Raw genomic sequence first — 116821 nt, 5'->3', positions numbered from 1 at the left:
TATCAGATAGTTTAGAAAACCAAGAGTTTTTCTACTTTTTTTTTTTTTAATAGAGATGGGGTCCATATTGCCCAGGTTGGTCTCGAATTGGGCTCAACTCCCTCACCTTGGCCTTCCTTTTTTTTTTTTTTTTTAAAGATGGTATTTCACCACGATGGCCAGGCTGGTCTTGAACTCCTGACCTCAGGTGATCTACCCACCTTGGCCTCCCAAAGTGCTAGGATTACAGGCGTGAGCCATCGCACCCAGCCATCCTTGGCCTTCCTAAGTGTTGGCATTACTGCCTTGAGCCACCACCCCTGTCCTGGGTTGTTTTTGTTGTTTTTGTTTTTAATTTATCAACATTATTTAACTGGACAACTTCTGACTTTACTAAGACAAGACTATGTAAAATATATAAAAGATAAGCTGATATATAAAATGTGATCATTTGTGAAATATAGTTGTAGGCCAGGCATGGTGGCTCATGCCTGTAATCCCAGTACTTTGGGAGGCCAAGGCGGCAGATCATGAAGTCAGGAGATTGAGACCATCCTGGCTAACATGGTGAAACCTCATGTTTACTAAAAATACAAAAAAAATTAGCTGGATGTGGTGGCACATGCCTATAGTCCCAGCTACTCAGGCTGAGGCAGGAGAATTGCTTGAACTCAGGAGGCAGAGGTTGCAATGAGCTAATACCACACCACAGCACTCCAGCCTGGGCAACAGAACGACACTCCATCTCAAAAAAAAAATGTATATATATATATGCATGCGCACACACACATATATATACTTGTAAAACAGTAATAGAAAAAAAAAATCACTAGTTTCTTGGCTCTTGTTAAAATACCACAGAGTTTTTCTCATTCACAACGAAGAGTAACAGGCTGCAGATTGATGGGCTTTAGGTAAAAAAGGAAAACTTCCATTTTTCGTTTTCTGACATCATCTGAAATACTAAAGAATAAATGAAACCTGTTTTAAAATAATCAAAAGAAAAGGGCCCTTTGAGTTGTTGCTTAAAATGGTATTTATTGGCGCCGGGCACGGTGGCTCACCTGTAATCCTAGCACTTCGGGAGGCTGAGGTGGGTGGATCACCTGAGGTCAGGAGTTCAAGACCAGCCTGGCCATGCTGAAACCCCATCTAAAAAAAAAAAGGTATTTATTGAACGTTCGGTCAGAAAACATGAATTTTTAATGTAACAGGCGCCATGCTAGCTGAACCCAGGGGAGACAATGATGAATAAAAGTAATTGCCTTCTAAAGCATAGCAAATCCGTGTAAACACGGCCATAGGCCATTGGATGAGTGTCATAGAAATGTAACCAAAATTGAAATGCAGACTATTTTCGAAGATGTCCCTGGAGGAAGTTTTCAAGCGTAAGCATAGTAGGTAAGGCACATAGAAAAAGGTAGTGTGCACATTTCATACAATGGACCCTTGTTGGAGAAGGGTTGCGGGGAGAGATGGACAAAGCGGAAAAAGATGTTAAGAAATGGAAATTCTCTTGAAGCTGGATTTCCCACTTGCTGCAGGTGTGTGTCTTGCCTAAAATGTTAAAATCTCCAGATGTGGTGGCTCGTGACTAATCCCAACATTTTGGGATGCTGAGGCAGAAGCACTGCTGGAGCACAGGACAAGACCAATCTGCGCAACAACAAAATAGGGCTCAGTGGTGCATGCCTGTAGTCCCAGCTACTGAGAAGGATGCTTAAGCCTAGCAGTTTGAAGCTGCGATGAGCTGTAGTTGTGCCACTGCACACCTACGGGGTCAAAAAAAAAAGATAGGCATATTTCTCTTGAAATTGTAGCTGGGCCAGGTGTGGTGGTTCATGCCAATAATCCCAGCACTTTGGGAGGCCAAGGCAGGTAGATCACAAGGTCCTGAGTTCAAGACCAGCCTGGCCAGGATGGCGAAAACCCGTCCCTACTGAAAATACAAAAATCAGCCCAGCATGGTGGTGGGCATCTGTAATCCTAGCTACTTGGGAGGCTGAGGTAGAGAATTGCTTGAACCCAGGATGCGGAGGTTGCAGTAAGTCAAGATCACAACACTGCACTACAGCCTGGGTAAAAGAGTGAGACTCCATCTCAAATTATAGCTGGGTAGGATGTGTCCAGGTTAAAGGTACTAAAACACTGATAACCCAAGACTTGTTTAATTCCAGTAGGGTAGGGTGGCCCAGCTACATTAGTAAGAGCTGATGTTTGAATTGAACTCTTTGCCCAAAGTTTGATCTTTGCACGAGGTCATATGGCTGGGAAGAATAATGAGGCAAACTCCCTAACTAATTATGCAGGGAAGATAGATGATAGATCTAAAGTTGTGTTTGACACAGCCATATAAAAGTAAGCAAGCTTGTCCTTATAGAGTTAGATGGAGGCCATTATCCTACTACAAACAACGAATTAACTCGGGAACAAAAAACCCAATGCCCCATGTTCTCACTTACAAGAGCTAAACATTGGGTACTCAGGGACAGAAAGATGGCAACAGTAGACCCTGGAGACTCCTAGAGGAAGGAGTTGGGCAAGGGTTGAAAAACTGTTGGGCATTATGCTCACTATCTGGGTGATGGGATCATTGGTACTCCAAACCTCAGCGTGATGCAGTATACACAGCTAACAACCTGCACATGTATTCCCTGAATCCAAAATAAAAGTTGAAAAAATAAAATTCTGTTTGAAAGTCACAAAAGCACTATACAAATTTAATAGGTTGAGATTCTATTAAATTGTAACTCACTTTAAAAATCTTGGGAATCAGTATTCTGAGTAAATTAAAGGAAATAGAACATGGACATTTTAGCTTTTTGCGAAATTGACTTCAGTGAAGGATAATAGAAATCATGCCTTCCTCACACTTATTTCTTAAATAGGGTACCAAATAAGCCTTTTTTGTACTGCCCACTCCACTTTGAGCTACAAATCAAATCACTTTTTTAAGGTCAATTTAATCAATAAGACGAAATCCTTCCTAAATGCATTCAATTTTTTTTCTTTTTTCACACAGAAAATGATTCAGTTCCAATGCAATGCATTCAATTTTTAACTAGCACAAAACGGAAACGATTTTTCAGGAATAGATTAGAAAGCTACGACCTTGAGGACTTTCTGCCTCTAAAGAAAGGTTCTTTTGTGAAGCAGTTCAGGAAGATCAAAGGTGAACATTCAATTCAGTAACATTTGAGAACCACTAAGAGAGTATGTTGTGCCCGAGGCAAAAATGAACCTAAATAAAAGACTGGTGGGTGGGGGAGAATCATAAGGACCATGCCACCCCACATCTCATGGGCCGTTGCCCAGTTAGCATGGGGGCAGGCCTAGCACAAGCTCTTCCCCTCAGCCTCAGCATCCTGTTTTGCCTGCAACTTGCATCAGACTGAGTCACCCAATGCAATGTCAGTCTTCTTCCTCAGGGGACTTCTCTCAACCTCCCATCTTCCTTAGAGAGCTCGATGGATGGTGAGAGTGCTGCAACCTCACTGGACACAGAAGTGTGGGGGGTCCCCGAGGCTTCACTCAGATACAATTAATGTGTTCTGGCAGGACTAAATGGACATTTTCCCTCACAGCCATACACACAAGTTTGGTAGTTTTTAAACATTCAATTCGGCCTTGCGCGGTGGCTCACGCCTGTAATCCCAGCACTTTGGGAGGCTGAGGCGGGTGGATCAAGAGGTCAAGAGATCGAGACCATCCTGGTCAACATGGTGAAACCCCGTCTCTACTAAAAATACAAAAAATTAGCTGGGCATGGTGGCGCGTGCCTGTAATCCCAGCTACTCAGGAGGCTGAGGGAGGAGAATTGCCTGAACCCAGGAGGCGGAGGTTGCGGTGAGCCGAGATCGCACCATTGCACTCCAGCCTGAGTAACAAGAGTGAAACCCTGTCTCAAAAAAAGCAAAAAACAAAAAAAAATTCAATTCATGCTCTCCACTGAACAATTTGTAAAAGCAGCATGATGACCCATAGGTGGGTCATCATTCCTCCAAGTTACCTTTCATATGCCTGACATGGATTTTCTCACCTGTGTTCCCAACGTGATTTTCTCACCTGTGTTTTACACAGTAAACAGAGAAAACAGGCCTATATGGCCTTCTCACTGCAGGAATGTTACAGGTTTATTTTATTTGCTTACTAGTTGCATTATTTCTAAGATACAGCATTTTTCACATTTCATTTCTGAAGTGCATGTTCTACTTCAGGATTTTTTTTTTTCAACACTAGCATATTTTAAAGTCAGTGGCATTTTAAAATGGAAAAAATTTTCTACTGATTTTCTTTTTCCCATGATTTTCTAATACTTCAAAGAACAGGTATCTAAAGCATTATCTTTTGATAAATGACTGTAGTAACTAATTACTACTTACTGGTGATTCAGAGGGGATCTTCTGAACTACAGGCAAGCTGACCCCACCCAGTTATGTACTTTTTTGAAGGTTTCTCTCTCTTTTTTTTTTTTTTGGCTTAAACAACAAAAATTTATTTTCTTACAGCATGTTCTGTTTTTGGTGAAGAATCACTTTCCTTGTGTGTGTGTGTGAGATCCAGTCTCACTCTGTTGGCCAAGCTGGAGAGCAGTGGTGTGATCTCTGCTCACTGCAACCTCTGCCTCCCAGGTTCAAGTGATTCTCCTGCCTCAACCTCCTGAGTACCTGGGACTACAGGTGTGCACTACCACACTCAGCTAATTTTTGTATTTTTAGTAGAGACAGTTTTTCACCGTGTTGGCCAGGCTGGTCTTGAACTCCTAATCTCAGGTAATCCACCTGCCTCAGTCTCCCCAAGTGCTGGGATTATAAGTGTGAGTCACTGCACTTGGTCAAAGATGACTTTCTAGCTTGTAGATGACAGCCTTCTGGCCTGTAGTCCCAGTTACTTGGGAGGCTGAGGCAGGAGAATTGCTTAAGGCGGAGATTGCGGTAAGCCGAGATCGTGCCATTGCACTCCAGTCTGGGTAACAACAGCGAAACTCTGTCTCAAAAAAAAAAAAAAGAAACCACTGTTTTAAGACATTAAATCAACATATTTACTAGGCACTCTATAGTAGTACTGCAGCACCCACTTCAGTGACTCAAACTAATTATAAAATCATTATCCAGAAACTGTAAGAGGTTTATTCAGACTAATTGCCACAGGAGTTTAGAGGAAGGGGGCAAATCTGAGGAGTCCACATAGGGACATTTGAGTCCACATGCATCAGCCCAGAAGGGTTGGTGGAAAGGGGAATGTCTGGCTCAGCTCCCATGTGTAGCATCATGGGGAGTTCCTGATGTCCTTTGCAGAGAACCCAACTTCTCTGCCTGCAATACCCTGACAAAAATGTGGGTATTCTTGAAACGCTATAAAATGTCCTTCAGGGCACTGCTGTGTGACAATCAAATGACGTCACCCTTAACCACACTGTTTCTCACAAGATGCAAGCATGATTGCCTTCCTCATTTAAATAGAACAGTTATTTAAAATGAAGTTGGAGAAATTATGACAAGACTTTCACTGTTGTTAATTCTGAATGGCAGGAAAAAAAATAGGCATTTGATAAGAAACTGGGGCTTTTGGTATATTTTTCAGCATGTTATAGGTGCCCTTAAGTAATTTTTTTGTTTTTTTTTTTTGAGAAGGAGTTTCGCTCTTGTTATCCAGGCTGGAGTGCAATGGCGCAATCTCAGCTCACCGCAACCTCCGCCTCCTGGGTTCAGGCAATTCTCCTGCCTCAGCCTCCCGAGTAGCTGGGATTACAGGCATGCGCCAGCATACCCAGCTAATTTTTTGTATCTTTAGTAGAGACGGGGTTTCATCATGTTGACCAGGATGGTCTCGATCTCTTGACCTCGTGATCCACCCGCCTCAGCCTCCCAAAGTGCTGGGATTACAGGCTTGAGCCACCGCACCCAGCCTAAGTAATCTTTTTTTAAAAAAGCAAAGTACACATGGAGAGAAAATGAAAATTATGGAAGCACTTTACAAGCTTTCCAGATCTTGTAACCAGTGGAAAGGCCCAGGAAAGCAGAGGGTCTCTCCACCCTGCACAACTGAACCCAGGGCCTTCAGGGTCCTCCCAGTTTGGCTCCCTCTGTGAGGCTGAAGTTTACCCCAGGAGTACATGGCCCTGGCTGCACTTCCCACCTCCCTGCCCTTTCCTGGTGGTGCTAAGTGTGGGGGTGAGAATGCGGAGGCAAGGTGACACATGTCTGCTGGGAAGCCTGCAGTCAAATTGCAAAGTACGGAACAGACGCTGACAAACAGGATTCATCCCAGCCCTACCTGCAGTTTTCCAGCTCTAAGCACTGGCGAAAGAGGAAAGTTTTGGCACTGCTGATCCTCCTTTTTGCATAATCTACCTCCCTCCTGCCCTCCTCCTCCTCCCACTTGCTCTATTTGTTCTCTCACCTTTCTCTATCAAAATCTGCACTTGGAAACGGGCCTAGGATCTGTCATCTGGACCTAAATTTCACTGTATGTGCTTCCTTTGCCCCAGATTGGGGCAAGAAAAATAGTCATTCCCCATTCAAGCAGCATCGGCTATCCTTGAGCACAAGTGGGAGGTGGGGTATGTTTTTTATTTTATTGTTTATTTATTTATTTATTTTGTTGAGACGGAGTTTCGCTGTTGTTACCCAGGCTGGAGTGCAATGGCACGATCTCGGCTCACCACAACCTCCGCCTCCTGGGTTCAAGCAATTCTCCTGCCTCAGCCTCCCGAGTAGCTGCGACTACAGGCACGCGCCACCACGCCCAGCTAATTTTTGTATTTTTAGTAGAGACGGGGTTTCACCTTGTTCACCAGGATGCTCTCGATCTCTTGACCTCATGATCCACCTGCCTCAGCCTTCCAAAGTGCTGGGATTACAGGCGTGAGCCACCTTGCCCGACTCTGAACTGATCGTTTTTGATGGCTGCATAATATTCCATGGTGTATATGTGCAACATTTTCCCTGTCCAGTCTATCATCGATGGGCATTTGGGTTGGTTCCAGGTCTTTGCTGTTGTAAACAGGGCTGCAATGAACATTCGTGTGCATGTGTCTTATAGTAGAACGATTTATAATTCTTTGATTATGTACCCAGTAATGAGATTGCTGGGTCAAATGGAATTTCTATTTCTAGGTCCTTGAGGAATCACCACACTGTCTTCAACAATGGTTGAACTAATTTACACTTTCACCAACAGTGTAAAAGTGTTCCTATTTCTCCGCATCCTCTCCAGCATCTGTTGTCTCCAGATTTTTTGATTTTTTTTTTTTTTTTTTTTGAGATGGAGTTTCGCTGTTGTTACCCAGGCTGGAGTGCAATGGCGCAATCTCGGCTCACCACAACCTCCGCCTCCTGGGTTCAGGCAATTCTCCTGCCTCAGCCTCCTGAGTAGCTGGGATTACAGGCACGCAGCACCATGCCCAGCTAATTTTTTGTATTTTTCGTAGAGATGGGGTTTCACCATGTTGACCAGGATGATCTCCATCTCTTGACCTTGTGATCCACCCGCCTCAGCCTCCCAAAAGTGCTGGAATTACAGGCTTGAGCCACCATGCCCAGCCCAGTCTCCAGATTTTTTAATGATTGCCATTCTAACTGGCATGAGATGGTATCTCAATGTGGTTTTGATTTGCATTTCTCTAATGACCAGTGATGATGAGCGTTTTTTCATGTTTGTTGGCCTCATGTACGTCTTCTCTTGTAAAGTGTCTGTTCATGTCCTTTGCCCACTTTTGAATGGGCTTGTTTGTTTTTTTCTTGTAAATCTGTTTTAGTTCTTTGTAGATTCTGGATATCAGCCCTTTGTCAGATGGGTAGATTGCAAAAATTTTTTCCCATTCTGTTGGTTGCTGATTCACTCTAATGACTGTTTCTTTTGCCGTGCAGAAGCTGTGGAGTTTGATTAGGTCCCATTTGTCTATTTTGGCTTTTGTTGCCAATGAACCTTGAAAAAGATTTGGTGGGATATGTTTTGTAGACAGATAGCTGTTGAAAAAGGAAGGAAGATCAGCAATCCTACTATTGGCTATATATTCTAGGGGAATGAAATTCATATTTCAAAGAGATTTGTACTCCTGTGTTTATTGCAGCACTATTCATGATAACCAAGATATGGAATCAAGCTAACTGCCCATTAACTGATGAATAGATAAGGAAAATGTGCTATATATACGCAATGGAATGCCACTCAGCCTTTAAAAGAATGAACTTCTGTCACTAGCAACAACAAGGATGAACCTGGAGGACTTATGTTAAGAGAAATAAGTCAGGTACAGAAAGACTAAACATGCATGTTTTCATTTCCATGTGGGATCTAAATCAAACTCATAGAAGCAGAGAGTAGATGGTGGTTACCAAGGGCTGGTAAGTGGGGGGGAATGGGGAGATATTATAAATGAAGTGTATGGATATGGTAATTAGTTTGATTCCCTGATTCCACACTGTGTACATAGAACATCACTGTGTTTGCCATAATAATATGATTGCAAATTTATCAAAAAATAAAATAATTTTAAAAATATACTTCTGGCTGGGCACGGTGGCTCATGCCTGTAATCCCAGCACTTTAGGAGGCCAAGGCAGGCAGATCACCTGAAGCTGGGAGTTCGAGACCAGCCCAACCAACATGAAGAAACCCTGTCTCTACTAAAAATATAAAATTAGCTGAGCATGGTGGTGCATGCATATAATCCCAGCTACTCAGGAAGCTGAGGCAGGAGAATCACTTGAACCCGGGAAGTGGAGATTGTGAGCTGAGGTCGAGATCGTGCCATTCAACTCTAGCCTGGGCAACAAAAGCAAAACTCCGTCTCAAAAAAAAAAAAAAAAAAAAAGAATACACACACACACACACATACATATATACATATATATAATATATGTATATATGTATGTGTGTGTGTATATATATATATATATACTTCTGTGGGTCAAGATGGCCAGGGGGAGACCTATGTTAATTCTACCTAAATGCTTATAAGCGTGCTTGGCTCAGAGTACACTGAAGTTTATACATCAAACTAAACTATATTATTGGTGCAGTTAATCGGAAATCAAGCAGCAACAGGAGGCCTAAGGTAAAGAACATCCTAGAGCACAGTAACACCGGGAATACCTCGGTGTAGTTGCAGAGCAGGGAATACTGCTCTGGTCCCATGAATGCCTTTTCAACATGGTGACTGTATGAGGGTCTTGTAAAGAGGGCTTAAGCAAAGTGTTTGGTAGAAAGTCCCGCCATCTTTCCCCCAGGTTTCTTGCCCCCACCCTCCCCCCAGGCTTCCTGCTGCCCTGAGAAAAGCCCGCCAAGCCTGCTCTGTTCTGCCCAGCAACAACAAGCAGCCAATCATCGCAGCAGGAAAGCCCGCCAAGCCTCGGCCTATCCTGAACTGACACGTAACCCTCTGAGCCACCTCAGCAGTCTGCCCAGAGACGGACAGCCTATCCTAAGCTCCTACGACACTCCGCCAGCCCTGTGTCCACGCCCCATCCACCCCACTATAAAACCCTCCTACCCCAGCTGCGCAGTCGCAGCCAGCTCCCGATCTCCTTCCTTTCCTGGCCTGCCCGCTGGTCCCAATAAACCTGAACTCGGCTTCCAACTCTCGAGCTGTTATTTGGGGTCAGGTACCGGGCAGGGGTCTACAAGGGGGTCGCACACAAAGATCTCTGAGAAGGGAGGCGACCTCTGCTCACAAGATCCGGGAGGGTCTTTGCAGATGGGAGCTGGCAAGGAGGAGAAAAGCCTTAAGGGGCAGAGATCACAGAACGCCTCAGGCTCTGCCTAGGTTCTCAGAATATGGAGTGATTTTAATTGCTCTATGTCCTCAGTGCTCTGAGATAAAAGCCCCTTGATGCATTGGGTGTCCTCACATCCGCTACACTTCTGATGCAGCTGCACCCTGATAACGATCCTAACAATCAGTGATAAACTCAGAGTACTAGTTTAGCATGTCTTAGAAGGATCTCAAGTGCTGTTAAATGCTCAGAGCACTAGTTTAGCATGTCTTAGAAGGATCTCAAGTGCTGTTAAATGCTCAGAGCACTAGTTTAGCATGTCTTAGAAGGATCTCAAGTGCTGTTAAATGCTCAGAGCACTAGTTTAGCATGTCTTAGAAGGATCTCAAGTGCTGTTAAATGCTCAGAGCACTAGTTTAGCATGTCTTAGAAGGAACTCTAGTGCTCTCCACCCGGCTATCTTACCTACCCCTTCACCCTCCCCTTCCATGACCATAAGATCAATGAGATTATGCACATAATAAAAGTGTTTGGAGCCCAGAGCTTGGGGCCAACGCGTTCCAATGCTTGCGTTGGTCCAGTGGACCCATGCTGTAAATTCTACTCTTGTGTCTCTGTCTTTATTTCCTTTTCTTAATCCCTCATCACCACCAGGACTAAGGGCACCTATGTATGGGGTTGGCGCTGGTACCTAACATATTTCATTATATCATATATTAAATATGAATTCTGCAGAAGCTGGAGATCTAAGCCAGTGGTTATGAGGCAAACCAAAAAGATCCAGAAATTTAAAAAAAAAAAAAAATCCTGGGGAATAATATTACATTTTGGATCAGTAGTAAGTACAATTTCACTAGAATTTCAAGGTCAGACTGGCCTTGTTTGGTTGAGTGTTCTAAAGCATTTTATCCGTAGTCAGGTATGACGGGCATTCGCCTATACCAGCTGCCCGGGAGGCTGAGGTGGAAGGATCACTTGAGCCCACAAGTTTGTTGATGAAAAGATTTGAAGAGATTTATTGTAAGCCAAATATGCATCAATATGGCCCATTATAGCACCCAGGAGATCCTGAGAACCCGTGCTCAAGGTGGTTGCGCTACAGCTTGGTTTTGCACATGTTAGGGAGATATAAGACTTCATTGAATGTGGTAAGATGTATATTGGTTCATTACAGAAAGGTGGGACAACTCAAAGGGCTGGGGCTTCTAGGTCATAGGTGGATTCAAAGATTTTCTGGATAGCAATTGGTTGAAAGTTTATCTAATTAATTGGATAATTGGAGGGATTGTCTGGGTTAAGATAAGAGGTTGTGGAGACCAAGGTTCTTTTTCTTTCTTTTTTTTTTGTCTTTCAGTTTTTTTCCTTTCTGTGGAGAACAGGGTCTCGCTATATTGCCCAGGCAGGTCTCAAACTCCTGGGCTCAAGCTATCCTCCCACCTCTGCCTCCCTAAGAGCTGGGATTACAGGCTTGAGCCACTGCGCCTGGCCGGGACCAAGGTTCTTATTATGCAGGAGAAGCCTCCAGGTAGCTGGTTTCAGAGAGAATAGATTATATAATCCCAGCACTTTGGGAGGCTGAGGCGGGTGGATCACGAGGTCAAGAGATCGAGACCATCCTGGTCAACACGGTGAAACCCCGTCTCTACTAAAAATTCACAAATTAGCTGGGCATGGTGGCATGTGCCTGTAATCCCAGCTACTCAGGAGGCTGAGGCAGGAGAATTGCCTGAACCCAGGAGGCGGAGGTTGTGGTGAGCCGAGATTGCACCATTGCACTCCAGCCTGGGTAACAAGAATGAAACCCCGTCTCAAAAAAAAGAAAAAAAAAAAAAGCTTCTTACCAGACTGGGTACTAGACTCTAAGTTAATTCTCTCCTGGATCATGAAAATTTCTTTCAGGGCCTGCTAGCTGTCACACTGATATTTCATTACTACAAAGAGTCTTTTGTCAGTCTTCATGTCTCTGTTTTAATGTTAATGCTGGTGAGCTGTGCCTGAATTCCAAAGGGAGGAGGGGGCAACGAGACCTGTCTTCTCACCCATTCCCATCAAGCCTGAACTAGTGTTTCAGGTTTACTTTAGAATGCCCTTGGCCCCTCAAAAGAAAAATAAATAAAATAAAAAATAAAAGAAAGAAAAGAAAAAGAAAATAGAATGCCCTTGGCCCAAAGGAGGGGTTCACTCACTAGGTTGTGGGGCTTAGAATTTTACTTTTGGTTTATAAGTCTGAGGCTGCCGGGGGCTATTATTGCACCTGTGAGTAGGCACAGTACTACAGCATGAACCACACAGGGAGATGGGACCCTCTCTCAAAAAAGTAAAAGCCTTTTATACTTAAATATTGTCATAATCAATTACCATAATAAACATGGGGGGTGAGAAAAATTGAAAAAGAAGGGAAAGCTATGCACCCCACTTCTGAAAATTAGCCACCTGAAATAATGAAAAAATTATTTTCCTATTGCATGGCACTTTTAATATTACACTCTCATCCAGCGGATCTGTTCCTCTCCAGGTGCAGCTACTGTATTACATAGAAAATAACAGGCACAGAGAAGCTAAGCAACTCCTACAGGTCACACAGCTAAAACAGGAGAGTGCTGGTTAGAGCATGGATCAGGTGGCTATAGAGCTTGGCTTCTTCTTCTTTTTTTTTTTGAGGCGGAGTTTTGCTCTGGTTACCCAGGCTGGAGTGCAATGGCATGATCTCGGCTCACCGCACCCTCTGCCTCCTGGGTTCAGGCAATTCTCCTGCCTCAGCCTCCCAAGTAGCTGAGATTACAGGCACACGCCACCATGCCCAGCTAATTTTTTGTATTTTTAGTAGAGACGGGGTTTCACCATGTTGACCAGGATGGTCTCGATCTCTTGACCTCGTGATCCACCCGCCTCGGCCTCCCAAAGTGCTGGGATTACAGGCGTGAGCCACTGCGCCCGGCTTTTTTTTTTTTTAAGACAGGGTTTCACCATGTTGGTCAGCCTGGTCTTGAACTCCCAACCTCAGGTGATCTGCCTGCCTTGGCCTACAAAGTGCTTGGATTACAGGCATGAGCCAACATGCCCGGCCAGAGCTTGAGCTTCTTTAACAAGTGTAAAGGAGGCCGGGCACGGTGGCTCACGCCTGTAATCCCAGCACTTTGGGAGGCCGAGGTGGGTGGATCACGAGGTCAAGAGATCGAGACCATCCTGGTCAACATGGTGAAACCCTGTCTCTACTAAAAATACCAAAAAATAATTAGCTGGGCATGGTGGTGTGTGCCTGTAATTCTAGCTACTCGGGAGGCTGAGGCAGGAGAATTGCCTGAACCCAGGAGGCAGAGGTTGCAGTGAGCCGAGATTGTGCCATTGCACTCCAGCCTGGGTAACAAGAGTGAAACTCTGTCTCAAAAAAAAAAAAAGAAAAAGAAATAAACAAAAATAAAAATAATTTAAAAAAAGAAAAACATTGCCTTCTAGTGTCACCTTTGTGGGAGATAATGACATTTGACACATTCCCTGTGGAGAAGCCTACAGGCCTGCTAGCTGCTGCCATAGTGAGGTAGGGTAGCCCTACTGCCAATGCTGTGGGTGGACAGATCGGCCAGGATAGAGGGAGATGTGAAATACTGTAACCCCCAAATAAAATTATAAGCCCCTCAACTGACTGATGGACTCTGTTCTTCTTGGTCGAAGTAAACCTAAAAAACTAGTTCAGGTCATGATAGGAAGCAGAGGTCGGACATGCCCTATTACACTCTCCGCCTTTGGAACTCAAGCACAACTAAACAGCGTTAACATTAAAACAAAGCGTGTCGCCGTGCGTGGTGGCTCATGCCTGTAATCCCAGCACTTTGGGAGGCCTAGGCAGGCAAATCAAGAGATTAGATCAAGACCATCCTGGCTAACAGGGTGAAACCCCATCTCTAAAAGACAAACAAACAAAAAAACAGAGCACTTAAGACTGACAAAACATTGAAAAAAATCTTGCAGGAAAATAAAAAAAAAAAGAAAAGGTAAAACACATTTTTTTTTTAGAGTTGGGGTTTCACCATGTTGGCTAGGATGGTCTTGATCTCCTGACCTCGTGATCTGCCCGCCTCAGCCTCCTAAAGTGCTGGGATTACAGGCATGAGCCACCATGCCCGGCCAAAACAGACTTTTTATAGCAATAAGATACCAAATTCCAGCCTGACTCTCGTGTAATATCACATGACAAAGAGCAAACCCTGAAGGAAATTTAAGTATTTTACCCCAACATATATTTCTTTGACATATTTTGAAGTGGCCCTGCAAAACCGTACCTTGTGGGGAAAATTTGTATTCTGCAGAGAATCTCCCACCCTTTCCAGGTCTTTCCCCTGATCCAAGGAGAGAATTAACTAAGAGTCTGGCTCCTTTTTAGGTCTGAGAAGACCTCTGAAGCCAGCTGCCTGGAGACTTCATCTGCATAATAAGAACCTTGTTCTCCACAGTCTCATCTTAACCCAGACATTCCTTTTGATTGATCCCACATCTCCACCTATGACCTGTAACCACCACCCCTTCGAATTGTCCCCCTTTTCTGTACATAACTGTTACTGGAAGGGGGTCCCAATCCAGACTCCAAGAGAGGGTTCCTAGACATTGCACAGGAAAGAATTCCAGACAAGTCCATAAAGTGAAAGCAAGTTTATTAAGAAAACAAAGGAATAGAGAATGGCTACTCCATAGGTAGAGCAGCAGCAGGGCTGCTCGACTGAGTATACTTAGAGTGATTTCTTGATTACAGCTAAACAAGGGTTGGATTATTCATGAGTTTTCCGGGGGTGGGCAATCCCCAGTACTGACAGTTCCTCCCATTTTTAGGCCTTATAGGGTAACTTCCTGATGTTGCCATGGCTTTTGTAAACTGTCCTGGCACAGGTGGGAATTTTTGACATGCTGATGTATTACAATTAGCATATAATAAGTCGTGAGGACACAGAGGTCATTCTCATCATCATCATGTTGGTTTTGGTGGAATTTAGCCCCTTCTTTACTGCATCCTGTTTTATCGGCAAGATTTTTGTGATCTGTACCTTGTGCTATCTCTCATCTCATCCTATGACTAAGATTGCCTAACCTCCTGGGAATGCAGTCCAGTAGGTCTCAATATTTCACCCAGCACCGATTTAAGATAGAGTTGCTCCGGTTCAAGAGCCTCTGATAGACCCAACAGACATCTTACATGTATCAATTGTCCTAAGTCTCCCTGAAATGTACAAAACCAAGCTGTTGCCCAGCTACCTTGAGCTCATATTCTCAGGAGTTCCTGGGGCTGTGTCATGGGCCATTGGTCACTCATATTTGGCTCAGAATAAATCTCTTCAAATATACAGAGTTTGACTCTTTTTGTTGATAAACAGTAGGGAAATTCATAGCACCCACGAGAGTAAAGGGTATCCTCAAAAGGATCTGGAGTTGAGGGAACAGATCCCAGATGGACATACCAGCCTTGACCTCCACAGCAGGATCCCCAGAGGCAAGCAAGACCCAGTAGGCTGGAGACTTAACAAGGAAGTTTGGACTAACTATAAAAATAGAGGAAACTATTGGGTTATTGTACAGGTTGTAGGTTGTGGCAGGTGTGTGTACACTGAACATCAATGCTGTGAGATTCTCAACTGTGCATGAGCTCTCATGGAACTCTGGAAAAAACCTTTGGAGTCAGACATATCTGGTTCAAGTTGAGAAATTCCCATAACCATTTTTATGGAGTGAAAGGAAACTTCCCTTTCCCTGTTGAGTAAATGCCTGTCTCCCGGAAGTGGGGAGAGAATTAGATGAGGAGACAAGCAAAGAACGGTGCCCAGGCCTGGTGCCTCCCTTCATTATAAGCTGAGTTGCAGTTTGCTGAGTAAATAAGGTGGGAGAGTCGTTTCTGATAAATGTTAGGGTCTATAAAACACTTTCGAAAGAAGAGTATGGTGACTGGGAGTGAAGCATGGGACTCAGGCCAAAAGTGCTTTGCCAGTAAAGGGTGGGGATGCTCCATGCCATTTCCTAACTGGTCTTAGAAATTACAAATTAAATTGCAGAGAAGTTTTTCCTTACAAATTCTCAAGTGTGTTGGGTGTGTCTCTGGAGACTTTTTTTCTCAGGAAGGCAGCCACGTTTTCAAAATCACCTTTGGAAATCATCTAAAGCCTCAAATTTTAGTATATATTTTTTTTACCAAAACTGCATATGCTCAAAACTAACAGCTGTTTCTCTTAAAATGCCTCTCATTTTCACCTTTCTCAGCTCAACATGAGATTTTGAATATTCTAAAGAGCCAGAGGTGTTTCTTCCTTTTTTAAGGCAAGAATTGGACAGCTCTCTTTGAAATGTTAAAAGCAGGTGAAAATCTGTGAACAGTGATTGCCCCTGGGGAGTGGGGTTGAGGTAGAACTTCCACTTTATGCCCTGCGTTATTTAAATTAATGTGGCATGGATTGCTTCAGTCATTTTTCTGTAAGCATTTTAAAAGTAGGTAGAATTTGAATTTGAATCTTTCTTCCTTAGAAACATATGGTCCCAGGAAAACCTGCAAATCTGTCAATTGTATGTGTGAGTAGGGGAGGAAGAGAGCCCCTCAGATAGGAAATTCTTCTGCTCTTAGCAGAGACTAGTGCCGTTAGTCTCTGTTCTACAGTGAGAAGAGCTGTGTTGAGATCCTAGTCTATTTCTGACGCTGAGTGGTGGAGGGCTCTTGAGAAAATTACCAAAGACCTGGTTCAGCTGATCTGTGGATCCAGATGAATGTTTCTTCTCTAACCAGAGTCTGCCCCTAATTCCTGCACCACGCTAAGCGATTAGTCAGCTTTAGGAGTTGGCCTAGTCCCTAAACTCTGCTAGCTAGATTGTTCTTTCCCCTTCTGATGATGGTTTGCCAAAAGCAACAAGGAACTATTTCGACAAAGAGGGTACCTGTTACAACAGGTAAAAGGTGAGTGCCAGCTGAAGGTGTGATGCTGCCCAGAGAACTCATGACAACACCCTCAAATGAGACCTGGGAAAAATGAAATAATGCTGCTGATCTTTGATATGGACTGTGAATGTAATTCTAAACTTAGGAAGCACCTTCGGGGAATGCTGCTGAGTTGATTAAGCCGCAGCAGGCACTCCAAGTAAGAGCAGTGTCCCGGCTAGCAATATAGCCTCAAGAGGAGCCCCATTTCTTCCTCGCCCTCAAGCCTCTCTTGGGCTCCAGCTCTGCAATTGTCCCTGATAGACTCCTGGGTCTTCCTGCCCACACCCTCTGCTGTGGCTGCTGTCCGCTTCATACAGACATCAGGACTCAGAGCCCAGCCTGCAAAGAGAAATCTCTCTGGGGCCAGACAGTTGACTGACATGGGAGGATGTAGAGTTCAAAGAAACTAGTTTATTTGTGCAGATTAATTTTAGTTTTTTTTTTTCTTTTTAAGACGGGGTTTCACCATGTTGGTCAGGCTGGTCTTGAACTCCTGACCTCAGGTGATCCGCCCACCTTGGCCTCCAAAGTGCTTGGATTACAGGCATGAGCCGCTTTGCCCAGGCTATTTTAGTTTTTGCAAATATATAAAACTATGCAAATATATACAACTTTGCAAATATATCAAAACGTCTCTGTAAGGTCTGACCAGGCCATGAGTGGCATGGCACTCTCTGTGACCTGCACATACACCCGAGATGAGTTCCTGGAAGAAACGGTGAACCCCTGTGGTGCCTAACTAACTTGAGACATTCTTCTAGTGTTTCTTATTCCAGCGTCAACTGACAAGGCCATTGGACTTTGAAACCGACCTTGGCCAACCTCGTGACTCCACATTCTACGACCCCTTCCCAGCTTGCAAAAAACTGCCAACTGTAACTAATGTAACTTTCCACTGTTTACCCCAAACTATAAAACCACCTCCTATCCCTCCGCCTTCTGCTGACTCCATTTTCGGCCTCAGCCTGCCTGCACCCAGGTGAATAAACAGCCGTGTTGCTCACACAAAGCCTCTTTGGGGGTCTCTTCATTCAGAGTACACATTTTAACACTCTCCTGCCATTGATTTGCCCACTGAGCAGCCTGAGCACGTGGTCTAAATCGCTTCTCTAATCTGTAACAAAAAGAGAAGGCCAGTGAAGTGCACCACTGGCTGGTATCTGGCCTTGGGCAATGTCTGAATTGGCTTCCAGGAACCAGGAAGATCCTGAAGCGTTGAACCAGGAACTGTCATCTTCCCATACATCCTTCGAGCTAGGAACAAGCATCAGTTTTTTGTTTTTTTTTGTTTTTTTGGTGAAAAGCTCATCGTTATTAAGGCAAAGGACAGGAGGACACCACAGCACAAGGGCAAACGCAATTCCGTGCATATGCACACATGCATGATACGTGTGAGCATCTTCACCTGCTGATTTCCAGAGGGAGCTCCTGTGGGCTGGCCCATCTTCTTCTCTCCATCTATGCAAAATGTACATTTTTTTCTTCAGCCAGGGACAACCCCCAACCCAGCCTCAATAACATTGAAACAACCTCTCATACACCTTTGCACTCACTGCTGGAATGGCATTTGCATGTTCCTCAATTCTTTTATCCTGTAAGCATTGGACTGGGTTGCCTCCTCTTGCCCAAGTCTGACCTCCAGGATCACAGCTTCCTGGGACCAGTAGGCAGGTGTCACAGTGAACCTTCAGCACACCCAAGACATTGCAGAGCTCTGCACTGCGCATAGCTGACCAGAGAGGCCCAACCAGGCATAATGGTGCAAGGGGCCCACGTGGCCTACCCCTAACCACAGAGATCCTGCCCATCATTTACCCTGGGCTCAGGTGTTGAGTCTCCAGGAACTCACCATCCAGTGGGAAACAGCATGCTGAGGTAAAGGCCACAGCACGCATCAGCATTACCTGTACCAGGGCCCAAGGAAGGCCTCATTCAATACAGGAAGATTCTTGAGCTGGGGCTGGAAGGATGAACAGAGCCGGTTTGGGCGTGGAGGTTGGAGAGCAGCCCAGGCAGAGGCTCATCAGGGTGCATGGGAAACATCCTACTTCCTCCTGAAAAAATGTTCCTTCTACCCACCATCTCTCATAGGCCCAGGGGCTCTGGACCTTCTGATACCATCTGAGGCCAGAGCCTAGCACGTGTTCAGGCACCCATGCACCATTATTAAAGGGAACTTGGGCCGGGCACAGCGACTCACGCCTGTAATCCCAGCACTTTGGGTGGCCAAGGCAGGTGGATCACGAGGTCAAGAGATAGAGACCATCCTGGTCAACATGGTGAAACCCCGTCTCTACTAAAAATACAAAAAAATTAGCTGGGCACAGTGGCACATACCTGTAATCCCAGCTACCCAGGAGGCTGAGGCAGGAGAATTGCCTGAACCTAGGAGGCGGAGGTTGCAGTGATCCGAGATCGCTCCATTGCACTCCAGCCTGGGTAACAAGAACGAAACTCCATCTCAAAAAAAAAATAAATAAATAAAATAAAAAATAAAGGGAACTCAGACCCGCTCTGATGGAAAAGGAGCCCAAAGCACTCCTTTCATCAGTCTCTACCCGGCTAAAGGAACTCCCTGTCTCCCTTTTGTCAGTCTGATTCCTCTGCTGGTCCAGGAAGTCCACTATGACCTGGCCTACCATGCCAGGCCATTCCTGATCCAGTCTAAGTCTCTGCAAAGCATCCCTCCCTCCCCTACCTTCTGACTGAGCAACCTACCTGCCCTTCCCTCAGTATAGACAGCATTTGCAATGCTGTGAGACAGTCACTTGTCTGCACAGCTTCCTCCATCAACAGGAGCTTCTTGAAGAGGGGCATAGTGTCTTCTGTGTCCTTGGGGCCAAGCACACCGCTCAGCCCAGGTCATGGGTCCGGTGAATGAGTGGTGTCTGAGCCTCCTGCACCTGTCAGCAGACTTTCCCCATGCCTGCCCTGGGCAGAGGCTCCTCTCCTCCAGGCCTTGTTCAGGATGACCCTGTGCTTGAAGTGCCTTCTCATTTCATCACTGTCTTTTTTTTTTTGAGAGGAAGTTTCGCTGTTGTTACCCAAACTGGAGTGCAATGGCACAATCTCGGCTCACTGCAACCTCCGCCTTCTGGGTTCAAGCAATTCTCCTGCCTCAGCCTCCCGAGTAGCTGGGACTACAGGCGCACAACACCATGCCCAGCTAATTTTTGTACTTTTAGTAGAGATGCGTTTTCACCTTGTTGACCAGGATGGTCTCTATCTCTTGACCTCGTGATCCACCCACCTCGGCCTCCCAAAGTGCTGGGATTATAGGCGTGAGCCACCACGCCTGGGCTGATGGGATTATTCTGACAGTAAAAGTTAACGTTCAACTCTAGACAGTGACTCTTCCTGGGCCGTTGGTTTCTGCTCTAACCACTGAAGCCAGGGCTGAAACCTCTCCGGGCTGGGCATTTACAGCTCTTAGTGTTACAGGTCACTAAATGCATCTCGAAAGGCTGGTTTTCCTCTTGGGAGGGGCTGACTTTACCCTTTAGAAGAATTCCAAGGCTGCTAGGGCCCTGCCCATTGGGAAACACCTCTATATATGTCCAAGGTGGCTCCAAGGGAGGACGCTACAGCACAGCTCCCGCCCTAGGACCTGAATCTGCCTTCTCACCATGAGGCTTCTAGTTCTTTCCAGCCTGCTCTGCATTCTGCTTCTCTGCTTCTCCGTCTTCTCCATGGAAGGTAAGGCAGCCCACAGGGTGCAGGTCTCTGAGCAGGATTTCAGCATCTGGGGAGATTGTGATCAGGATTTGTTGGAGGGCACGCCTTGGCAGGTAGTCCTGAGCCCTGAAAAGGCAGGCTCTTGCTCTTGAACCTATAGGTTCAGGGTTCAGGACTGTCTGCAGGTGGCTTGGGGGCTCTATCCATAGCCCCTGTGCCCCTTAATACGTGCCCAGCTTGAGTAAAGTGGTGTGTTCACCATGCAAACACACCTACAACCTCTCAGCTAGATTACTGTGCTTAAGTCCTACCTGTCTAGAATTTCTGGAGCCTCTCTGTTGTGCTTGTATCATGCTTAGAACACAGTAAATTAGTGTTGGACAAATGAATACATTAATTAGTAGACCATCTAAATCTGAACATCTCAAAACCTCATGCACAGAAAATATCCATGGTCAGCTGGAATGAAGGTGTGTGTGGTGGGGAGGTGGAGTATGTTTATGCATGTTTAGAAGAAAGAACACCATCTTTTTACCTATAGATATAAATATTTAGCTCTCTTGCCGTTCTTGATTCAGATAGTTGAGTGTTTTTATCCTTTTTCTCTTGTCTAACCCTCTAGAAACTGCCTACATTTATTTTTTGTTTTAGTGGTTATGGTGATTTAAACTTTTTGTAGGAGGGAGCTGGAGCTATACAAATATATAAAGAGGAGAAAAACACTCATAATTTCATGATTCAAGAGTAACCATGTTCAACATTTTAAAATTTCCTTTCAGTCTTGCATGTGGAATTTTAAAAACTTAATTGATGGCCGGGCGCGGTGGCTCAAGCCTGTAATCCCAGCACTTTGGGAGGCCGAGGCGGGTGGATCACGAGGTCAGCAGATCGGGACCATCCTGGTCAACATGGTGAAACCCCGTCTCTACTAAAAATACAAAAAATTAGCTGGGCACGGTGGTGCGTGCCTGTAATCCCAGCTACTCGGGAGGCTGAGGCAGGAGAATTGCCTGAACCCAGGAGGCGGAGGTTGCGGTGAGCCGAGATTGCGCCATTGCACTCCAGCCTGGGTAACAAGAGCGAAACTCCGTCTCAAAAAAAAAAAAAAAAAAAAAACTTAATTGATGTACCTCTATATGTTCAAGGTTGTATCTTTGTTTATTATTATTATCATTTATTTATTTTTTTTATGAGATGGGGTTTCACCATGTTGGCCAGGCTGGTCTCGAACTCCTGACCTCAAGTGATCTGCCCACCTCGGTCTCCCAAAGTCCTGGGATTACAGGCATGAGCCACCATGCCCAGCCTGGTCATATCTTTTTTATTTATCACTATATTATTATAATCACCCAAAATACTTATAATTGAAGATATTCTGGAAGCATTTACAACACAATGTCAGCAGCAGCCATCTCTGAGTAGTGGGATTATAATAAGTGTTTGTTTTACAAAGTTTCTGCAATGAAAATGTGCCACACATATAATGAGGAAAACAGTGATAAGAAATCCTCGGAAACACAGTCCATGACATGCAATTTATCAGATCTCTATTTTTGGACATGCTGGAGCTTGCCGATGATACCCTAGTGACAATTAAATGAGGATAGATATTTTCCCCCATAAAGTTTCTATCCATTTAGGACTATCTGTGGCAGATTCTTGAAGTAGCATTAATCAACTGATATTTTCAGGTATAACTTGCTATCAAGTGAATGTGCTATTATGAATTTACATGTGTAGACATTTAAATCATTCACAATTTTGTGCTTTTCTTTTTTTGAAGCAGGCTCTTGCTCTGTTGCCCAGGTTGGAGTGCAGTGGCATAACCACGGCTCAATGCAGCCTTGACTTCCAGGCCTCAAGTGATCCTCCCACCTCAGCTTTTCCAGTAGCTAGGAAAACAGGTGCACACTACAATGCCCTGCTAATTTTTTTTTCTCTTTTTCTCTGCCCTGCTAATTTTTAAATTTTTTTGTAGAGACAAGGTCTCTCTATGTTGCTCATGCTGGTCTTGAACTCCTGGACTCAAGCCATCCTTCCACCTCAGCCTCCCAAAGTGCTAGGAATACAGGCATGAGCCACCACACCCAGCCTACTTTGCACTATTTTAATTATGTGGTAAAAGATATATGTGAACATAAAATATGTCCTAAGTTCAGGCTTATTTTATTTTATTTTATCTTTAAATAAATAGAGACAGGGTTTCACCATGTTGGCCAAGCTGGACTCAAACTCCTGGCCTCAAGTGATCCACCCAGCTTGGCATACCAAAGTGCTGAGATTACAGGTGTGAACCACCGTGCCTGGCCAGGCTTATTTTCTTAGACTAGATTGCCAAGGGAAAAATTATTGTGTCAAAGAAACTACTTGAACGGGAACGTGAGAAGGACATGTTTTGGGGCCACTGTGTCTCCCAACATTGTTATTTCTGGAAAGTAAGTCACAGCAAGGCCCACTCTTTCCCTGGGACCTTTTGTAGCCTGGCTCATCCTGAATTTCTCTGGATAAATATTCCTGAGCCCTGGGCCTTGGAAGGGGAAGCTCACTCACTCACAGGCAAGCCAGCTAAGGATAGTCTCTGCTTTTTTGTGTCCACCATCAGGGAGGAGGCATCCTGACAAGGTCTGGCCAGGCAGAAGACCCAGGCTCTGCTGCCACCGAGTCCTTAGACCCAACCCGACAAATCTGAAAAGTAAGTAACCCCACCTCATCCAGACTACTGGGGAGAGGTTCTATAGGGGCCATGGGACCAGCTACATATGCTGGTCAGCCCCAACCTGTGGCTGGCATCAGGCACTGGTCTGTAGGGGTCCACGTGAAGATGTCCTCCCAGCCCCACAGAGCTTAGAGTCTAGTGGGAGAAACTGACTTTGCCAAAAAAGTCAACAAATTAATCATTTTAAATTGAATACCTTCTGCCATGGAAAATAGCAGGATACAATTAGAAAATGGTGTGGGGTAACACTCTTGCCTTAGGTGGGAGTGTCAGAGGAGGTGACATTTATGAGACCTGAAGAAAGGCCAGGAGCCTGCCTGAAGACTGTGGAGGTGGGGGATGCAGGCAGAGGAGGCAGCAGGGGTGAAGGGCAAGAGAGGGGCATGGAAGACAGAGGGCTGCAGGGCTTGGGAGATGCTCTCAGAAGGTAGGGACCAAAGCTTCCCGTGAGCCCTTTGGACCTATCAGCATGCAGATCAGCATGCAGATCACTAGCAGAGGAGTGGGCCTGAGAGACCAGAGATCCACAGGTTGGCAGGAGGTAAGGCAGCCCCAGAGATGCTGGCAGGCAGCGACCAGGCTGCATGACCAGGGGAAGGCCCAGAAGAGCAAGGCTGCCCTCTCTTTGAGGCCTGAGGACACTGGGAGACCTGCAGGGGATAGGCCCAGGTCCAGGAGAGCTGTGGGCACCCAGTTTCCTGCACAGGGGTTCCCAGCCCAGGGTAGACATGTACTGGAGTTGCCCAGCCCAGGTGGAAGAGTCAGGCTGCTAGAGCATGGGTGGGGCAGTCAGAGCCCCAGGCTTCGGAGACTGAGTCAGACAGCCTGACACTAACCTGGGGATCCTGCCTGGACTCTGCAGCCTCAGTGCCCTCTCTCTGGAGGCAGAGGAGGTCCCAGCCCCACTTGCTCCTCTGAGGCCATGGCCCATGGAGTCCACGACCAGCACCAGAGCCTCCATGCCTTTCCCAGCTACCAAGGGGGTGCTCAGCTGTGATGCGGGGGAGGGACACAGGGCGAGAGCAAGACAGGATGACTTCAGCCACAGACCTCCTGGAGATGCTGACAGCCCCTCCTTCCAAACTGGAATCACACCCAGCCAGCTGGGATAAAAATAACCAGCTCTCATACACCTCTCACTGAACCAGTGCAAGGCACCAGCCAGGCAGGGTGCAGGGTGAGTGCAGGCTGTGGCTCTGCTCCCCCAGGCCCCTGGTTCTGAGAAAGAAGGTGAAAACCTCCCGGAGAGAGAGGGAGGCATGCCCCAAGGGCTCTCACCCTCCCCTCCTGTTCCCCTCTCCTGCACAGACTGCTCAGAGGCAGGAAATTGAAGGAGTGTGTGAGTCCCCACCACAAACACACACATAACAAACCAAAACACACAAACACAAATACCTACACACACAAGCAGATACACACCACACAACCACACACAGACACACACAAGTACATGCACACAGACTCTTAATATGCACTACAGACACACAGACACATACACACTACACAACTACACACAGACATACAGTATATACACACAGTACACAGCAGAGTGATACACACATAGACACATGCACACAGCACAAACACACACAACTACATACACAGACACATATTACATGCACTCTACACACACACACCGTGCACTATACCTACAGACACACAGACACATACACACTACACAACTACACATATAGACACACACTATACACACAAATACACACTACACACAATCATACACACATATATCACACACACATATACACAAATACATCTACACCCAAACACATACCATGCAACTATACATACAAACACACATAAATACATACACACAAATACATAACACTACATAACTATACACAAAACACACGCACAAATACATGCACACACAGGCATATGCCACACTACACACACAGACACTACACACAGACATACAATAACACACCCTACATTCCTATGCTGCACACAGCACACACACACACTACACACACAGATGGACAGATATACAACCAAGCACACACAGTGCATAGGAGACGTGGCCAGATTAATTCCTTGTGCAAGTATTTGTGCATCTGTTTTTGTTTTTTTTTTGAGACGGAGTTTCACTCTTGTTACCCAAGCTGGAGTGCAATGGCGCGATCTCAGCTCACCGCAACCTCTGCCTCCTGGGTCCAGGCAATTCTCCTGCCTCAGCCTCCCGGGTAGCTGCCAGTAAAGTTGTGTATTTTTAGTAGAGACAGGTTTCGCCAAGTTGCGCAGGTTGCTCTTGAACCCCTGGGCTCAAGTGATCTGCCCATCTCAGCCTCCCAAAGTGCTAGGATTACAGGTGTGGGCCGTTGCCCTGGCCAAATTATCATTACAAATTAACAATTTCTCTATTATAGGATATTCAGATTGTTTCTAGACAAATTTTTTCTGCAAATAAAAATAAAACTATGGACCAGGCATAATGGCTCATGCTGTAATCCCAGTACTTTGGGAGCCTGAGGCAGGTGGATAGCTTGAGGCCAGGAGTTCGAGACCGACCTGGGCAACATAATGAGACTGCCCCCCGCCCCAGCCAATCTCTCTTAAAAAGAAAAATAACTATAAAGAATAGTTTAATGCATGCAGCTTTTTCTTTCTTGTGGATTATTCCTCCCATAAATGGGACTGGTGTGTCAAAAAGATGCAAATGTAGTTTTGGGACACATTGTCTGGCACGTGCTGTCTGGAGGAAGACAGCTGGGGGTCCAAGGGCCTGCACATCCATCTGCAGACCCTCCTACCAGAGTCATTAGAAACAGGCCTCCCAGACCTGAGGCAGCTCAGGTAGGCTCCACTTAAGATCAGCCACCCTCTCTTCCTCTTCTGCCAATCAATTAGATTCCCCCTGTTGGGACTGAAATAATCTGGGCTGGTCATGTTTGCCATGAAAAGCCCCTTCTGGGCCTCCAGGGAAAAGGATAAGACTTAATTCTTGCTTTGATTTTTCTTTTTCATTGTGTTTGAAAATGCAACCTGGCCAGAGGCAGTGGCTCACACCTATAATCCCAGCACTTTGGGAGGCCGAGACAGGTAGATCACGAGGTCAAGAGATTGAGACCATCCTGGTCAACAAGGTGAAACCCCATCTCTACTAAAAATACAAAAATTAGCTGGGCATGGTGGTGCGCACCTGTAGTCTCAGCTACTCGGGATGCTGAGGCAGGAGAATTGCTTGAACCCAGGAGGTGGAGGTTGCGGTGAGCCGAGATCGTGCCATTGCACTCCAGCCTGGATAACAAGAGTGAAACTCTGTCTCAAAAAAAAAAAAGAAAATACATCCTAATCGTGTTTTCCTCTCTCTCCCCCCAATCTGGCTCTGACTTCCCCATCTTCCTGTCCTTGTCCCTCTTGTCTACTCATTGCTCCTCCCAGGACATGTGAGGCTCTGCAAACCATGCAAGCTTGAGCCAAAGGCCCACCCTTGGGTGGTGCCTGGGGCACTTCCACAGGTGTAGCACTCCCAAAGCAAGACTCCAGACAGCAGAGACCCTCACGCCTGGCACCTGAGGTGCCCAGCAGCCTCCTGTCTCCCCTTTCAGCTGTCACAGCAGCGAGCTGCAACGTTGGAAGGTTTCATATCAGGCAGCAAAGACGCTGGGAAAGTTCTGGAATTCCTCATGCCTGTCTCAATTGTGCCATCAACTTTTAGAGCTATGACGGTCCAACCTCAGCCCACACAGCCTCAGTCCACTATGTGAGCCTCTCCAAGGCAAACAGTCAATCGTTCCACTGTGACTGGTCACAGTCACAAATCCAGAGACCATCAATCCTGCTCGGGTGCAGGATGGCAAGCACCCAAGGGTTGCTGACCAAGACTGCAGTCAGCTCCATCTTCAGGTTCATTCAACCCCCTGGCATTTAACCACCAGCGTCCAGTGGTCCCCTAGCCTCCTGACATGAGTCTGCTGGAAAGAACACCCAAACAAACAAGTGGTAAATAAATCAACTCAATGCAGACATATCCTTATTTGACAAGGTCGGTGATAGAGCCTGAGGCACAGCTTTCTGTTGGAAGAAACCTATCCCTAAAGCCCTACCTGCAGGCCACTCTGTCACAACAGTGTAACTATGTTAGAAGCAGGGACAGAGGCCCTGGGTCCAGCACACCAGGGCTGGAAGCCCTAACGTGCTAAGGGTGTTCCGTGTGAACTGGGTATGTTGTGTCTTTTCTAGAAAATTGAGATAACAGGACCTACGCAGAGGAAAAATAGCCAGGTGTTGGAGTGCCCACAAAGGGCCTGGTACACAGAGGGACTTGGTTCAGGGAAGTCCTTGCCTCTGCTTCCCCATCCCGGGGTGTTTGTGCTCCAGGTGAACACAGCTGAAGCTCAGAGGGCACAGATGGCTCAGGTCTGAGCGGCTTATCTCTTAACAAAGCTCCCTTCTAATCCGATTTTCACAGCAAGGTGAGAAGCCCCATCGCTGCATCCTCCACAGCCGCAGAAGAGAACACCTGGCCCCCTCTGGGCTGATGGGCAGAGGTTCCCTGGCCCAGGGCTCTGGGGACAGTGATACCCAGGGTAAGTTAGAGTCCTTGTATTGTCACAGACCAGACTTTTCACATCCCTTCCATACATCCCACTCCCAAGCTCAGTTCCCAGGCTCTGCAGTGCTGTGTTCACCGCGGTCATAAACACGCCTTCAGAATGGGGCAGGAGAGGTGGGGACCTCCCTGAACCCAGCTCCAGGCCCTCTTCTGCATTTCAAACCTGCCTACTTGCCCTCTGAGTAGGTCCTCTAATCTCCATGTTCATCCATCCCAGGGTAGCCATTGTCAGGCCCTGAACTGGATTCTGAGGCTCATGAACAAATATGGTCCCTGATGTCTGAGAGGAAATCATTTCTCTACAAAGCTGTGGGCACCCAGGCAAGATCAGAGGGCTGAGGGCTGGGGCTACAGGAGAGGGGTGGAAGATGAGGACGGAATAAAAAGACTGCTCAAATACAGCAGAAGAGGCCAACCAGAGGAGTGCAGGGTGTGTGCGTGCGTGTGTGTGTGTGGTGTGCAGAGAGGTGTGGAGGGTGTGGGAGGGGTGGAGGCAGTTTGTGGTGTATGTGGTGAGTGTGTGTATGGTGTGTAATGTGTGCGTAATATCTGTGGGTGTGGGATTTGTGCATGTGTATATGTGATGTGTGTGTATGGTGTGTGATGTGTGTGTGAGGGTATGGACTTTGTGGTGTGTGTACGATATGTATGTCTGTAGTGTGTGTGTAGTTTATACAGTGTGTGTGATGTGTGGTGTGAATGTGTGGTGGATGGTGGATGTGTGGTTTGTGGTATGTATGGTATGTGTGCATGTGGCATGTGTGATGTGTGGTGCATGTGTATAATGTGTTGTGTGTGATATGCTCTGTTTGGTTGTATGTATAGTGTGTATTTGTGATGTGTATTGTCGGGGTCCGGCATGTCTGCCAGGGGACTACCGACCTGCGGGAGTCCCCGAGACCGCCAACGTAGATGTCTCGTTCAACCTGAGAGAGAGAGTGCGCGGAAAAGAAAGAATATAGAAAAGTAGAGTCTGGAGGGCTGCGTGAAGATTATGGCCAAAACGCAGCAAATTTATTTTTGTGGGTTACAGCTTTTATACCTTTTTTCTTGTTTACATTTACCTTATCTCAGCAGAAAGAAAGAAAGGGATAGACAGAAAGGAAACAGAAACTCCATAAAAAATAGTTATCAGGGGCTTGTGATATCCACACAGAAGGCAGTTTAAGGGGGCTAGTGGTAGTAGTTTACATTTCAATGATTTTACATTTCAAAGATACAATGGCGCCCTTAAGGTGGCTGGTTAAACCTGTTTTCATCAGGAGCTAAAACAAAGGCTTGGCTCCAGGGAAAATAGGGGCAGAGGTCTCTGCTCCTCTTAGGCATTTCAATTGCAGCAAGTTTATTGCTTACACAGAGACTGAAGGGGGACATGGAAGCAGACAGCACAATGTCCTCATAAACTGCAGGCCTTTGCTTTGCATTCTGTTGTTGCTTTTAGTGAGTCAGCTCACGGCCCTGTCTCACTCGACAGCCCTCGAGGTGAGGAAATGCAGTACAGGTCCAGCAGCCAAACTGGGGCAAGTCAACTAGCTGTCTCGAGCCCTTGGCGCGAACACCACAGTGTATGGTATGTGGTGTGTGTGTGATGCATTCGTGTGGTGTGTGGTTTGTGTGTGTGGTATCTGATTGTGTGTGTGGTGTGCATGATGCATATGTGTGTTGGGCATGTGATATGTGTGTGCATGGTGTGTGATGTGTGTGGTGTAGGGTGAATGTGTAGTTTGTGGATATTGTTTGTAGTATGTATGGTCTGTGTGTGTGTGTGTGGCATGTGTGATGTGTGGTATATGTGTGTCATGTGTTGTGTTGTGTGTGATGCATGTGTGGTATGAGGAGTGTGAAATGTGGTGTGGTGTGTGTGGTATATGTGTGTCATGTGTTGTGTTGTGTGTGATGCATGTGTGTGGTGTGAGGACTGTGAAATGTGGTGTATGGTTGTGTGTTTGTGCTGTGTGTGGCATGCATGGTGTATGTGTGATGCATTTGTGTGGTGTGTGGTTTGTGTGTGTGGTATCTGTGTGATTGTATGTGTGCATGTTGGAGTGTGTGTATGTGTGCATGTTGGAGTGTGTGTGTGTGTTTTGGGGTGAAGTAAGGATGCAGAAAGGGCCAATCAGGAAACATGAGTGTTAGAGGAGAAGTCAGCAACTGGACAGCAGCATCAGGACAAAGGGATGCAGAGGGTTCAGCGGGGGCGATGGAAAGTCTTGGAAAGCCCTCAGTGTTTGGGGTTTATCTTGAGAGCAATGAAGACCTCTCATGGCAGGAGAGAATCCCATGAGAAAGGCCCGTTAAGAGACAGAAGGGAGCTGAGGCAGGGGTGGCGGGTGCGCCACCAAGGGCCAGGGTTGGGGCATTCAGAACAGCAGTGGAGAGGCCTTGGAGATGTATTAGCTGGGGAGCTAACATGTCTCCAGTGGCTGCTCCGTGCTGTGTCAGACCCTCGCCAAGAACTCCTTTGGCAAGGTGGATCACCTGCCAGCAATGCAAGAGCTGGCCATTTCTGTGTCTTTCTTTTCTTCCTTTATTCTTTTCCACCCAAACTCCCCATACAAGGTAAAGAAATAAACCACACACAAAATAAACTTGTGCTGGAGAGGCAACCAAAAGGAAGAATCAAACACCGTGTGCCCCACTGATCACTGAGCTCACCTCCTCTTGGGAACCATGGAAAGGAAAGGGGAGCATGAGTTCTGGAAGCCTCAGCCTCTGTGAGAGGTGCAGGTGAGGAAGACCAGATATTTGATACATATGAATAAAAGGAAGACACAGCCTTGCCCGTGGGAAAGAAGGAGCACCTTCTCTGAGGGCCAGGATTACAGGGTCACAGCTGTGAGCTGGTCGCAGTGAAATGCTGCCGAGAAGAGGCTGGGCTTGGGCTGTATGGGTGGTATGGGCAGTGACCCCAAGATCCCACGAGGCCCTTAAGGGACACCAGCCCCTCAAAACAGCCTGGATCAAAGGTAAGAACATAAAAGGAGCAGAGAACCCTGTACCTGCACCACCCCAGCCTGTCCCATCTGTTCTGAGGAGGGAGGGAAAGCCTGAGATGGGTTCCCAGGCCAACAGAGATGCTCACGTAGAGCTAGAGGTCTGTGGCTCCTCGGAAGCAGGTGCTGCTTTCCTTAAAAGTGCCAAAAAATGTCCTACCCCCTCTCACTGATCGCCTTCAACACTTGCAATGTGCACTTTTAAACTTTATCAGCAATCACTTGAACCCAGGAGGCGGAGGTTGCAGTGAGCCAAGATTGCACCACTGCACTCCAGCCTGGGCGACAGAGCAACGCTCCGTCTCAAAAAATACTAATCATAAGAAATAAAAATAAATAAATAAAATAAAATAAATTTTCTCATCAGTGGAAGAATTTTCCTCTCAAAGGGAGGTTGAGACTGAAGGGAAAGTCTTGAGAATAACACTTTTCCAGCTTGGGGAGAAAATCCAAACAACTGAAAGTGACTTTAAAATAATAAAACTGGAATTCTTATGTTGCCCTAATTGACTCTTGAAGAATCTAGACCAGTTGCAGATTACAGTAGCATCAATAGAGGAAGTGTACAGTCTCCATGGCAACTAAAGGAGTCCATGCTTTCTGAAAGGGTGGGACTGGGTGTAATTGATAGAGCATGTGCTTCAAAACCAGATCTGAGCTCATATGATGGCTCTGTCATACACCCGCTTTGTGACATTGGGGAAGTCAGATAACCTCTTAGAGATTCAGGCTCCCCATCTGTAGAATGAAGCTAAGACCGCCTATCGCACCTCCAAGATCATCTCTGGGCAAACGGCCCATGATAAACCACCTTCTGGAACCCTGCAGGAACCATACGCTGGCTGGTTAATGCTCACACTGTGACTCCCCTTATTGACTCTGTAGTATTTTCCTGCTTTGGGAGCATGGTGTGTCCAGGGCTCAAGTCTGACCTCCCCAGCCAAGGCTGGACCTTGCCCATTTACTAAGAGCCTGGTAACATGTAGTTAGCTCTAGAAGCAATGAGCAGATGCATGCTATCAATAGCTCCATCTCAGGAAAAGGTCTTTGGCACTCATCTGCTTTTTAACCTCAGTTAAACCACACTGCCCCTCAGGACATGCAAAGTATCAACCAGAATGTGGGGGATGGTGTCAAATTATAAGATATCCACTCCGAGAAATCTCTTTCCACATTAAATGCAAGAATTTCAACTCAATGTTTAAATATGCTGTGAATGTAAATATTTATACATGTGCCATTGTCTCCACCACTCCCTACTGCCTTTCACCCAGCCATTTCACACATTTCCATTTCCTGCCTGGTTCAGCAGACATTTTCAGTTTATACCCCTGGCTGTTCAGCTCTGCCAGTTTATGGATGGACAGATAAGGAGCATGACAAAGGCCACAACCAGGAACCAAATCTTCTGACATTGTCAGACGCCTCTTTATTCATTCATTCAATATTCCTCTATTTGGCTAGGTGTCGTGGCTCACCTCTGTAATCCCAGCACTTTGGGAGGCTGAGGTGGGTGGATCACCTGAGGTTAGAGTTCAAGACCAGCCTGACCAACATGGCGAAACCCTGTCTTTACTAAAAATACAAAAAAATTAGCCGGGCATAGTAGCGCACAGTTACTCGGGAGGCTGAAACAGGAGAATCTCTCGAACGTGGGAAACGGAGGTTGCAGTGAGCAGAGATCACACCACTGCACTCCTGCCTGGGCACATATATATATTCCTCTATTCATTCAGCCATTCGTTGTTGAATGAATGAGAAGCTATTTTGTGCCAGGCCCTATGCTAAAGCAAACTATGAATGAAAGGAGACATGCAAGCAGACTACACAAAAGTGTTTATTTTTTTTTTTTAAGACGGGTTTCACCATGTTAGTCGGGCTGGTCTTGAACTCCTGCCCTCAGGTGATCTGCCCACCTTGGCCTCCCAAAGTGCTGGGATTACAGGCATGAGCCACTGCACCTGGCCCTTTTTTTTTTTTTTTTTTTTTTTTGAGACAATGTCTCACTGCCCTCACTCTAGAGTGCAGCGGTGCAACCATGGCTCATTACAGCCTCAACCTCTCAGGCTCAAGCAATCTTCTACCTCAGCCTCCCAAGTAGCTGGGACTACAGGTGTATGCCATCACACCCAGCTAATTTTTCCTTTCTTTTTATTTTATTTTACTTTTTTTTTTTTTTTTGAGATGGAGTTTCGGTCTTGTTACCCAGGCTGGAGTGCAATGGTGCGATCTTGGCTCACTGCAACCTCCGCCTCCTGGGTTCAGGCAATTCTCCTGCCTCAGCCTCCTGAGTAGCTGGGATTACAGGCACACACCACCATGCCCAGCTAATTTTTTGTATTTTTAGTAGAGACGGGGTTTCACCATGTTGACCAGGATGGTCTCGATCTCTTGACCTCGTGATCCACCCACCTCAGCCTCCCAAAGTGCTGGGATTACAGGCGTGAGCCACCGTGCCCAGCCTTACGTGTTTTTTTTTTTGTTTTTTTGTTTTTAAAGATGGGGTTTCACCATGTTGGTCAGGCTGGTCTTCAACTCCCGCCCTCAGGTGATCCACCCGCCTTGGCCTCCAAAGTGCTTGGATTACAGGCATGAGCTACCACACCCAGCTTAATTTTTCTTTTCTTTTCTTTTTGTAGAGACAGGTTTTCCTCATGTTGCTCAGGCTGGTCTTAAACTCCCGGGCTCAAGTGAGCTTCTCACCTCAGCCTCCTAACGTGTTGGGATTACAGGTATGAGCCACTGAGTCAGACCTACTCAAGTCTTTTAAAAGTTCTGTTGAGGTTTCATGTAGGGAGCAGTTCTGCCTGGAGGCAGAGGTATGCTGGGAAAAAGAATCATCTGAAAACAGAGAGACCTTCGATGTGTTTCTCTACTCAGGCTCAGCCATGTGGCAGGCTGAAAAAGCAAAGGAGACTACTGTGGGGTAGAAACAGGAAAAGTCAGGGTTAGAGGAGACTCTGCCCACCTGTGTGGGCAAACCAGGAGTCAGGGCCAGTGGGCAAAATGGTTACTGGACCTCTAACCTATTAGATAGGTACAAGGAGATAGGTGGCACCACAGAGTCCCTCAGTTAAAGAGATAGGCAAGGCCTCAGGCAGATAGGAGAAGGACCCCATCCTCATGTCAGAGGAAACTGAGGCAGCCACTCTACACCTGGCCTGGATACAGCAAGGGGGCAGGAGAAGACACATGTCACAGTAGGTGGGTGTCCAGGTTCCCCAGGCACACTGAGCCCACAGCTGAGCTACTAACTTCAGAGCCCACTGCTGCGGGGAAGGACTCCCAATTTCCAGCCAGGAGAGGACATCCTGGCCCATACCTGTAGAGGAGAGTCTTCAGGACCTCACCTGGGCTGGGACAGTACCTGACGGAATTGTCTCCAGAGAGGATATATCCAGTATGCAGTTGACACATCCAGACTGACTCAGATCCCCTGACCCTATGCCGTCAGGCTCAGTACCAAACTCTGCCTTTCCAGGACTTTCCTGTCATGAGCATCACTTTGTTGAAACTTCGGACAGAACAGCTCAGGATGCCAACATGCCAGGACAGAGGTCAGTCTGCTAAACGGTCGCACCCTCCTTGTCTCAGACTGCTGGGGCAGAAGCAGGGCACTAGAAACCTGTTGCGACTATCTACCTGAACTGGCTTCCTGCTCATACATACTGTTAGGAAGTGAGCCTGAATTGCAGGCACCTGCTGCTCACCACGTCCTCAGTATCACCTGGCCCAACTGCTGTCAGTGCAGGTATGCACATGTATCTACGTGTGGAGATAAGATGTGAGTGGATTCACACATTGTTGGATATGTGTGTATGTGTGTACAAATGGGGCTATAACACGTGTGTATGTTTGTGGGCAGCTGTGTGAATTTGTGTCTATGCACGTGGGCAAGGGGCTGTGGGTTGGCACACTCAGGTGGATTAGATAAAGGCAAAGATATGGACGTGCACATGAGCCTGAGTTAGAGTGTTGGCAGACTGAGTTAGACACATGCATGCCCAGGCTAACAGCTGACTCGAGAGTTGTCGCTTATCAATAGCTGGAGCAGCTGCCATAAATCCACCAGAGGAAGAGCTGTCAGAAGCTGACTTTAAGGTGACACTGTGTCGTACTGCACTGCAGGTACCATGGCAGGGAGGCCCCAGGAGACAGGGAGCTCACCACCCTTCAGGGGTGACGCGCGTTTGGAGGATGGGGTGACTGGTGGGCCTGAGGCTGCCCAGGCTCTGTAGGTAAGGGCCAAGTCCCATGTCTCATGGCAGATGAGCCCTTCCGAGCCTTGACAAACCAAGACCCTCCACACAGCAAAGTCAAGATCAGGGTCCATGGTGCGAAACACCATAAAGAACTGCTGTTTCCCCAGGTCCTTAGGAGATTTTTGAGGACAGGGTTGTATCTAGGGTGACTGCTAAATACCAGGTTACCCAAGGCTTTGCTGGTTTTAGCATTGAAAGTCCTGCATCGCTGGAAATCCTCAGTCCCAGGCAAACTCGAGCAGCTGGTCACATTAGCAGATCTGAACCCAATACAATGGAAGGAAGTAGCGGGAGTTGGAGTGGGGGGTGTGGAGGGTCTTTCTCAGAAAAAGAATAGAAGTCAGATGTAATGGTGCTGCCTGTATTCCTAGCTACTCAGGAGGCTGAGGCAGCAGAGTCTTTTGATCCCAGGAATTCAGGGCCAGCCTGGGCAACATAATAACACCCTGTCTCTAAAAAGAAGAAGAAAATACAAAGTAAAATGCAAAACTGGGGCTCTGGAAGGAATGTGTAATGTGTGAGAGACCCAGAAGCTGAAGCTTCAGTAGCTTCAAGATCATCTACTTCTGCCATGAAAAGGGTTTGAATAGGCCAGGTGCAGTGGCTCATGCCTGTAATCCCAGCACTTTGGGAGGTTGAGGTGGGTGGATCACCTGAGGTCAGGAGTTTGAGACCAGCCTCGCCAACATGGTGAAATCCCGTCTCTATTAAAAAAAAAAATACCAAAATTTGCTGAGCGTGGTGGTGCACACCTGCAATGCCAGCTACCTTGGGAGGCTGAGGCAGGATAATCACTTGAACCTGGGAGGTGGAGGTTGCAGTGAGCCGAGATCACAGATCACATCATTGCACTCCAGCCTGGTGACTGAGTGAACCTCCAACTCAAAAAAAAAGAGTTTGAACCTTGATTGGAGTCGGCCCAAGTTGTATGTGAATCCAAGCTCTGCTCCTCAAAGGCAATAAGTCACTTGCTTAGGCTGACACAGCCAATGAGGACATCTCCTTCCTGTGTAAAGCAGAGACAATCACACTGGGAGAGAGGTGCAGGTCAAATAAGATAATAAGGGTGAATATGCATCAGCGCACATCCAACACAATCCAACACATGGCAAGCATCCTGCTCTTTCCCCTTCCCTCTCCAGTGCATGGCTGTTGACTGAGGGAACTGAGGAGAGAGAAATCAACCGCCCTAGAACCTCTTGGTGAGGAGCAGGGCTAACAAGACCCAGGGAGAGCTGGCTCTTCTCAGCACACCAAGACAAATGCTCCAGTAAACCTTGGCTCTGCCTCAGTCTCCGCATCCCTATATGGTACTTGCAGAATGCTTACCTTAGCTTTGTCTCAGCATTTTGCGAAGCAGAGATTCAGAAATGTCTGTGCGATTTAAAGCGTGTCTTTTCAGCAAAAGAGCCTGAGGAAACTCAACAAGAAGGGTTTTGGCCAGTTAGTCCTGAAAACTGCTGCACATTGTAAGACCACTGATTCATCTTCTCTGCAAACCCTTGACCCTTGTTCACAGTAGATCAGGGAGGGCTAGACCAGGGGATTGGGGGATGCTGTGTTCCCTCAAAGGGATGGGCTGCGGGGAAATGCTGAGACCTCAGCTGTGAGGACCTCTCCTGGGAGCACACAGAGGGATATTCTCTATCTGTGTGCACATCTGCCCAAAGACATCCTGGGAAGTGACCTGGCTTGGGCTTGAAGTGACCACCCTGTGCCCCCCATAAGTAGCCTGACCAGGAGAAGGAGGACAGGCTGCATTTCCAAGCACGCTCCAGTGTCAAAATGGGAGAATGAGGTCTGGCCCAGGGAGCTTTACCAGCAACCAAAAAGGTTCTTGTGCTTACCTGTGTCTCCAAGTTACCAGCATCCAGGACCCCAATAGCAGTGCCTTGCTTTGTGTAAATATCCTCTAGAGATGAGAGCTCATGCTTCCCGGGCCATTCAGATCTATGTTGGCCAGCTCTGTGCAAGTCTGTCCTGAGAGGGGGCTTAACTCTGCCTTCAAGCCCTTCACTCTTCCTTGGAAGGTTTGAAAAGTGGGTCAGCCTCCATCATGGTCCCAGACTGGGCACTGACTGGGGATGGGGAGCAGAACTGCCTCTCACCCTGGTGGAGACTTGAGGATCTTTCCTGCTGCCCACCACACAGATCAGACCCTTTGGGAGAGTTGGTCCGTCTTCGGGGCCAGGGCAGGAATGGGTTGAGATCACAGAGAGGGAGTCCTGTTAACCCCTCACCATCTGCTGCCCACCCATCACCCTTTTTCTTAGCTTCTGGTCTCACGTGGCACACGGAACCTGCTTAGACTGCTAAAGCAAGGCCCTCCGGCCGCTCCGCTAACTTTTCTTCAGGAACGCTTAGCTCAGAGAGGACGGCTAAGCCACTGAAAGTCACAGAGGAAGTTCTTGAGGAAAAAAAACTCCTGCTAAGGCCGAGCCCCACCAGGACTTAGGGACCCTGGGAAAGCCCAATTTTCCAGCGCCCTGCTCAAGACCACTTGGGGGAAAGACACGCCACTCTTCAACCGTGTCCTGTCGGGGACCCGGGCCGCCGAGCAAAGGGGGCGTGGTGGGCGGGGAGTCCTCTGGTCACGCCTCCCTGCCGCCGCCCGCGGCTGGGAGCTGGTCCCTCCGCTCTCCGCAGCTAATTGGTCTCGTCAGGGAAGGAGCGGATCCGAGCCGTGTCATCCTCTTAGCGCCCTCGCGCCACCCGCCGCTCCCGCCCCGCGCCTCCTCCCGCCGCCGCTACCCCCATTGTCTCTGCACTCCCCGCGGGCCCAGGGCATGCTCCGCGCCCCTGCGCTGGGCCTCGGCGGCGGCAGGCGACCCTCCGCGCCGGCGGAGACATGAGGCGCGGCTGGTGGGCCGCCCTGGCCCTGGGGCTGCTGCGCCTCTGCCTGGGTGAGTGGCCGCAGGGCCCCGCCGGCTGCGTGGAAGGCGAAGGGGGTGGGCGCGGGCGCCGGCGCCACCCAGGTGGCCACAGCGACATGGTCCTGGACCACTTCCAGAGTGGGACTCGGGCTGGTGGACGGGAGCAGGGAAGTCCTTCCATCAGCCTGGCACATTCGGTAGTGGGTAGTGGGGTAGCGGAGGAGTGGGGCGCCCCGGGGCGCTTCTCCAGAGCTGGCGTCCTAGAGCCCCGGGGTTTGTTGTCCGGACCCTCGCAGCTCTGCACTCAGAAGCAGAGCTGGAGGCTTGGTGGCAGCCCCGATGCTGCGTGGGGCAGGGGATAGTGCCCTGGCACGCGGCATGACCTTGGCTGGGGCACTACCCATCTCTGAGCGCAGGTGCAATCTGCCCATTGATGAAGGCGGGGTTGGGTGCTACCTGAGTTCTCAGCGCCCACATGCTACGTGTCCCTGACAAGCCCGAGCCCACCGGAGGTGGAGTGGGGAGTGAGGGGCATCCTTTGGGCGGCGCCCCATCCTCAGTGCACTGAGGTTGGGGAGACGGAGCGCCCTCCTGCCCAGGAGCTGGGCCTGGCGCGGGACCGCGCTGGTGCGAAGCTCCCTCCTGGTGTCTGGGTGTCCGTCTGTTCTGTGTTCTTCTCCCAGTCCAGGCCAACTTCGCCCCGCACTTCTTCGACAATGGGGTCGGCAGCACCAACGGAAACATGGCTCTGTTCAGCCTCTCAGAGGACACCCCAGTAGGTGAGTAGCCCTGACACTGGCTCCCGACAGGTCTCCCTGAGGGGTGGCTTTCGTTCCCCTGGACTCAGGGACCAAGCCTGTGATTCACCTGAGCCTGTATACGCGGCCAGCGCCAAGTTGCCGGGTGCGCCCGGGGGCTCCCCGTTTGCTCTCCGAATTCCTCTGGGGAATGGCAGGAAAGAAGGTCATCGCTGCCATGGCGACTTAAGCCTGGCCAGTCCTGGAGACCAGGGCTCCCGCCCAGAGACAGGGTGGCCCCTTGAGGCAGGCAGCTGTAGGAAGCAGGCGGTAAGGTGCTGCCGATTATGGCTGTGTGACCCTGAGCAAATGTATTCACCTCCCTGAGCCCCAGGTATCTAGGCTTTAAAACAGCCTAAAAACATCCAGCTTGCTGAGATATGCAGAGAGAGGGGAGGAGAAAGGAGAGATTTCACACTCCCTTTCCCTTACTCTGTGGGCATTGGGATCTCTGGGAAAGGGGAGCGGAGAAAATAGGCACCCGGTTTAGAAATCCCTGCAGAACCCGGTCCGGGCATCAGGGACAATGCTGCACTGGGGGTCACCCCTCCTGCCTTAATGGCTGCTCCCATTTCCCCTTCCCTATACCCAGGAGCCCCTCAATCTTGGATCCTGAGAAAGGAGTTGTTACCAGGCCGAGCAGGACACAGGCACTAGTTAGGCACAGAAGACCTGCACCTGCTCTGTAACCGGTGTTAGAGATTACAGTCTGGAAAGTGACTGATCATCACATCTAACTGCTGTGAAGAATAAAAATAGAAAGTGAGAAGCAGCCAGCAGGGATGAGGCCAGCAGTGAGAGCCCAGTTCAGGGCGGTACCTTTGGCACTGAGTTGAATAGTCACTTTATAAGCAGCTGAATCCTTGGTCCTGAGCAGCTGCCACTTTTGGGAAAAGTTGGGTCTCAGATTCTGTGTCTCTCCACTGTGTCTCCTTCCAGGCTCTCACGTATACACCCTGAATGGGACAGACCCTGAGGGAGACCCCATCTCCTACCACATCAGCTTTGACCCCAGCACTAGAAGTGTCTTTTCTGTTGACCCCACTTTTGGAAACATCACCCTGGTTGAAGAACTGGACAGAGAGGTATAGGGAGGTGTGGGGAGGCCTTGAGGGGTGTCAGCCCACTGAGACATACCTTGGCGGGCTGAAGTTCCCCTAGAGCACGTTGGTTAGAACCTCTCTGCAGAGTAGGGATGAGGGGCACACCTGGGCACATCACTCTGTGAGATCTCTGGGCCACTTCCCATCAGCACAGCGGGCTTTACTCTCATGCTCCTCATTCACACAGACAGAACAGTGGGCTCCTTTGATGAGCACCTGCCAGCCCTGCTCATCTTTTAAGCATGTTCCATTAAAAATAAATCTGTTTGCACTTTGAGGTTTCTGAAAGAAATCTCACAAAGTGATTTTTCAAGCCTGTCCTTGGAAAGGTGCTATGAACCACAGGAACTCAGAGCAGGTCAGGGCTGGAAAGGCTGGTTGGGAGTGAGTCTGAGTTTATAGGGCTCCTCCACTCTACCCTCTTGGGAACCTGCAGGTGACAAGGTATGGGATTTTGCAGATTGCACACCAACCTGGTATATGACTAACTGGACCTCAGCTGCGGGGATGCTGCCAGCTCTGGTGACCGCATCCACTAGCTGCAGGACAGGGTAGAGAAAGGAAAGGGAGGTCTCAGGGACTGCTGGGGGACACAGCAGGGGAGCCCGACTGTGCTGCCAGTACCCACTCCCTGGCACCCACGGGATCTGGCGACCTCCAATACTCCTCCCCATTGAGGTCTCACCGTATCCTGGGGAGCACTGAGATACCATGGATGTGAGCCTCTGCAGAGCCCTGGATTATGGAGAGGTGTGGAGAGAGAAGGGGAGAAAAAGGAAAAGAAAGAGGAAAAGTCTTCATGACACCTTGAGCACACAAAGGTCGGCGTCTCTCATCACTGTGGCAGGAGAATATTTTCTGTTGGAGCCCCAGCCTCTGGGTCTCTGGGTTTGTAAGAACCCCGGAGACAAAAGTCCCTAAACAAGGTCTCTAGCATGGGGGGGAGGCAGCTTTCTACTCTGCCAGGCATGCTGCAGCCACCACCCACCCTGCTCCAGGGATCTGTTGGCACGCCCAGGCCTCCTCTGATGAGTTTGTGGGGCAGGGAGAGCTCCACCCAGCCATGAGGGTCCCATGGAGTGTCAGACTCCTGTTCACTCACTCAGTCCCTTTGCTTCACAGCGGGAGGATGAGATTGAAGCCATCATCAGCATTTCTGACGGCCTGAATCTGGTGAGTGCAAGCCCAAGGCAGTCTCTGGCAGTCTGCAGTATTTGCGACTGAGAAGGGGGAGGCTGGCATGATTCCTCCTCCAGCCTTCATGGGGCTTTTCTGTAAGTTTAAGCCAGGGCCCAGCAAGACCTGCCCAAAGTGCCCACAGGAGAGGGCTGCAGCAAGGCCAGAGGGGAAGGAGGGAAAAGAAGGAATGGAGAGATCAGGCAGTCTGAGTTGAGCTTCTAATGGGTCTAACCCACATTCCACAACATCTCCTGAAACTTGCCCTCCCCATCTGCCTCTTCCACCTGGGTCTTGGCCTCCTGCTCAGTCACCTGAGCTGAACACCTGGGCACCCCACAGCAACTACTTTCTCTCAGCACTCATCAGTGCTCCCTGGATGACCTAACAAACACCAGGGGCTCACTGGCCTCCAGGCTCCCCCACCCCAATTGCCTCTGAAGTTGTCACTATGGGCCAGTCAGATCTGCCCACTCTGAGGCTCAGAAAGTGCTAACAGCTGGCCTCTGCCACTGGCAGGATGAAAACCAAGCTTCAGTCTGGTGTTCCAGGCCTCCCCGTTGGGCACCATCTGCCTTGCTGCCTTTTCTCCCACATCCACCCCACCCAGGCCATAATCTAGACATAAATCTACTTCCGTCCTCTCAGCTCACCATGCATGTCACGCCTTTTTGCCTTTGCACAACGCAGCCTCTTCATCCTGGCACACCTTTCTGCCTCTTTCCTCCTGGCAGACCTCCCTCAGGGATTAATTGTCACTCCTCTGAGAAGCCTCCCTGCTCTCTGCCACCACAGCCCAGGCACTCCCAACCCTAACGGATGCATTTACACGGGCCATGTGTGTGCGCTGGTGCAGTGTAGGGCTCCGTCCCCAGTGCCTGACATACTGCTGCTATCATCTTGAGGAGATACAACTTGTTTTTGTTTGTTTGTTTTGAGATGGAGTTTCGCTCTTGTTACCCAGGCTGGAGTGCAATGGCACAATCTCGGCTCACTGCAACCTCCGCCTCCTAGGTTCAAGTGATTCTCCTGCCTCAGCTTCCCAAGTAGCTGGGACTATAGGCACATGCCACCATGCCCAGCTAGTTTTTGTATTTTTAGTAGAGACGGGGTTTCACCATGTTGACCAGGATGGTCTCAATCTCTTGACCTCGTGATCCACCCGCCTCGGCCTCCCAAAGCGCTGGGATTATAGGCTTAAGCCACCACACCTAGCCTACAACATGTTTTTAAATATGATGATCTTTGCCCTGATATCCCCACCAGGATGAAACACAGTGCTTGGCACTAAGAGGCTGCTTAATGTTTGTTGAATGAATGAGTAAAAGAAGGAAGGGAGGGAGAGAGAGAGGAGGGACGGGAAGAGCGTCAGAGGTTGCTACCCATTCATTCCTCAGAAGGTCTCATTGCACTGGCTCTTGATCCCTCTGCCCCTTCTCAGGTGACTGAAAAAGTTGTGATCCTGGTGACTGATGCCAATGACGAGGCACCCAGGTTCATTCAGGAGCCTTATATTGTCCTGGTTCCCGAGGTGAGTGAGGAGCCACTGGAGGGGCCAAATGTCCCACCCAGGCCCATAGCTTACCCCTGGTGCTGCCCTGTGGCCTCACCATGGCTCACCGCCCTGTGGAGAGCCTCTCTGTCACCACCTGCTCCCTCTCACATTCGCTTTTATTCCAAAGGAATATTCATTTGCTTTTTTCCATTGTAGTCATAATATATGTTTAGAGTAGAATTGTGAAATACATAGAAAAGTGAGGAAAACGAGTTTTCAAAATCACCCTCACTCCCTCCAACTTGAGACATTGTTAAACTTTGGTGTATTTCCTTCTAGTCTTCTTGTCATTATAGAGTTTTTTTTTTCTGTTTGTTTGGCAAAGTTGTGATTATACTAAACATGTGCTTTCAGTATCCTATTTGCACTTAAGTTATAACATACACATTTTCCTCATTAATTGTAAAGTTTGGGTAACTATCGTTATAATAGCTTTCATCAAGTGAACAGTCTATCATTTACAGAATCATTGCCTGATGTTTGGCTATTTAAGGTGCTTTAAATTTTGCTGTCATGAGACACATCAACTTCTGAGCATCCATTTGTTTTCTGTTAATTCGGATTCTTTCCTTAAGATACAGTTTAGGATTCAAATACTGTATCAAAATCACATATGCCCACGGGGTGTTGCCAGATTGCTTTTCCAGAAGGCACCTGTGTGCTCCCTCCCCACAACCGGAGGGTTTTTCTCCCCTGCCCCTTAACAACACTGGATTTTCAAAGTTTAAAATGTTTGCTCATTCAGGCCAGGTGTGGTGGCTCACACCTATAATCCCAGCACGTTAGGAGGCCAAGACGGATGGATGACCTGAGGTCAGGAGTTCGAGACCAGCCTGACCAACATGGTGAAACCCCATTTCTACTAAAAATACAAAATTAGCCTGGCATAGTGGTGGGCACCTGTAATCCCACTTACTCAGGAGGCTGAGGCAGGAGAACCACTTGAACCCGGGAGGCAGAGGTTGCAGTGAGCTGAAATCATGACATCGCACTCCAAACTGGGTAACAAAAGTGAAACTCCATCTCAAAAAAAAAGTTTGCTAATTCTTTTTTTTTTTTTTTAAGATGGGGTTTCACCATGATGGCCAGGCTGGTCTTGAACTCCTGACCTCAGGTTATCCACCCACCTCGGCCTCCCAAAGTTCTAGAATTACAGGCGTGAGCCACTGCGCCTGGCCAAAAGTTTGCTAATTCAATAGGAGAAAGATGTCTCATTCTTGCTCTAAAATGTAGGCATATGGTCCCCGGTGACCCTAAATATGTCTGTGGTTATGAATCATTTCCTCCTTTATGGATTGCTATTTCATAGGTAGACCCTTTATCTGTTTAGGGGCTTGGTTTTTTCCTTCTCCCTCTCTCCTTGAGCACCTCCCCCAGCCCCTCACTACGTCTTTTTGCTCCAATTTCCCTTTCCCTCTTTCCTGCACCCCCCTCTGAGCCACTGTCCCTGTTGGGTGCTCACACACTTTATCCTTACCTGTCCACCTCTTTTTGGTGCTTCACTCCCCTGACCCCACTGCTGCATGCCCCTATTGCCTCTGTTCCCCTGAGAACACTGTCAGTGTGTCTGATCCTCCCCTGTGGCTGTGATCCCTTCAGGACATACCTGCTGGGAGCAGCATCTTTAAGGTCCATGCGGTGGACAGGGACACAGGCTCTGGAGGGAGTGTCACCTACTTCCTGCAGGTAAGGTGGGACCTACAATCCTGTAGGTAACCTGGGGCTGGGCCAGAGGGGACACCTGGGCAGCCCCTACCTCCATCACCCAGGCCCTTAGGTTGGTGCCTCTGTGATTCCCAAGGAGTCCACGAAGGATTGGGATGGGCAGGAGGGGGTGTGAGAGGGACAGAAGCCTTCTTCCCCTGATGGGCCAATCCTGGCTTCCTCTAAATCAGCCTGTCCCCTCCCTCTTTCCATGTCCCAGGACCCTCAGCCCTCCACATCCGCAGCCCTTTCCGCAGGGGCTGCCACATGGGTGGAGAACCCTGTGTAGGCCCAGAATGGTCAATAGAAAAAAGAGCAGAAGGGGCAACACTTAAAAGAAGCAGAGCTCTGATGCCCCTAACAACACAGGCCCAGAAGTCCCCTGGACTGCATGAGTGCTGGAGAGACCCCACCCCTCACCACCCTTCACATGACCTTCAGCGTGTTATCTAACTTTCCCAGCTGATTTTCCTCATGTATCACATGGGAGAGAGAAAAACACATCCTTGTTGCTTTTTTGTGAAGATTACATACGTGTAAAGCCCCAAAAACAGCACCTGGCACTAGCGCCTGACCCTACCCAGACAGAAGGGCCCCCGGGACTGCATCGGAGGCCAGTGTTCCCTGCCAGCCTCCTTCAGGCTGCACACCCTCTCCCCCAATGCCAGGCTGCCTGGGACTGGCCCGCAGTCACTTGTTTGTTGTAGGGTTTGAAGGTCCCAACGTTTCCCTCCTTCACTGTGACTCTTAAGCCCTGGCCGCCTCCAGGTTAGATTACTCTGCAGACATTGCCACCTGCTGGACCCTCCAGTCCAGAGCTTAGCCCAAAGCGGAGGCTAAGAAAACTGGTTTTCCAGTTGAGCAGGAAGAAAAGCAAAGGCCCAGAAGGGAACATTGTGTTTTTGCCTGAGAGTGTGGGAGGGCAAGCCCCCAGTCCTATGACGGAGAACCTGGGAAAAGCTGAGTGCTCTGAAGCAGGAACCTCAGCCCTAAGGTCCTGTGACGAGGGGCAGTGAGGACTCCCTTCAGAAACCAGAGCGGGCATTCCCAGGGCTGGCCTGGGTTCTTTTGAGGTCCAGCTTCCTCCTAATTCTTATAGAACCTACACTCCCCATTTGCTGTGGACCGCCACAGCGGTGTGCTGCGCCTCCAGTCTGGGGCTACTCTGGATTACGAGAGGTCCCGGACCCACTACATCACTGTGGTCGCCAAGGTAACACAGTGGGACAGGGGAGCATCTAGTCTCTCCTCAGTCCTTGGGTTGGAACCGAGTAGGCTCTACAGGGGAGTGGGAGCAGTTTGGAGAGCAGGAGACATGGTGGGTGTAGGGAGATAGGGCGCAGCTGCTTGGAATATTTTCTGCCTGGATATATTCTCCAGGGAGGCTGGGCTCTGTGGGCTCACAGAGGGCATATGCCTCCTCGAAACAGATGGGCCAGGATCCCCTAGGTAGGACCAGGTGGGATGGCCAAGAGAATGGCGTCCCCTCACATCTTCAACAGCGTGGCCTCCGGGCACCTCCATCTCGCTGGCCAGGCTTGCTCACCTACCTCCTCCTCTCTGTGTGACCAGGCACCCCTTCTGAGCCTCAGTTTCCTCATCTGCCCCCCCCCAAACTCAACTAAAGTTCCCATATTTATGAAATGCATGGTGTGGGAAACACTGGAAGCCAGCAGGTACCCACAGAAGCTTCTTCCCCCACAAAGAGTGCAAAACCCCAGCTGTCCCTCTAGGCCCAGCACTATCTTTTGCAGGCAGGCCCTTGCTGGTCACTGTCTACGGGCCATCCCACTGCAGCCTGTACCAGGAGGCCCAAGTCAGCCTCACCTGCCCATAGCTGCACGGGCTGGGCTGGGTGCACATCTCCACTATGATGCTTGGTGTGGGGCCCAAGTCTTGGCTGTTGTGGGCCCCCGGCACTCAGCACAGGCCATACACAGAGTAGGTAGGTCCTCAGGAGGTGCCTGAGGCTTGGTTCCTGGCTGGCAGGGGGAACTTAGCTCTGCAGGCCTTTCTTCTGCCACCCATCTGCTATTTCTCTGGAGAGAGAACTAACCCCACTTGCAAAGGAATGGTGGCATTTTAATGTTCCCAGCACCCCTGTGAGAGGAGAAGTCTCTCCAGGTGACACAGGAGCAAACAGAAACTTGGAGAGGACAGCTGACCTCACAGCCATAAGTTGGCAGAAGCCAGGTTCTCATGGGTTCTGTTCAATTCCACATCCCAACTTGCCTTCATGCTCCTTCTGTGGCCCCCGATTCTTCCACAGGATGGCGGTGGGAGGCTTCACGGGGCTGACGTGGTGTTCTCAGCCACCACCACGGTCACGGTCAACGTGGAGGATGTTCAGGACATGGCCCCTGTCTTCGTGGGCACACCCTACTATGGCTATGTGTATGAGGACACCCTTCCGGTGGGTGGCTGTGCCCCTCAGCCAGCATCCCTTCCAGATGCCTCCTGCCCTGACCCTTGTGATTTTCGGGACCCCCTGCTGGAGATGACTGGGATGGCCTTGGTCACTCTCCTCACACAGAGGCCAGCTCTGTGGGCTCACCCAGCCTCAGGCCATGAACTGGCCCTTTTTCCCCCATCTAGACCATGAGCTCCCGCTGGGCAGAGACAGGCTGGAGCCAGGCCTCACTAGGCCACAGCTTAAGAACTCTGTGCAATTGAATTGCATTCTTAATTTGCACTTGTCTGATTATTCTGGACTTCTTTTTTTTTTTTTGTTTTTGAGACGGAGTCTCACTCTGTCATTCAGGCTGGAGTACAGTGGCGCCATCTGGGCTCACTGCAACCTCTGCCTCCTGGGTTCAAGCAATTCTCCTGCCTCAGCTTCCCGAGTAGTTGGGACTACAGGTGCGCACCGCCATGCCCAGCTAATTTTTTGGTTTTGTTTGCTTGTTTGTTTTTGTTTTTGAGATGGAGTCACGCTCTGTCGCTCAGGCTAAAGTGCAGTGGCGCGATCTCAGCTCACTGCAACCTCTGCCTCCTGGGTTCAAGCGATGCTCCTGCCTCAGCCTCCTGAGTAGCTGGGACTACAGGTGGCGTGCCATCATGCCTGGCTAATTTTTATAGTTTTAGTAGAGACGGGGTTTCACCATGTTGGGCAGCCAGAATGATCTTGATCTCCCGACCTCGTGATCCACCCGCATTGCCTGTCAAAGTGCTGGGGTTACAGGCATGAGCCACCGCACCTGGCCAATTTTTGTATTTTTAGTAGAGAAGGGGTTTCACCATGTTGGCCAAACTGGTCTGGAACTCCTGACCTCAGGTGATTCACCCACCTAGACCTCCCAAAGTGCTGGGATGACAGGCGTGAGTCAATGCCCCTGGCCTATTCTCGACTTTATAAAGCAAAAGGAAATAGTTGTTGAGGACCCAGTGCTGAAGACAAGCTCAAAGTGAGGGAGAGCTGCTGGACCGCCCTGGATGGTGCCTGCAGGGTGGGCCAGGGGAGGCCCAGTCCATTCCACTGAGGAGCTAAGAGGAGAAGGAGGTGCTGAGGGACAGGGTTCAGGGCAGGCTCCAAGTGAGGAGGCCACACCTGTGCCAAGTTAAGAAGTAGCCTGAAGTCAACAAGAGAGAAGGGCTGGTGTGGGGGGGCTTAAGAGGGGACAACAGCCATAGGTCAAGCAAGACTTACACAGCTGGGGCAGCCCTATCCCAAACCCTTGTAGCAGCACCAAATGCCCACATGATGAAATCTAAATTCTGGTACCTCACATATGAGGCCTGGTCTCTCTCCCACCTGTCGTTCCCCTCTCCCTTCATGCACCTCTGGGGTAGGATGAAAGCAAAAGATAGAGGTGGCAGTGAGAGTGAGGCTGAAGAGTGGGGAGCAGTAGAGGCAAGGGCTGAGTGTGGTCTGTGGGCCAGAAGTAGGAGGGTGCAAGAGAATCTCCGGGCAGCCTGGGTACTGCCCCTTACCGGTGAGGAAGCAGTGGGGGCTCAGGCTATCCCTCCAGCCTATAGGTCAGTGAGTGCGTCTATCCCTGGCACAGGAGAACAGGGCCATGCTGCATGGCCACACAGAGGCCTGGCTCTTTTCTTGGGTGGGGGTAGCACCTCCTTTTTTATCATGGGGACATTGGGGAGGGGAGGGCCCCCATATTACCCATCAGGCAGCGGCTGCTCCTGTTTTCCCGAGGGCTCGGAGGTACTGAAGGTGGTCGCCATGGATGGAGACTGGGGCAAACCCAATCCGATTCTCTACAGCCTCGTCAATGGTGAGTCTGAGTGGCTTAGGGGGCTGCAGCTTTAATTGTCTGGGTGGCCAGAGCAAAGTTCCCCAATCTCTCTAGAAGCCAGCTCCCTCATCTGTAGGACCAGGAGTACAAGATGTATGGAGAGGAAGGGCAGGGTCCAAGACAAGGAAGTCTCTGGGTTGTGTGCTTCGTCCCCTGCCTGTCATGACACCCAGGAGCTGGGAGAGCATGGGCAGGGGTGCTGAGAGCAACACGGAGGTGCTGACCCATGCTCCTCTCCCCCTGGGTATTTGCTCCTTGATGGGAACGTATGGCAACATTTCTCACACTTTTTAAGTGGCTATGCATTTTCCTCATTCTTTTTCATTGTTATCCCACAGCATATAGCTGAATTAAATGAATCAAGTGCAGTGATGATATGGCGTCTCCCTAAAGCAGCCCTGTATATGGACAAGAAAACCGAAGTTCAGATGAGCTAAATAGGCATCCCAAGCTTCCATCACTGTATTTGAACCTGAGCCTGCTAGCTCTACAGCCCGTGCTCTTCCCACAGCTGGGCAGCAACTGAGCCAGCTGAGCTGTCCCTGGGCTAGGCCAGGGCATCGCACCTGGTGCCTGGTCCCAGATGTGTACATATGTGTACGCCCCAGCCTGCCTCTAGGACATGCCTGTGCATACTCACTTTCCAGCAGCTCACATGTGGACAAACCTGCCAGCCTCTTTTTCCAACCTCACGGGACCTCAGCTGCCTTCCCTCCCATCACCACTGCAAAGCTTTTGCCAGTCCCAGAGCACCCATCCCATCTCCTGCCTGTCCCACTCCACACCCTCCCTCTCCTCTCTTTATTCCCTTCCTCCTGTCCCTCCTTTCCCTGCTCCCCATCCATGTGTCCATGTCCTCCTCTCACTGTATGTCCTCATTGCTTCTTCTCTTTTCTTCACACACACACACAAACACACACATGTGCACACATGCACATCTAGTATTATGCATAAGAGAAGGGACACAGTATGGAACCTGGGAGCTGGACAGAAGTGAGTTCAAGTCCCAGATCTGCACTGACTGTGTAGCCTTAGACAAGTTACTTCGCCCCTCTGAGACTGTTTCCATGTTCACAAGACACAGATGACAGGAATCCATTCTATGGAGACTTTCCTAGGCAATACAGAAGAGCTTTCATCGACACGACTCCCCTGCGCCTCCCCGTGGCCCTGTGTAGAATTTCAGGGTGCTTCTCTGTGACAGGGAGCGATGGAGCCTTTGAAATTAACGAGACGTCTGGAGACATCTCCGTCATGCAGAGCCCAGCCCAACTCCAGAGAGAGGTGTATGAGCTGCATGTACAGGTACCCTCTCTCTAGCTTTGTCTTCCCTGCCCACTTTTGGTCCTAGAAGGCTATAAAAGTGATGAGACCCAGGCCCTTTTTCCTGGGACCCACAGTCTGGGGGAGGGGGGCTAGATGTTGTTCCAAAGAGCACCTGCACCAGACATGAACTCACCAACAGGGAGTCATAGAAAGGCAGGAGGAGGTGGGACTGAAGCAGCCATGTCTGAGCATGGGTGGGATCTCACAGGTGCATGCTGCCAGAGGCTGGCATTGGGTGGGTGGAGGCCGAGTGAAAGCATTCCAAGCCAGGAAAGTGCAGCAAGCTCAGGCTGGAAGGAAGAGCAGCGATGTACTGGAGAAACAACAAGGAGTCAGGTGAGGCCACAGCAGAGAGCCCATGGGCAGTCTGGAGAAGGAGGAAAGGTGGACTCTCAAGCTGGGGCCAGAGGAGCCCTGAAACCGAGGGGACTATACAAGGGATTTGTCTCTAGAGCTGTATGTGTGGCTTGTGCAGTCACACAGGGACTTATACTTAGGAGGGTCCCACACTGAGCTGAATGCTTGAAGTTTGCTGTCTTGGAATTCTTTCAGCAAGAGACCCCATATTTTTATTTTTCACCGGGCCTGTAAATTATATAGTTGGTCCCGCCCAAGAGCAATAAGGAGCCATTGGAAGGTTTTCAGCAGGATTACAGTCACTAGGAAAGTTCACCTGGCTGCTCATCCGACAAGTGGAGTTCCCAAATTTGAAGAGTTGGGCCAACCAAGATTTTCAGGATCTACTCCTGGGAGTAGGAATTCAGTATGTTTGGGGCAAACCCAGGAGTCTGCGTATTATAAGCACCCAGGTAATTCTGGCACCAGTCCCAGCCAGAATTTGAGAACTCTGGTCTCAACTTGGATTCAGAGGAAACTGGATGAGAAGTAACAGGGGAGGAGAACCTATGGGGGTGAGGAGAGGTGGGTTGGAAGAAAGGGATAAATTGAAAAGTACGCATGAGGCAGATTGCACAGAATGAAGAAATTGGCTTTGAGGGTAAGGGATGGGAGAGGAATAGATGAAGCCTGGTGGTACCATGCCATCAGGAGTACAGGACAGAGGGCAAGTCAAGTAGGTGAGAAGGATGAGTTCAAATGCCTAAGGAATATATAAGTTCAAACATCAAAACCTGGGCCATACAGGTTTGCAACTGTGGGAGAGAATGTCAACCTACAGGTAGCTGGAAGGCTTGGGAGGGAATAAAGGCACCCAGAGAAGAAGAAGAGGGAGAACAATTGACCAAGCACAGCTGTGTGAGCTGTGTGAAGAGGCTGAGAGTGAGGAGGAGGAGACGAGCAGGAAAAGGAAACCCAGGAGGGATCAGAGGTTGAGGAGAAGCTGTAGAGAGCAGAGTCATGTTGCCACAGGAATAGAACACTTGGGAAGAAGAAAGAGTAGCAGTGACAGATGCAGTGTGGAAGTCAGGGTGAAGTATTTGAATGAGGGATGGGGTGAGAATCAAAAGGGACAACAGTGAAGGTGTGAAGGAGTAGAGTGCAGGGAGGGTGATTTTAGGATACATAAGACCAGAGCATGATTACAGAACAAGGGAAAGGAGTTCTTGAAGAAGCTCATAGGATATCTGCCATATGGTTCACAGGGTGCCTATGGGCTCTTGGCCCTGGCTTTGTAGGCTGTATTAGTTATCAGCTATGTAATGAATTACCCCAAACTTAGTAGCTTAAAACAATACACATTCATATCTCATAGTTTCTGTGGTTCAGGACTCCAGGCTCAGCTTGGCTGGGTCTTTGGTCTCCAGGTCCCTCGCATTGTTGCAATCAGATTGTCAGCCAGGACTGGGGTCTCATCTGCAAGCTTGACCGGGGAAGTACTGGTTTCCATGCCTACCCAATTATTGGCAAGACTCAATTCCTTGTGGGCTGTTGGACTAAGAGCTTCAGCTCCTTGCTGGCTATTGGCTAGAGGTCACCGTTCGTCTCTGTCAGCTGTAGTTACCTGCTTTATCAAAACCAGCAAAAAAGAGAGTTCACAAGACAGAAGTTACAATCTCTTGTCATCTAATCATGAAGTGATAGCTTGCCATCTTTGCCATATGTTATCATTCAGAAACAAGTTGCTAGGCCAGGACACACTCAAACTGAGGCGATTATACAAGGGAGGTAGGAGCTGGACCATCTGAAGGGTACACCTGCCACACAGCAATAGACGCTTTTCCCCATCCCAGGTGACCGAGATAAGCCCTGTGGGCAGCCCAGCTGCCCAGGCCATAGTCCCAGTCACCATCAGGATTGTGGACCTCAACAACCACCCACCAACATTCTATGGAGAGAGTGGACCCCAAAACAGGTTTGAGCTGTCCATGAATGAGCACCCACCCCAGGGAGAGATCCTGAGGGGCCTCAAGATCACCGTCAATGACTCTGACCAGGTGCGTGGTCCTGCCCTCCACTCTGCCTTCCCGCAAACTGCATGGAGCTGAGGTCCCAAAGCTAAGTGGGTCTGCATCAAACTTCCCTGTGTATGTAGCAGGGGTCCAGTGGGCCACAAAAATGAATGAAACAATAAGAGGAGAGAGGAGGCAGAGTAGCCAATCAAAGTCTACCTGCTTAGCCTGAAGGCACTCACAATCCATTCAGAAGGAAAAGTCAGATGCAGAAACTCTCTTAATAATATCTCCCAGGTTAAGGGCATGTGAAGACTTCTATGCAGTAGGAATATAAATTTCTATCCTCATTCATCTTCCCTGTTTCCATTCTCCAAATTCTCCAGGGAGCCAATGCCAAATTCAACTTGCAGCTGGTGGGAGCCAGGGGCATCTTCCGAGTGGTTCCACAGACAGTCCTGAATGAAGCCCAAGTCACGATCATTGTGGAGAACTCAGCTGCCATTGACTTTGAAAAGTCCAAAGTATTAACTTTCAAGGTTGGTGGTGCCTTGAACTCACTGCCCTGAATGGGAGGGACCCAGGAATTCATACAAGCATCTTGGTTCATTCCCGAGGGGTCTCTTGTCACTCTCTGGCCTTCCTGGCCCTCCTCTTTTCTTCTCCAGCCCTCTGCTCTTCCTGCAGGTTGCTCACAGCTTCAGCCTCACTGAGCTCCCTGGCTTACACACCACAACCAGCCCCAGGAATGGAGGTGGTGGTGTGGGATCAAAGGAAAACTACCAATATAATTTGCCATGTTAATAGACTGAGAGGAAAACTATTTGATGATCAAGATAGATGTTTTATCATATGCCTTGACATCTGTTATCTCTCCTAATAACAATCTTAGCAGAAGAGAAACAAAATACTTCTGTGATATCATTGATAATTATGTAAAATAAAGGTATTACAAAATGCATATTATATATGAACATACATAATATGTTAATAGGAAAAGGAAATACTTCATTGACATGATTAAAATTTTTATTTATAATTCTACACATATACACATGTCCTCTTACAGTCTGTATTATGCTTCAAAGTGAAATACTCGGCCAGGCGCGGTGGCTTACGCCTATAATCCCAGCACTTTGGGAGGCCGAGGCGGGTGGATCACGAGGTCAAGAGATGGAGACCATCCTGGTCAACATGGTGAAACCCTGTCTCTACTAAAAATACAAAAATTAGCTGGGCATGGTGGTGCATGCCTGTAATCCCAGCTACTCAGGAGGCTGAGGCAGGAGAATTGCTTGAACCCAGGAGGCGGAGGTTACGGTGAGCCGAGATTGCGCCATTGCACTTCAGCCTGGGTAACAAGAGCGAAACTCCGTCTCGGAAAAAAAAAAAAAGAAAAGCGAAATACTATTACAAAAGCAATCCATGAAGTTAGGAACAAAGCATGGATGCCTGCTATCACCACTATTATTTAACAGAATTCCTGGAATAACATTGTTCCTGGATAAGGAAAGGAAATAAGAAGTTCAAACGTTAGAAAGGAGGAGACAAGATAGATATTATTTGCAGATAATACGATTGTTCGGTTAGAGAATCTAAGAGAAAAGACAAAACAAAACTCTTAGAAACAGCAAAATTGCTAATATGGCTGATTACAAAGTTTATGCACAAAATCCAGTAGTTTTCCTATATACAGAAAATAATAAGAAAATATGAGACTAAAAATTCTCTTTTACAATAACAACCAACACATAAAATTTGTAGGAAGTAGCATAAGAAGAAATGTGTATCATCCAAATGATGAAAAATGCAAAATTTTACAAAGAGGCATAAAGAAAGTAAAAGACATAAAGGGTATACCTTGTTTAAAAAGTTTGAATTCTCCTTAAGTTAATAAAGAATTTGGTTTGGTGCAGTGGTTCACACCTGTAATTCCAGCACTTTGGGAGGCTGAGTGGGACAGATAGCTTGAGCCCAAGAGTTTGAGACCAGCCTGGACAACATGGCAAAACCCCATCTCTGCAAAAACTACAAAAATTAGCCAGGCATCGTGGTGCATGCCTGTAGTCTCAGCTTCTCGGAAGGCTGAGATGGGAGGATGGCTTCAGCCTGGGACGCAGAGGTTGCAGTGAGCCAAGATAGCGCCATTACCCTCCAGCCTGGGCAACAGAGCCAGGACTTGGTTTTTTTTTTTGAGACAGACTCTTGCTTCATCTCCAGGCACCAGGCTGGAGTGCAGTGGCACTATCTCAGCTCACTGCAACCTCCTCCTCCCATGTTCAAGCAATTCTCCTGCCTCAGCCTCCCAAGTATCTGGGACTACAGGCATGTACCACCACGCCCAGCTAATTTTTGTATTTTCAGTAGAGACAGGGTTTCACTATGTTGGCCAGGGTGGTCTCGATCTCTTGACCTCGTGATCCACCCGCCTCGGCCTCCCAAAGTGCTGGCATTACAGGTGTGAGCCACCACGCCAGCCCTATTTATTGTTTTTGAGGCAGAGTCTTGCTCTTTCTCCCAGGTTGGAGTGCAGTGGTGTGATCTCAGCTCACTGCAACCTCCACTTCCTGGGTTCAAGTGATTCTCATGCCTCAGCCTCCCAAGTAGCTGGGATTACAGGTGCATGCCACCATGCCCAGCTAATTTTTGTATTTTTAGTAGAGACAGTGTTTCAACATGTTGGCCAGGCTGGTCTCGAACTCCTGACCTCAGGTGATCCGCCCACCTTGGCCTCCCAGAGTGTTGGGATTAGAGGAATGAGCCATCGTGCCCGGCCTGTTTGTTGTTGTTGTTGTTGCCCCTAATTAATTCTTCCTTAGAATTTCCTTTGGACAAGTGGCAACGAGGTTTGACAAAATTAAACTGGTTTTTACCTTTGGCAATAAACTTATAAAAATAGTCAAGACAATTGGAACTGGAAAGGAATATGCAGCTCAGTGGAACAAAATAAACTGACTCCAATATAGAAGGGAATGATCAGAAAACTGGCATTACAAGCCAATTGAGGGGATAGAGGATGATGCCAGGCCTCAGAGGTGATCCTTACAGATTGTGGCAGGAATAGCCGGTTGGCAGCTGTGAGGAAGATTGGGAGACTTGGCAGACAGAGGCTGTATCAGTCCTGGGGAGATGAGGTGGGAAGGCTCTCCGCAGGGTGATTACCCACCCAGACAAGTTCTCATTTTCCTTCCTTCCCAGCTCCTGGCAGTTGAAGTGAACACTCCGGAGAAATTCAGTTCTACAGCGGATGTTGTGATCCAGCTCCTGGACACCAATGACAATATCCCCAAGTTCAACTCCCACTACTACGTTGCCAGGATTCCTGAGAATGCCCCAGGGGGCTCCAGTGTGGTGGCTGTCACAGTGGGTTGGAGACTGGCCTAGGAACTGGAGTGGGATGGGGGCCTTGTGAAGCCAGACAAATCTGGAAGGTCAATTCCAGTTTGAGTGGCAAATCCCACACTCATTAGCTGTCCTTGGACAAGATACTTGCCCTCTCTTAGCCTCAGTTTCTTCATCCATGCAATGGGGATTACAACACCTCACAGAACTGTAATGAGGATATACATGTAAACAACAAGCACAGGGCATGGGACCCATCCCCTCTTCCTTCCTCATTTACAAAGGAGAGATGAATGTTTTCCAGATCTAAATCTCTTGGCTATTTCAACACTTAAAACTTCTTGGAGGAAAACCAAGGCTCCCGGGCAGGGCTCTCCATCAATTTCTCCCCAGTTGGGCAAACCTCAAATCCCCTTGCTTTGGAGTTGAAAGCCACCCTCAGGGCATGGGAGCTGCCAACACACCCTGACAAAGAGGCACATGTCACCAGGAGCTCTTTCTCTTCCAGGCTGTGGATCCAGACACGGGACACTGGGGCGAAGTGAAATATTCCATCTATGGGACTGGGGCAGACCTGTAAGTAGATCCAGAATCCAGGACAGGGCCTTGGGCAAGGGGTTTGGAAGACTGAGGGTGGAGGGGGTCTGTGGCAGGGGCAGGAGAGACCTGGGAGGGACAGGAGCTTGGGCGAAGAGGAGTGGAGAGAGGAAGTGGAAAGCTGAGGCAGAGCGTGAAGAAGGTCAGAACCCAGGGCCTCAGGAGCCAGGTAAGCAGGACCGGCTGGGGAGGGGACAGGCTATAGGAAGAGAAAGAGAAAGACTACAACTGGAGTTGTTAAGCTGAATAGTGACAGATGGGTGTCCACGGGTGGATCTACCTTACTTAGACTGCAAGGATAGGAGGGAGCAGTGGGACACTTTGGAGGAGCTGTGTGACACCTCACTGTTGATTCGGGAGGCAGCTCGTTATTGCAGGCATGTGTGTGTATGCATGCACACCCGCGCCTATGCTCTCTGCTTGGCAGCTTCCTGATCCACCCATCCACTGGGCTTATCTATACCCAGCCCTGGGCTAGCCTGGACGCGGAGGCCACTGCCAGGTACAACTTCTTTGTGAAGGCAGAGGATATGGAAGGCAAGTACAGCATAGCTGAGGTGTTTATCACACTGTCAGATGTCAATGACCACTGCCCTCAATTTGGAAATAGCATTCAGAAGAAGACAATGGTGCTGGGGGCCCCAGTGAAAATTGAGGTGAGTTTCAGAGGCAGCTGAGCTCCCCTGAAAGCCTGGGTTCAGCAGCTGCAAGAGATACTGGGGCATACGAATTTCACTGAAGATAAAATTTATTGGCTTCCCACAATGGACAAGGAACTTTAAGATATTTTATATATCCCCAACCCCACCTCAACATAGAAGTAAAGTAGACAGTGCTACTCAACAAAGGAAAAAACAGGCCAGATGGGTTAAGTGTTTGGCTTGCCTTTACATAGCTGGTCTGCCTGCTTTCCAAAGAGTGGTTTTCTCACTGTACTTTCTCATCTTGCCAATGTGGCCAAAAGGATGAACTCTGAAACCAGGCAGACTTGACTGTGAATCCTGGCTGTCTTTCTTATGCCTCTATATCCATGGGCAAGCCACTTCGCATCTAAGTTTTCATTTCTACATCCTTAATATGTATTCACCAATACTTGCTTCCTAGACTTGTTCTGAGAATGGAACTGGGTAGCACATGTGTAAGGCCTACATAGACCCTGGCTTATAGCAGGGCACACATTCTATTCCTTTCCGAACTCAATCCTCTCAAAATAGGATCAGGACAATTTCCCATCAACCCAGCAAGCCCCATACAACATGCTGATTTAGCCAGTGTACACAAGGATGGTCCTGAAAGCCCAGCTCTGTCTGTCTCTCCCTGTGCACAGGCCATAGATGAGGATGCAGAGGAACCCAACAACCTGGTGGACTATTCCATCACCCATGCAGAGCCGGCCAATGTGTTTGATATCGATGCCCACACGGGGGAGATCTGGCTTAAGAATTCCATCCGCTCCCTGGATGCCCTGCACAACATCACACCCGGGAGGGACTGCATATGGTCTCTAGAGGTGCAGGCCAAGGACCGGGGCTCCCCATCCTTCAGCACCACGGCCTTACTCAAGATTGACATCACAGACGCTGAGGTGAGTGCAAAGTCATGGTCAGGAAAAAGGGGTCAGAGGACCAGCTCAGGCCTCTCTGCAACGTGGGCAAAACGAGAAGTACCATCTCCAGGCTTCCTCCAGAAGACACTAAGTGGGTCAGACATGGTGGCTCATACCTGTAATCCCAGCTCTTTGGGAGGCTGAGGCGGATTGATCACGAGGTCAAGAGATTGAGACCATCCTGGCCAACATGGCGAAACCCCATCTCTACTAAAAACACAAAAATTAGCCGGATGTTTGGCACGTGCCTGTAGTCCCAGCTACTTGGGAGGCTGAGGCGGAAGCGCTTGAACCTGGGAGGCAGAGGTTGCAGTGAGCCAAGATTGCGCCACTGTGCTCCAGCCTGGCAACAGAGCAAGACTCTGTCTCAAAAAAAAAAAAAAAGAAAGAAAATTAGACGGCATAAATTTGGCCAGGCGCGGTGGCTCACGCCTGTAATCCTAGCACTTTGGGAGGCCGAGGTGGGTGGATCACCTGAGGTCAGGAGTTCAAGACCAGCCTGGCCATCATGGTGAAATCCCATCTTAAAAAAAAAAAAAAGCCTGGCATGGTGGCTCACGCCTATAATCCCAGCACTTTGGGAGGCTGAGGCGGGTGGATCACGAGGTCAAGAGATCAAGACCATCCTGGTCAACAAGGTGAAACCCCGTCTCTACTAAAAATACAAAAATTAGCTGGGCATGGTGGTACACGCCTGTAGTCCCAGCTACTCAAGAGGCTGAGGCAGGAGAATTGCTTGAACCCAGAAAGCAGAGGTTGCAGTGAGCCCAGATCGTGCCATTGCACTCCAGTCTGGGTAACAACAGCGAAACTCTGTCTCAAAAAAAAAAAAAGAAAAAAAAAGACACTCGATGTTATCAAAGGCATCAAACACACAAGCTTTGGAAAGGGGGTTGAGTTTCTAGTTCAATACTTATTAATGGTGTGACTTTGGGCTTTGCTAAACCTCTGCTACCTTTCCTGTAAAATGGAAATAATGGTGCCTCCTTCACATGGCTGTTGAAAAACAGAGTCAAATCATTATGTGTAGCTCTCAGCTCAGTGTATCACAGAAAAGTAGTCACTTAAGAGGTTCCTGATATATCTGGGCAGATGGACCCCCCACTCCTTGCCACAATCAAAGGCAGGTAATCTCCTACTCTCTCAAGGACAGAATCCAGCTAAAGCCGGAGTTCTGAATCCAAATGAGGTAGTTTGCATTGCGTTCTGTCTGAGCACACTGGACTAGAGAGTGTCTGCACCATGCTGTCTCTGAATGCATCATACTCTCTCTGTATGCATTTTCCTGAACAAAAGCCCAAGTGCATAGTGCCTATCAGATTCTCAAAGGGACTCCTGACTCCAGAAAGTTTAAAAATCATTAGGTTTAAGGAAGCACATGCCCTACTCTGGACTTCAATGACCAGGTGGGAACAGCTGAGTGCAGGAAGTGGTTCTCTCTTTCAGACCCTCTCCCGGAGCCCCATGGCTGCCTTCCTGATACAGACCAAGGACAACCCCATGAAGGCCGTGGGTCTGCTGGCTAGCACCATGGCCACCGTCGTGGCCATCACCGTCCTCATCTCCACCGCCACCTTCTGGCGCAACAAGAAGTCTAACAAGGTCCTGCCAGTGCGACGGGTGGTCCGCAAGCGGTCTGCCCCTGCGCCCCGCACCATCCGCATTGAGTGGCTCAAGTCCAAGAGCGCCAAAGCTGCTACCAAGTTCGTGCTCAAAGAGAAACCTAATGAGAACTGCAACAACAACAGCCCAGAAAGCTCCCTGCCCCCAAGAGCTCCAGCTCTCCCTCCACCTCCCAGCATGGCACCCAGCACAGGCGCAGCCCACTGGACCGTGCCTACTGTCTCTGGCTCTCTCACCCCGCAGCAGTCCCAACTCCCACCAAACCCCAAAACTATGGGAAGCCCTGTCCAGTCAACTCTGATTTCTGAGCTCAAGCAAAAGTTTGAGAAGAGTATGCACAGCAAGGCTTACTTCTAATGTGTGCGCTCTGGTCTGCCCTCTTTCCTTCCCCCGACCCCGACCACCCTGCTGCTCTGACCATGCTCTCCTTCCTCTTTTCCTTAAAGTCACCCCTGTTTTGTACAATGGTGTAACTCCCATATACAGGGCTCCGGTCAGGGCCTTGGGCAAGACATTGCTTGGGCAATAGGGTGCAGTTGGAAAATACTTCCCCATTACTCAAATCCTTGGCACTGCTACAATGCCCCCCATTCTTCAGGGCTGGGAGTTGACAAGAAGCCATGTGTCTTCTATTCACTAACCCTGGACTGCTACAATGCCCCCCATTCTTCAGGGCTGGGAGTTGACAAGAAGCCATGTGTCTTCTATTCACTAACCCTGGACCTCACAGTCCCCAGGTCCTACTGGGATCTCTTAATCCTTAGTCAAGCAGCAGGTCCCTGGCCACATGGAACAACACTGACTAGAATTTGGATCCCGATGCCTGCAGCTGAGAGCAGGAGCAGGAAAAGGAGACTCAGCACTGTCTCAGGCTGGAGTTCATCAAACCTCCTGGGCTGTAGGAAAGCAAATGTAGGTAAGGGGAGGGCAGAGATGCACTGAAAACACACACACTGACTTCAGGACTGTGCCGGGAAGCATTTGGAAAGATAGAGCATTCTGTCTGGGCAAAGACTGTGGGCTCTGGTATGCCCACATGGGACCAGGGACACAGAGGTGGAAGATGGACCCTGCCAAGATTGAGGGCAGATGTCTCTATCCAGGACTGCCCTGATTCCAGAAATGTCAACGCTGGAGTTATAGAGGTAGCCCTCAAGGCATCCAGAGGAGCATCAGGGCCCCTCTCTGAGGAGCTGCCCCACCAGCCATCCTTGAAGAGACAACTCAGAGCAGTAGATGAATGTCAGGGCTGAGATGCAGGGTGACTTCCTTTTTTATCCAGCTCTTCTGCTCACATCGTATAACCTTGGGAAAGCTGTTTAAACTAACTGATCACCCTCTTCCTCATCTGTAAATGAAGAAATGTGTTCTAGAGGGATTGTTAGTGAGTCCTGTCTGCCTCATTTGTAGGTATGGGGTGAGGATTGAGGAATATAATGGTGATGAGGACTTTAACCAAGTGCAAAGCAGCATGAATGCAAAGTATTTTTCTGCAGCCCAGTTCTCTGGGTGCAGCTCTTCCAGAAGGTCTTAGGAGCCTCACAGCTACTCTGCCAAGCACCCCAGGAGGTACTGTGCTGGGCTTAGGGGGCTAGCACTAGATGATGGCATTGCCATGACTCATACACCTCTCCTTCCATTCTTCCCTTACCCATCACCACTGCGTCCTGGCCAGCTACCATCAGAGAGTACCAGAGTTCCAAGTCTCCAATTTGCCAAGATGAAGGAAATGAGTTCCCAAGAGAGGAATGCTTTGCCTGAGGCCACACAGCAGGTTGGTAGCAAGGATCTGGTCTAGCCAGGGCAGACATCAGCTTGTGACAACCTTCCCTAGGAGAGAAGTTATACAAGGCCTCTGGGGTTAATACAAACAGGTTGTGCCTTGCTTTAAGGAACCTGCTATCAGGAAATCCAGATGCGTGCACAGAGAGAGAAAAGTAGAACGGTTCTTGGCATTCGACTCCACTCACTAACAGCCCCTCTAGAATACATTGGTGATTTTATTTAAATAGATCGTACGCACATGTGGCTCTCCTGATTTCTGAGTCTGTGTTTGGAGGTGTTACTGAGATGTGCCAGTGTGCAGAATCCTTGCTGGGATTTCTACAGTCCCTGACTTGAACAGTATTAAGCAAGAGGTGTACTCTAGCTATCCAGGAGCCCAGACTGAGCAAACAGGTACTTTCCAGCCTGTGTTTCAGGAGAGGGCTGTACTGGATCATGCTTGACCTCCACAGGGAATACAGCATCCTTACGGCTTGCATGCAATCAACCTCTTTTGTAAAATGGTAAATAAAATCTGTTACCCAAAGGCCATGCTGATCCCCTGCTCCCTGCTTTCATTTGTGTTTGCTGACCTGTGGAGACCAGTCTTCTTGACACACAGCCAAGTTCAATTTGCCTCCTGGCTCCTTCAGTGGGTGGATCCATTCTTTGACTCCCAGATCTGACTCTAAAGGAGGCTGAAAAATTTTGTCCAAATTGCCATGCATATAGCTTGAACAGCAGGACATTAGCAGGCCTTTTCTATTGGACTTTTCTCCCAAACAGGACAAGCCCAGGCAGGGCTTCTTGGAGGGGAACGGAACCTGGAGCTAGAATCAATTGCACAGTCTCCCACCTACCAGTGCAGCCCAGCAACAGCAGGAATTGGGAGGCCTAGGGTGGGCAGGAAAGCGTGGGAAGCACTGTTGTTTCTCAGACAGAGGTCATAAAGATCTCTGAGCTGGAAGCTCAGGCTAGCAAGTGGACCCTGGGCCAAGGGTGAGCTCTTGGACAAGCCCAGGAACTTGAACCAAGGCAGAGCCAATCTTGCAAACTGTCCGTGGATGGGGAAGTGCCCAGTAGCCAGCATGAGCCACACTGGAAAAGAGGAGGAGGGTGCAGCCAGACCTAAGGGACTGTCAAGTGTGGTCAGTGCTGGAGGAGACCCCGCCATTGGGGTGGAGCCAGCCAAGTCCCTGTGTTAAGAATGGTGGGCCAAGGAGCTGCCTGCTCAGTCCCAGTGAGACGGGCAGAGCTTCAAGCTGGCACCATGATAGGCCTCCAGGGAAAGAGCTGGGAGGCAGGAATGGCACGCTGGGCTTGCCGATTCCTGGCCCTAAGAATGGAGCTATAGTCCCATGGGCAATAAGTGGATGTGACTCCAAAGTCCTCCTGCAGCTGAGCTCAGGTCTTCTAATCACATGAAATAACAAAGTGCTTTACAGTTTGACAGCCCTAGATCTGAATTCTGGTTCCGCCATTAAGTGTGACTTTGGAAAAGAGGTCAAATCTCTAAGGGCCTCACTTTCCTCATTAATACAGGGTGCAAAACATGGTTGCAGAGAGGACGATAAGAGCTAATATATGTAAAGTGCCTAGCACTGGCTTTGTATCTACTTACACAAGCTCAGTAGACTGTAACTGTGGCCCACATACTAGAGCACTATGTCCTGAAAGAGAGGACCCCCTCCATGAGTTTTCACCCCCAGAATGTTTCCACTCCACCTATAGATCCAGAAGCTTTTACTTCATGCTAGAAGAAGAGAGAAGGTTGGGTCTGGAGGGAAGTGGAGGACAGGGTGGATGCCACAGCATCTGTGACCTGTGCAGCTGGCAGCCTGCATTTGGGCATTGACATTCCAGGGGATTTGGGAACAATGAGATGTCCCAAAGAACTTGTGGAACTCTGTCCTCAAGCAGCTCTCCCTCAGAATCCAGCTGGAAACATGTGTTCAGAGTTAGGGCGAAGTCACCATGCTCTGCTTCTCTAAGTATTTTGGTGATTCTGTCTTTAGGGACTGAAGGCTTTGAAGGAATCCAAGGCCAGTCCACCTGCCAGGGGTGTTGGCATCTGTTGACAGGTGCCACAAAGATATGGAGAGAAAGAATGGAGAAGAGTCCACATGAAGAATGAGGCAAGAGACTGTCATGTGCCACATGGAGGACCCCTTAGGAGACTCACATACAACCTGGGGAGAGGTTCTCTGAAGGGCCTATTTCCAGAATGAGGTGATCATGGCCTAAGCTACCATAATTTGATCAATAAAGCAGAGTAGAAACAGGCTGATGTTGGAGACATCGGTTTCATGTTATGAAATGATGCACATGACCAGGCCCGGTGGCTCACACCTGTAATCCCAGCACTTTGGGAGGCTGAGGCAGGCGGATCATGAGGTCAAGAGATTAAGACTGTCCTGGCCAATATGGTGAAACCCGTCCCTATTAAAAATACAAAAATTAGCTAGGCATGGTGGCACATGCCTGTAGTCCCAACTACTCGAGAGGCTGAGGCAGGAGGATTGCTTGAACCTGGGAAGCGGAGGTTGCATTGAGCCACGATCACACCACTACACTCCAGCCTAGCGACAGCGTGAGACTCCATCTCAAAAAACAGTTGTGCACATGCACCTCTTTTGAGGTCTGAATGAGGTTTGGTTATTTAATAATCTCTCAATAATTTACTCAGCTATTGTTAGGGTGACACATTTGGAGTATATCATCTGTGCCGGGCTCTCTTCTAGGTGTTAGATGTACAGTTTCTAACAAAATAGAAGAAAATAAGAAAACATAAGAAGAACAAAATTCCTCTCTGAAATTGATAATCACCTGGGACTAGAGAGGCTTCATTTTAAAAGTAAGTAGCCCTGCTTGTAGATGTCTCCTCAACCAAAGGCATTTGCCTTAAACTTGCACGGTCTAAGCTCTAAATAAATAAGCTTCTCAGGGATATAACAACTGAATCTGAAATGGTAGCATCTTTTCAACATGAATTAAACAGAACATGTGGAGGATATTAACCTAGATGTCATGTCATTACATATATATATATAAATACACACACATATGTATCCCTAATAAGATCTAATATCTTATGGTCCTGTCTATGTTCTGAGTCACATTCAAAGAAAGCACAAACTGACTTAGATGCTTGAAATGATGGTAACATTTATTATTGTGACATTTACTGAGGGTTTACTACGTGCCAGATATTGTTCTGAGAACTTCACCTGTAAATAAAAACCTTGTATAATCATGAGAATAAACCTACAAGGTAGGTACTGTTATTATCCCCATTTCACAGGTGAGAAAACTAAGGTACTATTACTACTTTATTTTATAGGTGAGAAGACTAAAGTACATGAAAAGAGAATAACTTCCTCGATGTAACAAAGCCAGTAAGAAATAAAGCCAAAATTTAAGCCCAAGAAACCAGATTCCAGCCAGGGTCTATTCTTGTATCCCCACTGTCAAATTGCCTTACTCAATCTGAGTAACATGAATCTTTACTCTGGGGTTTTTCAAGGGCAGCCCAAGCATCTTAAAAAGTATCAGATTCAGGCCGGACGTGGTGGCTCACGCCTGTAATCCCAGCGCTTTGGGAGGCCAAGGCGGGTGGATCACGAGGTCAAGAGATCGAGACCATCCTGGTAAACATGGTGAAACCCCGTCTCTTCTAAATACAAAAAATTAGCTGGGCGTGGTGGCACGTGCCTATAATCCCAGCTACTCAGGAGGCTGAGGCAGGAGAATTGCCTAAACCTAGGAGGCAGAGGTTGCGGTGAGCCGAGATTGCGCCATTGCACTCCAGCCTGGGTAACAAGAGCAAAGCTCCATCTCAAAAAAAAAAAGAGTATCAGATTCTCAAAAATCCTCCCTAGACCATTTCCCTCTCCCTAAATTTCCATGTTTACATGACACTGCCCTGCCCACCAACATGTTCCTGGCTCTCCCCCTGCACTGCTTGCTCCTCTTCCACAGCCCTTCTCTTGTCCTGACCCCTCTGTCTCACATGCACCACCAGGCTTCTTTTGCTTGGTGTAAAGGTCTGAACATACACTCTCACCTTCATGGTAGCCCAGGCCGTGTCTTGATGGCTGCACCCTCGAGTTCCATAGACCACTGTATTAATCCATTCTCATGCTGCTAATAATGACATAACCGAGATTGGATAATTTACATAGAGAAGAGGTTTAATTTACTCAGTTCAGCATGGCTGGGGAAGACTCAGGAAACTTACAATCATGGTGGAAGGGGAAGCAAACATGTCCTTCTCTACATGGCAGCAGGAGAGAGAAGAATGAGAACCGAGTGAAGGGGGAAGCCCCTTATAAAACCATTAGATCTCGTGAGAACTTACTCACTATCATGAGAACGACGGCATGGGGGAACTGCCCACATGATTCAATTACCTCCTATCAGATCCCTCCCATGACGTGTGGAGATTATGGAAATTACAATTGTAGATGAGATTTGGGTGGGGACACAGTTAAACCATATCAATCCCCCTTGATGCTATGGAAGGAAGCATACAGAGGCCTAGAGAAGTGTAAATTCCTTTCTTGCTCCAACCACTTTTCTTAAAAAATTTATCATAGGAAATTCCACATAAATAAATTATCTGCCACATTACACATATGTGTGTATTTTACACATGTGCATATCTAAATATATATGTCCCCATAATCTTTAAATATATGTTCTTATGAGTGATAATAACATTGTGGTTATGCTTTTTAAAACTTCATTTGTTAGACCTCAAACTAAAACATTTTCAGGTAAACTCGTGTGAAGCTTTGTATTTGTTTTAAAACACTCCAATTAAAAAAAATGTCGAGGGCAAGGACAAGATGAAATGAGCCTGGAAAATATTAAAACTTGGTAAAGCTGATGGAAGAAGAGGGATGAGATTCTCTCTGCTTTTGGCAAGACTAAAATTTTTTATTTAAAAGTGATTTTTGCCAGGTGTAATACCAGCTACTTGGGAGACAGAGATGGGAGGACGGCTTGAGGTCAGGAGTTTGGTACCAGCCTGGGTAACATAGTGCGACCCTGTCCCTAATTTTTTTTTTTTTTTAATTTAGAGGGTTTTTTTTTTCTAATGCCCAGAAGAAAATAAATGAGTAGAACCTGAAGAAATGACTAGACAATTGGTCTGAACATGAGAACTGTCTTCAATTTAAAAAAATTTATTGTAACTAACATTTATTATGAGCACAAATCAGGTATTAGACTAGTGCAGTGTCCGCAGTGAGGAAGGTCATTCTTTGCCTGCAAAGGTCTCACAACCAATGGACACACTGTGCATGCTGTTCTTCTCCACAGAGGTGTGAAGTCAAGGCAGGCTCTGTGGAAGATGTAATGTACACACTTGAGAGGGGCCTAAAAGGATAGTTAGGAATGGGTAAAAAAAGTGTGAAGATGTCACAACGAGGCTAGCTCATGTTTACACTCTTTGAAAGCTTTCCATGTGGCCAGTGAGGGAAACTGCAGGAAGACATATGTGGATTAAGTCCTGGAAATGGTCTCCCCTTGAAGGGCTGTCCAGAGGGATGATGAGCTGATGCTGGGATTCCTGGGGCCCCTCCATTCCACATGAGTCCAGCTAAGAGGAAATGACCACCTCTCAGGGATTTCCTAGGAGGGCTTGAGACATTGACTAAGGGAAAGTGGTGGACACATGGATGCTCTTTCTTCTGGGTATGGCCCAACAGACTCTGCTCTCTGCCAGACCCAGGGCTGCAGCTGATCCTCTGCTCCTCCTCGCTGTAGATAGCTCCAGCCTTCCCAGTTGCTCCAAGGACCTCTCACCGGGGAACAGACACTCAGAAAAAGAGACTCACATCACCCAACAGCTCTCATCACCCTTAAGGGCAGCTCTTTGGAACCTCACATTTATGTGATCTCATTAGGAGTTTGTCATGAAGAGAGAGGGTCACACTTTCTACACAATGAAAGACACAAGAATACTGCAAAACAGATATTCAAGGAAACAATGGAATTGGAATCTCTTTTGAGTAGGGCTTCTGCCTTCTGCCAGATGCGGACTCTGGGCGTGTCATTGAACTGTCCAGGCTGCAGTTGCTTCACCTACAAAAAGGGGGTAGAAGTCTACCTTCGTTTGCAGGATAACATAGGCAAAATGTTATATGTAGATGTTATGTATAAACATGTAAATGTTATAAGGCTACGTATATGCAAAGAGTAACATTTAGTAATTTCTAATCACCATGTATAATAAGATGATTAATTTGATAAGACAAATCTTCAACAACCTTAACTCCATGGAGATAATGACTGTGTCCTCTTTATCATGAAGATAAAGACTATGTTCCCCTTTTTACTGTTTAGCACCCCCATGTCAAGTTCAGTGCTTTGAACACAGTGGGTAAGCAATATATACGTGGTAGATAAATGGATGGACTGCTGCAGAGGGTTGGTTTCAGAGGCTTGAAGCCTACACCATTTCCACCCCATGGCTTGCGTTCTTCAGCTGTTGTCTTCCATTCCTTCCTTCTCCTTGTCCCCCTCAGTGTCTATGTGCCCTTCACCATCATCACAGACAGCTGGATGTTCTCTAAAAGAGCCATCCCTGCATGGTGCGGCTGCATGGGGGCAGCTAGGGGCTTTTCTGCGATGAGGACAGCAGCGCAGGACCCACTTGCTGCAGCTGCAGGGGCCCTGGGCTGCCCAGGCATAGGTACCCACAGGCACTGCAAGCAGCACCACGCACAGGACCACTGTGACATGCAGGAGGCGCTTACGTGCTTCTAGACCAACACCATCTCTGCCTGTTACAAAAACTACACACTGGCCCTGGTGTGGAGGCTGGCCCTCTAGGCTGAGGCAGGCCTCATATTTTGTGCCAGGAAGGAGGTCATCCACAGCATAAGTGTTGATTCCAGGGCCAACGTGAACCACCTCCTTCCTGACAGCTTCATCAGATGCAATGCAGAGGGTGAACCACTCCTCCTCAGGGGTGTCAGCCACTGCAAGCCACTGCAGCAAAATCCCGTGCACTGTCTGCTTGACAACTCGCAGGTCAATGTAGGCACTGCCCTCTGAGGGGATGGAAAGAGAATCAGGTGCAGGTAGGGCCTGGACAGGCTGGACATGGAGAGAGATTACAAGGGCGCTCTTGCCGATGGAGTTGGAGGCTGTGCAGGTGTAATTACTGCTGTCCACCAGGTGGGCAGCAGGTATGGCCAGCTCCGACAAAGCAGTGTCCTCTCCAGTAGAAGATGTCAGCACTGGGTGGCAAGAAAAGCAAAACAGCTCTGCATTTATCTGATAGACTGCTGGAAAGTGTCTAGCAATGCCAGTTGTTTTTTGTTCAAGGATGGTGGTGGTAACCTCTTATGAACCTTGTACCTGGTGTCAGGCGTTTGCCTCCCAGCATAGGATGTTGAGGGTTGGAGAAATTCATCAACTTTCCCACAGTGAGAGTTGTTCAGAGCAACAATTGACGTGGGACCTGGCTCTTCTATCTATGAAGACCATACTCTCAACTTCACTGACTGCACCCACCAAACCACCTTGGCTTTACTGAGCCATGGATTTCAGGAGAGTTCCTGCAACTATGTGATTGTGGGATATTATGAGCTTCAATAAGTGCCTTTTTTTTTTTTTTTTGAGACAGAGTCTCCTTCTGTCGCCCAGGCTGGAGTGCAGTGGTGTGATCTTGGCTCACTGTGGCCTCCATCTCCCAGATTCAAGCAATTCTTCTGCCTCAGCCTCCCAAGTAACTGGGACTAAAGGTGTGCACCACCACACCCAGCCAATTTTTGTATTTTTAGTAGAGATGGGGTTTCACCATGTTGGCCAGGATGGTCTTGATCTCCTGACCTTGTGATCCACCCACCTCAGCCTCCCAAAGTGCTGGGATTACAGGTGTGAGTCACCTTCTTACCTTGTAGATGTACAGTGCCTCAGAGCCTGGAGCCACATGCCTGGGCTCCTATCCCTAATAGAGCTCCTATCCTATGTGGTCCTCAGCAAGTTGCTTAAATTCTCTTGGCATCAATTTTCTTGTCAATTAAATGAGATGATAAGCAATCACCTACCTCATTAATTTGAAAGTAAATGTTCAATAAGTCTTAGTTTATATTTTTACTGAGAGATTGTGTATAACATGATGCCAAAGAGTGATTATGATTATAGAGCATCACAAAAGACAACACCTGAATGCATTTCTTGGTTTTCAAAGAGGCTACAACAATAAATCCTATATTTTTCTTTCATCGCTATTGAACATCAAACCAATATGACCAAAACAATAGACAATGTGAAAATTCAGTTAATTGGGTATTTTTAAAACCATCCAGAGGTTTGTCATCATGTGTAACAAATATCTGCACAAATGACTGTTTCCCAAATTTTACCCAGCGATTCCTAGTTGTCTTCTAGACAGAGCACGGAAGACAGGATATGAGGAATCTACAAAGATTTTTCTTTTCAGCTTCTAGATAACCCCAGGGAGGCCATCCCTAGCTTCGTGATATGCCCAGCCCTACAGAGTAGCATTAAAGGTGATCCCAGCTGAGGTATGAAAACAGAGTACAGAGTTCCAGGAAAGAAGAGGCAGATTTAAATTCCAGTCCTGGTGCCCATAGAGGTCACTTCTTTTCCCTGGGTCCCAGTATTACAACTTCAAGTCAATAAGGTCTGAAAAATCTTATGTCAATGTTTTTCAAACAAGCACCCCAGGTGATTCTGTTTAAGGCAAGTTTAGGAAATAAATAATAGATCATCTCTAGAATCAATCCTAGTCAAAATTTCTAGAATTCTAAAATACATAGTCCAGAGTTTTGCATCTAGAAAACTCCCAAAGACTACTGCTCGTATACAACTTTATAATATTTACATAAGACATTAAATCAGCGCTGAAATATGTATTTATATGTGTGTATATGTTCTAGAGAGATCGGTATGCAAACATTTAAAATAATTCTAATAGTGGAACACTACCTTGGAATATTTTCTGTTCTCGTGAGCATAATTCAGGGCTATCCCAATCTTACTTGCACCCATCCTTCATGATTGACCCAGCTTTGAACTTCTCTAACGAGGATGGGATTTCTACAGATTTCTCCATTCCCTCCAGATACACTGAGAGGGTACATGTGGCTTACCATCAAATTCTCTCCACATATTCAGGGGATAAGTCCACGCAATGGCTGGTGAGGGGCTGGCCTGTGCCAAGCATCGCAGGGTCACATTCTGTCCCACCCGGATGGTGACATTGGCACTGGGGATTGAGATCTGTGGCTTCATGCAAGTACTAAGCTCAGTTTCATGAAAAAGCTGCCCTGCCTTGGAGAGAGGGCCCCGGCATATCAGGTAGGAATTCACCAGGATGACTGGGAGGGTAATGGACTTGACAAATTGGACAAGCCCCCTTAGGCGACAGTCACATACCCAGGGGTTATCATGCAGCGCCACCACCAGGCTGGAGATAATCTTGGCTTCATAGTCAGGCTGCGGGGGTTTCTGGTAGGCTGGCCAGTTCAGAAAGACACTCTTGGATACGACTGTAAGCCTATTGAAGGATAGGTCAAGGTAGGTCAGGTTGACCAAGAACTGAAGAGCCAGCTCAGGAAGTGCATCAATCTTGTTGCGTTTGAGATCCAAGACCTTCAGGAGAGGGGTGGCCCGGAACGCTGTCCACGGTACTGAGCGGAGCTTGTTCCCCTCCAGTCTCAACTCCCTCAGTTCTGGCAGGTGCTCCAGGGCTCCTAGGTGGATCACACTGACATTGTTAAAGTTGAGCCAAAGATATTCCAAGGTGTTCATATTGACGAAAGACTCTTGGGGCAGCTCAAATAAGGGTGAGTTTTCAATTCTTACTTGCTTGAACTCTTCAGAAACGTTCCCAGGGATCTTTCCCAAGGAGACAGATATGCACTGCAGAGTCCTGTACAAGAAATCAGAACAGCTTTAAGATAAACAACAGGGAACTGGAAAGTGAGTCAGGCTGATCCTGACATTAGACATGTGAATCAGAATAAAAATATTATTATTCATTGAAATAAAAGGGTTAGACTCATTTTGGTAAAAATGCACAGTTCAGCAAAGTTCAGCACCAACTAGAATGAGCCTCATAGAGAGTTGCTGATTTCCTGCCAATTCTAAGCCTGCTTTCACTCCACATTGTCCCCAAAGAAAACCCATTCCCCATAACCCTCTGGCATCTGGCCAGCAGAGCGCACCTGCCAAAACTCTCCTCTGAGCAAGTGCATCCTGGCACACAGAAAGGCTGCGCTGCATGTGTATCCAGAAAGATCAGAACTAACAGGAAGTGGTGAAATACTGAAGCCATATTTCTCTGTAAGAAAATACGTTGTGAGTTTTGAATAAGTATAGCCCCAGCTTCCGAGTGGCAAATCCTATTATTGGTAATCCCTGGTGATGTAGGTTGCACAGCAGCAGGAAAGCCCCTGGGATCTCTGAGATCTGTTACACCCCAGACCACAGGTTCAGTCAGAACACATGAAGGGGGACCAATGTCTCTTAGCTAGGATCACAAAATTCAACATTTGTGTGATTCTTGAGTCTGAAAAGCAAACTCCAAGTCAGATGTCTAATTCCATATATGGATTCTACCTTTCTCAGTGTCTTAGAAAGAAGTCTGAGAAACAAGCAGGTAGTGCTATTCAGCACCATTGTTAGGGGATTTGGCCAGAATCTATTTAACGCTTCATCATTCACAATTGATTCCTGAAGCCTAGAATTTCCAATCATTTTTTCAAAGTGAAAACAGGTGGTGAGTAACAAAGTAGTTCTGTGTTCATTCCTGTCATTTGTTCTCTTTCCAACACCACGGGTGGTGTAGACATGCTCCTACTGCATCAAGACAGATGCCTCTGCAGCTTGGATCGCCAGTTTCAAACACAAGATGGTATTTTCTGATTAAACCAAAAGATTATTTACTTGGACTTCACAGCCTTTCACGAATACTGTGTATTTCACATCATCAAAGTGAGCAACCTACATTTTTAAAAGAGATACATGCAATTTTACATGCTCGCTCTTTCACTCTTCATTTATTTCACAAATATTTATTGGTCATTTGCTTTAAGCTATACTCTTGCTTAATGAAAGGAATGGGGTCAAGGGCAACTATTATAAACTCTGTCCGAAGGAGTTCTACCTTGCTTTTGTTTCTGAGTCTTGAGATTTTTGGATTCATTTAATCTCTGTGAGTCTTCTCTGCATAGTGAGAATATTGGTAAATATCTCATGGTGTTTTCAGGAGTTTATTTTATATTATTCTCTGATTTTTATATTTTTTCAGAGATGGGGTCTCACACTGTTGCCCGGGCTGGTCTCGAACTTCTCAGCCTCCCAGGTAGCTGGGATTACAGGTGCAATACAGCCACTGCATCCGGTCTGTTTTTAGAAAACTTTGAGATTATGTTAAATACAACACCTAGCACACAGTTGGTGCCCTTAATCCACCTCCCAGCAACAAACTTTAAGATCTGAAAAGCCCACATCCCTATTAACTGGGGCACTTCCAGTTGAATATTGAAATTCTGTGAGTTCCTGTAAGACTCATGATATACGTTGTACCCTACAAAAGGCCTCAGAAGGGAAAATCCGCTTAGCTAACCAGTGAGGGGGGAAATGGGTCACCAGCTAAGCTGATTACACTCCAGGCTTTCCATCCAAGCCAGATATATTTGCAGGAGTTTCCAAACAGTCTAACTCTAAAAGCTGGCCGGATCACTCAGTTTATCTCAAGGTAAAAATCCAAAACAAAGAGAGAGCTACGGCACAATGTTTGTGGTACATACGGTGACATGCTGCCTAGATCCCCCTTCAAGGGATGAGTGAATGCTCAGCTGCAAGGAGTGCTTGCATGAGGTCATGTCCTTCCCCAGGCAGCCACAGCCCACATTCAGTGACTGAGGGCGGTGAGAGCCTGGCCAGTTTGCCCTGACAGCACACAACTCTGATGAGCAATTATCACTCCAGGGTCCCCTACCAGGTTTGCTAAGACTTTGTCAGGCTTGTTTCATGAAAATATGTGATTTAATTCATGGCTATCACAAGCCACTAGTGGATTCCTTTCTCTCCTCTTACCCCAAGGGATAAAGATCTTAAGAGTCCTCCATTTCCCACAATTTCCTCTCTGTCCATCTCATGCCAGTTTTTTCAAATGAATTCAGCACCATCCAACTTTCCAGAAGTTTTCAGAAAACTCGTGAAGCACACCCACTGACATACTATCTTTAAAATCATCTAGGCCGCTTCTCTACTGCCCCCCACTCGTCTCCTGACCCCCTCACTCTCTGGTTTCCTTATTTGGCATATGAGCACAGGAAGTAGCTCTCTTGGAAACTGAGGCAGGAGACGAGGACAATTAAATTTAGCTTGGATGATGTTATTTGTGTTAAGCAACCTGTGGTTAAGTGTAGTCCCTAAACTCGAGACCCTAACAACAATGGCAAGAGGGTCTGGGAATATTACAGCCTCCTGCAGGATGCTTTTCAGAACTAGGCTCTCAAAGTTCTCTATAGAAACAGAGTCATGAGGGAGGAATTACTCTGTGCCTGTGAAATGGTTAGATGTAAATGTTTGTGGAGAGGCAGCTCCCTGGCTTGTCTGAATAGAATTGGTTTTTTTTTTAGACAAAGTCTCACTCTGTTGCCCAGGCTGGAGTGCAGTGACACAATCTTGGCTCACTGCAACCTCCACTTCCCAGATTCAGGCAATTCTCCTGCCTCAGCCTCCTGAGTAGCTGGGATTACAGGCGTGTGCCACCATGCCCAGCTAATTTTTGTATTTTTAGTAGCGATGAGGTTTCATCATGTCGGTCAGGCTGGTCTCGAACTCCTGACCTCGTGATCCACCCGCCTTGGCCTCCCAAAGTGCTGGGATTACAGGCATGAGCCACCATGCCCTGCCATCTGAATAGAATCTTAATAAGAGAATGTCCTATCTATTTAATTGGAAAATGCCACCCACCTTCCCAACAGTAGTAAAACACTGGGATACCTCAGACAGAGAACTGGACATTATATCAGGGGGCAGACACTCTGTATCCCCTTTCTCTAAAGCTAGGACTCTTTCCTACCCCCATCCTTTGCTGCCAGCATGTCTGAGATGCTGCCTTGACTACCCACACTCTCGGGTATGCCTGTGGCAGGCACACAAAAGATGACCTTTCCAAGCCTCCCTGACATAGGTGGACCATGAGACTCTCAATCTGGCTGATGAAATGTTATAAGAAATGAGGTTTGAAAAGTCCTAACATGATCTTCCCATTTCTCTTTTTCCTTGTCATGGCAACCACTGACATTCCAATTGGTGGATCCTTCCCAGCTGTGTCCTTGAGTAAATAAGTGAAGCAGAACCCTCCTTCCATCTACATTTCCCAGAATTGAGTACAGTTTGTGAAACAGGAATACATTTTACTCTGTTAAACCATAAAAATTTGGGAATGGTTGCCTTAGCACAAGTCTAACCTCTCCTAACTACAATGCCCTTGTAAATAAATATGCTCAGGTACTTTTGTTTTTGTTTTTGCTAGATTATATGATAATTAAGTCAAAAATTCCCAGCTCTTGTCCTCTAGACAAACTGCTCACTGAATCCCTTGATTGATAGTCTAGGTTTGATAGCCCACATCCACTTTCCAGAGTACAATTTCTGTATTTGCCTTTTGGTACCCAGCAACTTCAGTGGGCAAGTGACGTTGGACATATTCTCTGCCTAATCATGAACAATATAACCATGTTGCGGTCATAAAAAGACATCATGCAGGTACAATAATTCCAACCAACCTCCAAAGCAGGCTTCCAGGGCCAGCCATGCTGCAAGCTCACAATGGCCCAAATTGGTCTTCAGCATTGGAAGGCCAGAAATTCTTTTGCCAGGACACTCAGAGGGCATTCAGTTTTCAGGGAATAACTCATACTGATCAGACTCACATACTAAAAGACTAATGTAAGCCAGACATCATTTTATTTTTTTCAATAGGAATTTGTTTCTCCCAGTGACTTGAATATTCATGAGCACAATCCAGTATGATTCTTCCCTACAAGAGCAAACCAGGGAAGACAGGATACACAAAGGAAGATTGACAGATGAGTGTTGGGAGGCTTATTATCTTGGAGGCTGTATTAGTCTGTTTTCACACTGATGATAAAGACATACCCAAGACTAAGTAATTTGTAGAGAAAAAGAGGTTTAGTGGACTCACAGTTCCACATGGCTGGGAAGACCTCATAATCATGGCAGAAGGCAAGGAAGAGCAGAGGCATGTCTTACATGGTGGCAGGCAAAAGGACTTGTGCAGGGGTACTCAAATTTATAAAACCATCAGATCTTGTGAGACTTATTCATTACAATGAGAACAGTATAGGGGAAACTGCCTCCATGATTCAATGATCTCCACCTGGCCCTGCCCTTGATTCATGGGAATTATTACAATTCAAGGTGAGATTTGGGTGAGGATACTGTCAAACCTTATCAGAGCCCTTTCCATCTAGACAATAAAGTAGATCCTAATGAATCATTGGATCATTGGCAAGATTGAATTCTCTCTCTCTCTCTCTCTTTCTCTCTCTGTTAAGATAAGATAAATACTATAAATTTCTTGCTTTTAAGTTTTGATTTTTCTCCAGACATTTAGCCAACAAAACTGGCTAACTGTTAGTTGTCTTTAGGTCAATAATTGTCCCATCATGATCGCTTCATACAATTATGTAAAGGCAACATCTTGATCACTTCAACAGATGACTGCTTTTATCTACTATGTTTACATTTGTCCTAATTTTGGGGTTGTCTATCACTCTCATTTATCAAACAGTAAGAATTGAGTCTTGGGTCTCCAAAAACTCACCAGAAATACCTTTCTAAATCTTCATAAGGGGTAAGCAAACTACAGCCTGAGGGCCAAATCCAGCCTGTCACCTGTTTTTGTAAAAGGTGTCTTATTGGAAGACATCCATACCCACTAACTTACATATCGTCTATGGCTCCTTTTGCATCTCATCAGCAGAGTTGAGTAGTAGCAACCGAGCCTAAAATATTTATTATTTGACTCCTTTTATTTTCAGGAGAAAAATTTGCTGGCTTTTGATGTACAAGGTGTCTTTGTCATCTTTCAACAAAACAGCCTCTCTTACCAATGTCTGTAGTCTGCAAGTTACAGTCAGGTGTGCCCTCCAGGTGGTGGCAGAAGATATCCAAGGAAATTCCATGCTTATGTGCATGGCTGCGCTCGTGGTTCTGATCCCAGGTTTCAGTGATTTTAAGAAGTCAATTTCTACAGTGAACCTGCTGTGGACCATACTGCAGGGATCGATAACTGAACAAAGACCCTCAGCCTGATGAGAAAGTTGTCAAAGAACTGGATTCCGAAAGAGAATTCATCACTTCCTGGTATAAATCAGTCAAGTCTTCAGTCCTCATCTGTAAAATCAAACAACCCAGCCTCCATAGTGGGTTTCCATGAGTATCAAATGTGAGAAACCTGGGTGAGTATGTGGTAAGGTCTTCTGCAAATGTGAGAGGGAGTATGGTAACTTCAGAAAGCGCTGCGTCACCCTGGCTTTTATCTAGTAAATCACATGACATAATACTTGCAAATGTTTGGAGTCTTTTGCATAATACTAGCAAAATAATTTTTTTTGAAGCTTGCTGTCCCAAAATTTCTTCAGCTATTACCCAAAGGACTTGGCACAGGTATCCCGGATGCTCCTCATGACAGAGGTCAGCTCTGTAAACAAGGAACCACTTGAACCTCCTGCTGGGAACATTTGCTTTCTCCAGTGCACAGAGACAACATCTCAGTGGTTTCCCGGCTGTAAGAAAAACTGAGCAGGAATTTTCCTTTGAAATAACTTGATGAGCAACCAGGAAGCCTCTGAGACACCCTCAAGAACCCAGAGAGGTTTTGGTAAGAATCACAAAGGCTCCTGTACAGGGGCAGAGGTGAAGGTGCCAGACAGCACTTGGTGTGATGAGGTCAGTTGGGTCCCTCCAGTCTGATATTCTGAAATCAAATGAACAGTGTTCTCTTGGGCATCATCTCAAACTCTAGCATTTATCGAAAAACCAAATGATTGTCTCTAGGCAGAATAGCTCCTAGAGAATAAATATTAGAATTCAGTGAGGGCACAGTGGGTTATGAGTGTGGTGTGTGTGTGTTAGTGTGGATGGGTAGCTACCAGTATGGCTAATACATAGAGAGACGGTGTGCGTGAGTGCCTATGAATTAGCATAAAATGTAATCAAGGTACAGTATACGAGGGTGGTGAGGACTTTTAACTGTGGATCCCAACTGTGTGGTCCCAATCTCAGAGCCACCTAAATTTGCCTAGCTGGGTAATCCTGGGAAATGCAGATTGGATCACTGTTCAGCACATATTTCCTCCTCCACCATCACCTCCATGGAAGAAGGGTCCATACTTGCCCCATTAAAGTTGGATTTGGCCATGAGACTTGCTTTGGCAGATAAAATATGGACAGAAGTGGCAGTATGCCAATTCTGAACTAAGAACTTAACAGGCGTTGCATGAAAAATCATTCCTCTATTGTCATTCAACCTCACCATGAGAGAAACCTGCCCCAGGTACCCACTGCTACTCTCCAGCTCAGGCTCCAAATGAAACACACAGAGCAGAGCCATCCTAATCAACCCACAGACCTGTGAGAGTGCAAGTAAGTGTTCACTGCTGTATATCACTGAGGTTTTGCTTTCATTTGTTATGCAGCAAAAACTGACTGATACAGGCAAGTTTCTTAACCTCCCACCCAAGGGAAATAGAGAGAATAGTGGTGCCTGCTGCAAATGATTGTTGTAAGAATTTAGCACTTAGAACACTTTCTGGCATGCAGTAAGTGCTTAGCAAGTGTTAGTGGTTGTTGCAGTAGCTTCTGCTGCTGCTGTTATGTCTAAGTGACTGAGTAAGCAGGTACCCAAGCAGGTAAGAGTGGGTGATCATGTACTCAAGTGTCAGAGTTAAAGAAGGAGAGCGGATGGAGCAGGTGTGTGAGTGGTGGAGGCACATCCCTCAGCAGAAGTACTCATTGATTCTCCTGCCCCCTTTGACTCCAAAGGCTTGAAAGTCCACACTGGAACGAGCTGAGAGAAGCCTGTCAGCCTCGCTGAGGCTGTGCCGGGACAGCTCCTCTGAGCCATCCTCACTATGGCCCAGTCTCTCCAGGTTGACGTAGGTAACTGTGGCCTCAGTGGAGTCCCTGGTGCGGCACTTGCGGCAGCGCCTCTGAAGAGCACCACAGCAGACAAGCAGTGTGAGAGGCAGGGCAATGACAGCGGCCACACTAATCACCACCACATTGATGAGCTGCTGGGTGTTCTCCGCATCCACCACTTCATTGGTGGAGAAGATAACACACTGCTCCTTCCGGGGCACCAGGCCCTGCACGCAGACACAGGCCACATACTTGGTCTTGGGCAACAGCCCAGTGATGGTCACTCTGGTCTCCCCAGGCTGCACAATCACCCGCCGCATGCTGTGCTGCCCAAAGACAGCATAGAGGACATTGAAGGCAGTTGTGTTCTTAGCCTGGGGCGCCTTCCACACCAAGGACACACTGTGGTAAGTGTCCCCCACTACCTTCACAGATCTCACCATTTGTGCCTCTGAGGGTCCCACCCGCCCATCAGAGAGCTCTCCCAGGACATCCATCTGGAAGTGCTGGAGGGTAAGTTCCTCCTTTGTGCTGGGCACAGAGGGTCCAGTGGCCAGGACAGCAGGTTTGGGAATCTGGGGTACATGCCTGGCCACAAGCTTGTTGTTGTAAGCAGCGGCTTCCCCCGCTCCACCTGTCCTTGCCCATAGTGCTCCTGGGCTCCCACTGTGTTCTGTGTAAGTCTGTGGCTCAGTGACGATCAGGGAGATAACAGTCTCAGAGGCTCCCAGAAAGTTCTTGGCTTGGCAGATGTAGTCTCCGGAGTCAAGATGGGACACTGCGGGCAGGCCCAGTAGAGTCCAGCTCATGCCATCACTGGATACTTCCTGGTGCACTAGGAGGAAAACAGGCATAAGTGAGAGAATGAATGGACCCGTTTGCCCCAAGCTGCCGTTCAGGGCCAAGTTCACAGCTCCTAGGTGGTGTACACTCAAGTGTCGTCCTGAGAAAACACTGGCAGTCATTCAACTTTTCTTAGACTAGCCAAGGGGATCAATATTACCCTGGGCTCAAATGTGGGGAGCCTCTGGAGTCCCAGGTTGTGGCAGAGCCTAAGAATGACGCCTTCTAAATCTGACAAGTTCACACTATGGGTTTTTTGTTTGCTTTATTCAGATAGTGTCTTGCTCCATTGCTCCAAGCTGGAGTGCAGTGGTGTGATTATGGCTCACTCCAGCCTGTAACTCCCAGGCTCAAGTGATCTTCCCACCTCAGCTTGCCACCATGTCCAGCATTTTGTTTTTTGCCACAAGGTCTCACTATGGTGCCCAGGCTGATAACTCCTAGACTCCAGCGATCCTCCTGCCTCAGCCTCCCAAGTGCTGGGATTATAGGCATGAGCCACCATGAGTCAACCTACCCTGTTCTTAAGGGCACTGGAATTTTACAAAGGTAAACAGACAGATTTTACTGGAACCCCGGCTCCTCCTTGTACAAGCTGTGTGATGTAGCATTTAGCCTCTCAGAGCCTCGGTTTTCTTATAGGCAAAATAAGAAGGAAATGCTCTTTGGAGTTCAATGTTATTATGTGCGTAACACACTTGGCATTGTCCTAGACCCACATAAAGAGCTCAGTAGATGGCAGCTCACATCGTTAATTACTCCAGGTAATTCTGGTTTAATATTTACAACTGGGAAACTTATAAATATTATTACAGTAAAGGAGAGACTTCCACCAAAAAGTCAGCTTTTTGTTCTCTTAAGGTGAGCCCCGAGTCTCTACGGAGTGGCTGGTGGGATATGATAGGACAGGTCAAGAGCTGTTGTCATTACTGAATCTATTGTCACCATGACTTGCCTCTGGGAAGCCCTTGTCAAACTCAACGCAGGCAGATGGAAGCCCAGCCTTGCTTAGACAACTTCCCTCTGGCCCTGCCAACTCCCCATTTGGTGCACTGCTTTGTCCTCCCCAGTCTGGGGTCTCAGTGCAGCCTCCCTGTAGCTACATACCTGTACCATTAAGGGGCTTGCCATTGGCCCTCCTCCAACTCATCTCTGGCCCAGGGACTCCAGTAGCTCCACAGCGTAGCAATGCTGTGCCACCCAAAGGGGACCTGATGCTGGCCACTCCTGGATGGAGCTCTGGGCCCTGGCACTTTCTCAGTTCAAGCTGGCTGAAGGCCACTCTGGCCAGGCTGCGTGGGCTGGCACATCTCAATTCAGTCTCAATGAAGGCCAAGTTTGGGGCCCAGCCATCCAAAAGATGGACCAGGTCATAGAGTTGGCAGTCACATACCCAGGGGTTGTCCTGTAGCCCTGCAGAGGTAAAATAGAAGATTAGATATACAGATAGATTTTCAAGATCCTCAGGCCCAGCACCCCTTCCCCTCTGGGAGGACAGGCAGGTCCTCATTCAGAGTCAGCAGAACTGGCCTCTGGGCCCAGATCCTTGCCTTGCTAGTTGTATGACCTGAAATTTGATTCTTTGTGTTAAATGATAGCATTACTTTCTTTTCAGGGTTGCTTTAAACATAAACAAAAATAAATCATATTAAGTACTGGGTAGCTATATAGCATGCTGACAAAACTGGGAATTACCCTTGCCATTCTTGGACTGATTCTTTCAGGCCACTGGCCAGGCAGTATTTCCACAATAATCACAATATGACAAAATCCATTTCTAGACATGCATCATTGACCCCTGATCCTTGATGCCAGTTCTCCCAGTATAAATAGTATTTTCAGCATCATCCCAGCAATGAAGGTGTCTGCTCTGATCCACAGTTTCTTTGACATAGCCTCAAATGGGCATAAACAGCAGGGTGAAAGGGCCAGAAAATCAAATCCTAGGATCTATCCCCTACTGTCTTTACTCTAAAACTGAACATTCTTATAGAGTTGAAAGCAGGTACCCACTCTGTCAAAGAACATTACAGAGATAGTGGGGTACCATGTGCATATAAATGAGGGGTATCATGTGTCCTCAATTCTAAGGCACAATTTCTTCTTATGGGGTTGCATTACTCAAAGGCAAGATAAATGCACTTGATATGATGTCCTTTTAGTCCCCAAAGACTTATTTGATAGTTTTTCTAATAATCAATGATGACTTACACATTCATATAGATATATTTAATACATTTGGAAAGGGGGTGTCAAAGGGTTGGGGTGGGTGCATTCAGATGTGACTGTATATTCATGTCTCTCAGTTCTCTTTGAGCACGACCCAAGGGCGCCAGTTCCTTTTCCCACCTCCCCCTCACCCCATCTTACCAGTGGTTGCTGCCTTACATTGCTGGTTAAATGCACTTAGTGATACATCTGCAATCCACGATTCATCAATGCCTGTCTCCAGTGGTGAGCTACCTGGCTTTTGCTTTATTACAATAGGGCCAGAAAGACTGAATGTAAAGGCAAAGTTAAACAACAGTGAGGCTTTCACTTCCCAGACTGGCAAAAGTTAAACATTTTGGCCATTTTAGTTGTTAGCTCCATGAGTGAATAGATTGTCATCTCTTTTGTTCTCTGCTGTATTCCCCACACCTAGAATTGGAAGGCATTCAAAAATATGGAGTCTCCCTCATTGCCCAGGCTGGAGTGCAGTGAGCGATCTCAGCTCACTGCAACCTCCACCTTCTAGGTTCAAGCAATTCTTCTGCCTCAGCCTCCCAAGTAACTGGGATTACAGGTGCCCACCACCACATCTGGGTAATTTTTATATTTTTAGTAGAGACAGTGTTTCGCCATATTGACTAGACTGATCTCGAACTCTTGACCTCAAGCGATCCACCTGCCTCGGCCTACAAAAGTGCTGGGACTACAGGCGTGAGCCACTGTACTGGCTCAGATTGATATTTAAATGTCTAAATGCACACTCTGTGACCTAATAATTCCACATCTCAGTTCCTATCCTAGAGAAACATTTATGTGTACAACAATGTGTTGCCAAGAATGTTCTCTGTTGCATCATAGGTGTTAACAAAATAATAGAAACAATATAAAAGTCCATTAAAGGGGGAATGACTAAATAAACTATAGTATAATTATGTTTATAACATCGTGCAGACACAGTATACTATAGAATATTGTGCAGTAGTTTTAAAAATGAACTTGACCTATTTGTAATAATTTAGAAATATCTACAAGATACAATGTTGGGTCAAAAAGTTAGTATTGCTTAGTATGTAATATGACAAAATTTTATGTAAAACACACACATAACTTTTCTGCATGCATGTAGGTATGTGTATACATATATACATATGCATATCAAATGTATCTGAACAGATAAGGAGCTTGAATATAAATGTGATAATAGTAACTACTTTTGAGAAGGGGTTGGAATAGGGAGAGAGGACAAAAGGGTCTTTAGCCTCTTCTGCGATATTTTAAACATTTGTATTTATTCATGTATGAGTTGTAGAATTCAGATCAATTTTCCAGAATGAATTATGCTCCTTCTGCCATTCTGAGGGCCAGGCAGGTGCCTTGGGCAGGAAAGGAGATCTAGTTCCCATGGTAAGCCGTTGGTTTGTTAGGAACAGGAAGGAACCGAAGAAATAGCAGGTCCAGCTGGTGGAGTGTACTAACCCATTCAGCTCTGAGTTGGGAAATTGAGTCTCAGGGGCCTTCTCCTGGTTGTGTGACCTGGAAAGACCTCTCTTATGACTGGGATTTGAACTGCCACAGTCTGGCTTGGCGCTTGGGCTCATAAACCCGCTGCTCTTGTGGATCTCATTGTTTTTGCTTAAACCTGGAAGGCAGGTATCATTTCAATTGGCCGGGCGCGGTGGCTCAAGCCTGTAATCCCAGCACTCTGGGAGGCCGAGGCGGGTGGATCACGAGGTCAAGAGATCGAGACCATCCTGGTCAACATGGTGAAACCCCGTCTCTACTAAAAATACAAAAAATTAGCTGGGCATGGTGGCGCGTGCCCGTAATCCCAGCTACTCAGGAGGCTGAAGCAGAAGAATTGCCTGAACCAAGGAGGCGGAGGTTGCGGTGAGCCGAGATCGCGCCATTGCACTCCAGCCTGGGTAACAAGGGCGAAACTCCATCTCAAAAAAAAAAAATTTCCAAATAAAGAATTGGAAGAGAAGTGTAACTTGCCTAAGACCCCAGGTGAAGGATTCCGCCTCTTACCTAGGACCAGCCTGGGGTGGTGGCCGGGAGGGAAGAGACCGGCCTTCAGGTGAGCCCAGGAGGCGATCAGCTCCTGCGGGAGCCTCAGCAGCTGGTTGCTGGAGAGGTCGAGGAAGGTGAGGTTCTCCAGAAAGCGCGCGGCCTCAGGGGGCACAGCCGAGAGGCGATTGGCCTGCAGGTCCAGCAGCCGCAGCTGGGGGGCGTCCCTGAGCGCGGCCCAGGGGAAGGCAGCCAGGCGGTTCCCGGGCAGCCGCAGCTCCCGCAGGCGTCGCAGGCCCCGCAGCATGAGGGCGTTGAGCTCGCTGAGGGCGTTGTAAGGCAGCCACAGCTGCTCCAGGCGGCCCAGGGGCCTGAAGGCCTCGGCAGGCACCCTGCGTATGGCCGTCCGCTCCAGGCGCAGTCTGGAGGTGTCTGGGGGGATGGACGCCGGGGGCAGGGTCATGTCGGGGTCGTTGCACACCACCGTCCTGTCGCAGAAATGGGGGATAGTTGAGCAAGGATCCTGCTGGGTCTGGAATCTCCCACCGCTACCTCCCTCTGCGAGGCCCCTGGTTCTGCTTGTATCACAAGACACCCACACCAGAGTCCAAGCTATGGCGGGGACCTGGAGAGGGGCCCAGAGCAAGCAGCCTCACTTTTCCCTTTGCAGAGGTTTGCCTTCAGAGCCTCTCACAAAGGTTCCAGAAAGGCCATCTGGTCTTCACTGTCCTGCAGGACCTCACCCTTACACTTTTATGGCCCATAACAGCCTGCCGCGCCCGCAGTACACTAAGAATGAACCGTTTAATAAACCCCGTAATGACTTTGTGCACTGTTGCTTTGCAAATATGTGTTAAAAGTGTGACCGGGTGTGGTGGCACACGTCTGTCATCCCAGCACTTTGGGAGGCCAGGCGGATAGATCACTTGAGGCCAGGAGTTCAAGACCAACCTGGCCAACATGTCGAAACCTCCTCGCTACTAAAAATGCAAAAATTAGCTGGGCGTGGTTGCACGTGCCTGTAATCCCAGGCGGGAGAATCGCTTGAACCCGGGAGGTGGAGGTTGCCATAAGCCGAGTTCACCCCACTGCACTCCAGCCTGGGCAATAGAGCAAGACTCCGTCTCAAAAAAAAAAAAAAGTGTTTGTTTGTTAAATTATACCTCAATTTTTGTAACTGTTTTGGTTTATCATTCCATAAAAAATATACCAAGGATGTCAAAAGTGAAAGTGCCTCAAATCTCTCCCAATTCTGAGGGGTCAGGTAATGATCAAGGTGTTTAGAGCCAGGACTTGGCAGCCCCACGGCTGGATTCACACCTGGGCTCTTTACTTGCTGGCTGTGAGTCCTTGAGTACATTACATAACCTCTATTTTCCTCAGTTTTGCCATCAAATAGACTTCACAAGGTGGTTTTGGGGTTTAAATGAGATAATGCATGTAGAAGCCCAGCACGCTGCCTGCCACCCTGCATTAACCCAAGGGTACGGATCACTGTCATAAATGTTGCATCTCAGCACTGACAGTAGATCGGGTCAGTCTTATCAGCTCTTCTACACAAACCACAACTTCTTAAACCTTATTCTATTAAGTTTGAGACTAAAGCAGAGGATAGAGAGAACAGGAGGCAGTCCTTGCCCTCCAGGAGCCTACATTTCAGCGCTATGTTTTATACTACATAAACTGAAAACAAAATCCTAAGCTCCCCCAACCACGGAACAGACCCATCTAAGGGAGGCTGTAATAGCATAACATACTGGTCATATCAGTCTTTCCCGGAAGTTCACACACATCATCAGCATCCCTTGGCGTAACTCATATACTCCACTTAAGGCAGCTGGACTGGGCTTGTTTTTTCTTGTAAACAGTGTCCACAAACAGTACAGATATTCTTCCTCCTTTCGAGCAAATATAAATGGAACTCCTACTAAGTGATAGGCAATTCAGAAGAGAATCAACCTCGTAGCCCCTGTCCCCATACAGTGTATAATCTAGCTCAGGAAGAAAGTATTTTCAGCAATAATACTTCCAGATAATAAAATAGGTTTGGCGAAGTGTGATGGCTCATGCCTATAGTCTCAGCCACTCAGAAGAATAAGTTGGGAGGGTAGCTTGAGCCCAGGAGTTGGAAGCTACATTGAGCTATGATCGTGCCACTGCACTCCAGCCTGGGTGACAGAGCAAGACTCTGTCTCAAAAAAATAATACATGTTTGGGTATTGCAAGGAGGAAGGGCTGGACGTAGGTGAGAGAAAGACAGGTGACTGGAAAAAAACTTATCTTGGATGGGGGAGAAAATGGTCAAAAGGGGAATTAAAGGAAACCCTAAGAACCCAAAGCCTGCATCATAGCTCAAACCTACAGCACAACTCCTGGTGGGGTAAAACCAGGGGCAAACTGGGACAAACAGCATGGGCACAAATCCATTCAGGTGCACAGCCCAGGTCCTCCCAGGCAACCCTAGTGCCCACAGGTACACACTTCACAATACAGCAGCTCAGATGTAAAGGCTAAGTTCTCCGAGAGGCCCAGATTAGAGAGGGATCTGAGGAAGGCTTCTGAGATGCAGAAGGAGCTTCAGTCTAACTGCATAGTCTGTGCCCAGAGCCACAGGGGACCTCAGGGCCTGCTACAGCCTTTGTGGCCTCATAGGAGTCTCCATGCAGAGGGGCTGGTGCATATTAGCCAGGGGATGGTCAGGCAGGTAGAACCAACACCTCTGGCTTCAGAAGAGGGAATGCCCACTGACTTACATTAGCGGCCCTCGAAACTCATTTTCCATCTTCAGGCTAGCTCTGCTGCCTGTAATTCATCCCTGGTCCCTGCCCATAGTGGCGTCACCAGATAAAGTTTCTGAAAACTGAACTGGAATGCCTGGGTTCCAGGACTGGTTTCATCAATGATGCTGTGTGGATTTCAGCTCTATGCTTTCTATGGGCAGTGGGGAGGGTTTTTGTCACTCCAGTGACACTGTCCTTGGCCATGGGATATTTCCAGCCTGTTCAGGGCTCAGCCTGGCTTCTCGTGGGGAGAGGATCCCTACCCTCCATATGAGTTGATGCATTGGACACTTGGGCTACAGTGGAGCTCATTCTGTTTCTCAAGTCATGCAGGGTGTCTTTTCTTGGTGGTTCTTCTTCATTTCTCTGCCTTCTCTCATCCCCCAATCCACTTGACATTCATTCCCAAGATGATTAAAGGCGTAGCTCCAATAACATTGCTTCCAGGATCAGAAGCCATAAGTGGCTCAGAAACCATGCAGTGGTCGCTAATGGGTAAGCTGAAGAAGTTGGAGGAAAGATGGGGTAAAGATTGCTAAAGAAAAGAAGAAAATGAGCAGTGGTGGAAGAGCAAGGGCCCACAAGCCATAATGGTATGGAAATGTCCCGTGGAAGGAGAGGAGGAGAGGATGGAGGTGCTCTGAGGGATCAGGCAGAGGATGGGGAAAATCAAGGGAAAGGCTGAGGATGGAAGGAAGCATGCTTCTCGTGGGATGAGTACTCCTGGCTTTTCAGAGTAACCATAAAAGGGATTGAGGCCAAGGCTTCCGGGATCTCTTCTTCTCTGGGATCAGAGAAGATCCAAGATCCAAAGGAGGAAGAATGAGAGGCAGTGGTCACATCGTGGGTGGGGTTGTAGGAAATCCCTGGGATATGACTGGGCATTGTAGAGAGGTCAGGCAAGAGAGTGCAAGAGGCCTGGGAAAGAAGGAGCTGGGGAAATATAGAAAAGAAGAGGGAATAGAAAAAAGCAAGGAGAAGAAAAGAAAGCAGTAAGGGAGGAGACTTCCAGAGCCTTTAAGGAGGGCTCTTCTCCACCAGGAGCCTGGAGGAGATTCAGGAAGGGCTTTCTAAAACTGGCACACTTGTGCCTCACCCTTGGGCCAATATGCAAAGGCACCTGGTACCTCTCAGACAGAGGCATCCCCTTGCTTGCTGGAAAATAATGCAGCACAGACCACCCTATAGAATCCCTGGGCCTCAAGGGCCACCCGGTCTTGGTCTCAGGGCCCTGGCTCCAACTCCTCCCAACCCAGCCTAGCTGGCAGAGCAGTGGAGGCTGGGCTGTCCATCCCAAGCACCCGATACCATACCTGGCCTTGCTGCCATCACCCAGGATGTGGAAGCTGCAGCTGCACTGAGAGGGGCAGAAGCCCCGGGCCTGGGGAGGCCACCCAAGGGCCAAGAGCCAGAGCATGCTCACTGCCACCCTCATGGCTCCTGGCTCCTCTCTGGCCCAGGCAGTGACCTGTCCCTGGACCGCTCAGTCCCACCGGCCCAGCAAGCCCAGCGAGCCCAGCAGCTGCCCACTTGCTCGCCAGCCCCTTACTCCCCCTTCTGAGGCCATCGGATAAACACGGACAGGCTGGGGATTAGGGAGGGGAGTCCCAGCCGCAGCACTCAGCGGCTTATTGCTGTCTGAATCACTCAGTCCTGAGGGTGGGGGTGGGGAACCCCCTTCTGTAGCAACAGCCACAGGCCCAGAGAGGCCTGGGCACAGCACAGCAAGACAAGTAGGCAGCTTCCCAGAGGCAAGCAGCCATGGGACTGTCATCTGCAAAGCACCTCATCCCAACCAGGCCGCAGACAACACAGACTCCACTGGAGTGCCAGCGAAGATGAAGACAGAACCCCAGTTTCTAATAAGGCCCTTTGGAAATTCTCTCCCGTGACATTGTCTCATAGCAAAACAAGCAGTGAAATGAAGCAACTCTTCCTGAAGGTGTAAAAGGCATTAGAAGGAGCCCAAGCTCCAGACCCAGGCTTCCTGGGTTCAAATCCCAGCTATTTCATTAATTGGCGGTGACCTTGGGTGAGTTACATTATCTCTTGGCCTCTGTGTCCTTATCTGACAAAGAGAAATAAAGTTATTTCACACAGGGTGTTTATGAAAATTAAACTCAAATGCCAAAGCCTTGACAGCTGGTGAGAACGGAAGCTCTCTCACAGGGTGTGAGTACCAGTTTCACTGCTACTTACAAGTCCCTGGTTACACAGGAACTGGACAGATTCAAGACATTTTGAGGAGACATCAGAGGTGTCTCTCATGAGCCCACAAACTGTCCCAGGATGCCAGGCAAAAAGCTGCCTGCCTTGAGTGCCCCATGGATATGGGACTCAGAGCATTGCTATTTCAGCTGAGCCCTTCCGGGAATTACTACAAATGCCAAAGGTGGGGATGGCTCGACAATGAGGGACAAGGACACCCCTCTCCTCAAGGGATCATACTCCAAGAAGGGCCCCAAAGGAGTAGCTCAAAGAGTTCTTAGAGAAGGCACTTTCAGGTTTTATTTTGGAGACAAAACTCTAGTCTCTAATAAGGGCCTTTGGAAGTTCTCCATCCCTAAAGCTTTGTTTTGCTTTATCCCTCTATCCCAAACCATCCATAAAGCTTCGCTTTGCTTTGCAGCGACAGGGTTTGCTCTGTCACTCTGACTGGAGTGCAGTGGTGTAATCATAGCTCACTGAAGCCTCAGACTCCTGGGCTCAAGTCATCCTCCTGCCTCAGCCTCCCGAGTAGCTGGAACTACAGGCAAGCACCACCATGTTTGGCTATTTTTAAAAAATTATTTTTTGTAGAGACCGGGTCTTGGTATGTTGCCCAGGCCGGTCTCAAACTCCTGGCCTCAAGCGATTCTCCTGCCTCAGTCTCCCAAAGTGCTGGGATTACAGGCCTGAGCCACTGCACCCAGCTCAATTTCAATTTTTACCTACTATCTCCTAATCCTATCTTGCCCTACCATATCTACTCAATAGGCCAGTGGGGACTGACCAGGGATGATTCTCAGTAGTAGACACTCAGCCGACTCACTCATTCATTCCTCACATTTGACCCCAAGGCGTTGTTCTCCGGTCCAACATGTCCTACCTAAGTTCTTTGGCTTTTCTAGAAGGTTCCCCAGTCCCTCAGGACTGTGGGTCCAGCCAGGCTTAGACCAGTGAGTTATGGCCGGCAAAGATATCTGGGGCCCCAGTGCACACATATCTGCCTAACTCTGGGCCAGTTCTGTTTTGACAATACTGGCTTCTCATTCTGTCCTTCCTTCCAATGCAGCCAATAGGGTTTTCTCAGCACTTCCCAGTTATACTTCCTCCTCCCCAAACCCAGCCACCAGCTTGCCTGCTCCCACATCTCTTTTTCTTTCTCCTTCTATCTTTTGCCTAAATGAACTTTACCCTTTAATCTTGGCCTTGCCCTCCTTTCTCTTCTCATGAAGCATTTTGGGATCTTGAAGGCATGAAAACAGGACGGACACAGGTAATAACCAACATCCTAAGGTAGAAATTGAGAAAGAACAAAGGAGCTCTGGAGGGTGCAATCATAAGCTCGGCCCTGAGGAGGGATTTGGCTTGGAGATAAGTGAGGACCCATGAGAGGAAAGGCCTGGGAAGTGGATGTTGATGGAACAGAACGGGTTGCTCTACCGGAGTGCATCAGAAGATGCCATTGAAAAGTGCCTGAGCCTGAGGAATAGGAGATCCAGCTTTTGTTTCAGCTCCAACCATTAATTACTACATGGCCTCAGGAAGATTCTTAACAGCTTTCAGCAACAGTTTCCTCATCTGAAATGGAAAGGATCATGGTATCTAATTCATGGAGTTGTTTGTAGGACTCATCAGAAGATCCCTTAGCACAGTGCCTGACCTCATTCAATATTAGCTATGTTGCTGACAGTGCCCTGGGCTTGGTTTCTTTATCTGAAAAGGAGTTAAGGTGCCCTAGATTAGTGTTTCCTGGTGCAAATTTTACCATGAGCCAGCACATAACAGTGCATAAAGAGCCAGTGTACCAAGAAGTCATTTGTAGCAACCTAAGCTGTTAGTGGGGAGGGGAGCGGGTGCAGGGAGGAACTGACAAGATAGCAGCCTCTCTGTTCTAAGACAGTGTCCTAGGAGATGTTTTATGCTTGTAGGGCTCAAGTGCTCTATGAGAGACAGGAAGTGTAGCCCTAAGGTTTATATTCACGATGTCTAACCAGGACTTACACAGACGCCAGGGACAAAAGACACTGACATTGCAGAAAAGTAAACAGAAGAGTCCAGTGGTTCCACTCCAGGGCATATAACTAGTTAGGGGCCGATTTGGAACCAGAACCCCATTCTCTGGTCCCAGTGGGGTTCTTCCTCTGACAGCAGGTAACTTCCCAAACCTCATCCTTTCCCCAGCGCTTTGGAGCACACGCATGTGAGCCTGAGGACACACACGCACAGACACCGGGCTTGTCAGGAACAGCTGCAGCTCAAATTCCTCCGCTTGCTCCCCTCCCCTGGTTATGCAACTCTTTTCCAATTAGGCTTTCAGCCACACACAACATTTGGATTCCCTGACCTTAATCCTGTGCAATGGGGCTGAAATGAATGAGACAGGGCTCCATTCTGGCTTTCCAAAGGCTACATTGTCCAACTCGTGAATGAGTTCCTTCTGCTTGGGCCAAGAGGAGGAGGGAGGCATCCAGAAAAAGTCCAAGGTTCAGTATAATAACCTGCATGTGCCTGCACACATGTGGGATGGCCCTTTAAAAGGGAGGGCCTGGCTGTGGGAAGCCAGAGACAGCTGGGTCACTGACGGAGGGAGAGCAAGAATGGCAGAGTCCAGCACCCTGCCCACTGGCTTCGGGGAGCTCGAGGTGCTGGCTGTGGGGATGGTGCTGCTGGTGGAAGGTGAGCCAGGCAGAACCTGGGGTACAGCAGGGCCCCAGTGGGTACTGAGGACCCAGGCTACCAATGTGGAGCTAGCAAGGAGAAGAGAGGTCCCCAAAGCCAGCTGGGTGTCAGGTCCCTTTGGCTGCCTCCCCTCTGTGCCTGGACTCAGGGGTTGTTCTGACAGCTGAACCTGTGGGAGCAGAGAATAAGCCAGGCAAGGGCCAGGGAGGGAGAGACTTTAAGAGGGGACATCTGCCCAGGAGATGATCAAGAGCCAGGCTTTAGGACTTTTCATGTCCCTCCAGCCGGGAGAAAATTTAATCCACTGTTTGGAAATCCTGCTAAGAATCCCACATAAGATCAGTCCCCCAAAAAGCTCTGGGGACAGACAGCTCTGCCACCTGCTCTCGTGTGACTGTAACCAAGTCCCTTCAGCTCTCTGCCCTCAATGCCTTGACATTCCGAATGGGTGATTGTAAAGACTAAATGGGATAAAGGGCATCAAGTGCTAGCCTAAATAGACTCCAGAGTATTTAAGTTCATTCACTCCCATCCTCTCCAGCCTCACCACTATTTTCACTGTGTCTACTCCCAAGAGCCTAAGCACTTCCCACTGGAGGCTACCTGGGTCCGCCAGGTACCTACCCCAACCCAAAATCCCTAAGATGCTTGCTGAGGCCGGAGCTAGAGACAGTGTCAATCCTGATCTGCGCCAGCCCAAGCAAGGTTGATGGAGAATGCAGCTTTGGTTCAAAGCAGACCCAGAGAAAACATCAGCACATTTTCTCACCTAATGAGAACTGACAATGGAGAGGAAGTGACAGTCACTGTATTGGTCCTGAAGGCCCTGGACACAACTGTCTGGTGGCCCCAGCCCATGTCTCCCTTTCCTGAAGACCCTATAATCTAGCATCCCTCCAGGTCCTCAAACATGCCTTAAAAGTTTACCACTTTATTTTCTGGAAGGTATTTAAATTTACGTTTTTATTTCATGCTTGATGATTAGAAATATCATGATACATGCAATGTTTTGGTTTTTATTTTATTTTTAAAATTTTTAATAGCCTTGGGAGTACAAGTGCTTTTTGATTACATAGATGCATTACATCGTGGCAAATTCTGAGATTTCAGTGCACCCATCAACCCATATTAGGTTGTACCTAATATGTAGGTTTTTAAAATTCTACCCCCTCTTCCACTCTTTCCCTTCTGAGTCTCCAGAGTCAATTACGCCACTCTGTATACCTGTGCATACTCATGGTTTAGCTCCCACTTGTAAGTGAGAACAAATGGTATTTGGTTTTCCATTCCTGAGTTACTTCCCTTAAAATAATGGCCTCCAGCTCCATCCAAGTTACTGCATAAGTTATTATTTCATCCTTTTTAAGGTTGAGTATTATTCCATGATGTATATATACCACATTTTCTTTATCTACTAATTGGTCAGTGGGCACTTACACTGATTCTGTATCTTTGCAATTCTGATTGTGCCGAAATAAACATAGATGTGGATGTGTCTTTTTGGTTGAATTAAATGGCAGATCTGCTTTTAGTTATTTAAGGAATCTTTATACTCTTTTCCACAGAGGTTGTACTAATTTACATTCCCACCAGCAGTGTACAAGCATTCCCCTTTTACCACATCCATGCCCTTGATCTATTGTTTTTTGACTTTTTAATGATGGCCATTCTTGTAGGAGTAAGGTTGTGTATCTCATTGTACCATTTTATGTCTTTGCATATGCTATTCCCTCCTGGAATGCTCTTCCATGCACTGTCCTGCAGGTAAGTGCTTCTTATAGTTTTGAAGGCAGGAGTTTTTCCTGTTCCTCACTTTAGATGGGGGAAGCTGGGGTTCAGAGAGCTTCAGGAGCAGCAAGTGAGGCCGCCAAGCCAAAATTCAAGGTCGGGTCTCTCTGCTGCCAGAGAACACCCCATTCAGGTTCATTTCCCTGCCTGGTTTCCGGGCAGCTCTCAGCTCTAACATCAACTCTTCCCCTTGGAGGCTCTCTGACTTTGCTCTACAGCCCTTAGAGTAGGCATTTTGAAATCCAAAAGGAATCTGAAATCCAAAAGAACATAATGGAATTCAAGTTCCAGCTCTATCACTTACTAGCTATGTACTTAGGGCAAGTTAGCTACAGTCTCAGAGCCTCAGTTTCCCAGCTATAAATGGAGAAGAGAGTCCAACTGAAGGCAATGAAACGACTCATGTAAGGTGCTTACCCTGGTGCCTGGTGTGTGATAAGTGCCCTGCAGGTGTCAGTGATTGTGATTGTTATAGCATGAAACATGCTATATTAATTGTTTTCTTTGTCTGTCCGGGAGGTTGCTGATGCTCCATCCACCCCATGCACCCTGTTGTGACCCCAGCTGGGCTTCAGCAGCCCCATTGCCAGCCCCCACCCTTCCTTTCAGCTCTCTCCGGTCTCAGCCTCAATAGCCTGACCATCTTCTCTTTCTGCAAGACCCCGGAGCTGCGAACTCCCTGCCACCTGCTGGTGCTGAGCTTGGCTCTCGCGGACAGTGGAATCAGCCTGAATGCCCTCCTTGCAGCCACATCCAGCCTCCTCCGGTACCAGCCCCCTCCCCCATCCACAGGCTCTGGGCTCCTGCCTGGGGCCTGACCTCTGGACCCCGGGCAGCCAGGCAAAAGGCATTTTTAGTACTTACAGAAAATTGGCCAAGGGCTAAGGGTGGGAAGGCTAAAATTGCCTAAATTCCAGATTATTTCTGAAGAACAGCATCTGATTTCTGGAAGGCAGGGGTTGCTGAACCTGATGAAAGAGATGGCAGGCTGAGACATCAAGGGTGTGGGTTCTGTGAAAGCAAACAGGGGTTTGGCTATTGTCTAATACCTCCTTATACACAAACCAGGGCCTTCCATCGCAGCTTCAGGAGGTGTTTATAAGATTGTTTTCTGAAGCAGACTGGACATTCTCATTCTGCTTTTGGTCACTACAGATGGAGGCTGGAGCCCACCTGGATGTACATGCTCAGGGCTGACCAGCCTGGGGGTCTGCATCAGTGAGAATTCTTCCTCCCACAATAAACAGAAGCTTCCAACTTTGCTTGGCCCTTGGGATTGGGGAGGCCTAGGGTCTCCCCTCTGACTTTCCCTTCATCTTTGTGACCTTGGCTTCGGTATTTTTGCCTCTTTGAGCCTCAGTTTCCCCACCGATCAAATACAGGCGTGAGCTCTCCTGTGACAGAGGCATCTGATCACACAGAGAGAGCCTACAGCCCAACCGTAGTGCAGTCGAAGTCGCCCACTATGGAGAGTGTGCATTGGGCTCCACCCCTTCAGCCCAGTGACTTAAGCTCTAAGGCCTTATAGCAAAGACAGCGATATCAAGGGCCTCTTCGAAGACGCAGGGCAACATTCAGGAATACACATTCCAAGCTGTACTTGGCAGGTGTGGGAGGTGGAAAGTGTTGGAGGGGAGGGGTCACTGGTGCCCAGTGTCTCCCACAGGCGCTGGCCCTACGGCTCGGACGGCTGCCAGATTCACGGCTTCCAGGGCTTTGTGACAGCTTTGGCCAGCATCTGCGGCAGTGCAGCCATCGCCTGGGGGCGCTATCACCACTACTGCACCCGTATGTATCTGGGCTCCTGGAGTGGAGGGACATCAATGCAGTGTGGAGAGGATAAGAGACAGGGAAGGACAGTCAGAACTAGCTGCTGCTCCACGTTTCCCAGTACAGGGAAGTGTGGGTGGCTGTGAGTGTGCATGCCTATCGTGTGTGGGCACTCATTTCAGGAAAGGAGGGAGGGTGGAAGCGTGTGCAGGAGACCTGTTGAGGCTCCCTTGCCATGACTGCAACCTTGGTCGTCAGGGATCCTCTCTGACTTGAGATCAGGGATATAAAAAATGTCCTTGCATACAGGCACTACTGAGGCACAGAGAGGCTGTGTGTATGTGTGTGTAGCTGGGCATGTGCCCTGGCACCTCACCCTTCCATGATGCTTCATGAAAGCTGCTCCAGCTCTAGATTTGTCAAGCTGCATTGTCAAATGCCATCTTCATAATTGGCCATATCAGTGTACAAACAGCTTTGCTTTTCCTTGACTTTTTTTTCTTTTCTTTTTTTTTGCGGGGGGGACAGAGTCTTGCTCTGTTGCTCAGGCTGGAGTGCGGTGGTGCAATCTCAGCTCAAGGCAACCTCTGCCTCCCAAGTTCAAGCAATTCTCCTGCCTCAGCCTCCTTAGTAGCTGGGATTACAGGCACGTGCCACCACGCCCAACTAAGTTTTGTATTTTTAGTAGAGACGGTGTTTCACCATGTTGGTCAGTCTGTTCTGGAACTCCTGGCCTCATGATCCACCCACCTCTGTCTCCCAAAGTGCTGGGATTACAGGTGTGAGCCACTGCGCCTGGCCTGATTTTTTTTTTTCTTAAAAGTGAATCACTTTTTCGGCCGGACACGGTGGCTCACGCCTATACTCCCAGTACTTTGGGAGGCCGAGGCGGGTGGATCACAAGGTCAGGGGATCGAGACCATCCTGGCCAACATGGTGAAACCCCGTCTCTACTAAAAATACAGAAATTAGCCGGGCATGGTGGCGCGTGCCTGTAATCCCAGATACTCAGGAGGCTGAGTGAGGAGAATTGCTTGAACCCAGGAGGCAGAGGTTGTAGTGAGCCGAGATTGCGCCATTGCACTCCAGTCTGGCGCCTGAGTGAGACTCTGTCTCAAAAAAAAAAAAGTAACTCACTTATTAAAATGTAAACACTTGCTTCAAGCTCATTCTAAACAATATCTGGGAAATTACAGGTTTAATGTACTTATAATTTTAATACACATTAAAATGAAAACATGCTCATCCAGAGACCATCTAGAACCCTGTTCACCACCAAGGGTACATAAATATGCTTTGGGGAGCTGTGGCTCAGCTCACCCTCCTAGCAAACCCTCAGCTCACAGCCTCAGAAGCAAAGGCACAGAGAAGTTAAGCAGCTTGCCTAGGGTCACACAGCTACTAAGGATAGAGCTGCCATTGGTCATGACCTTGTACCTCCAAGTCCTGAGCTATGAATTTGCCCAGCACAGAGGCTGCTGTGAGGTCTATGGCCAGCGCAGCCTCAAGCTATGGCATGGCCTCTTTGGAATCCATAGAACTTCCCTTGCCACCGTCAGATGTGCAGCCTCCTTCTCTGCAAAGTCACTGCCCCTCATGGGTCTCTCCTATCATATGCCTCTCTCCAGGCCAAAATGCTGCCTTCAGTCTCATCATTTTGAATGGTGATGGGTGAGCCCCTCCTGTTCACCTGACTTCAGGAAACTTCTCCCACTACTTCTATCCCAGCCCCAACCCCTAATGCCCGTTTGGATCATCTTACACACACACACACACACATGCACGCACACCACCACCACCACTACCACCACCTCAGACAGCAACAGGCTTTTCTGCCTCAATATAGAACAGTTAATCCCTGTGCCAGGGTCCTCAGATCAAAGCCCTTTCAATACTGAGGGCATGGCAGAGCAGTGTGAAGACAGGCAAAGGGGAAGAAGGAAGTCTGAATTCATGTACTCCATCACTGGGTGGTTGTAGGCATCTGTTTCTAAAGCTGAAAAGTCTGAGGCAGCACAAGGGTCCAGGTAGGTATTAATTATTGTGCCCACAGAGAATCACTTGTACCCGGGAGGCAGAGGATGCAGTGAGCTGAGATAGCACCACTGTGCACTCCAGCCTGGGCAACAGAATGAGAGTAAGAAAGAAAGAAAATAAGAGAGAAAGAGAGAGAGAGAGAGAGAGAGAGAGAGAGAAAAGAGGGAGGGAGGGAGGGAGAGTGAGAGAGAGAGGGAGGGAGAGGCCAGGAACAGTGACTCATGCCTGTAATTCCAACAATTTGGGAGGCCAAGGTAGGTAGATTACTTGAGGTCAGGAGTTCAAGACCAGCCTGACCAACATGGTGAAACCCCAATCTCTACTAAACATACAAAAAATTAGTCAGGCATGGTGGCATGAGCCTGTAATCCCAGCTACTTGAGTGGCTGAGGAAGGAGAATTGCTTGAACCCAGGAGGCAGAGATTGCAGTGAGCCAAGATCACACCACTGCACTCCAGCCTGTGTGACAAAGTGAAACTGTCTCAAAAAAACTTCACAAAAAGGTAGAAAGAACTGACATCTTAACTATATTGAGTCTTCCTATTCATGCACATAATTATTGTGCCTGCAGTTGGGGTGGGAGTTGTCTTAGTCTGCCCAGGTACCTATGATAGAATGCCACAGACTGGGTGGCTTGAACAACAGAAATTTATTTCTCACAGTTATGCAGGATGGGAAGTCCAAATTCAAGGTGCCAGCATGGTCAGAGTCAGTGAGAGCTTGCTTTTTGGTTTATATGTTCACCTTCTTGCCATGTCCTCAGATAAAAAGAGAGAGATTGTCACTCCTGTGTTCCTTCTTTTATTTTTTTGAAACAGAGTGTCACTCTGTTGCCCAGGCTAGAATATAGTGGCACAATCTCAGTTCACTGCAACCTCTGCCTTCCGGGTTCAAGTGATTCTCTGCCTCAGCCTCCTGAGTAGCTGGGACTACAGGCATATGCACCATGCCCAGCTAATTGTGTGTCATCTTATAAGGGCACTAATCGCATCATGGGGGCTCCACCCTTTTGGCCTAGTTATCTCCCAAAGGCTCCACCTCCAAATGCCATCACACTGGGGATTAGGGCTTCAACATACAAGTTTGAGGGGACACAAACATTAGGTTCATATCAGAAGGGCACATCCAAGCAAACTGCATCTGGGGCCATATCAGTAGAAGCAAAGTGTCAGATGAGGGAGGTAGTAGATATGCTCTTCTCTCCCAATCAGACCCCACCTGGAGACCTGTCCGCTGCCCTGGGATCTTATATACAAAAGAGTATAACAAATGAACAGTAGACAGAGAAGGGCACCTGAGAAGTGCATCCTGAAGCCAGATTCAGGAGAAACCACTGGATGGGAAAGACTCAATGACACTGCAACAGAGAGGAGGGCTTCAGGGTGGGGACCAGAGGAGGTCAAATTAGCATGGCTGATTCACATCAAAAGATGCTGCTGGGACCTAGCCTCTGACATTGGCACTGAGATTGAGCCCCACCCCCTGAGTCAAGCATTCTCAGAGGGTGTCCTGGAAGCAGGGGCAGTGGCCTGATGCTGAACAAGTGCTGAGGGTGGTGGTAAGTCCAGACTTCTGCCTCCATCCCCTATGACCCTAACGCGAACCTCTGCCCATGCTTCTTTCTGAACCTTGGCTTTGAAAACACATCTGTCTCTTTGCCACTCCCTTCTTCTCTCTGATGGTATAGTGAGTCTGTCTGGAGACCTTCACTATCCATTATCTATTTCATTCTTCATAACCATCCTCTGAGGCAAGGATTATCATTCCCATTGTGGGCGAGAATACTGAGGCTCAAGAGAAGCCCTTAGCTATTAAGCATCAGAGCTGGGATTCAGGGACACTCTTCGAGATCGGGAAGTCCATTCTTTCTCACTCTACCAAGCAATCTGCTACTTACAATCTTCTCTTCCTCCTCTGTCCTGTGCAGGCAGCCAACTGGCATGGAACTCAGCCATCTCTCTGGTGCTCTTCGTGTGGCTGTCTTCCACCTTCTGGGCAGCGTTCCCCCTCCTGGGTTGGGGCCACTATGACTATGAGCCACTGGGGACATGCTGCACCCTGGACTACTCCAAGGGGGACAGGTGAGGTGGGAGGATCATCTTTGAGGCTCCATGGGAATCTTAGCTTTGAAATACTACGCCAGGGGTGCCCAAGATGAAAATTCAAATGGGAAAATGGCAACATGTGCCAGAAAATCTCAACTCCTTAGTCATGATACTCACCTGCAGGTGGACAGTGGGACTGGAAAAGGCCTGTTCTAAAAACTGGCCAGGTGATGGGAATGTTATGAAAATTAGGGCCCAGAGTTGAACCCAAAAAGAGACATTATACAATAAGCCATTGGCTTGTGTAAGTGAAAGCAGTCACCAAGCCGCGCCACCAACTGTTCCAGCACAGTTGGCCATCATGGCCATGACCTCATCAATTTCTAGAGGGAGCTATCCCTTGGTACAATAGATTCAAAGAACATTAAGGTCCTTGCATTGGGAGGAAATGGCCTGAGCATATGCTATGAGGCAATCCCTGGGGAGACAGGACTGAATGTATAAGGGTGCCCACCCTCATGGGGCTTGTGTTCTGGCACTGCCCCATCAGGCTGCTCTACGGAGCTAAGAGCTTTGGAGGATCCTTTAGGAACAGCCTTGGGGAGTAGTCACATGGGCTCTAGCCCCTCTTGCTTTCACCAGAGCCACATTGCATTCAACTGCTTTACCCATGGTGTTTAATCATGAGGCATCTGCACTGGATGACAGGCTTTCCAGGTGATGCTCTCTTGAGAATGCTGGGCCTGGTCCAAGTGTCCCTCTCTGGGCCTGGTCCAAGTGTCCAGTCCTTCCAGCTGCCCCTGCCTGGTGGACAGCTCCAAGGTGACATAGTCTTCCCTCAGGAAATGGGAATCTGCCTCCCTGGGACTCCCACCATTCTCGGTCAGCCCCTTCACCTCCCCATGACCACTATTTAGGGCCCCAGGCTCTTCTGTGGTCCCTTTAATCATTTCTTCAGTGACATAATATCCAATCTTCTTGTTATCCACAGTCTCCTTTTAAAACCCTTGGGCCTAGAACGCTCCTTGGATGTTCCTCTTGGTCCACTGACATCCCCACCACTGAGTGAACATGTTTCCCAAACTAAAATTTCCCATTCTTTATGATTGGGGGACAAAGAGGAAAGCAGGTCTGAGCACTTGAACAAGACAGAGACCTATTCCTTCTTGCAGCTCCCTGGCTTCTAAAGGCAAGTTCTGTGGGGACCTTGTAGCTCCCTGGCTCCTAAAGGGAGTTCACGTGGGACCTGGGAGCAACCACACTAAGTGCTTGCCTGAATGGGGCATTTCCTCAAATCCAATTATCTAGAGCAGAGCTGGTGGGCCTTGAGGGTAGCCGGCCATCCCTGGGAGCTGACCCCAATCCTCTACCTGCTCTGCCTGCAGAAACTTCACTAGCTTCCTCTTCACCATGTCCTTCTTCAACTTCGCCATGCCCCTCTTCATCACGATCACGTCCTACCGGCTCATGGAGCAGAAACTGGGGAAAAGTGGCCATCTCCAGGTAAGAACCCCCCTCCTGGAGTGTTATCAGATGGTGCTGTGCAGCTCCAGGCTCTTGGTGTCCTGAACAAAGAACTGGATGTGACACACACAAATAGCAAAGCAAACATGTATTGCTTTTGCAGCAAAGCAAAGGCAGCAAAAGTTTATTCAGCACAGTATTATACTCTCGGAGAGGGGAGAGTGGACTGATCTCTGATAAATGAGATCAGCACCAGTTTGGTGTATTTAAGGTTCCCAAAGCTACCTAATCTCTAGCGAGTCTGCCGTTTGACTGATAGGTGGGTTGCTAAGTTACTTTGGTTCTTGTGCCCTTGCCTGTCACCTCCATCCCATAATCTTAAGTACATGCATGATATGCAGCACATATGCATGAGCTTTAATGAGCTTATTATCATACAGGGTCATTTTAAGGATAGTTTTTCTCTCCAATGCACATGCCCATTTCTGAGGAGCTGCCTCTAACAGGTTTGGTCGAGATCTAGACGGCCATGGGGGCTTCTTACTCACTTTTTACTCTTATTTTTGTTTTGGCTGCTCAACTTCTGTTTCTTGTCTTGCTTCTTGCTCACCACCTCTTCACCTTGCTTCTGCTTCTACTCATTCCGCCTTTAACCTCCAATTCCCTTTGCTATTCCCCTGCCTCAAGAGCAGCAGAAATTTCTTGGTTCCTCTCAGGGACACTAGGGAATATGAACAATGTGACATTCAGCAACAGGGGTTTTCTTCATTTTTCAATGATCAAGAGACAATCCAGCTTGTACACAGTATAGGATGTTAGAACTGGAAGCCACTCTCCCTTTGCTCAGCTCGCCAAAGCCTGGGGAGCAAGGATGAGGACTGCTCAGATTCATCCAGATCAGATAACTCGGGAACCAGGGCTCCCTGCCCAACACCATCCATGCTGTTCCACTTAATTCTTCCCAAGGATCTGAGGTTTGGCACAAAATTACAGGCTTTTAAAATGCTACTTTTAAACTGCTTTGAGATTTTTTTTTTAATTTTAATTTTAATTAATTTATTTTTTATTGCATTTTAGGTTTTGGGGTACATGTGCAGAGCATGCAATACAGTTGCATAGGTACACACATGGCAGTGTGTTTTGTTTGCTTTCTCCCCTTCACCCACATTTGGCATTTCTCCCCAGGCTATCCCTCCCCACCTCCTCCTCCCACTGGCCCTCCCCTTTTCCCCCCAATAGACCCCAGTGTTTAGTACTCCCCTCTCTGTGTCCATGTGTTCTCATTTTTCATCACCCGCCTATGAGTGAGAATATGTGGTGTTTCATTTTCTGTTCTTGTGTCAGTTTGCTGAGAATGATGTTCTCCAGATTCATCCATGTCCCTACAAACGACACGAACTCATTATTTCTGATTGCTGCATAATATTCCATGGTGTATATGTGCCACATTTTCCCAATCCAGTCTATCATCAATGGGCATTTGGGTTGATTCCAGGTCTATGCTATTGTAAACAGTGCTACAATGAACATTCGTGTGCGTGTGTCCTTATAGTAGAACGATTTATAGTCCTTTGGATATATACCCAGTAATGGGATTGCTGGGTCAAATGGAATTTCTATTTCTAGGTCCTTGAGGAATCGCCACACTGTCTTCCACAATGGTTGGACTAATTTACACTCCCACCAACAGTGTAAAAGTGTTCCTTTTTCTCCACATCCTCTCCAGCATCTGTTGTCTCCAGATTTTTTAATGATCACCATTCTAACTGGCGTGAGATGGTATCTCAATGTGGTTTTGATTTGCATCTCTCTGATGACCAGTGACGATGAGCATTTTTTCATATGATTGTTGGCCTCATATACGTCTTCTTTTGTAAAGTGTCTGTTCATATCCTTTGCCCAATTTTGAATGGGCTTGTTTGTTTTTTTCCTGTAAATCCGTTTGAGTTCTTTGTAAATTCTGGATATCAGCCCTTTGTCAGATGGGTAAACTGCAAAAAATTTTTCCCATTCTGTTGGTTGCCGATTCACACTAGAGACTGTTTCTTTTGCCGTGCAGAAGCTGTGGAGTTTGATTAGGTCCCATTTGTCTATTTTGGCCTTTGTTGCCAATGCTTTTACTGTTTTGTTCATGAAGTCCTTGCCTACTCCTATGTCCTGGATGGTTTTGCCTAGATTTCCTTCTAGGGTTTTTATGGTGCCAGGTCTTATGTTTAAGTCTTTAATCCATCTGGAGTTAATTTTGGTGTAAGGTGTCAGGAAGGGGTCCAGTTTCTGCTTTCTGCACATGGCTAGCCAGTTTTCCCAACACCATTTGTTGAACAGGGAATCCTTTCCCCATTGCTTATGGTTGTAGCTATGCTGTGTTGCCTCTGATGCCTCTGTTCTGTTTGAGATGTTTAATTTAATCACAGTCTCAGGCTGGTGCCCACAAGATAAAAATCAAGCTTACAGGAACATTTGTTTAAGAAATATGATACTTCAAAATAAGCCCTTCTGGTCATTTTTAAATTTCTGCATTACTATTCCCTTGCCAAGGTTTTATTTTAACTTGGTCACCTGGATGACCTCTAGCAAAGGAGTCATAATAAGCAACAAAGATTAGAACACATTCAGATACTAGTATTATTTCACCTTTGCAACCACTCTATGATGAAGGAGGTTTTCTTGTTCCTTCTCTCTTTTTTTTTTTGTCACCCTGGCTGGAGTGCAGTGGCGTGATCTCGCCTCACTGCAACCTCCACTTCCTGGGTTCGAGCAGTTCTCCTGCCTCAACCTCCCTAGTAGCTGGGATTACAGGCACCCGCCACCACGCCTCACTTTGTTTTGTATTTTTAGTAGAGACAGGGTTTCACCATATTGGTCAGCCTGGTCTTGAACTCCTGACTTCAGGTGATCCACCTGCCTTGGGCTCCTAAAGTGCTGGGATTAAGGGCTTGAGCCACCACGCCTGGTCAAAAGGAGATTTTCTTATCCCTGTGTTGTGGACTAAAAAGTTGAGGCTGAGAAGGGGGTTAACTAAGCAACTCACCAAAAGCCACACACCTAGATTCAAACCTAGGTTTGGGACTCCACCACTCATGTGGTCAATCACAGTGTATAAAAGAAACACTCTCTTTTTAAGTCACTGCATCTGCCATTTTATTTATTTATTGTGAATTGGAAAGGGATTGTGCAAATCTATTTTCTTTGGAGCCCCTATGCTCCCCCGAGGTCACAGAATGAGAGCAAGGGTTTGCTGGGACCAGAATCCGTTCCCCTGGCTCCCAGCTGGCCGCTGGCACACTTGCCAACTCCAGGCAATCCTGCAGGATGCCCGCCCCAAGCCCTGTCTGGAGGCGCAAAGTCCACATTTATTGGAGGCTCAGTACAGCGGGAAACATGGCTGCCACCATAATCTCCTCATTTTTCTGGGTTGACTTTAAACCATTGTCTCTGGTGGCATCAACAAGGTCACACGCAGGGACCCCATCCCGAGCCGAGCGGCTTCCCAGGATGGAGCAGCCTCCCCAGGGGAGTCCACGTCTCTCGACCTCGGCCCCCAGGAGTGCCCGGCAGTGCTGAGCTCCCTTGTTTTTCTTTCTTTCTTTTTTTTTTTCTCAAATAAGGGACAATTAGGAAAAAAAAATGTCTCTTGGTCAACATATTTTAAAAATCAAAGATAGAAGAAAATATGTTCTCTTCCGACTTAATTACCCTCTCTGTTAAAGAAAGTCATTTCAGGGAGAAAACGGGCACGAACTTTAGCGTCAGAATTTGCACATCCGCGTGTCTGTGCGGGGCAGGGACCTGGCAGCGCCAGCTGAAGTTAAGCGCGAGTCTTTCGCCCCCTCGTGGCCCCAGGCGGCACCCCAGCATCTCCCTCTCTCCGGACAAGCCCCTTCCCCACTGGTTGTATTTCACATTGGGAGCCGAGACTGGGTGGTCTCGCCAGGTGGCTGTAGCTGCGGATGGTGAGTTGGTTCTAGGACTGAGGCCTGAGGGCAGCTCAGCCTGGGGCCCCTTGTACACGTACTCACAGAGCCCAGAATTCCTCTTAAAGAGCACAGGTCAGGGCCAGGCACAGTGGCTCATGCCTGTAATCCCAGCAGTGGGGCGGCTGAGGTGAGAGGATCCCTTGAGCCCAGGAATTCGAGACCAGCCTGGGCAACATAGTGAGACCCTGTCTGTATTTGACAAACAAACAAAGACTACAGACCCAGGAGGAAGCTCATATCCACCCCAGTCTCAGCCTCCAGCCATGTCAGTTATTATCAGGCCATTTTACAGACACAGCAGCGGAGGTCAGGCAAGTTTAAATAAAAGGCTTAAGGTCACACAGCCTTAAACAACAGAGAGCCCCTCTGGTCTCAAGTTTCCCTGCAGACTCAGCCCCCTCCTGAAGCCCAGCCCGCTGAGCACTGACCTGATCTTCTCAACCACACAGGGCTGTGGGCCGCCTGGAGCAAGCTGACGTTTCCTGTGACAATTTCTCCGCAGGTGAACACCACTCTGCCAGCCAGGACGCTGCTGCTAGGCTGGGGCCCGTATGCCATCCTGTATCTATATGCGGTCATCGCAGACGTGACTTCCATCTCCCCCAAACTGCAGATGGTATAGATACTTCTCGTACCCAGAACTAGACCCCTCTTGTCTTTGTGTCTGTCTCACTTCATGACTCTTTCTGGATTTATGGCCTCTGTGCCAGTCTCTTCCTCTCTGTTTCTTCCTTTGGATCCTCATAATGCATAGAACATTAGTTCGCCCTCCTCATCCCCCACCTCATTCCTGAGTTAGACCAGGCCGCTGTTTGATATTGCCTAAATCTCATGTGAGATGACAGGGACAGCCAGCCAGATGGTACACATAAAGACTCTGTGAACAGGGGTTGAGATTGGTGCCCAGGCAGGGAGCAGGTGGGTCTGGACAGGAGTATCGCTGCATGGGGCTCCGTGAGCCCTGCATCTCTGCCAGCTAGTCAGGGAGGGCTCCAAGCCTGCAGAACCAAACGATTGGCAGCTGCAGGGGGAGGGTGACTGGGGTCATCAGGTGGGACCAGAGAGAGGTGCGGTGGCTTTGAAGCTTCTTTCCTGGTATTTTCTGCCACGACAGGTGCCTGCCCTCATTGCCAAAATGGTGCCCACGATCGATGCCATCAATTATGCCCTGGGCAATGAGATGATCTGCAGGGGAATCTGGCAGTGCCTCTCACCACAGAAGAGCGAGAAGGACCGAACCAAGTGAGGCTGCTACCCTGGACTAAGCCCCAGGCCAGGAGGCTGCCCCAGGAGTCCTGCCCAGCAGCCTCAGCGGCCAAGCCCAGACCTTCTCCCACCATCCTGAGTGGCCCCCCGGAGCCTGGCCCTAGGCTGGACACAAGGATTCAGAAAGACACCAGGCTGCATGGAAAGAGCCAGATGGACCTGAGTGTCGGTCATAGCCCTTTACACCCAAGGCTGAGAGGCCTCAGGAAAGTCACCCCTTTTTAAAAATAATAAAAGGGAGTAAAGGGCAGTCTTGTTACATGGATAGATTGTCTACTGGTGAAGCCTGGGCTTTTAATGTAACCATCATCCTAATAATACACATTGTACCCATTCAGTAATTTCTCATCTTTCACCCCCTCCCACCTTGTCACCCTTCTGAGCCTCCAATATCTACTAACTCCATGTCCATGTGTGCACATTATTAAGCTCCCACTTAAAAGTGAGAACATGAGGTATTTGACTTTCTGTTTTTGAGTTATTTCACTTAAAATAATGACCATCTATGTTGCTGCAAAAGACATGATCTCATTCTTTTTATGGCAGTGTAGTATTCCATATATATGAACATTTTCTTGATCCAATCATCTGCTGATGGGTTGATTCCATATCTTTGCTACTGTGAACAGTGCTGTGATAAACATACAAGGGCAGGTTTCTTTTTGAGACACTGATTTCTTTTCCTTTGGGTAGATACCAGTAGTGGGACTGCTAAATCAAATGGTAGCTCCATTTTTAAGACAGTATGGAGAAATCACCCTACTGTTTTCCACGGGGGTTGTACTAATTTACAGTCTCACCAACAGTGCACAGGCGTTCCCTTTTCTCTGCATCCTCACCAGTATCTGTTATTTTTTGACTTTTTAATAATAGGCATTCTCACTGGCGTGAGATAAGATCTCACTGTGGTTTTAATCTCCATTTCTCTAATGACTAGCGATGTTGAGCACTTTTTCATATGCCTCTTAGCCACCCATATGTCTTTTTGAAAAAAGTGTTTATTCATGTCTTTTGCCCATTTTTTAATGGTGTTATTTGGACTTTTTTGTTGAGTTGAGTTTCTTGTATATTCTGGATAATAGTCCCCTACTGGACAACACAGTTTGGGAATATTTTCTCCTGTTCTGCAGGTTGTCTGTTCATTCTGTTGATGGTTTATTTTGCTGCGCAGAAACTTTTTAGTTTAATTAAGTCCCATTTGTCTTTTTTCGGTTTTGTCGCTTGTGCTTTTGAGGTTTTTGTCATAAATTCTTTGCCTAGACCAATGCCAAGAAGAGTTTTTCCTAGATTTTCTTCTAAGATTTTTGTAGTGTCAGTTCTTACACTTGAGTCTTTAATCCATTTTGAGTTGATTTTTTTTTTTTTTAGAGACAGGATCCTGCTCTTTACCAGGATGGAGTGCAGTGGCGCCATCGTAGCTCACTGCAACCTTCACCTCCCAGGTTCAAGCAGTTCTCATGCACCAGCCTCCTGAGTAGCTGGGATTACAGGCACATATCACCAAGCCTGGCTATTTTTTTGTTTGTTTTTGTTTTTGTTTTTGTTTTTAGTAGAGACAGGGTTTCATCATGTTGGACATGCTGGTCTCAAACTCCTGACCTCAGGTGATCCATCTGCCTCCCAAAGTGCTGGGATTACAGGCATGAGCCACTGTGCCTCGTCTTGAGTTGATTTTTATATATAGTGAGAGATATGGGTCCAGTCTCATTCTCCTGCATGTGGCAATCCAATTTTGCCAGCACCATTTATTGAACAGGGTGTCCTAACATCACTCCTTCTAAACCTTCTAACCCTTAATGTAAGGATGTTAAGTGGACTTCACAGGGTTGATGTGAGGCTGGAAGGTAACATGCACTCAATAAGCACATACAAAATACTCATCAAAACAGAGCTGCTTGTTAAATCTTGGCCACACCCTCTAGGGACTCAGTCTTACATAGAAACGGGTCAAAGCCTCGGGGTTTGCTGGTGGGCGCTCCAGTTAGGCTGCCAGTGTTCAAACACCACCAATTAAACTGTGATCTGCTGCCAGTCACTTCTGCCTGTGCGTCATTTCCCAAGTTGGGAGGCAAGATGACGGCAGTGGCAACTTGACTGCATAGGAAGGACCAGAACATTCCCTGGCAAGTGCAGGGTCCTAAGTGAGACCCAGGGCCCTGCAGGGAAATGGAGATGGTGGGCAGAACATTCTCTGGCATGGTAAGTGCTCACAGAGTGCCAGCCACCAGCACAAGCCAGTCAAAGACAGCCTCTGGTAATATGGGGCTTGGCCTGCACATTGCTTTAAAATGTTTTGAGGTTCAATGCCAACATAAAAAATCAGAACAATTTATTTAAATCCAGAGGTCATAAGATGAGGCCTTACCAGGCCACCTTCCTACAAGGTTCCACTTTGCAGGGCTCAGGGCAGCTTGGGCCTTTGCCCAGGACACGTGCTCTTCTGTCAGCTGCAGTGCCTGTGTTCTCTGTAGATCCTGTGGGCCTCTGGATATGTGACTAGAGCCATCCTGGGTCCCCAAGAGAAGGAGACAAGGCCAAACACATCAGCATCCTCACCTGTGCTCGGGGAGAGGGAGGGAGGAAGGCAGTTTGGCCAGGCTGCTTTCAGGGATGGCTTAAGCTCAAGCCCTGCATCCCCAAGGCTTCCTGGAGGAGGGAAAGGTGGGCTTGGCCATGGCCACCCTGGCCTGGGTTGGCAGGAGATGGGGAGGGTTGAAGCAGCACCTGGTTGGGTATAACCACAGTCCACCAGAAGCTACTCACTTCAGAAGCCCCATGTCTGCCCACATCCCCAATTCCCACTCACAGGGTGGGCTTGGAGAGACTCATCACCTTCGGGCTTTTCTGCCCATGTTCCCAAGCATGTTTAGAATCATTGTGCCCTGTGAACAGACACTGCCTGCAGGGCCTCTCCCCTGCCCTCCTTCCCACCAGCCTCACAGCCTCCTCGGCACCCCTGCCTTTTTTTAAGAAACTCAGCTGCCTCTGGAGGAAGAGAACAAAGGAGGTGACTGAATCCTCTCTGAAGTCCACCTCCTCGTGGGCCCTTGGCACAGTCACTGAGCTTGGGTAGGAATCAAAGTCCTCCCATCCCTGGCACTTGGCCTGGGAGAAGTTAGACCACAGCCCCCAGAGGCATAAATCCTTCTCAGGCTCACTTTGCTTTGCCCAATCCCCAGGGTGATGGATTCACAGCCCTCAAGCTCTCTGCTGACTTTCTACAATGAATATTTACCACTTTTGCAATCACAAAAACATGAAAAAAAAATGTTACTTCTACCTCCTTCAGTGTTTTATCCCTGGCTGAAGTTGTGTGTTCCCCGCAGAGCCCATGGGCCTCTGGGTCTGTGACAGTAATTCAGGAGTCTCCATTATGTATATACACAGGAGTCCCTGAATGTATATCAGCAGCTCCTACAGAGTCAGCACTTTGGAAGCAGACGTGGCGAGTGCAGGGTCCTGAGTGAGACCCAGGGCCCTGCGGGGAAATGGAGATGGTGGGCAAGGTGATGGAGGAAGTCTGATGAGAAGGTGCAGCTGACCCAGGACCATGGAGGCAGGAGAAAGCAAGCTCCGTCCCACAGAGCAGAGGGGAGAAATAGATAAGCCCCATCAGTCTGACTTTGCTGAACATCCTTCCCACCAGCCTTCCTCTCCTGCCCCCTTCCCAGGCTCCTCTGGAGCAACTGCTCACCCTTTCTTGGGCATCCCTAGGTCTTTTTTCTTCATTCACTTGTGTCCCATTAATGCCACCCCCTGCAGACACAGTGAGTTTTAGGGGGACACACCAACAAGTTGCCCACGTTAGTCATCACAGACACCACAATGCTCTCTCCAAGTTCCATGCAGCCCTGGAGAACTGGGGCCACAGGTGGAAAGGGGAACAAGAGCAAGGTGTGAAGACCAAGTCTGGAGAAGTCAGGAAGGAAAACATAAGTGTGAAAACAGCAGAGATGGTGCCAGAGCCTCAACTGCAGAGCACAAGGGCTCAGGGCATCTTCATCAGAGGCCTGGAGAATCTGCCCAGCCTTCCCTTGTCCTGGCCTCTGACCACACGCTACACTAAAGAACACACTGATACGCAGACCCACATACTGGTCTTGGAAGGGGCCACCAGGAGGCAGATGGACGTCCAGAGCCAGCAAGCACCAAGCACCAGAAAATGCCACCTCCAGCAATCACTTCCTCGTTTGTAAGCCAGCATCCATTTCACCCCTGAATCCCTGTCTGTGTTACTTTTGACATATTCACCTATCCATCCAATACATATCTACCGAACAGCTGCTGTGTGTCAGACACGTGTTTGATGTGATGACACAGTGCCAAGATCCTTTCCAGACACTGCTGGAAAATGTCCACTGTCTCTTTGTTACATTTGTGCGTAAAATACAGGTGTTAACAATAGCTAGGAAATCAAAGGTAGAAATTACAGTACAGCTGTGTCCAAGTAGGTGGAATCAGGTATAATAATGTAATAAGTGTTATCAAGACAGCCCAGAAGATTCCTTTAAAATCTCTGCAAGTCCTTATCACAAAGCTAAACGCTTATCCCAGGCTCTAGATAAATTCAGCGTGCACTCTGTGCTTCACTGTGTACTTGGTTTAATTGTATTTCAAGGGAATTATCCCCCACTGACTTTCAATGCGTAGCCAATTTTAGCCCCAATCTGGATTTTTAAAAATTTCTATTTGACTTGGGAACCATCTTTTTTTTTCTTTTTTCTTTTCTTTCTCTCTCTCTCTTTTAAGCCACCTAGTCCTCTGTAAGCAAACCACCATTATTTCTAAGAAGAGTTTTCCCTAAATTGCAATCCACAGAGGAAGGCCCCATAACATGCACTCCTGTGGTGTGACCAGGCCCTGATGTCCCCTCACTGGGTAGGCTTGGGAGTCAAGACCCACTCTGGTCCATCCCCTCTGTCATTGCAGTCCCTGGGGGCTCTGACACAGGAGAAGGTTCTCAAACATTATCGAAATTTTTTTCTCCACACTAGATGTTTGTGGTGGACTGAATGTTTGTGTCCCCTGAAATTCCTATGTTGAAACCCTAACACCAAGTGTGGCCGTATTGGAAATACAGTTAAATGAGGTCATAACAGTGGAGGCCTGATCCCATAATGTGTCCTTATGAGAAGGGACACCAGAGAGCCTGAGCCCTCTCTTCCCCCACCCCATGCAAACCTCCAGGAAAGAACATGTGAGCTTACTGTGAAAAGTTGGCCCAGCCCAAGGAGAGAGCCCTCACCAGACACCAACACTGCCAGCACCTTGATCTCGGACTTCCAACCTCCAGAAACATGCAAAATAAATTTCTGTTGCTTGAGCCACCCAGTCTATGTATTTTGTTATAGCAGCTTTAACAAACTAATACAATGTTACATCAAAGCTCATCATTGAAACAGATAATAGTGGAGGGGACCAGCAGTCCAGCTGGTACCTCTAGCCCCAGAACACCCAGTGCTTCTTCTGCAGAACCCCAGGATTGTACAAAACCCAATTTAAAAGTCACCAAATTTGGTTTCTAAGATTCCTCCCACTCTAAGATCCATTGATTCTAGAATGTGTTTAAGTTATTTCACAAAGAAATGTAAGTACGATAGAATATTATCACCCATTTCATCTTCTCTCTGGGAAAGATGGCTCTGTTCTGTTCCTTTAGTCTATATTTCTGTTTTGATAATAGTACCATGCTGTTTTGATTACTGTATCTTTGTAGTATAGTTTGAAGTTAGGTAGTGTGATGAGTCCAGCTTTGGTGTTTTTTTTGCTTATGATTTTCTTGGCTATGCAGGCTCTCTTTTGGTTCCATATAAAGTTTAAGGTGTTTTTTTTTCCAGTTCTGTGAAGAAACTCAATGGTAGCTTATGAGGAGCGCATTGAATCTATAAATTACTTTGGGCAGTACGGCCATTTCACCATATTGATTCTTCCTAAACACGAGCACGGAATATTTCTCCATCTGTTTGTGCCTTCTCTTATTTCATTGAGCAGTGGTTTGTAGTTCTCCTTGAAGAGGTCCTTTACATCCTTTGCTAGTTGTATTCCTATGTATTTTGTTCTATCTGTAGCAATTGCGAATGGGAGTTCACTCATTATTTGGCTCTCTGTTTGTTATTGGTGTAAAGGAAGGCTTGTAATTTTTACACCTTGATTATGTATCCTGAGACTTTGCTGAAGTTTCTTATCAGCTTAAGGAGATTTGGGGCTGAGACGATGGGGTCTTGTAAATATACAGTTATGCCATCTGCAAATAGAGACAGCTGACTTTTTCCTAATTGAATACCCTTTATTTCTTTTTCTTGCCTGATTGCCCTGGCCAGAATTTCCAATACTATGTTGAATAGAAGTGATGAGAGTGGGCATCCTTGTCTTGTGCCAGGTTTCAAAGGGAATGCTTCCAGTTTTTTCCCATTCAGTATAATATTGGCTGTGGGTTTGTGATAGATAGCTTTTATTATTTTGAGATACATTCTATTGATACCTAGTTTAGTGAGAGTTTTTAGCATGAAGGGCTGTTGAATTTTGTCGAAGGCCTTCTCTGCACCTATTGAGAAAATCATGTGGTTTTTGTCTTTGGTTCTCTTTATGTGATGGATTACATTTATAGACTTGCATATGTTGAACCAGCCTTGCATCCCAGGGATGAAGCCTACTTGATCGTGATGGATAAGCTTTTTGATTTACTGTTGGATTCAGTTTGCCAGTATTTTATTAAAGATTTTTGCATCAATGTTCATCATGTATATTGACCTGAAATTTTCTTTTTTTAGTTGTGTCTCTGCCAAGTTTTGGTATCAGGATGATGTTGGTCTCATAAAATGAGTTAGGGAGGATTCCCTCTTTTAGTATTGTTTGGAGTAGTTTCAAAAGGAATGGTACCAGCTCCTCTTTGTATGTCTGGTAGAATTCGGCTGTGAACCCATCTGGTCCTGGAAGTTTTTTGGTTGGTAGGCTATTAATTGCTTCCTCAACTTCAGAACTTGTTATTGTTTTATTCAGGAATTCAACTTCTTCCTGGTTTAGTCTTGGGAGGGTGTAAGTGTCCAGAAATTCATCCATTTCTTCTAGATTTAATGGTTTATGTGCATTGAGTTGTTTGTAGTAATCTCTTCTGGTGGTTTTTATTTCTGTGGAATCAGTGGTGATATCCTCTTTATCATTTTTTATTGCATCTGTTTGATTCTTCTCTCTCTTCTTTTTTATTAGTCTGGCCAGCAGTCTGTCTATTTTGTTGATCTTTTTAAAAAAAAACTCCTGGATTGATTGATTTTTTGAAGGGTTTTTGTATGTGTGTGTGTCTCTATCTCCTTCAGCTCTGCTCTGATCTTAGTTATTTCTTGTCTTCTGCTAGCTTTTGAGTTTATTCGATCTTGCTTCTCTAGTTCTTTTAATTATGACATTAGGGTGTCAATTTTAGATCTCGCTTCTCATGTGGGCATATAGTGCTATAAATTTCTCTCTGGACACTGCCTTAAAAGTGTCCCAGAGATTCTGGTATGTTGTGTCTTTGTTCTGATTGGTTTCAAAGAACATCTTTATTTCTGCCTTCATTTCATTGTTTATCCAGTAGTCGTTCAGGAGCAGGTTGCTCAGTTTCCAGGTAGTTGTGTGGTTTTGAGTGAATTTCTTAATCCTGAGTTCCAATTTGATTGCACTGTGGTGAATAGCATGACCATGTACCCTGAAGAACCATTACAACCACCACCACTAATTAATTTGGGGGCATTGAGGTAAAGAACAAATGAAGATCTGCCCAAAATTCTGCTTAAAGACCTTGAAGATACCAAAATACCACACTTTGGGAAATGATACAGAAAAAAGAAAAAAGGCAAAAATTGTGGCTATTTTTCCATTGGGTCTTAAAAATAGGCTGGAAGCTGTGGCTCATGCCTGTAATCCCAGCACTGTGGGAGGCCAGGGTGGGTGGATCACTTGAGTCCAGGAGTTCAAAACCAACCTGGGCAATATGGTGTAATGCTCACTCTATAAAACATAAAAATAAATTAGCTAGGTGTGGTGGCATGCACCTGTTGTCCCAGCTGCTTGGGAGGCTGACATGGGGGAATCAGTTGAGACCAGGAGGTCAAGACTGCAATGAACCATGATTGTGCCACAGCACTGTAGCCTGGGCAACCGAGTGAGACCCTGCCTCAAAAAAAAAAAAAAAAAAAAAAAAAAAGAAATTGCATTATGATGCAGAATCAGTTCCTACAGCTGGATTAAAATGCTGGTTGGAGGGAAGAGGACAAATTCAGACAAATAAGGCCAAGGAGTTGATTGCCTGCATGATTTGGATGTTCTACCATGGACTCGCTGGGGCAGGAATGGGTGTTTATTTGGAATGCCTGCATCTGCACTCCCATAACTGCTTAGCCCAGGCACTGGAGCTGCTTAGTCCTGATGTGTGTGCTGGTACTTCTCCTGGGTGAGGGTGGAGATACAGAGGTCTTCTTGATCATCCCAATGGCTCATAGAGTCATAACAGAAGTCATCTTGTCCTAGTGATGATGCAATCATTCCAGACACTCCATATTCTGTCCTGCACCAGGACCCAGATTCCTAACATCTGCTGCCAAACCTTTCTGGCACGGTGAAGGGGCATCTTCATTCTCTACTGTCCTGGCTTGGATAAGCATTTAAAATGGGGCTCTGTGCATCTTGACCAACCAGGCTTTATCTGTTTTTCTACTGGGATTGTAATCAGAAAGTAGAATGTAGGATGGAGGCAAGAAGAAACAGTTGGGATGTAGCCCTGAACATCATTCTCTGCTTCTGGCCCACTGCTTTGCTCCAGGAAGCACCACCTAGTCCCCCTAGATGTTTGCAACAGCTTTCTCATTGGTTTCATGACTCCCAACCTCTGTCTCATAACTCATCCTTCAATACGCAGGTGGGAACTCTTACTACTAATAAACTCAAATATGAACTATATTAATTAAAGTATTCTAAGGAATTTATTTTTCCAACAGAAAAAATCCAAAGACATTTGAGCTTGGCCTAAAAGAAAAGCGTTCCTCATCCAGAGCCAATCCTGACTCAGCCTCACTTTAGTTTATGTAGTCACAGTATATATACTACAATCTCCCAAGTCCCTCCTCCTTTCTCAGGCACATCATGTTTCCTCCCGATCTTTGTATCTGTTTTTTGTTTTTTTTTTCTACCTGGAATGCCCTTTCTCTTCTTCTGGGTCTGGTAAACTCTTACTTGTTTGTTGAAAGCAGATTTCACTTTAGAAAAGTTTTAGATTTACAGACAAGTTGTAAATATTGTACAGAGAATGTCAATAGATCCCACACCCAGTTGTGACACATTTATCACAACTAATGAATGTTTAGCCCAAGATCCCTGATGTATGCAAATCTGCAATAGAAATGATCTCCAGTTCCTTCTACTCTTGGCCGAAGTCTGTGAGTCAGCTGTGACATCGGGGTTTCTTGCTATGTTCTCTAGGGTCAAAACCCTGTCCTCATAAGCTGTCTAGAGCCTCAGGCTCTTGGGCTGCATCTGGCCTTTCTCATTCCCATCTCAGGATCTCCAAGCTTGCCTCAAATTCCAGGCTTTCCTCTCCAACGTCGACTTCTATAACTGGGGAAGAAGACAGGAACTTGGAGGTGCGCACTTAGCAGACATTCACAAGTCAGTAGACCTGTGTTCTAATTGTTCTCGCCGCTTACCTGAGTGACCTCAGACAGCACTGGACAGCACAGTGCTTGAAATATAGAAATATTTTTTCAATAAAGTAAACTTTACTGAGATTCCATTTTCTTTTCTGTTCTTTTTTTTTTTTTTTTTTATGGGGTCTCACTCTTTTGTCCAGGATAGAATGCAGTGGTGCAATCATGGCTCACTGCATCCTCCACCTCCAGGGCTCAAGTGATCCTCTCACCTCAGCCTCTCGAGTAGCTGGGAGTACAGGACTGCACCACATCATCCTGCTAATTTTTCTGTATTTTTCGTAGACACGGGGTTTTTCCATATGGCCCAGGCTGATCTCAAACTCCTGGGCTCAAGGGACCCACTGGCCTTAGCCTCCCAAAGTGCTGGGGTTATAGGCATGAGCCACTGTGCCCAGACAATTCCATTTTCTTATTTATGAAATGGAAAATAAAAATCTTCCTTGCCTACCAAATTGAGGGGCTGTTCAAAGAAGAAAATAACTTTGAAATAGTCTATTACAAAATAGCTTAATTAAAAATCACAAAGAACTAGGATATAAAACTATATTCAGTATGACCTCAACTAACACAAGAAGAGAAAACCAAACACTGCATGTTCTCACTCATAAGTGGGAGTTGAACAATGACAGCACAGAAAAGAGAATATCACACACCGAGACCTATGGGTAGGTGGGGAGGCTAGGGGAGGGATAGCATTGGGAGAAATACATAATGTAGATGACAGGCTGATGGATGCAACAAACCACCATGGCACGGGTATACCTATATGACAAACATGCACATTCTGCACATGTATCTTAAAGTATAATCATAATAATAAAGCAGTGGTAAAAATGGGAGAAGAGATGTTAGAATGTGATATGTGGATATACGTATTACATAAAGGTGGTGGAATTATAGCTAATCATTATTACCTTCTTTATCCTCGTCCTGACTTTAACAGTATTTTCACTACTCTAGTAGGAAGTAAAATAAGCTTTTGATGAAAATAACTAGCAGAGATGATTGAGCTATATTCTTTTGCATGCACTTGTACAACTGAAAACTGATTGATGAGGGAGCAATTGGAGTCAAATTATCTGTCAGTATGTCAAGGCCAGTCTGAGAGTCAGAACCCAATAAATCAGTGCTTTGGTCTAGGGGTGCTTCATCTCCTAGAAGGGACACGTGGCTAGTTTGACCAGCACAGCATCTCATATTCTAGGACCTCTCCGAGATGGTGGGAGGTCTGTAAACTGTTGGGCTGGGAGATGGGAATTGGCCACAGCTGAGGCCCAGATCCAAGAAGATAAGCAATCTAAGTGATCTTTCTCCACTGAGAAAGAGGAGCAGCTCCAAATAATCTTAGTTAATATTCAGACAACCTTAATACAAGAAGGCCATGTAAATTAAAATGAAATTTCATGAAGGAAAAAAATCCCTCCAAGGCCATTATCATGCTTATCCCTTCATCTAAAAGTGGTTAGGACTTAAAGTATTTTTGTTTTGTTTTGCGTTAGCGCAGACTTCTCTCTCCCTGGGCTCTAGGCATCCTGTGCCCTGGCAGAGCAAGGAAAAAATACTTCAAAGCAATAAATGAAAATTCTGCCTTTCAAACACATCAAAGTGCAACTATGTTCCAGGATTCAGGATCCTTCATACTGGGTAGGAAACTTTATTATTCCCTCACATCAGACAGAAGCCAAGTGCTCCAGGCTGAGTGCATCTCCCCATTTCCACAAAACCCTGTGCTCTTGCCCAAATCTTAAGACGAGAGTGGTAAACCTCTGCCATTGCTGGGCAAGGCCATTCATCTGAGATCCAAAATATAAGGCCAGAACATAGAAAGCACAGTTCACATGAAATAATCCAGAGGAATTTTTTTTTAAGTAAATGAAGGCTTCCAATGTATCACTAGCCTTGTAGTCAACCAAGATTAGGAGAGACTTGCATCCCACCCCCATTCTGAAGGTGACCACTCTGAAAACTCAGGAAAATATTT

General features: G+C 47.6%; 5 protein-coding genes across 13 annotated transcripts; 3 read left to right on the top strand and 2 right to left on the bottom strand.

Moving 5' to 3' along the window:
* The first annotated feature begins 20227 nt into the window (after positions 1-20227).
* GPR15LG (G protein-coupled receptor 15 ligand) lies at positions 20228-27029 on the top strand. Its single transcript, XM_002756169.6, has 3 exons — positions 20228-20343; positions 22925-23014; positions 26435-27029. The coding sequence occupies exons 1-3, from the start codon at positions 20274-20276 to the stop codon at positions 26515-26517; spliced, it is 243 nt and encodes an 80-aa protein (XP_002756215.3). The 5' UTR covers positions 20228-20273; the 3' UTR covers positions 26518-27029.
* A 10476-nt stretch (positions 27030-37505) lies between these two features.
* On the top strand, positions 37506-61476 carry LOC100414804 (cadherin-related family member 1). 8 transcript variants are annotated; one of them, XM_002756168.6, is made up of 17 exons: positions 37506-37766; positions 38420-38515; positions 39473-39618; positions 40759-40809; positions 42254-42343; positions 43967-44053; positions 45171-45284; positions 46341-46484; positions 48222-48300; positions 49526-49626; positions 51837-52040; positions 52382-52534; positions 55194-55358; positions 55846-55913; positions 56362-56590; positions 57262-57519; positions 58987-61476. In XM_002756168.6, the coding sequence occupies exons 1-17, from the start codon at positions 37712-37714 to the stop codon at positions 59518-59520; spliced, it is 2574 nt and encodes an 857-aa protein (XP_002756214.4). In that variant the 5' UTR covers positions 37506-37711; the 3' UTR covers positions 59521-61476. The 8 variants fall into 8 exon arrangements, with proteins under 8 accessions (XP_002756214.4, XP_054098846.2, XP_078200106.1 ...); XM_054242871.2 differs by having other exon boundaries at positions 49400-49626; XM_078343980.1 differs by lacking the exon at positions 42254-42343 and having other exon boundaries at positions 49400-49626.
* Positions 61477-67328: 5852 nt separating this feature from the next.
* On the bottom strand, positions 67329-71252 carry LOC144578495 (leucine-rich repeat, immunoglobulin-like domain and transmembrane domain-containing protein 2). Its single transcript, XM_078343982.1, has 3 exons — positions 71133-71252; positions 70056-70837; positions 67329-68174 (listed from the first exon to the last, which is right to left on the bottom strand). Exons 1-3 carry the CDS (start codon positions 71240-71242, stop codon positions 67414-67416), a joined length of 1653 nt encoding a protein of 550 aa, XP_078200108.1. The 5' UTR covers positions 71243-71252; the 3' UTR covers positions 67329-67413.
* Positions 71253-74870: 3618 nt separating this feature from the next.
* Positions 74871-87490, bottom strand: LRIT1 (leucine rich repeat, Ig-like and transmembrane domains 1). Its single transcript, XM_002807433.7, has 4 exons — positions 87245-87490; positions 83173-83639; positions 80041-80346; positions 74871-78925 (listed from the first exon to the last, which is right to left on the bottom strand). Exons 1-4 carry the CDS (start codon positions 87364-87366, stop codon positions 77949-77951), a joined length of 1872 nt encoding a protein of 623 aa, XP_002807479.5. The 5' UTR covers positions 87367-87490; the 3' UTR covers positions 74871-77948.
* A 3207-nt stretch (positions 87491-90697) lies between these two features.
* On the top strand, positions 90698-105682 carry LOC144578644 (RPE-retinal G protein-coupled receptor-like). Of its 2 annotated transcripts, none has more exons than XM_078345357.1 (7): positions 90698-90812; positions 93213-93369; positions 94270-94391; positions 98339-98492; positions 99842-99959; positions 104400-104513; positions 105012-105682. In XM_078345357.1, the coding sequence occupies exons 1-7, from the start codon at positions 90734-90736 to the stop codon at positions 105141-105143; spliced, it is 876 nt and encodes a 291-aa protein (XP_078201483.1). In that variant the 5' UTR covers positions 90698-90733; the 3' UTR covers positions 105144-105682. The 2 variants fall into 2 exon arrangements, with proteins under 2 accessions (XP_078201483.1, XP_078201482.1); XM_078345356.1 differs by having other exon boundaries at positions 94258-94391.
* Positions 105683-116821: the final 11139 nt, after the last annotated feature.

The sequence above is a fragment of the Callithrix jacchus genome, chromosome 12, assembly GCF_049354715.1.
Source record: "Callithrix jacchus isolate 240 chromosome 12, calJac240_pri, whole genome shotgun sequence".
Classification (NCBI taxonomy): Eukaryota; Metazoa; Chordata; class Mammalia; order Primates; family Cebidae; genus Callithrix; species Callithrix jacchus.
This window is presented reverse-complemented; position numbering and strand designations above follow the sequence as displayed.

Bases quoted from the DNA above. Each gene is read 5' to 3' on its own strand.
- LOC144578644 (XM_078345356.1), top strand. From the start codon at position 90,734: ATGGCAGAGTCCAGCACCCTGCCCACTGGCTTCGGGGAGCTCGAGGTG. The intron at 90,813-93,212 runs GTGAGCCAGGCA...CCTTCCTTTCAG, and splicing joins GATGGTGCTGCTGGTGGAAG to CTCTCTCCGGTCTCAGCCTC. The intron at 94,392-98,338 runs GTATGTATCTGG...TGTCCTGTGCAG, and splicing joins CTATCACCACTACTGCACCC to GCAGCCAACTGGCATGGAAC.
- GPR15LG (XM_002756169.6), top strand. From the start codon at position 20,274: ATGAGGCTTCTAGTTCTTTCCAGCCTGCTCTGCATTCTGCTTCTCTGC. The intron at 20,344-22,924 runs GTAAGGCAGCCC...GTCCACCATCAG, and splicing joins CTCCGTCTTCTCCATGGAAG to GGAGGAGGCATCCTGACAAG. The intron at 23,015-26,434 runs GTAAGTAACCCC...TGCTCCTCCCAG, and splicing joins CAACCCGACAAATCTGAAAA to GACATGTGAGGCTCTGCAAA.
- LOC100414804 (XM_054242871.2), top strand. From the start codon at position 37,712: ATGAGGCGCGGCTGGTGGGCCGCCCTGGCCCTGGGGCTGCTGCGCCTC. The intron at 39,619-40,758 runs GTATAGGGAGGT...TTTGCTTCACAG, and splicing joins TTGAAGAACTGGACAGAGAG to CGGGAGGATGAGATTGAAGC. The intron at 42,344-43,966 runs GTGAGTGAGGAG...TGATCCCTTCAG, and splicing joins ATATTGTCCTGGTTCCCGAG to GACATACCTGCTGGGAGCAG.
- LRIT1 (XM_002807433.7), bottom strand. From the start codon at position 87,366: ATGAGGGTGGCAGTGAGCATGCTCTGGCTCTTGGCCCTTGGGTGGCCT. The intron at 83,640-87,244 runs GTATGGTATCGG...TTTCTGCGACAG, and splicing joins GGTGATGGCAGCAAGGCCAG to GACGGTGGTGTGCAACGACC. The intron at 80,347-83,172 runs GTAAGAGGCGGA...TTACCTCTGCAG, and splicing joins CCACCCCAGGCTGGTCCTAG to GGCTACAGGACAACCCCTGG.
- LOC144578495 (XM_078343982.1), bottom strand. From the start codon at position 71,242: ATGGCTTCAGTATTTCACCACTTCCTGTTAGTTCTGATCTTTCTGGAT. The intron at 70,838-71,132 runs GTGCGCTCTGCT...TTTCTTGTACAG, and splicing joins TCAGAGGAGAGTTTTGGCAG to GACTCTGCAGTGCATATCTG. The intron at 68,175-70,055 runs GTAAGCCACATG...CTTGCCACCCAG, and splicing joins TATGTGGAGAGAATTTGATG to TGCTGACATCTTCTACTGGA.